Consider the following 141,332-nt stretch of genomic DNA (forward strand, 5'->3'; position numbering starts at 1 on the left):
CTGATTAAACGTGGGAGTGTCAGTGGGAAAATAACACAACCTTTGTCAGAAAATAAATAAAAGGACTTCAGTGAGAGTGGTACTGATCAATAGCAATGAGAGGGAATGATGCATTCTGCTTATTTGAACACCTGCAAGAGACCTGGGGGAACCTTTGTTTATTGGTTTTTAGCCTTTTGTACTGTGGCCATGGGTCAGTGTGGTTAAGGGGGTGCAAGTGCAGGGCTGAGTCTAGCAACAAAAGGTTACACATCATCATTATTATTATAGGATTCATGTTTTATTTTTTTTTAAAAAGAACATTTCAGGCATTTGTAAATTAGGATATTTGTCTTTCCTCTGAGATGCCACGAACCGTCAAATACAAGAAACACAGCAACTCTGGCAACATACTGGAGTCAGACAGAAAAACAAGACAAGTTATGTAGAGCCTGTGCTATGACGCATCTGCACCTAATTTTTAGCATTTCTATCGAACATTTTATGACACACTTCAGATTCCCAGTGTAAAATACTCTATACAGGCTAAAATAAGTGCCAAAAATTATTTGCAAGGCTGTCAGAGTCCATCTCAGGTTTGATTTCCTTTTAGAAAACGGGCCACAGAATCATTTTATGTGACCACGCTGCTCCTTTGTCCAACGTACATCTTGATTTCATACCTTTAACGTTTTAAATAAACATCTCCCAATGTTAACTTTTCATTTTCAGCATCTTCTACTTTTCTCTTTCACTTCCTAACAGTCTCATACTGTCATCCCACTGTATCTTCTGTTTCGGGCACACTACCTCTTTATTTCACCACTCTTTGCGTTCCTCAGTCTCCTTTGTCATTGCTGCTGTCCTGCAGTCCCACAACATTCGCCAAACGCTTCGCCCTGATGGGAGGCAACTGTTCGTACGTATTGAAACCGAGCTCCGAGTGCTGTTGGGGCAAACGGAAGAGCAGCAAGTGGTTCTTCAACACCTGAAAATGAGATAAGAGTCAGAAGGATGGGAAGAGGAGCAGCAGAAGTGGTATAAACCACTTATTTCCCACGAGAAGTGCTTTTGCCTAAGGAGGTGCTTCTGAAGTTGCCGTGTTATGAGAAGAGACTGTGGAGCAGCTCAGCTAATTTTAAGAAGAAAAAAAAACAGAAATCATAATTTGATTCAGCTCTTTCAGCTCTAAAGCCGATACACACAGGAAGAAACCAGCAGCAATGTGGTGACAAATGATAATGGAACACAAAACAACCATTGGCAAAGCAAAGTGGGCAGATACTCAGTGGAACTGATCTCAAATTAGAGGTAACGCGATTTGAAAGAGCAAAGGATATCATCGATTGATGTACAACACCATTACAGAGTTCCCCTAAAGTTTACCACAAGAAAACAACATCCATGGCTTTGGTTCCTACCGCTTCAAGCACATCAAAATTAAAGAGCAGCTCATTCTAGTATCTCTAGCAAACCCAACCTGTACAGATGCACTCTAAATCTATATATTATATCAAATTATACTGCTTTGATTATATCTAAAAGAAACTAAATATGGGTGAATTGTCATTGTTGGAACATACGCTGGCCAATTTCAGTTCGAAATATTCGGGGTTGGACATGGAATATTCACTGATGACCAGCTGTCAGTTATAAAGCAATAATGGGCAACGCCAGAATCAAACTATATGCAAATGAGTTTGAACACCTAAACACCAAATAGTACAACTCAATAGTGTGTAAATGGTTTTACAAAGCAAGAAAGCAACCTCCTCAAGCAACAAAGTTGGGAAGCATTGGTGTGAAAGTCTTGCAGAACCACGTGTTTATACATTTTATTTCTGCAGATGAATAAGCAGTCTGTGTGTTGCATACGTACTGAATAAAAGTAAGGTTATGTCTGAAATTACTGAAACGTTGGATTTAAGAAAGAAAATCTGTATCAAAGACATTATGGTTCGACTGGAATACTTAAAAAACACACGGAAAGACCAGTAAGGAGGCAAAATCAACAGCTACAGTACTTAAATTTTATAACAGGCTAAATAAAAACTAAGTTGCAATATTCAAAGGTGCCAGGAAAAACAACTCAGCAGGCCAACAGGGGCTGGGATGGAGGGCAACAAGAGGAAAAACAACAAGGCTAGTTTGTCAGCAATGTGCAGAGACTGTGAAGAGCACGTCATTAGAAACAGGAGAGAGCTGGGGGGAAAGTGGGTAATCAATGAACACTTCGCAGCATATAAAGATCACAGACAGACGGAGGAAAGGAAAACAAGCAGTGGAAACAAGGAGAGGAGTACCTCATCAGTCAGGTAGTAGATTTTCCTCAACATACTGTGTCGAGCTGTTTCAACCTCCTGGAGAAAGACAAGAGGATTAAAGATCAAAGCTCCACTGGCGCATTTTATGTCTAAAATTGCCTCTGCATGTATGAATGTTTTCAGTCTTCCTGCTCTGAAATAGTGAATAATAAATAAATACCACATCTTTGTGAACTGTGTAAAAAAAAAAAAATCGGTCAGTGTATTTCTTATTCCATAAAACTTCAAAGTCACACATCATGAATTTAAATCATCTGGAACATGAGGGAGCTAAATTTGTGAGACCAGTTCTGAGGCTGGTTCCACTAACGCTTAATCAACAGCCACAGGACTGGCTTTGTGTACTTGTTAAATCTTAAAGATGCTGCACGCAAAGAGCTCATACTTGACGTGCAAAAACGAGCGTAAATCCCCCTGAAAAAACTGTACACTTGTCACGAATCCAGCCTTCTTTTCAAAGCAGTTGGAATCCCTTTCTGGATAGGTTAAATCACTACATATGTGGCATATTGGGTGATAGGGAGTAACACACAGCGCAGTCTTATCATGAATACACAATAAGAACCTCCACATAAAGCAGAGCAAGCAACTTAATCAAAACAAGCTTCTTTTAAAGTGTCGTTTTTTTCCGGAGTAATAAAATAGAGTCCTTGTGGGTTAAGAAATCACATATTTTCCACGTTTCCTATTCAGTACTTCGTGTACGGACAACAAGTGTGCAGTGCAGTGTCATACCTGTGCTGCAGCATCCTGAGAGAAGATGAAGGAGTTAATGTGAGACAATGCAACCACATATAAGACGGGACACCAGGATAACTTCAGGGTCCCCGTCACCAAAGAGCGGAAGTAAAGACGGAGGACGGGAAGCGAGTCTTCAGGGGGAGACGTGAACCGTTCGATAGGGATGGACAGCTTTGACACAAACACAGAGAGACAATCAAAGAACTCACACCTGGGCACTCAACTTTACACTTGAAAAGTCAAGTAGCAAAATAGAAAGCACCATCAGTACCTGTGCCAGAGTGACCCCGAGGGACCTCAGCATCCCCACATGTTCCCCAAACACGGCCAGCCTCATGGCGGCGCTGTACCTCCTCTGCAGAGGCAAGAGGATCCAGCAGCCAAACAACCGATCTCCAAAAGACACGGCTTCATACTGGGCCAAAAGGGCCGAGTACAAATCCTGGAAGGAGGCAAGACCTGGAGGAGGCTCGTTCAGGTCCAAAGAGTCCAGCCTGGATCCCCTTCAAACAGAAGGTTTTTGTTTATTAGGACCCGTGCCATCTATTTCAGGTACTCAGTTTGGAGTTGGTGCTAAAGTGAAAATAATCTGAAACGCTGAATATGACTTATCAGACCTTGTCAGCAGTCTGAACAGACCCCAGGTCAGTTTCTGAACAGGCCTCTCCAGGAACAAGTCACTGGAACACAGGAACACACAGGACAGGCGGGCGAGCTTGGCCACAGGAAGGACCGCCTACGAAATGACAAAATACAGACACAGAAACAAATAAAACAAACACAGAGACACAACACTTCACAGAAGAGCTAGACTATTGTAGGAGTATTTGGTGTTTCTGCTTAAAAAATGATTAAAATGGCTAACTGATAATCTAATCAGTGGGTGATTGAAAACTTGGCTTCTCAAAAACTCCTGGTATTAAAGTTAGTTCTTGTATTTTCTTTCTTTTTACTGTTTTGATGTTTTTCATTGCGTTTTAGTTATTTAATTCAACTTCATTGTACACACTTATTTGCTGGATCTATGTGATTGTGGTAGTGAATTACTTTAATTTTAGGCTTTTGTAAGTTTGATTGAAAAGTTGAGTGTTTTTATGTCATTATTATAGTATTATTTGATTAATCAGTTCTGCTCTAAGTGCTATTTGGGATACACTATGTCAGCTGAAATGTAAAATAACGTATTTTACTTTTTATTTAATTCACACATTCATTTCAGTTAAACTCGATGGAGTTTTCCTTTTTCTGATTCAAGGTTCTAAGGATAAAAAAAAAACGCTTGTTAAAAGCCCCCTGAGGCAAATTTGTGATGTTGGATTATGCAAATAAAGTGTGGCTTCTTTCTGTACCTTTAGAGCATCCTCCCTCCAGACCTCCAGCAGCAGCAGCCACTGCAGACAGTGTGTCACCGCCTGCAGAGAGCCCTGAGGAAGCTCCTCCACTGCCAGCCCCCCACCATCAGACACCCCTGTTCTCTCGTACAGGCTGACCAGTGGGAGAAAAGGCCAGTCTAAAGGCAGGATGGGGCCAGTGAGCTCTGGGAGGAGATGGGATTTGATCCAGGGGTTGTGGCCCAGGAGAGCATCCCGGGACACCAGCACAGAGGACTCCAAATGGGCCAGGTGAGTGAGAAAACAGCCTCGTATGGACGGAAGCTGGACGCAAGCTTCTCTCAGGAGAGCGCCGACAGTCTGCAGCGATGGAGAAGTGTGCTGTTGTGTCTCCTCATGAAGCTTCAGCTCCCCCAACTCTACAGCTTCAGGCCCTCCACTGTGTCCTTCTCTGGAAGCCAAACAAAGAGACAGAAACTGATAATCGAATAAAGTGTTGAAGAGGAACATCACTGTTAGTAGAAATAGGTCATAGGCTAATTTGATCTTTTTCCAAAGAAATGTAATTTTGAATGTAACGTAATTTTGCAAAATTGGATTACAATCATGGGTCGCATTTTTTAAAGCAATAATTTAAACAATTATTTAGACAGAATGTAGTGAACAAAGGAAAAGGTCAAAGCAAGAATTCAAGACCTTTAGAATGATTGTGTTGGGACTTTCTAGAACTTAATTCCTGATTAAATTTAGTAAAGTATGGGTAAACTTACGATATAAAGTCCTTGCTAAAGATAATAGTGGAGAGCAGTTCGTGTGCCAGGTATTCACTGCCTGGCAATAACCACGGCAGTAGAACCAGCGCCACCTGGTGGAAAAGTGAGGCATGTTTTGCTACTTCTGGCTCAGTTGGAACCTGAGAAATGTCAGAAAACAGAATAAAAGTTTTATTAGTTAGATTAAACAAAAACATATTTATATTAGAAATAGATACAAATATTTAAAAAAAAAACTGGTTATCCCAGATGACATCTGATCTTATGCACAAATTGTCCAAAAATAAAACAAAGACTTCACAGTTGTCTCTTGATACAAGGCAAAACTGAGAGAAATAGTTTTGAAACCTAAAATAAACTACAGCACAGGATGTGTGATGTGGCATTACTCTTCAGAGACTGAATTTTCATTTTGGTTTATAACAAAAACTACAACAACCTGAAAGAATGTAACAATCTAAACTGTCTGCTTGGGCTCAACAGTTCTGTGTCTATCAGGGTTTAGTTTATGTTAGAACCTACCTGTGTGTGTGCCAGCCGTAGCAGCAGGTAGAGAAGATGGTGTTCATGACGGAGAAGCCAGGCCCTGGTGTGAGACAGTTTGGGCGTAGCCTGACTGCAGCGACGCAGGTAACGGATGAGAGGCTTTGACCAGAGGAGGCCAGTGAACTAGAGAGTGGGAGAGAAGATCAGACACAGAAAGTTAAACAATTAACCCTCCTATTGTCTTCATTTACCGGCACCAAAAAAATGTTTCCTTGTCTGAAAAAAAAAAAAAAAAAAAATCAAAAAATTCCCCAAATTTCAGAAAATTTGCAAAACCTCCAATAATTCCAATAATTCCCTAAAAGTTTTAGTTTTAAAAAATACCCCAAATTTGGCAAGAAAATTCTTGTAAATATTTTCAAAAAATTAGCAAAAATCTTCCAAAAAAATCCTGAAAATATCTAAAGTGGTGACGTATATGTCCGTAAAACTTGTAATATTTTCTTTAAGAACATTCACAGAATAATCAACCAAAATCCAGCGAAATTCGCTGGATTTTGGTTGATTTTTTTGTGAATGTTCTTAAAGAAACTTTTTTTTTAACACTTCTTTTTTTCCCACCAAAAAAAATGTTCACAATATATTTTTTCCACATTTTCAAACTTTAAAACGGGTCAATTTTGACCTGCAGGACAACACGTGGGTCAAATGAAACACAGGAATTATTTGTGTTGCCACAAGATGGCAGCAAAACCTAACTTGACTCAACAATCAAAACTGCCAATAGGATGAATGCTTTTATTTTATTTTATTTTATTTTAACTATTTATTTTAACTGTATTGATTATTATTTCCACTTTGGCTAAAGCTAAACAGTAAAATCACCTAGTAAAAAAAAACCCTGAAGGTCAATTTTTCTGTCCTTGCTGGTTAGTGAAGCTGTAGTTTATATCCAGACTTAACATTTATATGTAGTAAAGACTGTTAAGGAATTTGTGAAGTGGGCATTCAAGATCAGTGTCATGAAATCATTATTTGACCAAATATGAAATATTGTCATAATCTCTCCAATTGCTCCTGAATTTATGTGTTTAATAGGACACCGAGGTTGACCTTTTGGATATTTAATTCCATCACTATCATTGATTTCTCATTTGTGTGACTTTTTTCATGATTGTTGCTTATGGCCAAAAATGTGTCTTCTGAGGTCAAACTGACTTTTGACCACCAAAACCTAAACAGTTCAATGTTGTAAGTAACATGCATATAATATAAAGCTCTCCCTTAAGACATCACTGCTATTTTAAACTCTTCAAAAAGACCGACCTTTTTGCTGAGACCTTTATGGATCCCTGTGACTGTTTCCAAGAGGAGCCCCAGTCCTGTTAGAAGAGGGAAGGGGGAGCTGGGAGCAACCAGTCCAGGACGATTCCTCCATCCTGAACAAGCCAAACCAGGCAGGTTAGGAGTCGTCTCTGGGCCCAGATGACTGGACTGTTGAAGATTACACACAACTGATGAAGACCTGGTGTGGAAAAAAACAGAAACTTTTCTCAGCTTGTGCTGTTAAAGGTGTCAAAAAGAAACACAACTGCCATCTTCTTTTATTATTTAGACATTAATTGTGTTATTTAATTAAGGATGACATAAAGAAGCCACAGCACTGGCTCACAGTAAATCAGACGTACTCAAGATTCTTTATCAGTCCTTGTACAGAATCGTGACTCATTAGTGGGAGAAGAACTTCAGATGTCAACAGCTCAAGTTCTTGGAGAGTCTCCACCGGCTTGAAACAGTTCTGTGGAAGAGTCACATTACATAAATACAAAAATATGTAAGTTCAATCATTTGTTAAAATGTCATACTTGCACTCAAAGTCTGTGTAAAGGAGACGAGAAAACTGTCTCAATAAACCTCAGACGTGTCAGAAAATAAATGCTTGCAACATCTGAAAACATTGTTAAACATTATAGACAGTTATCCTAATTGTATATATTTGCTAATATGTTCTTTTTAAATTAAAAGCGGAGCACAAATATGTTGCTACTTTTACACAGATGTTAATGTTTGTGGACATGCAGTTGGAGGTAGTAAATGTCTCGAAAAATTGTCTTATTTAGCTGTTTTTGTTTAAGCTAGCACAAACATGACAGATTTAAAGTATGTTACAGCTGTGAGTTTTACATAAATTTTACATTGTACTTCCTACTTTACCACTGCTTCTATAAAGTGTGGCTTTACATCACAGAAACCAGTACGGGACATGGGGCAGGAAGCAGTACCTGTCTGGAGAGCTGGTGGTAGTAAGCTTCTAGATAGACCAGGTAAGCCGGGATCACGGTGAGGCTGCTGTCTCTCTGAACTGGATTATCAAGACTCTTGAGGAAACCCTTCAAATGCCCCAACAAGGCTGCCTGCAACCCTGTGACATGACCCCAAGACACCGGAGGAGGCGGGGGGCACTCATTTCCCTGAGAGCTGTAATAAAAAAGAGAGACGGCAACATGTAGATGCAGAGGATTCATATCAACAGAGTTTGCCTCTTTAACCTAAATCTCTGCAGCAGAGATTTCAGTTTTCATGCAGTGATTCATGTATACCTGACCATGCCGGCCTGTAGCTCCTGATGACATCCAGCGGTGTGTGTGACTTGTGTGAGCAGAGACAGCAGAGCCAGGAGACGCTGGAGCTGCAGAGGTAGCAAAGGATCTGAGGGGGGAAGAAGTCTGTGGACGGACTGCAGCGCCTTCACCAAAGCTGGATACAAGTCTCTGAGCAAGAAACAGTAAAGAAATAAAAGAAGATGAGGAAGAACCTTGTTTAAACTTGTACATAAGCAGGACTGCAGCACAACATGGAATGAAGCAGTTTTAGTTCATTTCAATGTAAAAGTGCAATAAAAAAAAAACATATATACACATGATCTCAGTATTGATCAAAATAGTCATGATTATCATTTTGCAATTGTGCCGCTACTTGAGACAATTTAAAGTTCCATAAAGTTCTGTATGATGAGTGTAAAGCCAGATCTCTCCAAAGAAGAAAATAACTATTTTGGATGTTTTTGCCGGTGTTATGCCACATGAGTAAGGTTCCAAGTGGTTCACAGTCAAAAAAAACAAGAAAAAAAAAAAGAGCTGTTTAAAAAGTATTTTACATTTTTGATGAAGAAAATCACCACCACCATGCAAGAATTGTTCATTCTTTTGAAACAGTCATTCAGGACATCTGGTGAAAATTGCAGTGTTCCTTCATACTACAGAAAAACTAAATATTGTATGTCAGTTTTTGATAGTATCATGCAGCTCTAATAATTTACTATGTATTGTCCTACCAACCCACATAACAGCACAGCACCCACCAGCACATTTTTAAAAAATGTTTTCAGTCTGCTTGGTCACCATACAGGCAGCTGCTTACTAATAAACAGCCACAGCAACGTTATGAGCTGACAGTGTATTTGCTTAGGAGTCTATCAGCCTCATCGCATTTTAACTCACATGTATAATTTGCAGGCCTGTCCGTAGCCGGCTGATATGGCCCACAGCCTGTAGGCCTCCGTGGTGATCTTTAGGGCCTCGGTTGGCTCCAGCAGCAGCTCACTGGGCTCAGCACTCAGGAGACAAGACAAACGCTCTCTCACTCCGAGAGAGTTCAGCTGGAGAGAGGAGAGAAGAAGATGTAATAGTGATGGAAATGCTCACATGAAAACACGCCGATAGTCTTCATTAGGGGTTATGGATATAACTGCACTGTATGTAAGGAACATCAAAGTATTATTATTAATCTTCTGTATTAAATGTGCTTATGTTTTGTGTTTTACAAATAATTTCAGATCCATGGAGGTGCACACTGTATAGATAATGACAGACTGTGTAAACATTTCTAAGCTGCCAGGAACAACATCGACACAGCTCAACCAGTTACGTCAGACAATCTCCAATGGTCATCTCTCACTTCAAGCAACACCTTCCATAATAATTACACTATTAATAAATTGAGATTATTACCAGTCTGGCACATGCATGTCTGCCAGAGGTAGCCACAACCCTCAGCAGCTTCATGGCGCTGGCTAGTGGTAGTCCATAGATGGACTGAGGAGGGAGAGAAGCTGATGGTGACCAGGAAGTGGAAAGGAACTCTGACATCACCGTCTCCATCAGACGGGGGCAATCCAACACCTGCGAGTGAAACACAATAAACAGTGAAACAGTGATTCAGCAGCTGAATGAATGAGGATGTAGGTTTGTTGGTGTTGTTACCTGTGTGGCAGATGAGGAGGAGTGCCGAGCGATACGAGTCAGGATCTCCAGCACATCCTGAACCACCGGAGGCGATGGTCGGACCACCTCAAGAATGTAGCGAAGCCTGGGCAGCAGCTTCATCTTTAGCAAACCCTGACGCAGACAATAAGAGAATGGCCAGACAGCCAACAATATGCTTCAGCCTTCATAGACAAAGCTCAGGGACAAGAAAAAGTAAGAAGAATGAACTCTGCTCATTTACCTTGATAACATCTTGTCTCGCCACATCATGATCACTCTTCCTCTCCTCTTTCTCCTTTGCCGTCTCCTTTAGACTTTCATCCAGACCTTCGTCTTCCTCATCTTCCTCTTCCTGAGCAGTCGGCAGCAGAGGGAAGGAGGCCAGACCACGGAACCAGGAGAAGGTGCAGTCTAAACACTCCTACGAAGAGAAGCAAACCCAGTAAGACCCCGAGGAAGCCATCACTGGTTACAAACACTTGTGTGGAGTAGAAAACAGTACATTCTCTCGTAGATCACTTCAAATGTTTTGCTTTGTGCTGATGGATCATTGCTGTGCCGTTTATGCACTGTAATTGGAGATCCGGTTCTGCTTTTTATTTAAAACATATTTTAGGTAGAAGCTATGCAGAAATGAGTGGTTCAGTGGTGCAGAAAAGTGCGGGTGCAGCTTAAACATCTTCCTAATAACTACTGTGTTATTACACACGGATGCACTGCTAAGGGTGATCTTACCTCATCTTCTGCAGACACTAGGAGTGCTTTAAGCGTATGCACAGCTGCCGACATCACTCCCTCAACACTGTCATCCAGTGCAAACCGGAGCAGAAAGACCAAACCAGCGTCGAGCAGAGAAGACACCATGTTTCCTTTCAGAACTGACAGATACTCTCCAGCGCGTGCCTACAGAACACAAAACATCGTCACATAGCTGACCACGGGCACATTTTCTCTGCAGGTATGTGTGACTCAGTAAAAGTAAGTTTGGTACCTGGGAGAGGATGTTGGCCAAAGTGCTGAGGGCCAGACTCCTCTGCTGGATGATCTGACTCCGAGACAGCAGGAAGAGTTCCTTCAGGGAATAACCTGCCCGCTAGGAAAAAAAAAACCTGAATTGTCAAGGTTGCAAACATAAACAGAATTATGTTTGTAGGCTCATGATGGTGCTTTTTGCTCATTTACTGCCCTGACAAAGCATCAGATTAGATGGCATTGTTGCCAAGTGTTTGCTCAAAGGGAATCCAGACGAAAATTTGCATGTGTTGGATTTTTCCGTATAATTAAGTGCCGTGAGATGGACTGAGGCAGAGAGGAATGCTTTAGAACCTGCCTAAGAATCCTCAAGTTCATGAAGAATAGATCTGAAGGCATTATAGTCATTTCATTCCCACCAAAAGGGAAAAAAAGAATAATAAAAAAGGGCCCTTCTTGTCTTTTTTGATTCGTTGCTTACTGACCTCAGGTTCCTCTCCGTGGTGGTGCAGACCCAAGTGGGTGGGCAGATCCTCAGTGGGCGCAATTAAGTTCCCTGTGAAGTCAAAACGAGCCTGCATGGCCTATCAGGACACACAGAAACACAGAAAGTGATGACTGAGATACACGTCTTGTAAACTCAAGGAAACCAGAAAAAATGAAGTACTAGGTCTTAGCAGAAATCATCTCTTGCCTTCTTAGTCGTTTTTCTTCTGGGTGCAGGCAAGTCTCTCATCCACTCCAGCTTCTCCGGCTCCAGCTTATCCATGTGGACCCATTCCTTCTGAGGCTTCACTGGCAGATCCTCCTCTGATTCATAGACAGAACCACACAATGGGGCAAAAGTGATGCAAGTAAAAATGTTGAACAGTGTACATCACCTAATACAACCGCAGCCAAATGAGGCTACATAGATGCACGAAAACGATGTGTCAGATTCGTCTTTGTGTGATCCATTAGCAACACATTCATTAGGACTTAAAGCATCCTCTGTATGATATGTAGTAACCTAAAAGCAGAGAGTGGCTACTTCTGGTTCATGTTGCACTCTCTGCTTGTCATACAAAGTGAAGTCAATAAGCAGCTTTAAGTTTGGATTTTAGCCAAACAGCAGAGACGTCTTACATCAGTTATACTTTTAAACAATTAGAGGATGGATGGTCAGGAAAGTGGGGGAAGAGAGCAGTGAGAGGAACAAAGATAAATGTGATGCAGGCGAGTGACAGAAGCGAGAGAGAGCTGGTATGTGTGATGGCCTTCCTTAACCCTCCTGTAGTCCTCATTCACAGGCACCAAAAAATACTGTTTCCTGGTCTGAAAAAAATCCAAAAATTCAGCAAAAAATTCCCCAAATTTCTGAAAACTTGCAAATACTTCAGGAAGAAAATTCCAATAAGTCCTTAAAAATTTTATTAAAAAAAAAAATCCCCCAAATTTGGCAAGAAAATTCTTGTAAACATTTTCAAAAAAAATTGTAAAAATCTTTCAAAAAATCCTAAAAATATCTAAAGTGATTACAAATATATCAGTAGAACTTCTAATATTTTCTTTTAGAACATTCACAAAAAAATGAACCAAAATCCGGTAAAATTCGCTGGATTTGGGGGATTTTTTTTGAATGTTCTTAAGAAATACTTTTAACATTTCTTTTTTCCCACCAAAAAATGTTCAAAGATTTCCCAAAAATGTTGAAAATGTGGACATCAGCAGTTTCACTGTGAGAACATTTTTTTCTCCACATTTTCAAACTTTAAAATGGGTCAATTTTGACCCACAGGACGACACGAGGGTTAAAAACCGGCCAAACTCTGTCTCTGTACATTCCTGATTTCTCCCCCAAACACTCCTGTGATCGACAGTCTAACCAACAAGGTTTCATCTCACCAGACACAACATGAAATAATTGCTCGTACTAAAGTCACTCCATAATTTAAAGCCTGTTGTGTCATTCTGTCTCCATTATCAACAACAGGTAGCAGGAATGAACAAGCAGGGAGTGATAAAAGCATTTAATCTAAATAAATCATACCCGTCACAGCAGGTGGTGGTGACACTTCCTGCTCCTCCTCCTCTTCTTCTTCCATCTCCACTTCTTGGCCTTTCTGAAACAACACATTAGCACCGGAAGAGTCCGACTCTCTGCTTGCATTCTGAAGAGGAAGATCTTCCTTGTTGCTTTTGTCCCCGGTGTGCTTGGATGGTGAAGAAGAGGACGGGGCGCTTTGGGCTTTGCGGGATCTAACAAACTCAACCAGTCGAGGATCTGGGAAGCAAAAAAAACAAGTCTCACATGCATAAGTTTGAACAAAATGGTTATAGATCCTGCCTGTATTTCAATGTACAGCACATTAGGTAATAATTAAATATCATGTAGAGACTTCTTTGCTTACCAAGCTGAGATAAGAGTTTCTTCTGCTCCTCTAGTATCTCAGACTGGGACATTGCTTGAAGCTTGGCCTGGTTCTCCTCGTGGATCCTCATGGTCTCTCCTGAGCCATCTGAGCCACCAAGGCCCTGCCCTGATACCAATGTGGGGCCTGAGACTGCCGGTGGTTCTATTGAGCAGAGAAGCAGAAAGAGAAAGAAAAAGAGGCTGAAATATTGTCATGACAGGAGCCAAAAGACTGTTCTCAAAAAATAGGAAACAATTCCTATAGTGATTAAATCTGGGACTTTAAAGTTCAAGAGTACTTACGATCTGTATCCATATTAGTTTCTGTTGGGAGGTTCTGCTTTCTGAAGTCTGCTGTCCTGCCCTCCTTCAGTCTCTGAGCAGCAATCTGACGAGCGAAGATGCTTTTCTTTCCTCCAGTTGACGACTGTGGTGGCTTCATAGAAAGAGGAAGGAACCAGGTTCATTTTAAGCAACAACACAAACCATTTTAGATAAATATTTAAAGTATATCCTCCTCAAAAGTATTTTACGGTGTGTGCCAAATCATAATAAAACTACATTTCTATCTGTGATCTCTACCAGGAAGACAATGCCAACCCCCACTGGGCACAAAGGGTTCATTTAAACAGTATGTAAATTCATATGTTCATATGCTTTGCCTTTGCAGTTATCCCACCATGTATGGGTGATTTTGGACTTGCATATAGGACAACACTCCTTACCACCTTTATCAAACAACAAATGAACAAATATTTTTAGAAGAATGGTGCTAATTGCTGCTTTTGGGCTGCAGAGGCTTGCAGAATCAATGCAAAGGCAAAAAAGTAGCTGTTCTGGCGAGTTAAGTGAATTGTCCTTTAGAAGTCCCATATTCAACTACAGTCTTAATATTCCACCAACTCTGGGTAAGCTTCACAGTTTTCACTTCACTGATCTGTGGGGACATGATCAAAGCTAAAGATATGTTAGCTACTTTAGTTGCGCGCACACTATAGGTTTTCAATAGTTGTGGTGATATTGCCATCAGAGGTTAAGTCACCTTTAGACCCTCAATCAATCAGATGCTGGGAGTGCATGAGGACTCTCATGTTCATTCTTGCATTCAACAACAGAACATTTGGTGTGTTTTGTTCTTGGCTTTTACAGTTAGCAGAATTAGCTCAAGAAACTGAACAAACCTGGTTTACTGCGAAGTAAATACTCTTTCTGAATGGCTCACCTAGAAGTAGCAGCCAGTGAAGAGGCCGGATCGTACAAAGTTTGAGCTAGATGACTATTGGTTTGTGAGCAGTACATAGCAGCTCAGTCACCACCCAGCTTGTAAAGTTTACAACAACCAGAAAGCACAATGAAAATAGATTTTCACCACATTGGTCTTTTACCTTGTTGTCCATCTGTATGTTTCCTCAATATAAATATCCTCAATTCACTCCAAAGCTAAAATGTAACATTTTGTTTACATTTCTATAATCAAAACATTAAAGAAAAGAAGACATTTTAGCCTTTAACCTGATCGTTGGTGCCTGAGCGGTGCAGTACTTTGGGGAAAGCCATGCCTGTAAATGCTGGTAGAGATATTGGAGCAGAGCTGGTATCTCTCTCCTTAGAGCAAAGAATAATGTCAGAGATCATTAAAAGACACAATGAAAATAATCTACAACTGTATGGGTCATTCCGTGTGGTTTCACCAGATGGTGATTGCTGCACCATTTTCAAATTAGCCCTAAATTTGTATGCCATTAGATAGTCACAAAAGTACTTTCTATGCAAAATTGTAGGCCTGTAGCTCAAATAGTTTCTGAGTTGTGGGGGTCTGAAATTTTCAGAATTTGGGCTATAAAAAGCCTCACCAGCGTTTTTTGCACTTTTAAGTGGTTATTTCTCAGCCTCTAGACATACCAGAGAGCTGTGAGTTGGTAAACAAGGCCTCTGCATGTAGATAGTGCCCCACAAACATCCCCAGGTGTTTCCCTACACTCTGCAGGCCGTGGGGGCTTGCTAAAAATGCTAAAAATTAAGAGATACCTACTCACGAGTGGGGTTTGGGACCTTAAAAGTACTAGAAATACTGCACAGAAGTGTTCTAACACCCCTGGGTTCCATTCTACACAAACATGTGTGATAACTTAGCAAACTGGAGCTTTCTAGGTACCTCAGTTTGGAAAATCTGAGCTCCCAAAGTTGGACGAGATTTTTAATTGGCTGTTTTTGGTGGCAAAAATCTCAGTGTGGGACAGGTACCAGAGACCCCAAAATTTTTCTACAAGACAGTTCCATCTGTCTTCTATCGCTGTACAAAAAGCAGCAGGGTTATATTTGTAGTTACTGAGATATTCTTACTCAAAATGGCATGGGTGATGTCAAAATCGTTCTTTGCTTTTCAGTACTTTAAAATGGGATACAAGTATTAGTAGTCATTCCAATGGTAGTATTATGTATGTTTTGTTCTTTTTGAAATGTTAGTTGTTAAAGGTGACCACCTTCAAAAAATATAACTTAGGTATTGGTTCTTTTGCTTGTAACAAATGGGTGTCAACATGTCATTAGACTTTTTGAAGGTAGTCACCTTTAACAACTAACATTTCAAAAAGAACAAAACTACATAATACTACCATTGAAATGACTACTAATACTTGTATCCCAATTTAAAGTACTGAAAAGCAAAAAAGTCTAATGCCCTTTTAGTTTCACAAGGTCTAGTTTAGAGCCATACCTGTAGATATCATGACATGTTGACACCCATTTGCAATGCATACATGTAATTATAACATACACATACAAATTACATGTACTAACTTGAATTCAGGGAGCTCTGTAGTAGTTTATGGTTGATTAATTTAAAAATAACAACAATAATGTTAAATTTTACAGTATCAGTGCAGTGGGATTAAACATGTTAAATTTAATTGTACAATGTCATGTTACAAGCAAAAGAATCTATGCCTAAGTTATAACTTAGGTATACCTAAGTTATACCATTACACTTTTTGAAGGTGGTCACCTTTAACAACTAACATTTCAAAAAGAACAAAACATACATAATACTACCATTGGAATGACTACTAATACTTGTATCCCAATTTAAAGTACTGAAAAGCAAAAAACGATTTTGACATCACCCATGCCATTTTGAGTAAGAATATCTCAGTAACTACAAATATAACCCTGCTGCTTTTTGTACAGCGATAGAAGACAGATGGAACTGTCTTGTAGAAAAATTTGGGGTCTCTGGTACCTGTCCCACACTGAGATTTTTGCCACCAAAAACAGCCAATTAAAAATCTCGTCCAACTTTGGGAGCTCAGATTTTCCAAACTGAGGTACCTAGAAAGCTCCAGTTTGCTAAGTTATCACACGTTTGTGTAGAATGGAACCCAGGGGTGTCAGAATACCTCTGTGCAGTATTTCTAGTACTTTTAAGGTCCCAAACTCCACTCGTGAGTAGGTATCTCTTAATTTTTAGCATTTTTAGCAAGCCCCCACGGCCTGCAGAGTGTAGGGAAACACCTGGGGATGTTTGTGGGGCACTATCTACATGCAGAGGCCTTGTTTACCAACTCACAGCTCTCTGGTATGTCTAGAGGCTGAGAAATAACCACTTAAAGATGCAAAAAACACTGGTGAGGCTTTTTATAGCCCAAATTCTGAAAATTTCAGACCCCCACAACTCAGAAACTATTTGAGCTACAGGCCTACAATTTTGCATAGAAAGTACTTTTGTGACTATCTAATGGCATACAAATTTAGGACTAATTTGAAAATGGTGCAGCAACACCCCCAAGGAATATCTGGTCATTTCACCTGGAATGAGCCGTATGCAAAACAAAACAAGATACATTTGAAGAACATATAATCTGCAAACTGAGGTTTATGTTGACCTTCCACTTTATTTATCTGATTTCACAAAAGGCACTTACAACAATCTTGGAGAGAACAGCACTGATGTGAGTGTCGTTTCTGTCCAGCCTTTCCTCAGCATCCTCATCTTCAAAGGTGACACGGCCAGCTTTAAAGCGGGACTTTTTAGGAGGGGCAGGTGTTAGAGAGGGGAGCTGGTCTGGAAGATCTACAGTAAACATAACAGAACATTATGTTTTTCAGGTAACTATTGCTGTTGATACAATACGCACACAGCTGTTAGAGGATTCAAATGCCTTCAAAGCCTTTTTCTTAGATGACTTGGTCTCACCTTCGATGGTGACCACATCTCTCTGACTTCCTCCAGTCTCCCCACTGTCTCTTTCTGCCTCTCCAGCCTCTCCTCTCCTCTTGTCGGGACGTCGGACCACATTTGCAGCAGATGGAGCACCAGAGGTCAGAAAATGTTCCTGCTCTCTCAGGAGGTCTGCCTCAGAGTCAGTGGGTTTGGGACGCTGCAACATCCCTCTAAAGGACACAAAAGATGAAAGATGATGTTGTGCATGTTTATTTCTTTGCCTGCTGACTAGTTTTTCCAGATACTATCTATCTATCTATCTATCTATCTATCTATCTATCTATCGCACTACTAGACAGAAAGACAATGATACAGGGGGCAGACAAAAATGACTTATACTACAAAGTATGACACTTTAAGTTAAATAAACCTCACTGCAACCTGCCCTTTGGTGTATCACAGTTTGCTTAGCTTTTAGCCATTTCTGCCAAATTGTATACCATCGTAACTGAAGATTCTACTTTAAATTCAACATAATTTGAGGGTAAATTTGTCTAGTGTGTCTAATATTAATGCTAACTGGCGTCGTTTAAAAGTGTAAGAAAGGACAGAAAAAGACAAACCTCGACTAATAACGCAAATAAATTGTCCAAACCAAGCTAGATACAGTTCTTTGGTTTTCACGTGTAGTTAAGTTTACATCCGACACACACAGCGGATGAACGCAACCTGCAGTAAACGTTAGCTAAACGCTAGCTTCATATCTTAAACCTTATTTATTTGAAGCTGTAATCATCCAAAACTGCACCAGACAGTATTAGCTACAAGTGAGTGGTTTTGTCGTTTGAACTGTTGGTATAATAGTGTCAACTAACCTTCGGTTTTGGATCCTGGAAGAATTTCTGACTCGACAATTCACACGGACGGTTTTTAATGTGACACAACTGACGCCACCATCAAAATAAAAGCTCGCCCAGCGTATAGCGAAAGAAGTCGTACTACAGCGTACTTCAGCTATTATATCAGGTATTTTACAGTCTGTTGAAGAGTCAGGTGTCTACGTGAGTTGTCGGCGAATGTGTTAGTGTATCTTTGTTGATTTATGTCAAGAAGCAAAGAGAGTTTTTAAGACATTTTGCATTGTTCTTCCTTTTTCCTTGAGCACACAGGACATTGAACTTCACCATGTCTAAGTTCACCTCAGTGATCTGGCCTAAAGTGATTTTATTTGGTGACTCCATCACGCAGGTTAGTCAGCTACTGCACTAAAATTGAATTTACAGATAATAATATTGTGCATTTTGTCTGCTACGCTATTAGTTGTGGTTACTTAGCTTTAGCTGCTAGCTTGCTACCTCAGGTTTGGAGGTAATTTTAACAGTGTTGTTGACTCTTCCAGTATTCATTCCAAGTCAATGGGTGGGGTGCAGAAATTGCCAACAAACTTGCAAGGTGAGTACTTCTCATTTATTGTTTCTTTTGTAGCCTCGATGCCATAACTGAATAAAGCAAAAGATATCCATGGCTCAGATTATGTCCAGTCATCATAAATGTATTGTCGTAGCTGGGTAGATTTTTAAGGCTCATTATTTCCATACATATAATTCCCAGAGCCGTAAAATTTTGGGAGGACGCAGGCAAAGAGTTTTCCTGCTCATCCGAATGGTTAATTTGCTCAACCAGATACCTCAGTTTTGCTACTGCAACAAAAGTAAAACATTTTTAAATAAGAATGGTATTGTGGCCCCCTAAAAGTTCCTGCAAGGGTGTCCATATTTTGTATTTAGCATGCAGTTCCTGGTCAACATATCACCAACGTTTGTCATCTTTAATATCCTCAATAATCCTCAATAATTTACATTTAATTTGTTTGCAGAAAGGAAACTCTCAAACCCCATTCCAATGCATTTGGTACACTTGACTTGGGTACATAAACTTGACTATACCCTTACCTGAAATGACACCAACTGACCCAGTTGTATCTCTGAGATGCCACTCCTTGGACTAATCACAAAATCTGACATTTTATTTTCCCTTCAGAAAATGTGATGTTGTAAACAGAGGACTGTCTGGCTACAACTCCAGATGGGCCAAGATTATTCTGCCTCGCTTCATTAGTAGCCAAAACTCTGAAGACAAGAAGATAGCAGCTGTGACCGTCTTCTTTGGAGCCAACGACTGTTCATTGGAAGGTGAAGACTCACTGTGGAAACCTGGAGCATTTAACATGTTTATTAACCCTCCTGTTGTCTTCATCTACGGGCACCGAAAAAAATATTGCTTCCTTGTCTGAAAAAAATCTAAAAATTCAGCCCAAAAAATCCCCAAATTTCTGAAAATTTGCAAAACCTTCAGGAAGAAAATTCCAGTCATTTCTTGAGTTTCCCTTAAAAGTTTTATTATCCCTCCGTCCGTCCGAGATGAAGGGGACAGCTTTTCTCGGAAACTATTACAGCTATGATTACGAAATTTAGTGTGTAGCTTCACACCATGGACACCTTGATCAAGTTCGAAAATGAGACCTGTGCGATAATATTTAACAGAGTTATGGCCCTTGATCACTATTTTGGATATAGACTCATGGACATCACATGTGGCGGGGGATATTGATGACCATGTCGTCTTGTTTTAGAAAAATTCCCCAAATTTGGCAAGCAGTTCTTGTAAATATTTTTGAAAAAATGAGTAAAGAGTCGGGCTGCTCAGTGGCGTAATGATTAGCACTTTCGCCTTGCAGCAAGAAGATCCCTGGTTCGAATCCCGGTCTGGGCCTGGGATCTTTCTGCATGGAGTTTGCATGTTCTCCCTGAGCATGCGTGGGTTTTCTCCGGGCACTCCGGCTTCCTCCCACAGTCCAAAAACATGCTGAGGTTCATTGAGTACTCTAAATTGTCCGTAGGTGTGAATGCGAGTGTGATTGTTCGTCTGTGTATGTAGCCCTGTGACAGACTGGCGACCTGTCCTGGGTGTCCCCTGCCTTCGCCCGAGTCAGCTGGGATAGGCTCCAGCACCCCCCGCGACCCTAATGAGGATAAAGCGGTGTATAGAGGATGGATGGATGGATGGAGTAAAGAGTCTTCCAAAACAATCCTAAAAATATCTAAAGTGGTTATATATATATCAGTGAAACTTCTAATATTTTCTTTAAGAACATTCACATAAAAATCAACAAATCTGGCAGGATTTTGGTTGTTTTTTTTTTGTGTGAATGTTCTTAAGAAACATTTTTAGCATTTCTTTTCTTCCACCAAAATATGTCATGTTAAAATGGTTGTTCTATCCACGCTATTGTCGTTCACAGATAAGAACCCACAGCAGCATGTCCCTCTGCAGGAATATTCAGAGAACCTGAAGGAGATCAGCAGGTTTCTGACTTCAGCCGGCGTCTCAGCAGACAGAGTTATCTTCATCACACCTCCTCCTGTTCATGAGCCAGCCTGGGAGAAGGAGTGTATCCTTAAAGGTAACACTAAGACCCACTAGTTTTTCTCCTTTCTTGTTCCCGTATTGACCATTTTTATGATCACGAGTGTCTCTTTGCGCGTCCTCCAGGGTGTTCTCTCAATCGCCACAACTCTGTCGCGGGGCAGTATGCACAGGCGTGTGTCCAGGCAGCGGGTCAGTGCGGTTCAGACGTCCTGGACCTCTGGACACTCATGCAGAAAGATGGACAGGTGAGGACATTGCATCAGTGCTTGTAGATAAGGAGTAACAGGAAGGAAAGGAATAGTCGAAATCAAAACTCAGTAGCCATTAGTTAACTCAAGCAAGTGTGTAAAAGATGTTTTTCATGAATTTCAAAATACAAGAATTTGGTTCTCTGTTTCATATCGTAGAAATTGTTTACTTGGATGTAAGATATTTGAAGATGACCTTATTCTTTTTTTTACATTTGTATACGTCTGAGTAATTATTAGTTGCAACCCTTGTTTGTAGCCCTATTTTTTTAATAATTACATTTGGCCACAGACGTAAAATTACCCAGATGTGATGATCTTTATCTTTAGCTAATGTTTCTGAGATTTTTCACTGCCTTGCTCTAAATGCATCGCTTCAAAGATGTTGTTTTCTGCATCCTCCGATCTGCAGGACTACACAGTCTACCTCTCTGATGGGCTGCATCTCTCAGAAAAAGGAAACCAGTTTGTAGCCGAACACCTCTGGGGGCTGCTGGAGAGCCGTCTGTCCGACCTGCCCTTCATCCTGCCCTACTGGGGAGATGTGGACCCTAAAAGCCCCGAGAGCAGCCTACTATGTGATCAGTGAAGAAGAGAACATTTAATTGGATATTAATCCTTTAAGATACGGCTAAAGCTGCAGAGAGCCGAACGCTGGACTGCTACTTTAAGCAGCGGGGATGTTTTATATTAACAAAAATGTCAAATGCATACCATGTACCAGTGTCTAAAATGAATAAGGATTTTTTATTTTGAGATGTGTCGGTAATGCACTAGAACTTTACAAAAAAATAAAAGCAAAAGTGTGATTGACATTTATGAAGATTATTAAGCAATATTCGATACAACACTGCAGGTTAACTTTGTTCACTATTTTTCACATCCATCCTGCAGAATTAAAGTTAGCTGCACAATCTACCAATTTTTCTTGACCTACAATGAAATACGCGTTACAGGTTCAGCATCGGATACAGATAACAGTGTTGAGACAGCATTAAATAGGTAAAAAGGCGCATAGCTCACATTGGCACAAGGACATTAAACCAGACAAAAGTATTATTTGAGCATCCTGCACTTGAAAACTTGAATTCAGAATGTCATGTGATGGTCATTCCTGCACACAAATAAGTCAGCACGGAGCAGTTAGGCACAAAATCCCCCCCAAAAAAGGCACCATAATGTTTCATACAAGGATCAACCACTGCACAACTACAGGTTCAACAACATAATAGAACTTTTTCTCACTTTAATTTTCACCTTCTAAATTAATTTAACACTAGAGAAACTGCTGCTCTATCCTTAAACAGGATTAAAATGCTGCATCAAAGTACGCAGGAGTTAAATATTATACAAGCCTGCAGTTTAAAATGAAACGGTGTAGAAGGAACATATAGAAAACTTCAATTCTCTAGTGATGTTCAAAAATACTTCAAGTGCATTAATGACAGATTAAAGACAAACACTCTTCATTTAAGAAGCCCACACTGAAATGTTTGGAAAATAACCACAGCTACAACATCCATAACATGTTGTATATTCACCCGCTGACATGTTGGTGGAACCAGCTGGAAAGGTTGCACTGTGGTGATTCCAGTAGTTTTTACATATATCACAGGATGCACTAGCAAAGTAATTGGTCTTAATCTGGAGGGCTTTCACTTGAATCATTAGTCTCCTTTTTTCGACCTGGCAAGTATTTGCATATTCAGTAACACATTTAGCCACTGGGTAAAGAGAAAATGATCATTAAACTCTGTGTTTGAGGAACCAGCTCGCGGCCGATTTATGTCCTAGACCTTCTCAGACCTCCCGAGCTTCAACTGGCCAAGGCCCAGAAGGCACAAAAATGTAAATTCATTTACATAATTATTCCATCTGCAGTTCGAGGGATTTGAGACTTCTCAGGTATCATCTGTATGGACAGGCAGTGTAAGTTAAAGACTAAAGAAACACAACAGAACACTGAAATCTGATCTACAAAAGGCGTATTATAATAGACTACCAGATACTGTGATGTGATACAGAAAAAAAGCACGATGCTGCATGTATTTGTGTGTTCCCTAAAAAACAAACATCCGGTGCATGTACACTGTGGTTGATTACTCTCAGCATTCTGTCTCTTTAGTGTCAATGCAGTCCTGCCTCTTGAGGCGCCGCCGGTCCCTGGCTTGCGGGTTCTGTTCTGTCAGATCCTCGTAGGAGGATTTCGTAGCCGACGAGCAGGCTCCTGCGGTTGTGAAATCGTCCGACAGGCCCTCCTCTCCCGGGTGAGAGTCGCTGCTGGTGTCCTCCTGGATGGTGGCCATCCGCAGCCCCCCTGCGCTGTCCGGGGTGGGGACGTAGCTCGCGGTGGGGCCCGGGGTACTGCTGCTGCTGCTGGCCGTGGGAGGGGCACGGACCTGGCTCAGCTGCTGAGGCTGTGGGAGCTGGGAGGAGGGCGCGGTCCGGCCGGCGGAGGAGGAGGGAGGCGGAGGAGGCTTGACGATGCGCACGGACGCTGACTCGAGGTTGTTCAGCATGTCTTGATTCTGAAGAGCGAAGACAACGTGTGAGAAAGAGGCACATCAAAGCCGTCTGTCTTTGACTGAGGTGGGATCCATTCCCTTTTTACTGCATTCTGCTACATTCAAACAACCCCACATTTATTCTAAATTTTGTAGTTTAACACACAAACACCATTTTACTATTTAACCCTTATCCAATACCTTTATGTTATCTCCGTCCCCATTAACACTCCTATTAGCTCATTTAAAGGTGGGAATGAGTAAAATAAACCTTTCTGCTTGTGGACATTTTGAGTTGTCAAACAGAGGTGCAACTATTAACTCTGGCTGTGGTCGTTTTTGGGATGTCAGGCCCTTAATATTGTTCATGATGCACAATGCTGCAGAACGTAATGGCACACCTAAATGGAATAAACCAGCATGAATGTAATTTGCTTCCTCTGAGCTTATCCCACTCTAACAAGTCAAAATGTCTGCTGTGAGAAAGGTCTAGAGAGGAACGCACCCTCAGTCTATAGTTTCCCAGTCAAGCCTAAAAAAGACTTAACACAGTGCAGACAGCCATCAAAAAAAGAAAAAGGAACAGTACAAAAGTAAGAACAATCACCTAAAAACATTACCCTCATCTTGTTGTGACTTTGAACAGCAGCAGATGCAAACTTAAAACGCCGACACACACTGCATCCGATTTCACAACAGACAACAAGGTGCAACCTGTTCGGTCGTCTCGCTGTTTGAATACTCCTAAAATGCAATCTTGCTTTCTTGAGGTAATTTCTGATCAGACAATAACTCTGCATGGATGACATCTGTGCAGAGGAACACACTTGGAGCTATTTAGTGGCATTAAACTGGTCCTACCTTACTTTTACTGTTTAATGAAGTGAGACTAAGGACTGGAGATGTGCAGCTGGATCAGTGATTACATCAAGGAGTAAGTGACTGCAGGAGTATCCCAAACGTGGGCCACTGACCATGCATCATCATGGACTCAATGGCAACGCATCGCAACACCAAGCCATGGCACACACACTCACCTATGGCGGGAGCTCTATTACAAACTTCCACCATCTGCTGCGGTTTGAAGGCAAAGAGTGATGGACAGGTCATTGATAAAACCCAGCAGTGACAGTGAGGCCATTACTGATGGGACTGTCTGACCGCTGGTTCACACAGTTTGAAGAGAGAGCTCTTTCAGATTCTAAACCCATCTGTGCCCTGCTCTTACTGTTGTATTTTCAAAATTGTGGGAAATTTCACACTAGATTTGCCTCGATTTTGCAATCAAATACAAAAAAACAAAGAATCAGAGTTCAAGTGTTCAGCTAAAAGAGTGGATTTGATAGACAGCAGCCCACAAGACAAGCTAAAACCTAAAATATTCTGTTTTTAGCATGATTACACAAAATAAAAAGCTAATTGAGAAAAATGCTTTTACTGCATTTAAAATTAAAACGTATACAGATCCTATGTGGAATGACTAAAGCCAGCTATACAACTGCTTTATAATTTTTATTTTAAGCTTGTTTAAAACACAGACACAAATTTCAAGTAAAAAATGCAAAAAGTAAATCTGGATGTTATTGTTGGGAAATATAATCCTATGTATTTTCTTTAAAGCAGGAAATTTATTGAGTTTATCTGTCCTAACACCTTAGTTTTAACAGTGGAGCTCATGAAGTTTACTCAGAAATAAACACAAATACTTCATTCTCAACAGTAACCTTTCATGCTCGCTCTCATTCCCTTATTAAAGGTGTCAGTGTTTAGAAAAGCATTGTGGGATTGGATTAGTTTGGTTAGTGTCGCAGCAAGGCTAGTGCACAGGATCATACATGAGCTTTTGAAAGAGTAGGAACTTACACTTGGAGGATAATAGAAGGACTTTGTGTTCTCTGCATATTGCTGGTCGAGTCGTTTGTCCTACAGGAAGATACGGAAGACAGGACTGTTGGTACTTGAAGTAATTCAGTAACGTTCATCACAATGGGGACTACAGATGTCCAGGAGTTTCTTACCACACAGTGAACCAGGATACTGAGAGGAATCCAGAAGACGAGGGAAAACACCACGACTGAGCCAACTATGTTATCAGCTAAGAACTTCCCTGTGAGGATGGGAAGAAGACAGAACAGACAAAAACAAAAAGACAGAGTAAAAAAAGAGTGACAAGACAATCAGGTTTGAACTTGAGTTATTGCACTCCTCAATTATAACACAAAGCAATCATTTTTTAAAGTTCTACTTTTAGCTTTTGGGGAAATTTCCCCCACATTCTGATATTGTTCTTTAAATTGTAAAGCAGCCTGTTGTACCCGACTTACCAAATGTGTTAATGTCCAGCTTGTCGATAAAGTCCCACAGCCTCTCAATCACGTCCTGCACCTGCTTCATGCACTTTCCCTGTTTAACAAGAGAAAGTTAACTCAGTCAAATAGAGAAAGATCAAAATGTAAATGCTTTGTAGCATTTACATAATCTTGTCAGTGCTGGACTATGTCAATAACAAAACCAGTTGAACATCATTTAATTGTAATGGTAGAGCTGGTTTGATGACTCACGCCTTCATCACAGAAGCCCACAGTGCAGGGTTTTCCTTTGCGAAGGAAAAGGAAGCTTCCACTGTCCTGGATGAAGGGAGAGCAGGTCCCATCCTTTCTCCTGCAGCACACTTTACAAGAATTCTCCGTCTCTGCGAGCAAAAAAGACAATCCACACAAAAAGCATTTGAATTTGAACACGATGCACAGCAGAAAGAACAAAACACCTTTATAACATTTGAGGTACACACTTTAACTTCAATTTGCTTTTCTGAGCAAAACTAAAATATTCATTCAGACTTGATTCATTCATTCAGATATTACCAGAATAAAGATACTCAAATAATATGCAAGTCTATAATAACTACTTGTTTAACAGGATGCTGCCATCTGGAAATGTAGAAAAATTTTATGTCAATTTTAAAGATAAGAAAAAAAATGGCTTTTGGTTCAAAAACATTAAATTTGAATTTGCTTTATCTAAAGAGTTTCATATGCCCAGCGCCAAAAATCTTTCAACTGATCATCAAATATACTCATTCAGAAAGCACCACAATTTGTCATATACAAAAAAAAAACTTGTAGCAGTTTATCTTAGTGTCTATCTTAGTTTTGTATAATAAAAAAGTGAATAATTGGCAAAATATTCTTTAAAATAGCATTTATCTTTCTGACAAATTAACCGTTTTCGCCTGTTTGGGATACAGTCTGGGATCCCAATGATCAGTGAGTGTCTACAGTCACAGCGCAGATCAACAATATTACTCAGTACATTTTTCCCATGATCCTGTTGCAAATTAAATTTACCATTGCAAGCACAGGACTGAAGGTTCTGCATGGCCTCACAGAAGGGGATACACTCTCCGTTGTGACACCGGCCGTTGTCAACACAAACAGTGTGGTCAGCTGCATTTTCAGGAGGTGGACACTGACTGCTGATACCTGTGATGTGAAGGAAAACGTTGTACATTTTCTGCAGTATTTTTGATTGATCAGTTTAAAAAGGCACCAAACACCACAACCAACAGCCTTCAGTGATTGGTGCAGTTCTCATGTTACGCCAGCAGGAGGCGATCACCTGTGCAAGAGGATGTGCCTTTACAGGTAGCACTTATGGGTTCCTGGCACCTTGTTCCTGCCTGTTCATACGTGCAGTTCCTACAGCAAGGGCTGTTTCGGTCACTGTGAAGAGATCCATGAATCCAACATTTAGCACTTCTTTTCTTCAGACTTGCCAGATGTTTGATATGTCTGTCACTTGGAGCTCATACCTGCACTGTACACCAGGTAGGAACTTGCAGTCAGAAGAGCAGCAGCTGTCACTGTTGAGGTGGAGTAGCCCAGGGTCACACTCCTCCCCATCCTCCACTCTGGAATTTCCACATACCTTGCTGTTCCTCTCCTTGAAGCACATAGGAGCCCTGAACCCTAACGTCTTTCTGACGGAGCTCTTGCTGCAGTTGGAGAAACGCTTTAGCAGAGGAAGGAGAATAAATGCGGGTTAGTTATTAACTTGGAAAAGAATGCCTTCAGGACAACCGTGAACAACGATGTGATGAGGCGTTGTCATGACGATAATAGCACATGGAGTAATCTAATTCTACAAGTTTCAACAAATAAATCTCCAAGGAATAACTGCATAAAACTATTTCTGCCTATAAAGAGCTGCTTTTACATTTTTGCAGCCTTTTTATGAATTTATTGATTAAACTGATGCGAATCAAGATCTTGTTGTAAATATTTTTCTTTATCATGCAGCTTCCAGAGCAGAAAAACTTCTAACAGATAAACAATAACACTGTTCACCTGAAACTGCAACAAAAGTCAGAAATCTCACTGGACCAACTGTGAGGCAGTTATTCAGCCTTCTGTACAAGCACTTTCACACTTCTTAACACGACTTCTATCCATAACCGAGTGTAGCATCAAAAGATTGTTGTAAACTAGGACATATTCCAGTAGTAGTTATGCTAGTAATAGAAATGGAGTAGTGCTGCGTTTCAACACCATTTTTACATTTCTTGGGTAGGTACCTTGTTGTTAACATGGTCTCCGCTCACAGCAATTGGGTACATGACAAACTTCCCCCCGTGGTCGTCACTAGGAGCACAGTAAGGAATGTTATCAGGATCGTGCTCAGCTCCAAAGTTATGGCCCAGCTCATGAGTGGTGACCAAATCTGCTTCCTGGTGAAACACGACACATTTAGTTTACTACTGGATCTTTGGGTTAGGTAAGAGCAAATTTCACCAAAAAAAAAAACACATTCTATCAAACAGAAAATGCAGGATGCAGGTTATATACACACATGCACAGCTCAAACAAATGTTTTGAAACTTGACTGCACTGAAGAGCTAGCAACAGACTGATGCAGCACAGGTTAACAACATTCTCATAACACCCACACTCTGCTCTACTCAGAACCTAAACTTGGCAAGATGGCATGTTGCATAACGCCCAGGCTGAAACCTAGCGCGCCCAATAATTAGTGTTGCTAGAGATTATAATTGAAAAAGAAAGATAAAACACACCTTGGTGAGGATGGTTTTGCCATAGTTCTTGGTGCTGGTCAGGCCTGTGTTGAGGTAACTGGGCTTCTTTACAGAGTGGGTTGGATAGTAAGCTACAAAATGACATAATCAAAGAAGACATGAGGATGTTTTTTGCTTTACAATCGTCCTGAGATTCAACATACACAATGTTGCATTTTAATCTAATGGGTTTTGACCTCCCTCTTGATTTTAGTCTTTCCCAGGCCAGCATATTCATTACAGAGTAGTATAGATATTGACAAGAAGAATTACACAACCCTTTCACTTCCCAAGAGTGAAATTATATTTAATAATGCAACAACATAGACATGCAGTAGCATAACAAGTCCAAGTGTCAAAGGAGTACATATAATATATAATACTTAATGCTTATCTTGACAAAACAAAGCTCCTTTGCAGGTAGCCATGTGTTCTTACGTTTTGGGCAGAGGCCACCCAGGGCCTGAGGTTTGGAGGGGGCCACATAAGCCAGGCCCAGAGTCCCCTCATCAAAATCCTGGTAGGTGAACAGGTGGGCCAGACACACAGTAGACGCTTTATCAGCCATGTCTGAGCTGAATTGCTAATGGACACAAGGAAAACATTTTTGTACACCCAAGTTAGTTTAACTGACTTGAAAATACATCAAAATACTGTTCATAACATCCAGCACCAACTTGTTAATTCTGACACTATGTTCTAAGCTTCTATTTGCTCCAATAGCACAGAACAGTTTTACATCAGTGTGAATGTGTATCAGATTTTGATCCAGTGTTGGTTTAGAATTTAATATAACTTTTCCAGTCATACCCAGTTCCAAAGTTTTGACTGAAAAAAAACGCACTGAACTTTTTCAACTGAGACAGTTTGTTTTGTTCGTCTGGCCTTTTTTTCTTTTTTACCTCCAGAAGTTTCTTCACGTCCCAGACTTCCTTTCCCACCACAGGGCTGTCCTCCATGTTATAGTGGACCCAGCGGAGGTCATTTTGGCCAGAGGGAGGCTTTGTAGGCTCCTTGTTAATAATGATCTGACAATGATAGCAAACAACGCCATTTAAGAACATTTTATCAAACGCAGTTACAGAATAATACAATTAAAAATGTAATCAAGCCACAGATGTATGTATGCTGGATCATAAGTAATATTATGGGGAATATTTTGTGTTATGTTCAATATCTGTTGCAATTCAAAACAATCCAGGTGTTAAGATGCCTTAGGCACATTAGATTTACTTCTTAAATCACTGCTCCATTATAAATACAGCAGAGTACACATTTGGTTTAGTTAGAACATCTATAACAAATGTTTTTGTGCAGATAACGTATTAGACAGAACGCCGATTTGCAACAAACAGTTCAGTCAGTCAGCAACGTGATTTTAGGTTGTTTGAATTTCAAACTATTAAATTTCCCAAGAGGGACAGGAGTTAAATATGACAGCACAAGTTCTTCTTACATTTACAGTAAAGACAATTGGAAAATAACTCTCAGCAGCTACATGAACGCATATCTTTTCAGTGAGGAAGCCCAGGACCAACAGTGTGGCGAACAGTGTCTCTATTCATTCACAGAGTCAGTGGAACAAATTAAATTACCCCACAAAGCACACACAAAAAGCCCTTCAGTTCGTCTTAAAAATGCTGTTCTCAATGTCGCTGAGGGACAGCGTTGTTCTCGGCCTGTTTTCCAGGAGTGACACTATATCAAACAAAGCTAACACGCAGCTGAAAGCGGTGATGTTGGATGATCAGCTGTTGGAGAAGTCAAATTCAGACCACACTGTTCTAATAATATTATCTCTGACACACCTGATGGATCTGGACCCCATAGCCTTTGAATTCTTCATCCCAGGAGGTGTTCCTATAAATGTCATCAACTCGATCAATCAGCTCAATCTGAACAGGGGAAAAAAACATAAACATAGTACGACCAACTAACACCTATAACTCTATAAACAATGCTGCAACCACTGATTTACTACTAATTTTATTCACACTGATTACAGGTTTGTCAAGACAATTTGGCCAAACAACATTGTATTCTCATTGTTTTACTAAAATAGGTTTGTACAAAGCATCATAAAGTCGAACCAGGTAGTTGAGAGTGACACTCTCTTGTCCACGGCCCATGTGCTTAAAGAAGCGGTAATCTGCAACCAGTAACAGGGGGCAGGTATTCTTCTTATGGTCATGACCTTGTCTTTTCTCTCTATGGTGGTATCCTACAAAAAAAGAGACAGAAGGAGATAGAGTTACATAATAAGGACAGGCAGACAAAGGGAAAAGATGAAGAAAAGCTCGCATAAAAACAGACTTTGTACATAAATACACCAATATGCCAAATAATGAGGCCATGCCCAAGTATCCCACTGTTAATTGTCCTCATTTTCACATTTAGCAGCACAGCTTGTTTTTTTGTTTGTTTGGTTGAGGACTGATGAAGTTCTGCCCTTGTAGAATACAGAACTAAACAGCAGGTTTAATATCATAACAGAAGCTTAAATGATTGGTAAGTGTGAATGAGTTCTTTAAGATATTTCTAAGAGCTGGAAGAAGAAGTGTCAACTATCCACCTAGAGCAGGGGTTTACATGATACACTCAATGTTTTTCTCTTATACAAAACAACTGTTCTGTGTAATCTGTTACCACTTCATTTGACTGTTCCAAATACTTAATATTTGCACTACTGAGTTTTAAACTTTTAAGTTTAATGCCTACCTAGTCAAACAGTAGTTTGAGTAGGTTTCCCAAAAGGTACTTTTCCATGAAAAATGGAAGCCAAGCATGACGTAACTTCAAGATCATCTCTCTATTCTAACTTTTAAAATTTGTCCTCTTGCAATACTGTAGACTCCAAAGACCTGGGCCACTGGTCTATAAAATTTAAGAAAATAGTGTGAATTCCCAATAAAGTCTTTGATGTATAAGGTGACTGCATTTAAATTGCATATTTTAATTGACCAAGAATCTAAAATCCAAACAGCAATCAGTTTACAAATAGACTAACTTCAAAATCTTCACACCTCAGGAGTGTTAGAAAAAGATAAAACTCATTACTCTGATAACGACTTCTAAATTTAGAAAATTCTGATTTTGCCATGCAATATGATAAATATGTTGGTTAAACATATAGGAAATGTAATTGTTGCTTATAAAGGAGAGGGTCTTTCTAACATCATAAACCTTAAATTCTCTGAACACTCAGTATAACAGAAAAGGACAGCAGGAAGACATGCTTTTGAGCATTACATCATACAGCACACTTGGCTCTACACTACTCAGAAGTGTGGGAGTGCGTTGCGCTGGCTTCCACAACAAGCAGTGGGAGACCAGTGACGACTCAGAGTCATCTCACTGGGCAGCAGAGCCTCCATGAATTTTAATGCCTCCTCCATATGAACCTTCACCTCAGCTTATCTCCCCAATGAGTGCTTTCAACCGGGAACCAGTGAGAGGTGTTTCAGACATCTCCTCTGGCACATGAACACTGTTATATGCTTTACACTTCCAACACAGCACAAAAGAATCAAAAATGTATCTGGTTTTTACATAATCGCTACTTGTCGGCAGTGTGTATGTGCCTAGCATACATACACATTTTCTATTGCAGTGAAGTGTTACAGAATCTACCACCCACATCCTTTGTCTCGCTACTACAGCCTCCTCCTTCCTTCTCACTACCTTAAACATTTGTTATCCTCCTACTCTTTTTTTGGAAGGGATCAGTCATCAGCAGCTCACCATTTTCCTGGTCCTCCTCCTCCTGTGCCTCCCAGTCACTCCTGGCAGTCTGTGGCAGAAGGTCTTGGGCCTCTGCATGGATGTAACCACACACTTTTGGAGAAACAATGTGGGTCAGATTCTTGATATCCTCCGAGCGATAAACCAGTAACCTGCCGTCAGTTGGTGAATCAGTAAACCTCCAGAGGGGCTGGATGGAGCAGATGGCATTAAACAGAGAAGCATCGGAGTCAGCAAATGCATAGGTGGAGGAGATTTTAGCACAAAAGACATCACAACAACAGAGGAAAATATGGATCTAAAGCTATAGGTGAGGGTTGATGAGAGGAAAAAGACTGATAAAGAGGGGACAGAAATCATTAGCAAAGGTTATGGACAGGCAGATGTGTAGGATTAAAGTGAGATGACAATAGGTAGATGAGGACAGAACAGAACTTCTCCAGAACCAGTGTCTTTTGAATCAACTTGTATGGGCAGCTATGTAAAATTAATAATTTTTATCGTCCCCAAAAAACATGATGAAAATCTACTTAAATGTATAAAGTACAGCACTGTATTGAATACATGTTGTGGAGGCAACTTCTAGATGCCTTTTTCATGATTTTTCTTTGTGGCTTTGATAATGCTGATAATTGATCCACATGGCTCTCCTTTCAGATGCTTCTTAAATGCCTTGCAAAAAAATGACTGACCCTGAGTGTTCTATAAAGATAATGGTTAAGCATCAATTGTCCTTATATTTGCATTCGACACAAAAACAATGATTATCCAGATTCTCACCTCTACATTATATTCTGCTTCATCCGTTAAAATGTGAGCAGAAAACTCATCTCCGTCGATGTGTGCCTGCACACGTGAATTCTCCTCTCCTGCAAAACCAAAATACATAAGTTACACGTTAGTTAATTTTAATGAGTATGGATTTAGCCGGCTATTAGAACAAGAAAAGCAGTCAGGGAGCGCAGTACTCCGCCAAGGCTCATTCCTTGTATGATTTCTGACAGATAAGTCCGCAGTGGTTGATTTGTAGCAGGATTGCAATCATGTGATCATCAGCAGGCAGCTGATGTAGTGTCCACTTGACACAGGTACAGTGACTCTGTGCGAGTACCTTGTAATGATACAGAAATTGTGGATCCAGACTATGAGCTGCATCACTGCTAAAATCTAATGAATTTCCTTGTGTCATGTCTGACCTTCCCTGAAAATTTTGTGTAAATCCATTAATCCGTTTCTAAGTAATGTTGCTAACAGACAGACAAACCAACATCGATCGTCACATACACTCAAAAATGTGAACGCAACACTTTTGTTTTTGCTCCCATTTTTTATGAGATGAACTCAAAGATCGAAAACTTTTTCCACATACAATATCACCAGTTCTCTCAAATATTGTTCACAAATCTGTCTAAATCTGTGATAGTGAGCACTTCTCCTTTTGCTGAGATAATCCATCTCACCTCACAGGTGTTCCATATCAAGATGCTGATTAGACACCATGATTAGTGCACAGGTGTGCCTTAGCAGTTTTCTGTACACTAACACTCCTGAAAAATAGATGATCCAAAAAAGCATACTTTTAAAAATTTCTTACATCCACTCACCAACAACATGTCCAGTGAAGTAGTTCTGCAGCTGAACGTCAAAGTTTTCTTCCCTCCCATGTTTGTCCACAAACACTGCTTTGAATTTGTCTGTGAAAAGGTCTGTGTTCGTGGTCAGGTAAAGCTTGAAATGTCTGTAGTTAAAAAAAGATTAAAACATGATATCGATTGTAACTCAAACATTAATACATGGCTGTTATGGTTTGTATGAAGAGTCACAATGGTTTTATTTTTTTGTGTCACAAACAAAGGAACAAAAAAAATCAAGGGTAATCTTTCCTGATTTGATCAATAATTTTAGTCTGACCAAGGACATTTTAACCCAGGTCTTCTTCACCAGGCTCTGGGCACACCCAATAAAAGAGGGTCCATTTAAGTCGGACAACCCTCCATAACAAAGAGTACGCTGAAATCGCTTTAGCTGTTGGCCAAATCAAAATGAAATAATGTTATTGGCTGAATATTGTCCGTGATAAATAAAAATCAGAATCTAGTGTTAAACCATATTTATGCATTTTCTGCATCACCCAAAGAATTTATTTAATGGTTAATGTGACAATGCAACACATACATTTTTTTCTACTTTAACAGCATGACATTGTTCATACAGCTCATGAGGTTTAAGATATTCCCCCAGCTGAGTATCTGTATCACTAAAGAGAATATTTTTAGGAAAAAAATTGGTTGCGCTAATGCTTTAAACACCAAACTCTGAACAGAACCTCCTCCAGAGCAGATTAGCTGTGCAGAATCCGTTACCATGGTGATCTAGCAGGTTAAAGAGAGCCATTTTTTGACGAGACTGGCTAAACATGCCTTGGTAACCTATTAATCTTTCTTTGTGATCCTGCAACATTACCTAAATAATCACAACTGTACTTTGAGTGAGGTTAGGTCAGACATGAGGGTGCTTTACCTTTGCAGGGCTCTGAAGCTCACCAGTCGCTCCAGGTGAGACTGGGTGTGGACGTCCCTCTTTCTTACAGAGTGAAGCTGGAGGCCAGACAGTGGCAGCACCTCAAAATCTGACAGCATTGAGTTCAGACCATCTGGAATATAAAGAAAGCAAGCAGCTGTCACATACAACCAAGTAGAAACTGCATGTAAATTACAACTGCAAAACACAGCATATAAAATCCAAGTCCGTGCACTCAAGGTGGGTGTGAAAATTAAAAGGTCTATTTTAGGTTTATTTTAGTGGGATAAAGACATTAAGAAATACATCAATGCATGATGGATTGTGGCTTCTTTAGAATGTGGTGACACAAAGAAGCAGAGTAACTATTGATGCAATCGTCACATGTGTACCTGAATCATTTCCTATTTCTGACCTCTACGCCATTACACAACAAATATGACAAAATACTGCCTTTCTAAAAAGTGTAGACAAAGAAAGATAAAATAAACGAAAGGGAAACGAACACCTAGAGCAATATCAGTCGATAAGACAAAACAACAAAGACAGCTTCTCTCAATGAATGGCAGTAGTAATATACAGTTTCTTCATGAAGGAGAGAGCACACCTATATTACCTTAATTTGCTACCCAAGTTACGATAAGAAAGGTGAACGCTTAAAATCATGGCAACAAGGTATGAGTATAGAGGTAACATTCCTCTCTTTGCTTAAGGTGTCTGATTTTACCTCCACTTTTGATTTCTGAGTTGAATCACACCTGTCTTTTTTAGCTATAGAATAGTTCAAACTCCCAGTATGTTCCCCGAGTGCCCTTTTAGTGAGTCCTACATAGGAAAAAGTCACAAAAGCACTAACGTATTTGCACAGACTGCCAGACCATTACTGCAAAAAAATATTTACATTAAAAATAAATTACAATCCGCTCCCTCTTCTGACATATATGATCTTGCTTGACAGCTAGTCAGGATTTAATGCCTGAATAATTTGTAACACTTATGAAAATAGCAACGTTGCTTATCTCAGTAAAAAAAAAATAGACAAGCAACAAGAATTTAAGGTAAGTGTTATTTCGCCTCATAATGCCAAAGACTGTCAGCAGTTACATTTAAGCTAACATTAGCTTCGGTTAAAATGCTAAGTTAGCAACTTACCGAACTCCGGGTTTTCTTCGTGATTTTCCTCCTCGGTAATTCTTGTCCTAATGGCACCATTCACCCAACAAGGAGCCAGAAAGGCAATTAACAATATGCTCCTCATTGTAAAGCTGCTCTGTCGGCTACACACGTCTGGTCATTGTCAAAACCGTTCCGTCTCGACGGCTAGCTGAGCTACCCGGAAGTGCGCCGGACGGAAAACATCCGCCAAGGAAGAGACTGACGTCGCGCGTAGGTCAAAGCAGCAAAAGACCTCCACAATGTAACGATAATCCATCACAAGGGATATTTATCTAGGTTGTTGCTGAGGTCAAATAAACCACAAAAAAAAAATTCAGTCATTCCTAAGGTGCATCAGTGGCCCTTTTATTTTTTACATTTGATTATGAACAAATAGCCACAGCAGGTAGTTTATAATACATTGCATTTCGATCATGTTATATATTTAAAGTAGAATTCATAGAAAAGTACAATATTTTCGTTTTGGAATTTATAGACTAAATAATTAAAGAACAGTACTCATAAATGCACCTGCCACCACCGATTGTGTTAGATCTGAATAGGCACAAAGATAACTCAGTTCTCAGATTTTTGCATCACGTATCTTAGACTTTATGTATAACCTAAAAAGAAATACTCTAAGGGAATGCTCCAGTAGTTGGGCTTTTGCTCTGAGTTGAGGTCATTAATGTTTTACACTGTTCAGAGGAAATCCAAAATAAAAGTATCAAGTGTCTCAACAAAGCAAAAATTAAACAATTAAACATTAAAGCACCTCTATAATTAAAGTAAAAATGAAAACAGAAAACTTGACTTGATTTATAAAATGTTTATTCATGTTAACATAGGTGATACATAGGGATTCAAACAGTTCCACAAGGCTTTTAGATACTACAGTTGAATGAATAGCAAAACAATAGTGGTCCAAATCTCTAATGACAATCACTGGACAGACTAACAAATTACCCTTATGTAAGACGTGTACAAACCTGCATTGAAAATTACTAAATTTGACACTTGGACTTGTGTGTTACGGCAATTGTTCCCCTTCCAGTGTAATATCTCAAGAGACATGCATGACACAATTGCCGTTTTCCCATTAAAAAGGTCCCTGCATTTGGTCAGACTCGCCATTTGCAGCAAAAGACACGCTTCAAAGTGGCACAATAACCAGGGCAGAAAGTGAGGAATTAACCATTGGACACTATTTGGCTGTGTTACAGCAATTGTTGCCAGCATGTAAAGTGCACAGGCATCCCTGCAGTATGAGAACTAGATTGGTTTGAAGTTTAACTTCAGCCGCTCTAACTGTACCACGCAACTGTATAGAGACAGACACACTACAAAAAGATATGAGAGAAACTTATTTATTTTGTAACAATTCTTCTTGGAAAACAATCCTGAATTTCTCAGAACTTCCAGTTGCACTAACTCTAAATTGAGCAAGGGGTCTGATTTCATGTCAAGCTATCAATCATTTTTTTGTTACAGCTGAAACTGTACAAATGGAAGGCCGGGACAAACACAAACCAAAGAAATGGATGGTTTCTCTTTTTACTAGTCTTGACCAAATCTGAATTGCAGAAGAATGTTTTTTTAATTATTTTCCTTACACTACAATTTCAGCAGTGGCTTTCATAGGTAGAATGTTTGAGTGGAGCATTAAGGAATGAAGGATGTGTAAAAAGTTTTTTTTCCCTTTTGTTGTTTTTGGAAATAACCCCCAGTGAGGGATTGTGTGTTTTAGTTCTCGTTCTCTCCAGCCTCTCCTCCTTCTCCACCATCGCCCTCCTCAGCAGCACTGTCAGATGTCCATAACTGAGAAAAGAGACAGACATTTGGTTAAAATACAGTCAAAAATATCCAGACTCACTCATTTCTGACACCCGATATTTTACACTTAAAAAATACTTTTTATTGGTATATTCACAAATCCATTATCAAAAATGTATGCAAATCTACTAAGCCACAAGAAATGGATCACATTTTCATGTTTGTACTTGAAGCTTTATTCACTACCATCGAGAAGCACAACAACACACTTTAGAGCCTTGCTAAATGTATCATTGTTCAAATGCCAGAGTTGTGTACAGGTGTCCAGTTTCCCTTTGTTCCTGACAATGGAAGGAGACATCACTGAGATGTTACTGTTAAAGGCTCATTCATGCTTCCTTGCAGCCTACAGCAAAACATTTGGCAAACTTTGGTTGCGGCGGAGACATTTTTAAATTAAGCAGAAGCAGCTCTAAAAAGTCAAAACGTCCTGCACTGCCAACCAGCAGCTCATGCTGACCAGCTCATCTCCCAGCAGTGGGCAGTGAGGAGGCAGGACTATCCAAAACTTTAACTGGACTACTATTGACTAGTCAGGTGTGAGGGAACACTTGAGTCCAGTTCATACTCTTTGTGAAGCTGGGATTCTATCGACTTGTTGGCGGACTTGAGTTATGGCACAAGTAAATGTTGTCATATCTAATAGTTTTACTTCACACCTCCAAGTTTATAACAACCACAAAATGGATTTTCACCATTTAGAGCCCATTGTGGAACAAGCATGGCGCTATTCATCAACAGGACAGATTATTTTTGTGTCATGCGATAGCAGAAGACTCACTGTCAGATTGTCTCTGAGGAGCTGCATGATAAGAGTGCTGTCTTTGTAGGAATCCTCACTTAGCTGGTCGAGCTCTGCAATGGCCTCGTCGAACGCCTGCAAGCAAAACCGCAAATGTTAACACTTTGAACATGGTCCATCTCTGGCTGTTTACAACTTAAGAAACCGATAAGAGGCCAATTTTAGTGAGAAAGATCAACAGACCTTTTTGGCCAAATGACAGGCTTTATCTGGGTTGTTGAGGATCTCATAGTAGAAGACGGAAAAGTTAAGTGCCAGGCCCAAGCGAATGGGATGTGTCGGTGGCATGTCCTGGCTGATTTCAAGCGCAGACTCATATGCATCCTGTGACTCTTTCATGGGTGCTAAAGACAAAAATGAATCAAAGAAATTAGGTCAATATGTGCCAAGACTGACATACAAGTTCACTTACAGCAACTTTATTTTAAAACTCTGAACATCCATAGACTTTAATTTCACCAAAAATTTGTCCAAGCAGGGCATCTTGGATATAGCAATAGGTTGTGGTAAAAGCTCCTTATATATATATACACACACATTCATGAAAAAGATAATTGGACGCCTTAATGACTACTCTACATAGAACACAAACAAGCAAAGTGCTGATGTCTTAAAAAAAAAAGGCAATGAAGGTAAATAAAGGTGGATATGAGGTAAACTCACCTTGTTTGTCTGAAGCGACTTCAGCAAGGTATCTATGGTAGTCCCCCTTCATCTTTTGATAGAAGACTTTGCTCTCTGCTTGCTTGGCATTTTTAATTAAATATTCTTTCAGGAGTAACTGAGAAGACAAGAAAAAAATATCACATCAATTGTTAGATGCAAAAACAGAGCAGTACACTTCAGAACAAATTAGTCAAACCACAAGAACATCATCACATTCAACTGACAGTCAAGGCCAAATCTCAAGGATCATTTGCTGAAACTGCAGTCAGTATTTATAGGATGGTCACCAATGGTACCACAATGGGCAAAAATTAAGTTGTGAGAACACACACGCCAACTTTGCATAGTGCAATATGAAACGGCTGTGGCTGGCTCATCCAAATGTCCAGTTATCCAATATCCACCAGAATGCACCATTCCTTTTCCTCTTCACAGCAGCTCAGCTCAGTGAATAATGACTACAGTTCTGTTCCACTGGTAGTCTAGTGCATATTCACATTCACTGACATTTAGAGGGAGCATTTTGTTTGTCAAAGTCCCTCCAAGTTGTCCACAACAAGGCTAAGTCTCTGGTCTGTCCTGTGAGGCCTGTGCTACAAAGCAGGACTTGAGGGTAGGGAGGAAATTTCAAGTTTTGCTCTGGGTTTGTAGAACTATGATGGCGTTTCATTTTTTACTGTCATACATCACTATGTTAAATTATGCTGAACAGCCAACCTCCAGTGTAGCAGGTAATGGCAACAGATAAACGTAAGCTAGAAGTACCGCCACTGACCTATGAATTATCTGGGAAAATAGCATCATCATTCCTGGAAGGTATTCTTTCTGTAAGCCCTGCATGTATACATATTTTAAAAACCAAACACTATTCCATCTCTTGATGACAACTTTAGAATATGCCTCATTGAAGTTTATGAAGTTCAGAAATTAGAATTAAAAGTTAAACAACTCAAAGATACAGTAGTTTGAGCTAGCAAGGCAAGTTTACTACCGTTTGCCACAAAAGCTGTGCTCTCTTCCAGTTAGAACCTTCAGCTTTGAGTTCAGAAAAACAAATACCAATGTTTGTTTTTACAACATTTAGATTGTTAAAACGTAACCCGTACTTTTACACAAGAAAGAAGTAGTGCAACTTTGAATCTCTCGTTGAACTAGTCGCTAAAAAAAGCAAAGAATTTAAACATCATAATAAACAGTTTAAGTAGGAAATGTGATGCAGCGAAATACAGAACAAATAAGACGTTGCCATATTCTGCGATTGCATTCCATGTTAAGGCATTTGTCTTTCAATGGACATTCTTGGACTATTATGAAGGCTAATTAATGTCAGTGTAAGAGCAGATATACCATTTCACCCTGGGGGGAAAAAAATGCTTGCCAACACTTCAACCGTGGTAAAAGAGCGTCAATCCCTACTGTGAAGACACAAAGCAAACTATTGAGAGCCAACACCCAAACGCAAGTTTCCTTTAACTTACAGAAATTTATTTTTACAATAGCAAAAGTGGTTTTCCAGCACAGCAGCCACTCCCTGGTCATTTACTGACAAGATTGGCTCAGCTGAAACACGTCTCAAGTGCTAAACATTCCTTTTTCTTTGCCTGCGCTGCACAGCAGACAAGAAGAGTAGATCTGCTCTCAGAGCTTTCACACAAACGTTTCATTTCAGTGACCAGTGCTAAACACAAAGCACAAACAATATCGCGGGATGAAAGCCTGGCTGGAGTGTGTGAATGCCGCTACATGTCAAACACAAATTGATAAATGCAATCCAAATACGGACTAATCCCCCAATCCAAGTAGCAAGATTGCCATTAGCTCCACGGGATCTGGTTTAACACTGTTGTAGGTATTCTTTTCCCCTTTACTCAGCAAATGCAATAATCAGGCAAAAAAAAAAAAGTCACCACTCAAATATCAAGCAAGTCTAAGCTCAAAATCCAGCTGGCAAAACCCAATTTACATTTTTGGAGTGCTTTATGTGTTCTGAAGCTTTAGGTATCAAGCTACAATTTACAATGTCATGTTCAAGGCATGCCAATAGGCCTGAATCAACTAACACTCTGCAGGGTTTCAAGCCCTATAATCACATCCTATGTGGAAACTGGAAGCCATGCATCCCCATGCCTCTGCTTCCGGTTGAGATGCCATGCCCATGTGGTATAACCGTGTTCTGTTCGGCAAATCACGACAAAGGAGGGCACACGAGCAGCTTATTTGTCTGTCAGTTTTTGCTTTTCTGCCTTTGTGGGGGCCCTCCTATCACGTCACGCTTCTGCAAACAAGTTACAGAATGAGGACTGACACACACCCTTCTCTGCTGACAAACCCTCAGTCAACAGTCACTGACGGAGATATTGAAAGCTGAGTCACAGCCATGGAGGCTCACATTGTCCGGAGCACACATGGGAAGCTCTCAGAGAATGAATGATCCCTACAGGTTTGCAGCGCATTTTAAAAAGACAGCAGCTCAGGGAAATTATCTCGATCTTACTGCTAAGTCCCCTCACCCACATCCTCTAATCTCCATCTCATCTAATCCATTATCTAGGCAGGCGACAAACAATGTAAAGCTCTGGCTCTGCATTAGATTAAGCAAGAGGTGAAAGCATACAACATAGTATTCCAGTAACTCCACATCTTAAAAGATGGTCACTAATGCCTGAGAATGCATTCGTTTCACCTGGCTTTAACTGCCAGCAATGCGGGATGTCATTTTTGGTGATCTGTATCAACTAGACTTGAGGGAAAATGAGTCATTTATGCATGTACGTTCTTGCACTTGGGTAGCCACATTAGACTACTATCTGCCAGATGGGACTACATGGATACTACACATAGGACACAGCTGTAGGGCTACAGCTTACATTTCCTGTATGGTTCCTCGGTTTGCTCTCTATCCATTCAGACACACCTTGCCAAAATGGTAACGGCTATGACCTTTTTGTCAGTTCACGCCCTCTCAAGGTTTCAAGCCCATTGTTCTAAATCCAGATTCCCAAAAGGCAGGAACAGTGGGAGGACTGCATAATACTTCCTTGTCCTCTCTGGCTTTAGAGGCCATATTTCTACAACCATAGGCCAGGAAACCATAGGGATGCAACGCCATTTTACATAAATTATTGCACTAAATCAGTCATGCCACTATAAATGTTGTGTGGGAAGCTTTATCATAAACAGAAACACCTGTTAAAGAACAAAATAAAGCAACGACTCTTCTACGTTTCTCACGATACTATTGACAGGACTACAGATGGCTACATTAATAATTTAACTACAATTAAAACAACGCAGATTTGCCTCGAAGCCTTGTCTCCCTATACCATACAGGTAACATGCTGCAGACTTAAAACTGTGGAGAAAATGCTGATACGTTACCAAAACTTCCTCGCAGACAACGCGCAGCTCCCCCTCCACCTTTTCCCGATATTCTTTGACCATGGGCAGCTTCTTGTCGCCAGGTTCGGTCTTGCTTTCGATGCTGGACAACACCCTCCAGGCAGATCGCTTCGCCCCGACCACGTTTTTGTAGGCGACGGACAGCAGGTTCCTCTGCTCGTCCGTCAGCTCCTCTGAATTCTCTGTAACCTCCTTCATAAATTTGGCCATGTCTTCATAGCGCTCAGCCTGCTCAGCCAGCTTGGCCGTCTGAATAAGAGTCGCTACATCCGTAGACATAGTTTATTTGTGAGGATGGAGGAATCAGAAATCCGGGTGTGTGTGGCAGTCGAGGACCGACGGTGTTCTTCCTCACAAGCTGTGGAGGTGAGGCGATACAATACAATTAGCTATTTTAGCAGAATTAAGGCACGCATCGGCATGAGGTTTAATGAAGCATAGTCTCATTGATTGTAATATACGCTCGATTTGAAGAAAAGACATCACTTTATAGCTTATCTACACAACACGCCGTGTAAAACAAAACAATGAACAAACTATATAAAGGGTTTCGCAACTGCGGTTAGCAAACCCGCCACAAAGCTGTCTGGTGCACCTTGCAAGCAAATTAGCAAAAACTAGTAGCCACTGGTAGCTACATCGACCACTCCTTTCTGACATACATGTCGCATTACAATTACTCATACGAGGCACTAACCGAAATCACATTTCGTCAGTTTTAGCGACTAACCGGCGGTTTAAAGGAAACAAGTTCAAATACTCATCGTTTCTGACCTGCTGAGGTCCAAATTCGCTCCCCAAGCTGGATAGAGAGGTTGGGCAGAAAGGCAAAGAATAGGGGCAGCAAAATAACTCAACCGTACCTGCTAAAATAGAAGACGGCTTATGTGAAGGGTAATTTGTCCAATCATAATTCAGAATTTCATTTAATAGTCAGGAAGTGTTAGCAGTGTAAACCAATAGTGGCTCAGAAATGAGATAAAGAGGCGGGGCTTGTGTGGTAGTTTCACTGACCGGAACTCTGCAGAGACTGCGGCCACGGGGTTTCCTCCAATTAGAGCAAGGGATGAAGACGTCATCGTATTGCCATGGTGACGCTCAGCCAATCAATGCCGTGCTTTTTTCACACGCTGCAGGCGCTGTAAGCGGGTGTGGCCCTCGTTACTCTCAGTTGTTGGACATCTATCTTTCTTGTGTAAAGGCTTTATCTTGTTTAATCTTATTTTCTGTTCCCATAAGATTACCAAAACCACCAATGGGTTTTGATTAGGATTAGGATTAAATGATTAGGAGTTGGCATAATGATAGCTATTATTATTATTAATATTATTATTATTAAAATTAGTAGTAGTAGTAGTAGTAGTAGTAGTAGTAGTAGTAGTAGTATATTAAAAATTTAATTGTCCCCGTGGACCAAATAAAGTTTGCTGAATCTGAATGATTTTATTTTCATAGCATTTTAAAGACAAGGGTTAACTTTGGCAGACAAAGCAGACAAGCAAGATTATTAACCTCATGTACCAAACATTCTTTACAGGCAAAGGTGCAAAAATTTAAAGCATGTAAAAGATAAAATACAAAACAGCAACCGTGTCCTTGTAATTAAAGTAAGTAAAGGCATAAACATAGCAGTCTGAATACGTCCAGTCAGACAAATGGAAATGCAGAAGTTACTTCAACTGAAAGAGATTATGTTTGTTATTTGTACAAATTTCTAACAATGAAGCTATTTTGACTGTTAATAGGGTGGAGAGTTGAATCTCAACTTTGAAGCCAACTTGGACAAAAATACAAGAAGATCTCTGAAAAATGAAAACTATAATGTTCACCCATGAAAACGAAGCAAACTGCTGTTAAAAATCGTGACAGGCACGAGATGAGATCATTTTGTCGACTCGAATGACAATATTCATTGTAATAAAGAAACATGTCACCTAATGCACTGTGTGTCTCTGAGCGTAAACTGAGGCTTTTTTTTTTTAGTTCATATGGGCTATCACACACTCTTGCCTGTAATTTGTGATTATTTGCTGGGCGATGAATACAATGGATAGAAAATACTTTGGATCTGCATTAAAGGTGAAGTCAGTAACACTAATCTACCCACTTCAAAGGTCTTTTAAGCTCACATTTTAAACTTTCTCACCCTGAGCTTTGCACTTGCCTGAGCCCCACCTTTAGTGACAAAGCGAGTCAACGAGCCGACGCCAGGGAAAGACGTGGGCTTGTGGAATGCGTAAAAACCTTTGGGTGTGGCTGTTCTCAGCTGAAACCTGTCTAAGAGGCAACAGCTCTCACTTTCTCTGACACTTGACAGGTTAGCATGTATGAACATACGGGTCATGTGCACCCGATCGACCTATCATGCTTCCAGAAACCTGCAAAGAGTCATGCCGATTGGTTGATAATTCTTCTTTTTTTGATGATTATTAGACATAATTCTGTGAAAACTCAACAATGGGACTAATACAACAAATGTACGTCTTATTACTGAGCTTGGCATGCAGTAAAGTAAAATACAGTCTTGGTTTGCCTCCTATGCTATTTGTAGCATGAGTGTTTCTTGCTTGAATCATAGTTTATTTCGTACCCCCGATTCTGTGTGCTTAGTCCTACAGTATATCCCTCAGGTTAGTGCAGATGCATTATTTACCATTACTGACAGGCTACAGACAAGCTAATGGGAGCTTTAACCAAAGCCTCAGCTAGAAGAAGCCAGAACAGCACACACACTGGTTCCTTTACTGCTTTATATGTGATCATTATCTCCCCTTCTGATCATGACACAGGAAATAACTTAAAAGCTGCTCTCTACATTTATTTATTGACTCCTTTCCTCTTTGTGGTTGACTTGAGGCCTTCCTTTCGATGAAACCCGACATCTAAAGTGGTTTCAGGTCTTGATGGCCTTTTGGAGTCACAAATGATGTAGAGAAATTGTATTCCAGGTAAACAAACAGTTTACATTCATGATTATAATTAGGATTATTTTATTACAAAATGTTGGTTATGCATCCAAAAAGATCAAAATCATCCATCATATGGCTAACTATCATATTTCCCTCACCACATGGAGTTTTGGAATTGATTTATTATGCAAATCATGAATGCATTAACTTCATACTTTCATACCTATTTCACCCACAGCTCCTCCTACACTGTAATTATATAGAAAAAGAATAAATAAAATAAGTTTATTGTTTGCTGTGTGAGTGTGCCTAAGATGCCTGGCTGGCATTATGTAACATTATATAATTACACAGTGTCTTGTGGCTTTGAACAAATACAGATTATTTCAAAACTAGATATGTTTATGTAAAGCTGCAAATACAATTATTTTTATTTTATTTCTGTATCACAAATAATATATATAAAATAATAAAAATAATAAATGTGACAGATTGAATTGCTCTACGTTTACAGTAGCAGGACAGTGAACACTGAAGCCTCTTCTGGCTTCGACAGACTTTGACAGTGATTTCAGTCTGATATAATGTACTGATCCATGTTTTAGGACTCTGGTAGGAAACTTTGTTTTATGAAATCTAGGAAGTTGGTAAAAATCCAAACAAATTAAAAGGAAATACAAATAACTTTATAAAAGCAATGGATGGAGGAGCACAGGAGACAATCTGTGAATGTGCATTCTGATAAAGTGTGTGTTCAATTCATTTTGACTCGCAAACACAATCATGTCCTCTCCCTCAACTTATAAGTCCTTATTTAAATGATCACTTTTGTGGTATCCCTATAGGTTCACAGCTGAGACGTCTATTATTGTCATTAGACGTGATGTTCTCAGATGAAGAGTGTGCTGTCCACAGTAGGCCGAGATGCCCATAAATAGCTGTGGTTAATAGGTTGTGAAGTCCCAGGGCCTCAGCTCCAGTTTTGAGCTACTTCAGCCTGCAGCATGGCAACTTCTATCCTACAGCTCATGTCGACATTTCCTGTTGTTTCATCTGACATGTAGAGAAGCCACAATGTCAAGTTTGAAAAAAAAGTGCTCAAATACTGCAGTGGAATGGACAATGAGAAATTTTGTCACTGTATAGAAGCCTGGCAGACATTGAAACTTGAACCTGACACAGATTTTGTGGGGGAAAAAATTGCAAAATCAAATTCTAAACACAACCTGAGAGATAAAGCTGCACTGTCACTTTATGTCATGAACACAGATATGTTTTTTTTTTTTCACAAATTACATTTAAACGGATCAGCCCTGCACCTGAGAGTAACCTGAAGCTTTATGAAATAAAAACTAATCCAAAATGTAATACTGTGTCAACACCTGTAGGTTCAGGTTGAAAAGTTTAGCAGCTGCTTAACTTTAGTAGCTTTATTCAGGATGTATTCATGAAGGAGTCATCGCATCACATCTGCTAGGGCAATGCACATGAGTCTGCTTTTACCATGGAGACTAGATGCAAACATCTTGACCTGTAATCCACTTTAAACTCTGAAATGATTCCAGTGTCATCAAAAAATGTGTTTTTTTGGACTGCAGGTTTCTGTGTCTTTTGTATGTTTATGCGTAGACAGTACGAGATAGATGTGTCAAATATCCTGTACATCTCAAATCACTGAAAGTAGAGCAGTGCCTGAATCCAGGTTTTGTCTGTCATTGATTTAGCCCCATTTATGCAGAAGCCATTGGCCTACAAAACATCCCTACAGTGATGTTGCCTAGCAACAGGAGCTCTGCCCACATGAAGCCAAAAGGTCTGCTGAGGATCCCAAAAAGAAGTCCAAAATGGCCACCACCCATCCTGATGACTTCAGAGTCAACACTAAAGTTCAGAACCAATGCACCCGCCATGTTTAAAGTAGATTAGATTGGTGTTTATTTTTTTTATTTCATGAACAGCCTCCATAATGCTGGTGTCCTGAACAGTTAAAGGTAAGGCTGCTTCAAAGGCATAGATGGAGATCAGAGACCTACTTACCATTTAATCCATCTTAAATGTAGGTTTTTCACATTTTAATTAGATTAGATTTTAGTTAGATTTTTTGCATTTACTTTGAAATGTTTCTTGCAGTGGATATTTTGACATATCAAACAAAAATGTACCTGCGTTATTTAGAAAAGTGTTACCGACTCACCTGAAAGTGCCTAAACTGTGGTTATATGTCAGAACACCCCTTTTAAAATGTCTTTTTATGCCATTGATCTTGAAGGAAGGAGGATTTCCAGGTTGCTCTACCACTACCCTCCCTCTCATCTGAATCACAACAAGTCAGATGGGATGGGTGGTGAAGCTTGTTTCCCTTAAGATGAATGAGGTATGCTTTAAGATGTAAAATAGTTGGTGCTTTTTTTAAAAAAAAAGAATTAGTTAGTTAGTCATTAGAGCTTCGGTACTCCACCCAAAGGGTTTTCCCATTCTTGAAAACAACCTGGCAACTGCAGACGTCTTTGGAGTTGGAAAAGAGGCGATGTTTAATTGGATTTTTGGATAATTTTGACAGTATTATCAAAAGTTGTATCATCTTCTCTCTTTTTTAAAAGCAGACTCAGACATTTATGTCACCAAGTCACATGTGTCATCCAGGTGTTTTATGGTGGCATCTATGTCTTGTACACACATTGTGATTTTAGGAAGGGATTTAAGATTGCATTAACTCATCTATTTATAATGAAGAATAATTTATCATATTACACAGAAACTGAATTCAGGGATGATGACTGTGAGTGACTAAAAGAACCTACATAAAACAGACAAAGAATAGCAACTGAAACCTAAAAAAATAACACTGTGAAAACAATACAGAAAACAGATATTAAAGAAAACCTTTAAATATCATGTCAAATACAAAACTCATTCCCCAGCAGGGAAACAAGTTTCAACTGCTGAAAGGCTAAACAGCTGTGCACACAAAGGATCATTCTCTGGAGTATCCCTGCATCCTGAACTGGTCATTTAACTCACTTTATAGACTATCAAAAGACCTCCAGGCAGGTTTGGTGGAACTATCCTCCTTTGTTTTTTTCCAAACCCACCCCAGAACCATCTCTTTTATTAATCTTTTGCTCATCATTGACAACATCTTAAAATAAGACACTCATAATACTTAACCAGATTTAAAAGAACCTCTGTGGTTTCAAAGGGCTGGGTCTTCTGACCAGATCAACTGAATATTAATATGAATCCTCAAAACACAATTTGCTGTTTTTCATGAAAATCGGCGATACCTGTTTATTATGTAGTAAGAAAGGATGTGATACATAATGAGTTGTTGAGTGATGGAAGAAACTGTGATGCTGATGTCCCACTTTTGTGTCTTCCAGTGAAGGTAGTACCCTTGGGTTGTTCAACAGATATACAGAGCACAGACCGAGGATCCCAACAGACCAGTATCATGTATTAAATAAGTGTTGACATTTTGCGATGAAAAGTCAGACAAATGACTATTGAAAGACACACAATCACCACAACAAGACACAGTTGTTTTTTGTAGTCTTGCTCCTGTGTAGGAGGGTTGGGGGGGGGCTTCTGTTATCACGGGGCTCATTGTCTGTTCATGACTGTAGGCCATTTGGAGTAATAGTAGCTATTTATCTTATCTGCACTGCAAAGGATAGGGGCTCTTTATAAAAATATGCCACTGTTCTCTAAAACAGGGTAACACCCAGCTACACCACAGGTCTTAGCTACACTTAGCCCTCCACCTGTATGACTGAAATCCCCTGGTTCTGACCCAAGAGACTTTTCCAACACACAGTGTTGTTGTCAGCTCACTGCACAGACACCACAACCTCAGTTACTCAGAGTGAATGCCTCATTCTGGTTTAACATACTGACTTAAAGATTTAGAGTATATTCCAGTGACTCAGCCAAAACACTGTGTTGCATTTCCTGTGCTGTACCGGACTACAAATCTGGCACCCTGGTGTTCTCTGTAGGTGTTAATATACAGTCTCTATTAAAAGTTTTAACCCCTCTTTGAAGTTTTCCTACTTTTCAACATTGAATCATTTAGAAAAAAAAATTGGCTTTTTGAACAAGAATTTACAGAAAAATACATGTCAAAGCAAAAGCAGGTTTCTACAAAGTAGTGCCACTTAATTAAAATGATAAAAGGCAAATTAAGTGCTTGCAGAAGTATTTACTCCCTTTAAAACTAGCTCACGTAATTTAATACAGGTGTGGCCGACTGGTGTTATAAGTCACACAGTGAGTGAAAGGGAGATCATCAGGGTACAGTAAATGGGTATTAAGTGATTTTAGTATAAAGCCACATGTATCTGGACAGTCCAGTCACTGGTGAGTCAGTATTCTTGGTTATAACTACACCATAAAGACAAAAGAACACTAACTATGAATGGGTTATTGAAAAGCATAGGTCAGGGCATGGGTTACAAGAATATTTCCAAGTCACTGAATATCCCTTGGAGTACAGATGAATCGATTACAAAGAAATGGAAGTATCACATGCATAAATCTGTCTAGAGCCAAAAAAAAAGAGTGACTGTGCGAGAAAGAGACTAGAAGGGAGGCCACCAACATACCTATGAATCCTCTGAAGGAGTTACAAGCATCAGCAGCTGGGTTTCAGCAGTCACAGCTTTGCAGGAGAATGACAAAGAGAAAGCCACTGGTGGAAAAACCTCATATCAGATCCCGAGAAGGCATGTAGGAGACTCTGAAGTGAACCTGAAGAAGATTTTTTGGTCTGATAAGACCAGAATGGAGCTGTTTGGCCTTCAGAATAGATGCTACATTTGGCAGAGGCCAAACACTGCACATCATCATAAACGCACCATCCCCACTGTGAAGCATGGTGGTGGCAGCATCATGATGTGGGGATGTTTCTCAGCAGCTGGCCCTGGATGTTTTGTACAGGTGAAGGGTAAATGTGTTCAGTAAAGTATAAGGAAATCCTGGAGGACAACCTTAGCTTGGGAGAAGATTTGTTTTCCAGCAAGACAATGACACTAAAGCATACAGCCAAAGCTGCACAGGCATGGTTGAAAGACATCAAGGTGAATGTTCTGGAGTGGCCAAGTCAGAGTATAGACATCAATCCAGTTAAGAATTTGAGGTTGGACTTAAGAAGATCTGTTCTCTTAAGATCCCTGTGCAAACTGACAAAGCTTGAGTAGCTTTGCTAAGAAGAATGGGGGTAGCATCCAGATGTGCAAGGCTGACTGAGACCTATCCACACTGGTTCAATGCTATGATTGTGAGCAAAGGTGCATCTACTAAATAATGAGTCGAGGGGGTGAACACTTCTGCACTTATTTTATATTCTATATCTTTAATGAATTGACATTTGTTTTGTGGAAATCTGTTTTCATGTTGTCATAGAAAGCCTTTTTTTTTGTAAGTTCTTGTCAAAAAACGTTATTGACTAGGATTCAGTGTTGCAGTGAAAGGGTGAAACTTCCAAGCAGATGAATATGTAGAAGCCAGGAACTGTATATCTTGGTTGTTTGATCATCCCATATTGAAGCCTCAGAGCCTTTCATTTTGAAGAACAAAAAATGATTTGTCCCATAACCAAAGACAAAATATTGCAATCTGCTTTAACATGAAAGCTAGTGAGCTTATTGAACAGTCAAACACATAGTCCAGTGCTCCATGTTCTAATTAGCATGGACCACATGAAATGGTTTAGGGGGTTAGTGTTAATTATTAAGTGGCTGAGTCAGTTCCAGCAACAGAGAGGTCACTAGGAACAGGACACTGAGCTCTTTTCCAATGAGTTAAAACCACTCTGCTTTTGAAGCTAATATCTGCTACTTTCATGTGATGCTGTCACACTCAATCATCGCATACTCCCACTCCCACACTCTGGCAAAATCACTTCCTTTAGCGCACGTTTGCTCACAGGCCCCTCATTCTGCGGTGGAGTACATCTCGTAGTAAAACCGAACAGGCAATCATGAGTTTCCATCCCGTCCTCCACCTCCCCACCCCCCGCCTCCTCCCTACCCTGATTATTCTGACAGTGCACTCTGTCTTTTCTGGGTTGCCTCTGCATGCCTCTGGGGTACAGATTATGGAGATAAACTTAGCAACAGCTAGCTGGGTCAGTCTGCACATCCCAATAGAAAGAAAGAGAGAGAAAGAACGAGGAAGAGCATGTGGGGGATTCGGCATGTGCCTGAATATGTGAGACTAAGCAGGTAAATCAGGTCAGCCTTTAACAGTGAAATCTTAGTTTTAGTGTTAAAGCTGAAGCTATGGTTTTGTTGGCTTTGCGGGAAATCAGTCACAAAAAAAAAGATGTCACCAATAGAGTCGACCTCAATATTTCCCAGTTGATACTATTCAAGATTAGTCATTAGGGTAAATTATTCTGTTGTTCTTTGGCCTCTGACATTATTGGATATTCTGAATATCTGAAGTAAACATTCAAACACAACAATTAGATTTAAATAATTCATCTGTCATTGAAGGTCCCTTTAGGATAAATAAATAAGAAGTGGGTTGAGAAGGTTGTCATTCACTGTTTCAATAATTAACCTTTCTAAATGCTATATTTGGAAATGGGCTTGGAGCAACAACACTCCGTGGCCAGAAATACACAAGGATATCCCAGCAGGAAGCAGTTCCACTGTGTCTTGCTGGAAACAATGCTTCTCCAGATAGTTATTTATGACCCAAATATGGAAAATCTGATAAGATGTTTTGTGCTTTGTTCCTGCATGCGTTCTTCAGTGTGGATTTTTACATCTTTTTGACAGTCAACTCTATACCTAAAGTCATACAGCAATAACAGCACTGTGGTGCATGAAAAGGAGAACCAGTTAATATATATTTTAACTTCAGGTTATTGTCTGCTGAGTTGATTATGCAAGACTGTTAATCTCAGCCAGACGGACATCAGTGTGGTCTTTAACTTTTACACTTGCGATGAATGATTTTCTTCCACAGGCACAGAACTGTCGGCACGCTGGCTTCGCTTCACTGAGGTTGTCTGGCTGAAAGACTGAGAAGCACAGACGGCAGAGGAGAGAGAGACAGAGAGAGGCTTCAATCTGTGACCAGGCCTCAGGTCATGTTCTGCTCTGACGATGAGCTCTCTGCTCTCGTTTCTATTTTCTCCTCTCCGTACACCTTTTTATAAAAGTTTGAGACAGACTATTACAGCACAGTTACATAATGAAGAAATTATAGTGAACATTAGTGGACTTGATTTGCACTCATACAGCAGAGATCCAGTTCTATCAGACAAATGCAGCACAATCTCCGAAAATGTACGTAAATGTCAGATGTTTTGCAGCGGGTTAACTGTTACTGTGTCTGCCCTCCCTTGAAGCAACAGGAAACAAACTGAGTTGAGAGTCTTAACTTGTTTCAGAGCAGTAAAGCAGGTTATTCATCATCTGACTCAGACATAAAGTACCACAGCTATAGCCTATAGCATTAGCTAGATCATTAAGAGTGCCATGGGAAGCAGCGTAAGTAGAGAAAATCCAGACGCAAGAAACTCTTGCTAAGAGGCGCTACCACAGGTCACAAAGTGCCTCTGCAAAACTCTTACAGTATTCACATTTATATTTTGGATACCTCTAAAGGAAATGCATCTGTTTGGATGCCAGGTTGCACTGTTAATGGTTCAGATGTTCTGTCAGCTGCATTTCTCTGCAGAGGGATTCTTACTGGGTCAGATGCATGCAGTATGCTCATACACTACATTTAATAATTGTGCGGACTGATAATACACATGATTAGTGCGTTGCTGAGTGTCAGTCCACCTCATTGCAACATTATCTGCCAGTAGCTGTTGTTCACTCAAAATTGTAACTACTCCTTTTTAGTTTGCCCCATTGTCACATCAAATGTGTCCAATGCTTTGTTACCAAATACCTGCAAAACAAAGCAGCCTCAGCTTTACCTTAAATTTATAGCTTTTAGAATTACTGTGCAAGGGTAAAAATAGGAAGATGCAAATTAAGATTGACACTGACATAAGACAGAAACATGTTAATATGTTTTCTTTTATGTTTGGGACAACAGATGCAAATTAGTACTGCTAAATCCGGCTTATTCACTGCAACCTTGTCTGAATTTATGAGATTGTATGTTTAATATTATTATGCGCTGTCCCATCCAAAGAAAGAAAGAAAGAAAGAAAGAAAGAAAGAAAGAAAGGAAAAAATTAAATAATAAATTTAGCAAAAAGAATATTGGATAATAAGAGGAATTAGATTGAGTTTAAAAGCCTCAATACAACATCTAAAACCACAAATGTATTTCATTAAGGAGAGATTATATGAAGCAGATAGCAGAGATTTATTGCAGCATGTGAACATGTTATAACGTGTTTTGGCGGTTAGACTCTGGTGAGAAATTATATCATAATGTGCGGCGCCAGATGAAGGTAGGACGTTAAGACAGGACAGGAATCTACACTCAGTTACTAGTTAAAATAGGTGCATCTACTTAAGCTACAGAAGTACTAGGATAAATCCAGCCTTTTTGAAGGTCATAATATTCAGTTGTTGTTAAAACTATGCCCATTACAGAAAGATATTTGAAATATTTTGCTGACCTCATTTCTAAAATAGGTCATGGAGTTAATGTCAGAATTTCCCAGTGAAACCCACACTGTATAAATTTCTCTCTTTTTTACACAATTTACAGTTTTTTTCTGACATTTTTCCTCTTTTGTTAAATTACAGATCATAAATAATAAAATCACAGAAAAAGGATATTAATTGCCGTGTTTGGAAACAGGACAAAAATGTAAATAATTTGTTTTTATACAGTGTTTGACCACAAAATTATACAAATATTTACAGTATTTAGGTCGACAAAACAGTATTATTTTAGTTATTTTCCATTTAAAAAAAATAGGATTAAAAATAATTAATTAAATAAAATATACATTTTTTAACTGTCTCAACTTCAAGCCTCTTCATTTTTACAAATGGTAATTCACTCTTTTGAAACAACTGACCAGAAAGTGACACTATTTTACTGTATTTAAATCCTCTACAATATAATTATTTTGAAGACACTGGCTGTCATTTTCACTGTTCCAGCATCATTTTTCTTGCACTCCTTGCTGCCAGGTATTTACTATTGTTTTATGGCATTTTTTTTCTTTCCAGTGCAGTCACAGAGCCTTAAATTGTCTGCATTTCCCTCTCTGCAAAACTGGCCTCTCTCTCTCTCTCTTTCTGTCGTTTTTTTTCTTTCTCCTTCTGTCTGACTTTGACTGTTGCCATGGAGACGCGGGCAGTAATGCTCCCTGGGATGCCTGATCTTTGGGCAGTGAGGTCATGTGGTGCACACGAGACACAAGCAGACGAGGAGAGTCAAGCAGACGGAGACAGGCAGGATTTGGGGGCAGGCAGACAGTGGAGGATGCCAGAGGAGTGTGTCACCTCCGACTGGTTAGTAATCTGGTCCACACACACACACACACACACACACACACGGACACACACACACACACACACACACACACACACACACACACACACACACACACACACACGGACACACACACACACACACACACACACACATGTTTGTACTTCTATCTTAGTGAGGACATCCATAGGCGTAATGCATTTCCTAGAGCTTTACCCTAACCTTAACCATCACAACTGATCGCCTAACCCTAATCCTTACCCTAACCCTAACCAAACCTCAATTCATACCTGTTCTCTAAAAACAAGTCTTCACCCTCAAACATGGCTGTTTCAAAGTGAGGACCGGCCAAAATGTCCTCACTTTGTAAAAATGTCCTCACTTTGATAGTTAAATGCAGAAAATGGTTCTCACAATGTAGCAAGTACAAGAACACACACACACACACACACACACAGACACACACACACACACTCACTGTGTACGTATTCCTATGCTTGTGGGGACCTACCATTGACTCCCATTCATATCTAACCCCTAACCCTTACCCTAAGCCTAACCTTAACCTTCACCAAAACAATGCCTAACCCTAAAGAAACGTTTTTGCACTTTTACTTTTTTCAGTAACAACAACATGGCCAAGAAAACGCTGTTTCCCCTCATGGGGACCCAAATGAGGTCCCCACAAATGACATTTCTTTTGGTTTTCCTATGGTTGTGAGGACATTAGGTCCCCACAACCCCTATAATTACCCGCCCACACACACACACACACACACACACACGGACACACAAAGGAAGCGTGACAAAATAAAGACCGAGTCTGGGTCTTCCTTGTAGCTTCTTGTTTTAACAGTACAGTGTTTTTTTCCTCTCTAATTGTGAGTCTCCATGTGACTCAGTCAGCTGTTTACTTAACTGGGCCCCTGGGTGCAGCAGCAGACACAACAGCCAAAATCTGGCAAGTAGATGGTGGTGTTTATGGAGAGATTTTTTATTCCTGACTAAAGAACAAGCACATAAAGTTGTATAATACAGGTAATTTATGTACATAAAAACCTAATGAAACAGGGAGAACCTAGAGCAGGGTTATTGATTGCAGATATTCTTACAAAATATGAGAGCTTAAATAAAAACACAAAGGTACTATGTGTGTTGACAGCTGTTATGTTTTACAGTTAAATAACAGAAATATCAATTTGTAGTATTCATTTATATTCTAATAATTCCTGGATATAAAGCGCAACATTTTGCACAACAGGAATGCAGTCTTTAATGTCACTGACCAAAAACACAGTTTATTTCCATATGTGAAAGGAAATTTTGGCTATAAATGTGGTGAAATCTATTAAATTAAACAGCATATGAAGAAACAAAATGAATTATGAAACAGGACTTCTTATATTTTATTTAATAGCTTTTGCTTGTATATTTGCCAGGGTCCATATAGAGCTACATATGGTTGCTGGAGGAAGAAATGCTGCAGGTATGATTTGCTTGTTTTCAGATTTCTTGGTTTGAATTCATTTAGAAAACAACTAAATAAGCAAATGAATAACACAGATTCAAGATCTAAATTAAAGCTGTACCCAACGTTGGACGGGTTCTCGCATCCTTGTTGATCAGTGAATCCACACGTGTCCACCAGGTGGTGCTGCAACTAAGAGTGTCATCTTATGGATGTGATGAGGGCTGGACTCTGATCACACATGACTCTGATCACACATGTAAAATTTTAGGCAGATTGGAGCATGTTCAGATGAGATATAGAGCGTTTCCTGTCCATCCACTAGGTGGTGCTGTGACCGAGTATGTATATTGACCCATAGATGTGATCAGGATTGGAGTGTGTTCACAGATGTAAAGTTTCAGGCAGATCGGAGCATGTACAGGCTAGTTATAGAGCATTTCCATCCATCCACCAGGTGGCGCTATGACTATGGATATATATCCATCCATTCTCTATACACCGCTTTATCCTCACTAGGGTCGCAAGGGTGCTGGAGCCTATCCCAGCTAACTCGGGGGAAGGCAGGGGACACCCTGGACAGGTCGCCAGTCTGTCTCAGGGCTACATATACAGACAAACACCTACCTACCATACCTACAGGCAATTTAGAGTAATCAATTAACCTCAGCATATTTTTGGACTGTGGGAGGAAGCCGGAGTGCCCGGAGAAAACCCACGCGTGCACAGGGAGAACATGCTAACCATGCAGAAAGATCCCAGGCCCACCCTGGATTTGAACCGGGGATCTTCTTGCTGCAAGGCGGAAATGCTAACCACTAGACCACTGTGCAGCCCTATGGCTATATATGTAAATGTGAATGTCATCAGGGCAGGACTCTGATCATACATGTAAAGTTTGATGCAGATCGGCGCATGTTCAGGGCAGTTACACTACATTTTTCATTTCATGGTGAATTCATAGCGAATTGTAAATTTCCGAGCCTGTCTTCATAGAAAAAACGACCACATAGGTCATCTGTACATGCCCGTATTACGACCGAGTGTTACGTTTTGACATTAAAGCTGCTGTCCGGAGTATCTGTTTGTTTTCAATTTATGTATCATTTTTTTAACAAAGCTTAAATGTGTTAGTCTAGTTCGATACTATAATATAAAGTTAGTATAACGCGATATGAAAATTTATTCCTGAGCTCCGCCTTCCTCTCATAGACCCCCATGTTATTCCAAAAAGCGCCGGTTGCTGCCGACCAATCAAGTTCGAGCTTCAGCTTTGTCATGCTGTCAATCAACGGTTACGCGCACAGCAAGCAAGCCCATGCAGAGGTGGGCGAGCTACGCACTACGCAACCGCGCGCACATTTGTTTTGCTTGTGGAGGAGAGAGCATCAGGGCTCAGCAACTTCCAGAAAAGTTACCAATCCCACGGCTTGTCAGGCCAAGAGACTGCAGGACGTTTTTTGGCTCGGGGTGCTCGCGTCGCTCCCCGACCACAGCCTCCATAGCCCGGCTGACGCCTTCGTTTAGATGCCCGACCTCTGGAGGAAGATGTTGGGGCGTCTGGGACATACTCTTCATCAGAGGAGTCATGCAATTCTGAACTCTAGATAGAAATAAATAAACAATGTACGGTAACACATATACACGCGTAAATGCACTAAGTTTGATAAACAACGTCATCGAGAGGGATACACGAGTGTAATCACATATTGAAACTTTACTAGTTCGTCCTAGCAGATTCATGTTATTTTGGTATTAGGACAAGTTAGACTCAATACAGCATTCTAACGTAATTCCTTTATTATTTACTAAATGTAGAAGAGGGGAAAACAGCAAAACAGGCGAGATGCTGCAGCACTCCGGGCACTTCTCTCATGTACTGCGCGCGTGCAGAAATAAAGGGGCGAAATCAGAGGGAGGGAGGGTGGGACCACCAGTGTTTTAGGAGACGCTGCGATTCAAACTCTGGACAGCAGCTTTAAGCGACCTCTAGCGGTTGAGTAAATGTTGACACTCCGGTGTCTCAGCTGAAACGTCACCATAAACAAACTTTTACCTAACACTATCCCTAACCCTAACCATAACCATAACCCTAAACCCGTGTTGCGAAAGTGAGGAAAAAGCCGTTTCGCAAATTAAATCCCGTAATGCATTCCTGTCTCCCGTAGGGGCACTAACGTAAATACGCTCTCATGGGTTGTATTCCAGGGCACGTTACATACGACCTGTGTGGTCGTATGAGTTTGAGGCCTTGTTGAAATTTCCAGGGGTCGCCATTTCCACACCCTCAGACTTTTGCAGAGCATTTTGATAACTTTTGATCACCCATGCCTGCTGTACATCCTGGCCAAATTTCAGCTCTTTGGTGGTATCCTGTTTGAATATATAGCTTTTGAAAATGGTTAAAAACGACCAAAAATACGACACATAATTCAAAATGGCCCACTTCCTGTTGAATTTTGGTCATGACTGTCAACTGCATTTTTGTGCATCTTGATGAGTTACATATGCCTACCAAATTTCACAACTCTGGATGACACGCACTGATCGTAGTAAATGTTTGAAATGTTCCAGGTGGCGCTGTGGAGCTATTTTGACACACACATATGCAATTCCCCTAAAATATGAAATTCTTGAGGAGTCCTGATATGTGTGTTAATTTTGGCGAGCTTTTGAGCATTTTTAACCTGTCAAAAACTACTTTGTCACGGAAACAATGCATTGCCACAGCAACAGCGTTTTATGGATCGTCAACATCTTCACACTGTGGCATCGTTAAGGCGTGAACACTGAGCTGTCAAATTTCTAGAATGATATGACAAAGTATCGGGCAATGTTACGTACAAATGTAATGACAAGAACTCCCTGTTGCCAGTAGGTGGCGCTATGAGTATTTCTAAATTCATAAGTGTGGATGTGTTCTGACCCGGACTGATGTCCATCATGTGAAATTTGGTCCAGATTGGACCAAAATTCCAGCTGAGATATAAGTAATTCAATTTTCATGGCGAAACATCAAAATTTGTAGCGCCGCCACAGACACGTCCTTCGATGACGAGTAACCATTTTCTCTGGGAAGCATCATCAACGTGTTTGGGCTTATGTCACCAAATTTAAGGTGAATCTGATCAACCTGCTGACAATAGTACATCAAAGTGTAAAACAATTGTATTTCCTGATACCACAAGGTGGCACTATGACTGTGAATGTATATAACTACATGGATGTCGTCAGGGTGGGACTCTGATCATACATGGAAAATTTCAGGAAGATTGGAGCATGTTCAGGCAAGTTAGACAACACTTCCTGTTTGATGGTGAAGGATCAATATTTTTGGGAGTCACCATGGCCACGCCCTAAGACTTTCGAAGAGCATTTTGATAACTTTTCATCAGGAAGGACTGTTGCATGTACTGGCCAAATTTGAGGTCTCTCGGACTTACCCCCGATAAGTTATTAATCAGAAAATATTTACAGCTAAATCAAGATGGCCAACTTCCTGTTGGGTTTAGGGCGTGGCCGTGATTGACTTTTTCGTGTGTCCTGATGTCCTGCATATGCCCACCAAATATTGTGGCTGTAGATGAAATGTTGTGGCAGTTGGCATAATGACCACTTTTTCAATTTTACATGGGGCACTATGGAGACATTTTGCCACACGTGCGCAACTCCCATAAAATATCAAATTTTTCACCAGTCCTGATGTGCATGCAAAGTTTGACGCATTTTGCGGTATGTTTAGGCAGCCAAAGTGGAGTTTGAAAAGAGTGAAGAAGAAGAAAAAGAAACCCTTGGGTTTCAATAGGGTCCATCAGCACCATTGGTGCACGGACCCTAATAAAGGAACTGAAAACCAGAATATGATCCCATGGATGGACATGTACACACTGATATGTAAATCTGAGTGGGTGTCTTTAAGTATCTACAGCATACAGTGTGTGAAGTGGATCCATTCAAAACACATTTTCATTTTCATTTTTTTTTTGTTGTTTAAGCTGTTAAAATGTATCATTCTAAGCCACCCGTGTGTTTGTCAGAGCACAAGAATCAAGAGTGGACATTGTTCTTGGACTAGATTTGTCGTATTCGCAGTGAAGTCCGCTACATCAACACCCAGCACTGCCCTCGTCATGGTGATGAATGCGGCCTCTTTCCCTCCGGTGGGTGGGATGGTGCTGTTTACACGGCGTGGTTGCTGCGAATGCATCTCGAGCAGCCGACGTGCAGTCGTTGCCATGGTTACCGGTGGCACGCCAACGTTTTACAAGTGCAGGAGGATTGGGAGGGAGGGGAATTACATGGGAACATGTGTGTGTATGTGTGTGGTGAGGGCGAAGACGGGGAGGAGGAGGAGGAACTGCAGGGGAGGGAATGATGTTGTTGCTGCACTTCCTTTCATGATGTCCTGTTTCCTCTCCTTTATGGGGCGGAGTGTCATCTCTCTCTCTCTCTCTGCCTCTTTTTGTGCATTTTCAAAAATGCATTTTAGGGATTTCTAAATGGATTAGATTATATTCAGTTTTACTGTAACTACAACACAGTAAAATAGTCTAACCAGAAGTGCAAAAAAAGCAGCTAAAGTGGAGTGCAATGGAATAGCTAATGAATAAATCTGTAATTCAATAGCTCCTCCATTTGAGGGAGAAATCAGACTTCAGGTTCCAAACAAAAAGATTAAAAAACACCTCTGGCTCATTACCCTCCACCTTCCTGTTCACCGCTGATAATAAATCCCAATTCTTTCTCCCTGTCTTTTGTTTTGACAGAAACAGATCAATACCAAACCCTCTCCTCATGAAGATAAAAGAAAGCAGGAGAGAGAAGCAGATGAGAGGGAAAAGGGGGTTGAAGAGAGAAAGCAGCCAGCAAGAGCTGAACTCAACAGGGGAAGGAAAATGGTGAAATATTCATGAGAGAGAGACGGGAGACCAGAGAGGAAAGAGACAAAGAGTTGGACACGGTGCGGATCTACATGTGTGTGTATGTGGAAAAAGCGGGTATTATCCTTAATAAGAGGCCTCGCCTTTTATCTGGAGCGCCTCTTATAGCCTCCTGCTGATTTCCATAGACAAGAGCTTCTATATACAGAAGCACGCTTACATCCAAATACAGATGATGAGGGAATATATAGCCTGGTGTAGTGAGTGTGTGTGTGTCTGTGAAGCTCAGTTTCGTGCCTTCGTGTCGAGGATAGAAGATAGACTGTATAAAAAAAATTATTATACTGTATGGGAAAGAACAGAGCAGAAGGCCTGTTGAGACAAACCTTTGAAAAAGATCTTACGTTATACAACCTGTTTCTTTAAACACACAGTGAGAGGATCTGATGACTGGAGGTTGACTTTGCTTCAGTGTTATCAGTGGCTGCCCTCTTCTGGCCTTTAGCTCACACTGTTGCACTGATAAACACTGCTAATGTTTGCTCCACACGACACCAAAGTAGTCATTGGCTTTGAGGTGGACACAGAAAAAATACTGCCTGTTTAGTAAAACTTTGAGGTATCTGTACTTTACTTAAGTATTTCCACACTTTAAAAAAATGCTGTAACTCAGTGGTGATAATCTGGCAGCAAGTGTATGAGAAAAAGTACTAAAACTAGTGAAAACAACAGCAAATATTTGTAAAATAGTTATGTTTTTAGGGGATTTAAAGACAGTGAAAACAGTGTAGTCTTACGGTCAAATGTAAAAAAATTAAAAAAAAACCTTCAAACTAATTAAAAATAATACAATTTTTCAATCCTTAAAATAAATAATTTCTCTTTCAAAAGTTTGCAAACAAGTGTGAAATAATGACATGTTTGGCTCATTTAAATACAGTAAGACTTGTGTCATTTTATGCTGAAATGCTGTAAAATTATATTTAGAATTTTATATTATATTTGGAATTATTTTTGTAAAATTACAGATTTAAATGTCAATCTTCTCTACAGATGTTTAACAAATAACATGCAAAAAAGTTTTTTTTATATTTGTGATTTCACTAGGTGTTATATGTAATTTTTTTAAAAATGTGCAAAATAACAGTAAATTATTCCCAAAAAATATTAGATAAATTAAAAGATGGTGATTTTTTTTACAGTGCATTTAGTGCTACTTTAATACATTTCAGAGTGAAATGTTGTATTTTCTACTCCATGATATTTTTCCGTCAGCTTTACTTTTAAGATGGAGATTTCAGACAATAGTGAGCATACCGAGCTATTTACAATTAAAAAACACATTTATAAAGTAAACTGGTGGCTTCAAAACATTTTAACTTGAGTTGTCAACAGCTTCAGCAAACTGTAGTCTTCTCTTGGGCTTTAAGAAATATTTTATGTTCTACATCATTTAGCAGAGGTTTTTCCAATTAAGAAGTTCTAGAATCACAAATTTCCTGTCATCCATTTCCGTTTGTTTTCTCAATTGCAATTTATTATATTACAGTATAGTATTGCTATTGATGCCAAGAAGACACATGATGAACTATAGCACCACATATCAGAAAGTTGCTCCTTTGTGGGGATGGCCTTGGAATTTTAAAGATTTAGAAAGGATTTTTTTTGTTTATTTATTTCATCTATTTATTTTTCCCTGGTTTGGTGGTAATAATTAAACTGTGCTGCCACATAACGTACAGTGTTGATATTATGTTATTTACTCAAATACATCACTGCTTTGTCTAAGCTGAGATCCTACTAAAAATGATCTGAAAGACTGGAGCAGGATGCTTAAATTCCTAAATAAGAATTGATCATTTTCCTGACAGATTTTCACACCTGATTCCTACAAAACCCATGAACCTACATGTGGCAGGTTCCTGCTTCTCTCGTGTCTCTGCAGCTGATAACATGACAACAATGATCACCTCATGCAACAGTTAGAACAATCCATCCATCATCTATACACCGCTTAATCCTCATGAGGGAGATGAGGATTATAGGACAACATAGAGACACAAGCAAACGCGCTCACATTCACACCTACGGACAATTTTGAGTTACCAGTTTATCTCAGCTTGTTTTTGGACTGTGGGAGGAAGCCGGAGTTGCTGGAGAAAACCCACACATGCACAGGAAGAACATGCAAACTCCATGTAGAAAGACCCGAGACCCAGACCAGGACACAAACCAGGGATCTTCTAGCTCCAAGACCACAGTCCTAACCACCCAGTAAACCAAATTGTGAGAAGTTTTCTCTTCTTCCAAAACAAGTGCAAGGCGCATAAAAGCATCAATAAAACATCACTATTATAACAGTATATATAAAACTTAAGTGAGTAACAATAGGCATAGTCAAAATTAAATAAAGCATCACACACTCCCAAGACTTTCTGTGGAAACATCTTATTGCAGGAGTTTGTGTGCATTCAGGTGCCACACAGATCCAGTCTCACACACACACACATACACACACACACACACACACACACACACACACACACACACACTGAAACCTTGCAGAACCAAAGGCGACGGTTAGTCTAATCCAACTTGTCAACTGCAGTGATTCTCTGCTCCACCCAGGGATGGACTGAAGGCCGAGATGTTGCTGGTTTGACTGGTCTGGGGATCAGCTAACAAAGAGCATCCATGTAAAGGTGTTGGTTTAGGAGCAGTTTCACACTCCCTCTGACCTGCACTCTGCACACATTAAAGCCTCCAAACACGTGATGCGATGAATTACCGGAAAAGGTCGAGATTTGAGCTTGACGGATGCAGTTAGTCTATCAACTCTACAAAACAAAATATCTGACAAGGTTTTTAAATTTGGTTGAAAATCGATCAAGGATTCAAAATTCCAGTGATATCAGACAGACAATAATCAGTACACGCTCCATCTACATTTCAATTAGCTTAATTTTTCATATATTATTCATTTAGTTAGCTGCTCTGCTTTATTCTCTGCAAGTGAAGCTTAAATTCCTTTGAAACTCAACAAATGTCATCACCAACTTCGTTGTTTCTCTCCCCCCCTCAGGCTCAGAGTCTTGGCCCTCTTTCAACTGAAACTCCTTCTCCTGCTCTCTGTCCGGGCATGACGTTTTTGGCTGTCTTGTCACTTGCCTCCAATCTCTTTTTTGGAGTTTACAGTATACTTTCCATCCTCGGCTGGTTTGCCCAGAATAAACCAGAACTTAACATAAAAGCTGTTTCCTTCCAAAGGAATTTCTCATAGATTCCCCCCCTGTGAATCGTTGCACTGTGTCTGATATTTTTTGCTTATCTCAGAGACTGAACTTGCAGCGAAGGAGAGAACAGATGGGTTTCAGTTCACAATATGAAGATGGAAGTAAATGCCAAGTAGCAACGGTTGGCTTCAAGACAACAGAAACTCCTGCAGGTACATACATGCCTGCAGAGAGCCTGATGACTGTGTCACCACTGAGAAATCAAGTATGAGAGTGCACGTGTGTGTGCCTACATGTGTGTGAGCATATGTGTGTGTTGGAATAAATCTAATAGATAATCCTTGAGTGAAACTTCTCCTATGTCGCTGGCTGTCAGCTGCTCTGCTCCCATATTTACATGCTTCAGTTCCAGCAAGCACAGATGAAGTGGTTTGCTTTTCACTTCTTAAGAATAATATCAGCCTGTAATGGTTTCAAGTAATTTATCAGGCTTATTTTTCGTGTAAAAATACAATGAGGATGCCTATAGGTGCAGGATTCAATTTAATAAAAAAGAAAAACACGGAAATTATAAAGCTCCCAGTGAAATCGCCCAACACTCAAGTACCCATAAAGTAAAGCCTTAGAATAACATAAGATTCAGATTCTTCATTGTAACTGTTAAAAGATAAACTAAATGAACAATATAAAGACGAACAAGGATAAAAATCAAAATTAGTTACTTCACTTCTTCTTATAAGAGACTTATCTGAGTGAAATAGAAAGTAGTTCTGATTTGACCAGGGTTGCATCATCTCAACCAACAAGGGTTTCATTATGCGCCTTCAGTGAGCTTCAACAGTTCCACATGGAGTGACATTGTGTTTCTCTCTGCAGGGAGTGGCTTCATCATGTCACTCTGACAGTTGTGAAAGTAGAACAGATCTAATCTTCCCTCCAGATCAAAAAATCTACCTGTGATAAGATTTTGCAACGCCACTTAACAAAAACATCAGGCTGATCCATGTTACTGTTAGTTTCCTCCTGTTGTTTACAACTAAAGCACGTCTTCCAGACAAACTTTGACATTTTGCTTTGGTTTCCTGCTTCCTCGTAAAATTCACATTTCAGGTTTGACAACCAACCTGCTCAAGGAAGGATTCCTCTCTGATGAGTGCCTCTGACTGTCACTTAGTTCTTTCTTTCTTGTGTGGATGAGCTGAATGTACATAAAGTCACAGAGCACACTGTGAATATAGCACTTCTTGTGAGTTTGTCTGTATATGTGTGCGTCATCGTGGCAAAATGCGGTCCTGGAGACATCTACTGTGGTGGGAGCTGCCAGAGAACACTCTGACAGGTGTTTATGGTTCAGGTGTCTGTGGACAGATTTTGTCAACACCAAAGCGTCACAGCCATGCAAGATGCAGCCACCAAACTGTACAGGAGTGTGACTGGAATCCAGATTAAAGCTGAGATTATAGATGAGTTTGGCCATAGAACTTTTTGGAGTCAGATTTAGACATTTAGTCTGCCTGGACTGTCTGACTGATGATATATAAAAGGCACATGTTCTGAACATTGAGTCCATGCAGAGACAGAAAGCTATCAAGCAGAAACCATCTTATTTGTTGTTGTTGTTGTTGTTGTTTTTACCTCATTTGCTAAACAGCTCTCGTTGCTACTTATTTTGCAGATTAAATTAAAAAAATATATGCAATACATATAAACCAGGATGCACTCCTGTACAGTTAGTCTAACTAATAGCGTATAAATTAGCTAAATTTACCACCCCTTTATAGACAATAACATTAAAATGCTGCTTGTACATTAATGCCTGCAGTAAAAATCAATAAAGCAATAATATAATGCTGACTGGGACTCTCTGCCTGTAAGCTCATTTATTAATAATACTGCTAACAGTATTTTTACATTGTTTTATTGGTACTTTTATTCAAGCAGAAAAGTGGAATGCAACACAAACTGCATTTACTCTGCACCTGATCAGAAATTAGACACACTTCTGGAGAGATGATGTACTTGATCTGACATGTATCTGACAACTAAGCTTCAATTTCAGGAAAATAAAAGTATTCGACGAACAAAATATGTGAAAAAAAACACATTGGTAAAGGTATAAATTGCAGACTGCATATAATATAAAATTTTGTACACACATCAGTGCCTCATTCATTTACAGTTTTTTTTATTGCTAACACGCATTGGTCGAAACTGAAGTCACATGTTCAAAACTTTAACACGGTCTGCAAAACAGCAGTCCATGTGGACCGAACTGTGAATCACTTTCCATTGCTTTCACACAAAATCCATTCAGTGACCACAGTCACCAAAATTCATGAACTCTTTTCTCAGTTACTAGTTCCTCACCTGCAAAACACTAGACTTTTACAGCACATTTTTCAAATGCTAACACACTGTGTTCAAAACTGTTAAAAACACAATCAGAACAGAATGATGGGGGAAAACATGGGGAATTTCTGCTGCAGCCACGTTGAAATCTATGGAAAATCATATCAAAATATTGACAACAAAAATAAATAAAAAGATTATGCAATTCCAAAAACAGCAGAGTGTAGTTGTCAGCTGAAATGTGATGATGGTTTTCTTTTACATAAACCTCTCATTGGCCCATACAAGACAGAGAGACTCATTTCTTTTTTAGACGACCTTCATATTCTACTAATGCCAGCAGTGGAGATTGGTCAAAGGGTAAGAAATACTACATTTTTCGTTGTGTGGGACAATGTGGCATTCCACCACTCTGCTGCAGTGACTGTGTGGTTCACTGCACGTCTTAGGATGTCTGTGCTGTTTTTACCTCCATACTCGCCCTTCTTGAACCCCATAGAAGAATTTTTTTTAAGCATGGAAGTGGAAAGTTTATGATCGCTCTCCACACAACCAGCTCTCCTTGCTGGATGCAATGAATGCTGGGTGTGGAGATATTTCTCCTGAGGCCTGCCAGGGGTGGATAAGACACTCAAAAAGGTTCTACCCACAATGCATCAGAGAAGATCTAAGATGTGACTTGAATGGAAACGTGTCCAAATACAGACGACAGGAGGTGAATGTTACAGTATACATGTGTTGCTGGTTTTTGAGTTTTATCTCTTGATTTCTGATCTGCCCCCAGAATTCTGAGATTCTGCAGGATTTTTTTTCTTTGTTTACAGTAAACTTTTAATTTTTGTGGTCCCAAAGTACCTATGCAAACGCACAGAGAAAATACGTCAGTGTTTTTGAAGTAAACTGCTGCATTCCCGATTCATTCTTGTTGCAATATATTACAGCAATTTACAACACTCAAATGCAAATATCTTATTTTATAATAAAATACTGATTTATCTAAAAAGAAATCATTCACAATTTATTTCATGTAATGCTCTCTGTTGTTAGCATTTTGTAATTCGGTGTGCTCAGAGTGACAGCGTTTGTTTCCAAAGTGAGACTACTTGCCAGTGTTGTGGTTGAATGAGCTTATTTTGAAACATGAATGAAGTGTTTTGTTGGCGAGAAACAGTTTTGGGGATGAGATTTACTGTTTAGCTGAGATGCATGATGGAAATGCAGGCTGTGTTAAGAGTTTTGAACATGTGACTTCAGTTTGGACCAATGCTTGTTAGCAATTGAAAAAAAACTGTAGTTAATAATAGTTATTCTTGCAGTAAAAAGTGACAGACTGTGATTGCAGGTGAGTTAAAATCAATCACAACACAAACAAAACTGGACTGGGCACAAAGGAAGGCTGAGCCAGGTGACAAGTGGCTCAGCTTGTTTAACGTCTCCCACGCTTTCCTCAACAATAACCGCCTTCACTGCCGACATCTTCAATTCGGCTTCCGTGTGACATTAAATGAAGTAAAGTGCACAGTGTGGTCTGAAAGCACCTGTACGTCATCGGATGAGAAACTGAACAAAAGAGAAAAAAAAAGCAAAAACAAGGAGGACTTTGTTTGACTGTACTGAAATGGGAGCTTTATCAACTCGCAAGGACTTTAAAATTGAGATTATAAGATATATAAATGTTCAGAAGCGTCCAGCCAGACAAGCAGATCCAGACAAACACCATCAATTTGAGAAGCCTGATCGGGAGATGTTTTAGTGATCAGGATCTTTCAGCATTAGAAGCTGATTTGCATAACCGCACTAACTCACTTTTCCACTTAAACATTCCTCAAATTAATGCAGAGTCCAACAACTGAAGGACAGATTTACATATGAAGAGCATGATTCACACTGCTTTGTTTTTTATTCCCTGCCAGTAAATTGAAAGATTTGATGTTATCTTAAACATAATGACTGTGTTGCTCATGAAGCATGTATATCTATGTGTGTTTCAAATGCAGGTGACAAAATTTCCCATGGACGGACGTCTTAAAATAGCTTGCTGGAGTGTCCACGATCACACAGGAATGTTGTAGATTCTGTTTGCCAGCATTTTTCAAACAGTACAACACAGAGCTGACACAACTGCTTATAAAGGCCTCGTACTTATCGCTAACTACAGCTACCAAACAGTTTGTAAGTCATTTTTCAGGAGATAAAGATGCACCAAAATGGAATCGAGTCTTACAGTGAAAGCAGAGAGGAAGGTGGGTTTGGGAGAAAAGTGTTTCATAATAAGTTCAAGCTAATTTATTGTAATCAAGTGTGTTTTGAGTTTAAGGTGCATGCTATCTGCAAACATACTCCTACTTTTGCTTTTGGAAACATCACAACAGTCAGGTTACTCTGACTGTGTGAATATCTTAACAAGGTTTCATAGATCATCATCTCACCTCCAAATAAACTGATAGGTTAGAAGAAATGTGAAGGAATGGGTGTCATTTTTATGTAAATGTATTCCTTTTCTTTTTAAACTAGCATAAGACCAGAGAAATCTGGAGGTTATCCACATTTAGTGAATCCAGTCAATAAATGAGCTAACATTGCATCATACAGCTGCTTCAGTCTCATCAGGGTGTAACACTGGACGGCTGCATGGATGAATCTGAGGATATATAAAGGCTACGTTCACACTGCAGGCTCAAGTGACCCAAATCCGATTTTTTTGCCCCTATGCAACCTGTATCTGATCTTTTCATGACAGTCTGAACTACACAGATCCTATTTTTTCAAATGCGACCCAGGCCACTTGGATATTTGGTCCTAATTCTGATATGTATCGGATCTTTTGCCATGCGAGTTCAGTCTGAACGGCCAAGTCACATTTATCCGACCTATACGTCATTGGTACACGACAAACATCACTATTCTGCGTTCAAGCAAAACACGTCTTTGGGCTGCCAAAGACGTGTGTCTTGCCGTGAGAGTGTTAAAAAGAGGCGCTCACATATGTACGTAAAGGTCACCCTTATCATTCGAAACTTCTGAATGAAGTCTGAATCTGTGAAGCCTCTCACATCACTATCCCACCACTCCTAGCTGCGACTCTGCACCCACACAGTTCTATGGACAGACGTTGCTGCTACTGCCCACAAAACGCCAGGGCCAAAATCCTGGCTGTCTTCCTTCTTGACCTTCTCCTTAAAATGATTCAGTTCTAAATATGATGTTAGCGTCCATGTTCACTTCCGTAAACACTGAACACGCTCTCTGCGTGTGTCGTTGTTGTGTCCCCTTCTGCGCATGTGGGAATCTTTTGGGTAGTGTGAGGTTCACACAGGAGATCACATACAAGTGGCATTTAATTGGAAATGTGAACGAACTCTCAAAAAAATCGGATTTCACAAAAAATCAGAATTGAGCATAAAGCCTTGCATTGTGATAGTAGCCTTAGTCTGCTATTTCAGCTTTCATCAAAAAGTTCTGCATCTATTTTCTGCTTTTAGACAACAATGCAACATCCCAAATTGTCAGTGTTACAATAAATTACATCAATCAAAGCAATAGCTGCATCGTATAACACACACACATTTTTAATTAGGTTTGTTAATGTAGTTTCATTGGATGAAACAGTGCAACCTTCTCTTAACTTCTTCTTACTGCCAATTCTAAGACATTTATGTTTGTTGCCAGCGATATGGACACCTAAACATATAGTGGTTTCAAAAAGCATTCCAACAAAGTATTCAGCTTTATTTTTGTTCACTTTATTGAACTGACCATTTCTTTTTAAATAATTAAACTGGCATTTTCCTCACAGCTATCTGCACTCAATAGCCCCAAATGACAAAGTCAGAACTTGATTTTTGATATTTACTAAAAAAAAAGCTAAGAAAAATAAAGAAATTTAAATCAAAGACAACTGTCACACAGCATTTGAGAGTACAATATAAAAGGTTCTGTGATTAGATGAGTCAAGGCAACACTATATCTGAAGAACACTGTTCCTCACCTGCTTTTACCATCATTACAGTGGAACATGGTCGTGGCACCATCATCCTATGGTGGTATTTATCAGCTACAGGGACAAGGAGACTGGTCAGAACAAATGAAATGATGAATGAAGCCAAACGCAGAGATGAATTTAAGAAAACTTGTTCCAGTGTACAGAGATCTGAGACTGGGAGGATGGCCCAAAGAGAACAGCTGAGAAAGCACTGGAATGACTTCAAGACACGTCTTTGACAGTTTTCATGATGTTTTAAATCCTGTAGAACATCTGTTAGGAGACATGAGGATGACAGTTCCTGGATGTCTCCCCTTCAATACAATGAAGTTTGACTGAATTTTCTGGGAAAAGCTGGATAAAGTGGCCAAATTCAGGTGTGCAAAACCTTTAGAGGTTTACCTATGAAAACTAGATGTTGTAATAAATACCAAAGTATTCTACAAACTATTGAATTAAAGGTTTGAAAACTTTTGTTTTTGAAAAATTAAAAAAAAATCTTATTCTTTAAAACATGGGTACACTTTGTCATTGTATATGATTGTGTTCAGATTGTTGGAAAAAAATCTAAATTTGTTCATTTACATGTAAAAATTCAATAGTCACATGACTAAAATTAAAGAACTGTTTTGCTGACCAAGGTTGAACTGCAGGCAGGGTGTGCACAGAGCAGATAGGAGACAAGTATGGACACCCCCCCCCCGCCGTTTATTTGCTTTAGTTTAATGTATTAAGACACCTGTTCACTGCAATACAGGGTGACCCAAAAGTTTGGAAACAAATGAAAAGTCTATAATCCAAATAATATAATGTTATTTCAATAAATCAGTACCACAGATATATTCAGAAGAGTAACAGATTAGTGTAAAACAAACATATTTCGACATGTTCATGTTTGTTTCTTATACAAAGTTGTGAACGTTTCCACCACCTGGTTACACTGGTATCTTCTGGAATGTGTCTTCATCCATGCTTATGAAGGTTCCTCAAACTGGCCAGTAAATGTTGCCTCATAGTACTTTTGGATGTTTAAAAAAATTAAAACTGTCGGATACTTTACCATCAAGAGTTTTGAAATCTGACACTGATGGCCTGCATTTTGAAGTTGTGCTCCAGCATACCTGGACCTTATGGTTCTATTAATTTTCTTCGGAGTTATTGCACTCGGCAAATATTATGCTTTTAAGTTATTTTATTATGCTGTAACAAAAATGGGTAAAATAAGAGGGAATTCATGCACCCCCAAATCAAATAGACACTGCAGTTAAACTTTGTTTCCAAACTTTTGGGCCACCCTGTACACTTCTGAATCTTTCCGTGCACTTTCATTGATGCTGTTTGACCAGTTGCATGATGTGTTTTATCTCATGTTCTCACACTCAGCTGTTTTTCAGTCATATTTCATTCCAAGTTCATTTGAAATGAAGCTGCATAAAGCGGGAAAAATTTTCTCAACTAACATCATGTGCCACATGAAAACGACTCACAATAGATGCTAATCATCATAGCAAGTCTAAATCGGTCTGGTGCGGCGTATACAAATATTGTGAACAATAACGGTCTCCTTATTCAGACTGAATGGTCAGTAAAATTCACAGCTCCGGGCTAAAACATCAGTGGTGTTGTGAACACACACAAAAACTCCATCAAGAATCCCAGAATCCCATAACACCTGGAAAAAAGCACTGACCTGTGTGTGTGTGTGTGTGTGTGTGTGTGTGTGTGTGTGTGTGTGTGTGTGTGTGTGTGTGTGTGTGTGTGTGTGTGTGTGTGTGTGTGTGTGTGTGTGTGTGTGTGCAGCATGCGGGTCTGCTGTGCCCTCAGTGCTTGTGGCTGTTTTTACTGTAATCAGTGGGAAACATTGTGATACCATCTAACACCAGCCTCAGCAAAACACTTCAACTCTGCATGTCTGCCACTTTAAAGCTCCTAAATCAATAATTCATTGGATAATAGAGAAAAAAACCTTTTGAAAAGTGCAACTGATGAGTCTTTATGAGCAAAGGAAACCGCAATAATCAGTTACTCAGCAGTGGTGACAATCCCACAATGTCAATACAATAATGTTTGTAGATGAGACACATCCATCCCCATGGAGAAATGAACTCATGTAAATGTGCAGCCAACATCACTTTCACAACTCAAATGCCCTGTGTGCACATATGTGGTGGCTGTGCACATTTGGACAGCCAACGACCAACAAGCCTGATAATGATCTCCAAACACTTGACAACACTGTTTCATTGTTCACACAGCCTCGTCCGCTGTTTATCCAACAACAGCACGCTGCACTCTCAAACTCCAGACCCCGAAGTGACGCTCCACTGTCACTCAATCACACCTCAGTACAGTTATAAGAGTCGTCAGCTCAGGCAAGTGCTCACACGCTGGAAAAGCTGGGAAGGATTTGCATCTTATTTCCATCCCAGTTAGATGCCTGGAGTGTGTCAGGTAGGATGGCAGGGAAAGCCAACGGACTTCTAGGATGAGGGAGGGATGTAAAATATCTATAAAAAGGAGGGTGATTGAGGGTGGGTGGATCAACAAAGGTGTAATCCTGGACAGTTCTGAGTCGTTGGAAACTGTTGGAAGTTGCTCCATGTGCATCCACACACGTTTGTCAATGCGACTTTAATTCTCTCTCTATGTTTGTGTCTCAGTCACATTAGATCACCTCTTAGCCTCAGGCTGTTGAGCGCCAACTGCACCAACCTGGAGCCAGGCCAGATCTCAGCTCCGTTGCATAGAAGACTTTAATTAAAGCCAAAAAAAAAAAAAACTCAGAGTGGTGATCATGACATTTTCTTCCTCTCACCATGACAGGAATCATGTCTGTTTTGAAGCGTTTCTAGGAACTCTCCCCTCCTCTTTTTACGCAATTAAAGCAGCTATGAAGAAATTTAGTCAGATAATGCTTTTCTAGATCAGACTCCACAAAATGTTTCACAACTAAAGACAAAAAAAAAGAATAAATAAACAATAAAACCAAGCAGCAGCAAGTCTGAGCAGGTGGATTGGCCACACCTTCCAGGCTGGGGAGGAGAAGATCCAATAAGCTCTGATTAGACACCTATGAGTCTTCAATAACGGCCGGTGAGTCACCGTGGGGCATGCAGAACTCAAAATCTACCACAGACATCTGACATTTGATCTAAATTTGTGAATTTGTGAATAAAAAATGCAAAGACTGGACTTAAAGAAAACATTTAAATGCCAAAATTTGCAGCAGTACAGAGATGGAGTTACAATTGGATAGAAAAAACAGAAACAATTTAAGCATCTCTGTTTATTAGGATTAAACTAAAGGAATTTGGCCGTTTTTAACAGCATTCAGGCAGTCAAATAGACAATTTCATTTTAAATAGTTCACTATGTATTATTGAGTATCATCTGCAAACAGCTCCCAAACAAACTAAAGAAGAAGTTCTGACATTTTTAGCTGATTCTAATTCCTATATGTAAGTTGCAGCATTTTTGCACTATTATATGGGTTCTTCTACTCATAAAGAAAGTGTTTAAGTACGTCTTCCACCACTGTCCATATCTACTGCTTCTTCCACTTCCCGGGAGCATCCTAGCAGACCTTTTCTCAGGCTTGATCCCGTGCTTTGATGCCTTCTTTCATCTGCTTTCCCCATGATATGCTCTGTTGAGTCAGCATCCACCATCAGCAGCCCAGCCACATGTTCCCAGCCTCCCCCCAGCCTCCCCTCTGCCTCCCCTCTCTGTCTCACTGTATTATCCTATGTCCTCAGTGCAAACACAAACATGCTCCAGGAGAAGCAGGTGTCCTTCCACTGGGATGAATAAACAGCGAACCAGGATCCAGGAGCACAGAGGTTGTGTGCGTCGGCACAACCTGCTGTGTTTGCCTGGGACGTCTGCGGGGGGAGGGGATGGGTGGAAGTCGGGGGGAGTTGCTGGGAGTTTGGTTTGTGTGCGTGAGCAGAAACTTTGAATATCGCTGATAGCATCTCTTAAGCCCCCTGTGTCTCTCACAAAGCTGTTTGTTTTCACCCACTGTTTCTTTTCGTGTCGTTTCAGGCTTGTTTTGAGCGTCAGCTCACAGCTAATAGCACAGCTATTATGCAATTATGCAAAGCAAATTTGCAGTGTCAGAGGTGTGGAGCATAAATCTTAGAAACTGGCTACTGATTATATGTCAGACTGGAGAGCTTCTGTGTCAAGCTGCAGGATGCTGTTCATCGTTAACTGTTCACACACCCAACACGCCCGGCTTTGGTTTTCATGCTAATACATAATCTCATTTGCACGCTCTTGTTCAGGGGGTTTCGGGGTCCATTTGCCTGATTCATACCTGCAGTTGTGCAGGTTGACAGGTAATCTGTCCTCCAGGAGAATGCAAACAACTTTCTGTGTCATTATCCGGTAACGGTGACACAGAAATTTGTTTGATTTAATGTGAAATGTTTACTTTCAGTTAAACGGGAGGAAAAACTGACTCACAGGCATGTAGGAGAATTACAACATTCTATTTCAAAGAAGGAAAAAGTCAGAGTTTGATTGAGAACATAGTGATTTTTTTAATGAAAGGCTTCTTAATTGATTCTGAAACTGCAGTGAAGGACATTTCGATCCAAGACCATTTAATAAGTAAAAGCAAACATGACATTATTTTTCATCCAGAAACTTATTTTGTTTATTTGGAAATGGTCGCAAAACTACACAACAGACCTTCAGCACTGATCGTTTTTTTCTGAATTTCATCATAGTGGTTAAATAATTACTGCATCCTCCAAAAGACATGAAAAAATCTTACAATAATTCAAATCATGCAATAGACTATGTTTCCAGTACAATCTACTGAAACTGTAAACACTTTTAAAAAATCACACTAGATGGTCAAAAACATTTTCACTTGTGAGAGAACCGCTGTTAAGTGGTTTGGAATCAGTAAAAAAGGTGTCATTTACAACCTTAAGGAAAAAATATAGTGTAACTCCTCCATAAAAGGCAACGAAAACAGTGGTCACAGTGGTCTAATATTTGTTTCCAAAGCTGCCTATAGGATAAGAACAACAGAAGAACAGGCTCTAAGCATCAGAGGCATAAAGGCAGCGGTCCACCACAGCAGACTGACCAGAAGCAGAGCTGAGCAGCAGGTTTTAGGCTGCAAACTGGGACAGCGAACACTAACAGTCTTGCTTAAACGGCTGAGATAGCGTGCAGGAACATCTGTGACAAGTATTGGTGAGGAGTCTGGACATCCTGATGGGACAAACCAGCAAAAAGAAGAACAGCAGAGTTAAGATCCTTCAAGTCCCAGACTGACAGGCAGCTGGTGACAAACCAACCAGACACAGCGGTGGTCAAGAAGGAGGAGAAGAATGTGAACGGACTCCTATTTTGGGAATGACAACAATCTCTGACCTCATGTGAAGGGCCAAGAAATAGTTCCACAGAGTAAAATTTCCCTCTAAAAAGTACCTGTTTCCACTAATGCATGATTGCAAGATAAAGAAAAATCTAATTTACTGATTTAGACAAACTATTTTAGTTGCAAATCTTATTTTTGAGGGGGTTGAGGGCGTCAACTTAATATTGTGTGCCATTTAAACTCAAATTTCTGTATCAGAATTGTAAATTGAGGTAACTTGATGCAGCTGGTTTCATTTTTCTTGCTAAACTATTCTGTCTTAACATGCCTGGACAATTTGAGACAGTTTAGAATGGAAATTAAAAGCACATTTATACATGACAAAAGCTAATTCTACTAACTCAGTGTGGAAACAAAATTTCATTAGAAGTTGCTTTCACTCAAAAAGTCTGGTGCAAGTTGTGTAAATTACATTTTTTCACAATAACATTATTTTTAAACTGTAACTATATAACTGGAAGATCATGCAGAAAAGTGTTTTTACTCCTAGTTTTTGACTTTTTTATACTGTAATAGCCATTTTCATCAACAACCCTGTTTGTTATTAATGAATGAAGTATTTCCAAAATAGTTTTCCACAGTTATCAGTCCAACATGATACAATCACAGTTGATAAACCCTGTTCTTCCACTGCTTCTCCTTCTGCCCCTGTGCAGCTCCAGGTAGGCCAGCAGGTTGGACCAATCACAGCCTCGGACAGTGTAATTGACGGCAAAGCCCCGCCCCCACGGACACCTGTAATCCAATCCGCGGCCTTGTCACAGGTAAAACTGGCCTCAATTTCTCAGCATTGCCCCCAAAAAGCGAGAAAAGCCGACAAAACCCGTTCTCTCAGTGCGGGACAGCTTGTTTGTTGCCGCGGCCCTCATCCAGTGTTGGCGGCGCAGTTTTCCACGGCAAAGAAGACGGATCGGATTTTCAGTACCAACTCGAAAGTCCAGTTCGACCGACCGAGATGTCACAGGAGCATGACAAGTAAGTTGTCCTGACTCTGTACTTCTTGAGCCTGCACTGGGAGCACGTTGTGGCTTTAAGCTTGTAATAGTAATTTTAACACTTTTCCGGGATTTTCCACATTGTTTTGCTGCTGCTTCTGAAATCATGGCACAGATGGATTTTTAAAAACCCACACCTGCAGGTGCTGCCTGATGTTCTAGAAATCCACTCATATCTGTTTTAATATTTTAGGATTATTCTTGCTGATTTTTTTTATTTTTTATTTTTTTAAATTGTAAGTTTACTTGCTTGGGAAGCAGAGGAGTGATAGTATCTCACAGTTTCTCATGGTGTGACTCCGCTTGTTTCAGCTGTCATGTTCAAGCCTGTACAGGTGTATCTCCACCTGTTCGTGCGAGCCGAGGCGCCTGTTAGAATAAAACACCGTCCCGTGATACAGATGGGGCGGTTTAGTGTTTGGTTTTTGCTTTAAGCTCGAACAGTTATGTGGATAGTCTTAATGATGTTTGTTCAGGAATAAACATCAGCAGGGAGAAAAAGAAAAACTGTCTCTGCAGGTGGTTTGATCAGCAGCTTTACTGAAAATCTCCAAGAAAAAAACGAGAAGATCAGTGTTTTTTTTTTTTCTCGCAGATATTTTCCTATGGGAGATGATTTTTTTGGGCTATTATTCTGTATGTTTTTGAGGCCAATGACAAGGAGACTTTATGAGTGGAGTGAAATTGTACACCTGCTAGGCGTTGGCTCGACTACTAACACAAACAATGTAAGCAACCACCAGGCTATCTGAGGTTTTAGTGGATTTACTCAAATGTTTTCTCAAATTAGGAGCTCAAAACTGGGGGAAATAAGAAAAAAGAATGTACTCTTCTCCAAGATATTTGTGTTGTTGTTGTTTTTTTTTTTTTGTCTGTTTTGCTTTTTGATATTGCATTAAAAGTGACAGAACTCCTGCTTTCCTGACTTTATTTTCCTCAAAACTACTCTTAAAAGTCTCTCTTAAAGGCAACCAAGCTCTACTTTTTATGTTTGTTTTAGTTGCAGACTAGAGTTTTATTGGTGGTAAGTAATGGATGTTATCAGGTTGCGTTTTTATGAATCGCACAATTAGATCTAGGATTACTAATTATCACTTTGCACTGACCATTGAGAGACAACAACAAAAACAAAAAAGCTGCGTTTGTTGTAGATACTCAACATGGAAACTGAGCCAGTCTGTTCACGCTTTATAATAATTACGTAGTTTGTGCAGGAAGAATGACTGAGAATGAATTGTTGAGGTGTGTAGTTTCCAAAGTTTGAGAAAATAAAAGCTAATAATCTAAAAAAAAGAGCTCGATTAATGAGTTTAATTTGTTCATGAGGATTAACAGAAACTGTGCAAACACTTAAATTTGCTATAAACAGGTCCCTTCAGAGGAAACGTTGGCTGCTTCTTACACGTAGAAATTTACTGTGCTGCTGTGTTCTCATGAAATCAGTTTACCCAAGTGAGCTTAAAGTGCCATCACAAGGAGCTGATGGAGACCAAATCAGTCCAGTTTACAGAGCGATGACTCTAAAGGCTTCCCATGGCGGAAGAGGAAGAGAAGGAAAAGGGTGAAGGCGGTGACCGTGCATCAGAACTCGTGATTATTTTCCACAAACAGGTTCTCTCATAAATAACAGCAGCAGCAGCACTATTAACACGCAGGAATGCAGCAGGTTCAGGTGCGTCACTTGCGGTCAGCCTCTCGACCAATGAGGGATCCCCGAACTAGAGTCGTCGCACTGGACGAGCCTGTAGAGCGTCTTTTTCTTAAGACGTCTCTGTGGTTCGATGGCTGAGATTTGTTGCACAACTGTTGAAAAGCCTGAACAACTGGTCCTGCCGATGAATAGCATCTACGCGGCTGATCTGTGGCTCTTCTAACCTGTTTGTCTGTTTTGACCGAGGCACTGATTTTAGGTGAACTCATATGAAGCCAGTGTGGAGGTTGATTTACTTGAAAGTGAAGCATTGGCATGTTATGAAGCAAATATTCCCCCCTTTTCTTTGCAGTAAGCGTGCGGTCCTGGTTCTCCAGAACGAGCCAGGCTATGGCGGCCAGCGTCGCTCCTTCACCACAGAGGACGAAGCCTGGAAAACATTCCTGGAAAACCCGCTGACGGCTGCCACCAAGGCCATGATGAGCATCAACGGAGATGAGGACAGCGCCGCAGCTCTGGGCCTCCTCTACGACTACTATAAGGTATCTGAAAAACATCACCCAAGTTGCTCTCTTCCATGCTGTGGGATTAGTACCCAACTTCTCCCAATCTTTCCCTGCTACATATGATCCTCATTCATGCTGACAGTCGGCCATTACGCAACATCTGTGAGGCAGAAGAGCCTTGTGTGATGTAACTGATCTAGCTGCCCATTTAGACAGCAGGATGACCCGAGTTGTTGGATGTGATGTGGTCAGACGCTGAGCGGCTGTGTTTACCTTCGCATACAGGTGCCCAGGGAAAAGAGAACAATACACCAGCCCAAGACAGACGCTATGGTCTCTGATGTGGATCCCAACAAAAGGTGAGCGCCAGTCCTCTGCTAATGCAACCCCCCCTTTTAAAAATAAAAGCGCAGCAGAGGGCGTGAAAAGAATGGGAAGATTCAAGCTCATTTTCTGAATTTTGAATTAGAACTGCCCACACCTTTGTCCTCGGGGGAGTCAAACAGTATATTTTCAGAGGGAAAACTAGCATCTAACCCACTAGATTTGAAGCTGAAGGTGAAATGCAGGGTTTATGGGCTTTAAGTGATGTAATTTAATCGGAAAACATCACTGAAATCCTGAGTAGAAAAAACATTTGTAGTCAGTCATACAAGCAAATGACACAAAAAGAACCAATAGCATAACAATTAGAAGAGCCACAAACGACACTAAATAATGCTTTAAAATCTCAAAGTTAAAGGAAAAAGTCTAGCTTAAGCTTTTTAAATGGTGCATAATTCATGAAGTACTAGATTATAAGATCTAAAGGCAGATCTTTGATAGCTGGGATGATTTTCACCAGATAAAGGTCAAATCTCAGACAATTTTTAAACGAGTGCTACATATCTGTATCCAGCTGCTGTGACACATAAAGCTCATCTCATCTCATCTCATCTCATCTCATCTCATCTCATCTCATCTCATCTCATCTCATCTCATCTCATCTCATCTCATCTCATCTCATCTCATCTCATCTCATCTCATCTCATCTCATCTCATCTCATCTCATCTCATCTTCTTTGTTGCAGGCACCAGATTCAGGCCGGACACTCCATAGTTCCCCTCCAGGAAGGTGGGATGGAGAACAGGATCCAGGTCCTCAAGGCTCCCTTCAATATTCTGCAGTTGGCCCAGGACAAGAGGGCCCACTTTGCTTCACCAGGTCTGTTCACGTTCTGTAACACAAACACATAAAATCAGCTTCATACCCAGAAAACCTTATTGTCAGTTGTTCATTCAGATACGACTGTCACAGTTTCCATTGCCGCTGTGCCAAACTACCCGCCAGTGAAGACCGAGGTGCCCTCCCACGGCTTCTCGGTGACGGTGCCAAACAACTGCGCCGAACCCGACGGCCACGTGAGCGTCTTCGACCGGCAGCTCACCCACAGCACGGTCCAGTTCAGCCCCAGCACCCAGTCCCGCACACCCCCCGACTCCACCTTCTCCGAGAGTTTCAAGGATGGTTCCCAGGAGGTGAGTGTTTCGGTCCCCCTCTTTCTTTCTCAAAACCCTGCTAATGCCCCTCCTTCCTCTCCTTCACTTTCCTCTCCTCTCCTCTCTCAGATCTCTGCCATCAGACAATAGGATATTCACCTGATCCCATGGAGCCAGCGGTGGGCTCAGCGTTCCCTGGTTTTATTTGAACATGCCAAAATAGTGGCCAGTGTGTTATTATGCCATTGTCTCACCAACACAATAAAGTGCTGTACTTTTCTCCTACAATAGCCAAAGCCTTTTCTCTCTCCCCTTTCTCTTTTTATAACCTGGAGGGGAATTACCTCAGAAAAGAGTAACCCAACAAAACCCCTGTACAGGAGGGGTGAGGGGAGCCATTTTTAACAAAAACTAACCAGGGATGAAAGAGAAGAATGAGTGAAAACACGTACAAGGAAGCTAAAGTGCACTAGAATGAAATACTGATTATTCCACTGTTAGAATCCATCATATAAAGCCAAAGCAGAGTGTCACTTTTTGCATCCTCTTTTCCCTGTGCTTCATTCACACGCTGTCTCTATCTGTTTTTCTTTGTGTGCTGCAGGTGTTTTCCTTCCCAGGAGATCTCCAGTTACGTATGACCTCCATGACGCCCGAGGACTACCCTCAGTTTGACACCATGCCGGGGTAAGTCGTGCTGCCGCCGGCCCACCGTCCAGCTTCCACCGCCATTCAGCTTTTGACACAACACAGCAGAATGGCTTCATTCATCTCAGTCACAGGGGAGACACCAGACTCCATGACCATGTGAAAGACAAGAGGCTGAGCACACGGGCCGTATCTTGCCTGGCTGTGAAAACACTCTGATTTCGGGTCACGATTTAGCTGCAGCTGAACATCGATGCAGAAACATGCATTTTTACACAAAATAACACGTTTTTCTTTTAATATTGACAAGATTCTGCCCTTATTTCCTCTGTATGTTAGGAATAATTTTGAGTACACTCTCGAGGCATCCAAGTCGCTGCGTCAGAAGACAGGTGATGGGACGATGACGTACCTCAACAAGGGCCAGTTTTACCCCATTACCCTCAGGGAGGTGGACAACAAAGGCATGCAGCAGCCCATCACTAAAGTCAGGGTATGAATAAAAAATAAACCCAAAACAAGAAACAGTTCGGGATTATCGACAGTAATCTCATGTAAAATCTTATTTCCGTACCACATTAACTGTCATTGTGTTTAACTCCATTGTTAGAGTGTAGTGATGGTGGTGTTTGGAGAGGAGAAGTGCAGAGACGATCAGCTGAAACACTGGAAGTACTGGCACTCCAGACAGCACACGGCTAAACAGAGGTGTCTTGACATCGGTAAGATCTGAAACAGCAGTTTTTCTGTTTAAGTTCAATAAAAAGACAGAACTGTTAGATTCCCAGCTTTCACCAGAGCAGCAGCGATGACGGTTCTTCTACTGTCCGATAAATTGTCATTTTGACGTTTCTAGTTTGATTCGCTTGATCTGGATTCTGAAAAACTAATACAATATTGCCTTGTAGTACTCCTATTGCATTATTTATACAATATTAGAATCCTGAAACATTCCCAGTGTGAGAACAGAGACATCAGAGAGTTTAGTTTAAACAGTGGACAGGTTAATCCTCATGTGTCTGCACCATCGAGTGGCTGGTTGAAAAGACAGCTTAGCAGGAAAAGGTGTGCTGTTGATTTTGACAGCTCAGGTTTTCTATGTTTTTACAAACCTCACCATAACAACTTACCGATAAACATTTTTCTTGGCTTTTCTGATTTCTTGGTAATTTATCCGTTTGCTTGATTAGTTTGATTTTGCATCAGACTAAACTTTATGCAGGAAACATGAAGGGAACTCAAAAATGTCCTCTGTGCACTTTGACAGAATTTTAATGCCATAAATCATTAAAAACGAAGAATTGAGTTCAATATCTTTAATTTCTTATTTTCCAAAAATATAAGAAAACAGAATCAACATGTACAATATTTTTCTAAGTGTTTCTAATTCTGTAAAAATCAGTGATGATTCTGTTTGTTATCGATATTGTACTTCTCTCCGGTCTGCTCAGTTAGTAGACGACCTGAGTTCAGCTCATTTCAGCCAAAAGTCTGCAAATTTTTGTCACATGACTTTTAGTTACAGCTGAATCATTAATAGCTTTTCAGTTGTGGTAAGGAGTGCAGAATTTTTTAAATTTATAGCAAATTGTTTATTTTTGACAAATTTTAAAATGAGACATGTAGAATAAAGTTGTGTTTACAGAACTGCCAAAAATGATCCCATTTGTCCATTTATCAAAACTGAAAAATATTCTAAAAGACTCCTCAAATTTTCAACTTTCTGACAATTCTTGGACTAATTATCTATGGCATGCTGTTCTGTCTTAAAATCTTGACATTGCACCAAAATCATTATCAATAATGTGCTGCTCTTCTCTCCAGCTGACTACAAGGAGAGCTTCAACACCATCGGCAACATCGAGGAGATTTCCTACAACGCCATTTCCTTCACCTGGGACACCAACGAAGAAGCCAAGGTAAGACAATGACATAAACATTTACACTTCCACATATGCGACTCTGCTCGTGTTCAGCTGACTGACACCCTCTTCAGTTGTGGTGCTGCTGCTGGCTGATTTTCTTTTAATAGAGTTCATGCGTGAAGGCGACTGTTTGCCTTCAGTGTTCATGTAAAAACAAGTCCAGTGTTCACAGGGTCACCGGTTATCCAAGGTTTCCGCGAGCTTCCTTGTCCCGAACTCTTAAAGTGAGCTTTGAACTTTTAACACTGGGACACTTAAAACTTTAATCCAAAAATAGACTAATGCTCTTTTTGAGGCCCTGTGGGGTTTCTTACCACAGACTAAAATCTCGGTTTCAGGTGCTGACTCCTCTTTGTTAGAGACCATCAGCCCCTTTGTTCACTGTGATCCTCCAAAACAGCGGTTAGTAAAACGGTGAGGATGCCGTCACGTCGTGCCCCCTCCTCGTTTGTGTTGACTCAGGTTGCGTAGGAGCGAGGAGGTGTGAGTTTTCCTGCTCTGCTCACGAGTTTTTTTGACTGGTCCAACCTGCCTGTCATCCCTATTGTGATGCTGCATGTTGATGTATGTCAGCACACCAGGCGAAGAGCAACAAAGAGTGCAGGAATGAGGAAACTCTGCAGGGGAGGAGGACGAGGACCAGATCGGACAGTTGGTAAATAAAATCCTGTTTAACGAGTAGAAAAGGCGACAGAAAGGAGGAGTTTCCGACCTTTACGCCTCTCTTCTTTGCTGTTAAGCCTGCTGCCAGCCTGAGAGGGAAGACGACTGACAGGGTTTGCAGAATTGGAAACAACATGAAGCTCATCTCCAGCTCTTCTCTGTAGGCTACACTTTACATAAATAAAGTCACATGCACGGGTGTCTTTTGCACACACACAACAGGATGTGGGTCTAACCGTCCCATGACTCGAGGCCTGTGTCCATAGGATGTTCATCCTTGTGTGTTTTCATTTTCCTCATTGAGTGTGTGTAACCACCAGGCCATGTTGTTTGAGCGTGTCATCAGTGCGGTGTTAGATTACAAATGAAGCTGTATGTGCGTGTACTCAGATGTTTGGATTTCAAAGGATCAGTTTGACTTTTAACCTCAGGAGTGACATTTGCAGACGATGCGGTCGGCTCTCGCTTTCTGACTTGGTTGTAGGCTTAAGGTTGAAATTAGAGGTTAGATGAGTTAAGATGATAAGGAATACTGTTTGTGTGTTTGCATAGAGAGCAGGTATATGTGTGTGTGTGTGTGTGGTTTAGCCACAGGCTGATTGCACTGCAGCATGTGTGTGTTTGTGAAGGGAAGCTCCTGTCTTATATTTCTGTGCTTCAGAGAATACTAGTTGAATTGTCACAAAAATATTTCTGGGCAGAAATCATTTATTTTCTGCTCTACATGAGTATTGTCTTCCCTGAGCAGCTTTTAAACTCTCCTTACCCTTTACATGTGGTGTAATTTTTGCACACAATAAAGTCACTACAAGCCCAAATGAGACAGGTGCTTTAAAATATTTCACTCAAAAGTTTAACATCTGTTGTTTTACCATTTATACTAGAAACAGACTAAGTATCAGATTCAATTTTTGTGATTGTCTGTATACGTATTTTAAAACTGATTTCCATCGTTTTTTAAATTATTGTTTTTTAACCAATTTATGTTGAAAAAATAAATAAGTGTGCTACTTTGATCTTGAGCGTCACAAGTAAAAACCTATCAACACTGAGGGATAAATGTTAAAAGTTCTCTTTTTTTATTACACATCTGTAAAACTAGTCTTTGTAGGAATTGGAGTTGTTCCAATTTTTAACACCAAGATTTTCCTTTTTTCTGTAATTGTATGTCACTTCAAAATATTGGTTATCTTCCTCTTTGATTACTAAAAATGAGCATTAAAATAAATCATTAAATACATGAGTCAACCCTTAATTTATGCACACATATACAACAGAAAAATGCACCAAATCCAGTTTTAATGCCATTGAGCTACATTTGAATAAATTTTATTCACATTTTGTGTTTCTGCTCTTTTTTCTGAAGGTCTATGTGTATGCCTGTTATATTTAGTTTTAAAGAATTAATATAATTTTAGAGATTATTGTAATGGTCTGTGGACATAAATGAGAAAACCTCCACATCTGTATTTCCAGCTGGTTTTCCCGACTCGTCTTTAAATGATACGTAAATAGAGCCTTGTCACGAAAAATAAGAAATGCTCACTAAATTCATCAATTAACAGATGTACTCCACGTGGTTAATAACCTCATTAAATTTGTCATCTGTTTTTTAAATACATTATATTCATCAGGCATTATTTTTTTTTGTGAAATAAAATGTGTATTAGTGGTTTCCGCTGTTCCTCCTCGGATCCTCTCTGTTGTGACCGTGTGTTTTTGTTGTCACAATAACAACCTGAAAAAAGGAACAAAGGAAAGTGTGATTACTAGAGTGAACCAGTAGAGGGCAACAGAGAACACTGAATGCAGCCAGAGGACTGAACTGTGAGGCACCTGCTGCAGAAAGGCCTTCAGTGTTTGTGCTACTAAATCAGATTGCAAAGTGATCAGAGTGAAGGCTACTTTTTGATGAAGAAGCCATAGATTAAATCTGAATCCGCAAACAAAGCCTCAACTCGTTCTGCTTCTTTTCTCTCCACAGATCTTCATCTCGGTCAACTGTCTGAGCACAGACTTCTCCTCTCAGAAGGGAGTGAAGGGTCTTCCCCTGAACCTGCAGATTGACACGTACAGCTACAACAACCGCAGCAACAAGCCCATTCACCGCGCCTTCTGCCAGATCAAAGTCTTCTGTGACAAGGGGGCTGAGAGGAAGATCAGGGATGAGGAGAGGAAGCAGTCCCGCCGGAAAGGGAAGGTGGCCGAACTCAACCCTAACCTGCCCTGTGAGTCGCCTTTAAGGTTTCTAACAAGCAAAGGGACTGAAACTGTGACTGAAATGCAGCAAAAAACACATTGTTTTGAATACAGTTGAAAAAATCTATGACACTCCAAACAAAAAAATGACATAACACGATCAAGATGACAAGTTGAGTTGTAAAAAACATCTGTCTGAATCTCCTTCCAGCTTCTTGAAGTTACATAAGTCCTTGGGTGTGGATGAAGGTTTGTAGTTACAAATCTTTTGCCAGTTATCACCTGATCCTGCAGCTGCACTCAGCTCTGCAGTGGGTTTTAGCTTGTTTCAGGCCATTGTTTTAGTTTTTGGCCCAACATTTAAACTGTTCCATTATAGTACAAACTCAGCTCTTTCTGTTTTCAGCTGCAGAATAAAGCTCTAATAAACCAAAACAAAGTTAGTACACTTCTAAATATAGCACTTCCGTGTGTCAGGTACCCAGAAATTGTTGCTTTGTGTTTTGTTGGATGTATAAATTACCAACATTTTGCAACACGTTTGCTAGAATACCTCTATAAAATGTCTGTTTTGTGTTACTCTGCCCTGAAATGGCCATAAAAAACAGTTAATACTGGTTTGAAGACTTTAACTTTGTCCTCCTGCATGAATCAACACTTCATAAAACAAGTGCTTTCTGTGGTTGTTTTCTCTCAGATGTGGACGTGAAAGTTCCCATTCTCCAGAAACGCAATGACGTGACCATCTTCAAGATGATGACCGACCTTGAGACCCAGCCCGTCCTCTTCATCCCTGACATTCACTTCTCTACCTTCCAGCGTCATGTGAGTGCCAAATATAGATGCAAACCTCGCATACCGTCAGCGAGGTTTATGTCAGCGCCCAAATACCCTGCTTTCGGTGTCATTTCTGAGCATGTTATTGCTACATTTACGCAACATTCGTAGCATCTTAGGAGGTCCATAAACAGTTTGTTTTTGTGCCTCCACCCACTCATCTTGCCAGCTGGGTCGAGGTGACCTGCCTGCTTGTTAGTTGGCAGGAACAGAGAGTTCTGGTTTGGTGCTTTGATATGAGACCTACATGCTGATGGCTGGGTTTCAGACTGCTTACTCACATGATGAATCATTTACCAGTGATTTTAAAATAAACTGGGGGGAGCGCAGAACATAGTACCTGCACAACCACCTTCATTCACGTGTTTGTGTTTGCTCAGGACAAAGGGAGTAGATAGATTTGGAGACAGGGAGAGGAATGCAGTTTTCTTACTGATTTGTGGAAGCTGAAGAACGGAGATGGTCAGAGATGCTTATAGAGGGGAGGGGGGGAGAGGCAGATGTGCTATGTGTGCATGCAGTTAGTCCGATTTTTTTTTATCAGTTTGAAGAACTCCTCTGTGACTGGACTCTGAGCTTTGCTTCTTCCAGTTACAGTGAACACATCACATGGCCCTTAAGTGTGTGCTCATACACACCTGTCCTGAACACTAGTTAGTTTTGGACGACATTTCTGTGCAGTGAATAATGAGTTGCTTTATTTGTAGTGAAAATGACCCCATAGGAACAATTTTGTCCATTGAGAATTTTGACTTCTTGTGAACGTCGGCTGCCCCCTGCTGGTCACTTTGTGAGTGCAATTGATAAAAATGTTCTCTTTTTAGCTTGTATTCTAGTACGTTTACTTTGCAACCAATGAGGCTGAGGGAGGGACAGAAGGTTATTTTTGGTGATGCCAACAACGCTGAACCTTACAGACCTCTTTTCCGACCGCGTTATCAGTTTCTGATAAACCTTGGTCTTTACTGGTGTCCCCCTTTGAACAGAATTCTATTAATGGTTGTGCGATCAATACAGTCACAGGGCAAACGGTTCAGAAAACATCCACTTTCCATGTATTAAAAACAGCTATTCTACTGAATTGACTAATTAGAGCATTGTGAATATGAGGAGTTAGTTCTGTTCTTTGGTTTAGATGATAATAAATAAGATCTTTTGGTTTTTAAAATGTTGCTTAAGCAATTTAAAAACATTAGCTTGAAGTGAAAATGGACATTTTGTTCTGTTTCTTAACTTTTTTTAAAAAAAGTAAATTGATTAACGGAGAAGAAAAATCAGCTGATTAATACGTAAATGACTGTTTCAACGTAGTTGTATGTAATTGTTTAGTTGTAGGTAAAGTCGTATTCTGTTTCTCCATATGAAAAACAGCAATGAGTCTGACCAGACACTCCTATCCTATAAATAATGAAGCTCAAGAATAAACTTGTGACCCCCTGTGAGGGTCCAGACGTGCACTTCACAAGTTGCTCTACATATACAGTATATTTTTATGTAGCTGAGAAGCTGGTTTGCGTCAACAAGGCTCAGTTTTCAGTGATAAAGGAAGAATATATAGGTCAACGCAGGAAACCATTTGGGCTTAACTATAGACTTTGGCTTTGACCTATATGACCGATTTAGCCAAAGAGCTGCAGCTGCAGTACCGTACTTCCACTGCAGAACTTAGATATCATATTTAAGTTCATTTTAATGTCAGATATCGTCATAAATACTTAATACCCAATTTGAAAAACACCCATAACCCACCCCATTTGCAATTTGAAGATACTGTGTTCTGTTTAGTTGGTAACTTTTCTGTTCCATGTTAGTGAATTTCTTCCTCTCTGTTCCTCTTGCAGCCTTTCTCAGCAGAAGATGGAGAAGACAGGTGAGCTCACTGGAGCCCAGATTTCACACTCGTTTTAAAGTAGCTTTGAACTGAGATAACCTTTGACACTTTCCCCGTAAAAGGCATGCAGACGTACAGATGCTGTTTCTAGGAAATGCTTGTGCTCTGTGTGTGTGTGTCTTTACAGCTGGTTTGCTAAGACCATTTAAGCAGTGTTTTTTTATGTGTGTGTGTGTGTGTGTGTGTGTGTGTCCACTGCAGCTCAGGCATGAAGAGATTACCGTTCAGCGACGACGAGTTCGGTTCACCTCCGCACAAGATGCAGAGAACGGAGGAACCAAAGAAAGGTACTGTATGTGTGTGTGTGTTGCTGCACTGTAATGCTTAGACTGCTCTTGTGCTGATCAGGGGCCTCGGACTGATGCTCTTCTCTGAGGCTAAATCAGCCTGTTAAAGCTGTGTGCACGTGCGTATGTGTGTGTGTGTTTGCTGTGCTCGGCCTCTGAAGCTCTCCTCCCACACACACACACACACACACACACACTCTGGGCCATGTGACTATGCCAGGTCTTTTGAAACACACACACACGTGCCTGAGGCCTCCACTGACCCAACGAAATACCACTGATCACTCTGTACATAAATGCATGCCAACAAGCCTGCGCCCTTTACCCCACATCCTATTCATAGGCAGACAACAGGTATTTTTTTCTAATAATACATATGTAAATACCTGTTTTAAGATGTGTTGTAGCCAGAAGAGGAAAATTTGAAACAGTCCAGCTTTAGTCAGTTCAATTCCATTGTATTCATATAGCGCCAAGTCACAGTATATGCCATCTCACAGCGCTTAGCATAGTAAGGTTCAGACCTTATGAATTATAAACAGAGAACAGAAAACCCTACAGTCCAAAGGTGCCTTTGGATTCCCTATGAACAACAGTGAGAAGGAACAAAAAAACCCCACTAGAATAGGGAAGTGGGGGGAAAAAACAAGTCAGACAGAACCAGGTTCAGGGAAGGCGGCCATTCGCCTCGACCGGTTGGGTGAGAGGCAGGATGAGGGGGGTGGGGATGGCAGGATAGCCTTATCTCAGCTATTTACAACTAGTTTCAACCTGATTGTGCACACATTTGCTCGTCAGCACCTTTACAAAGCCAGGTTAGACCCAGCAGGACAAGCTCCTGCTGCAGGATTTTAGTTTTTAGTGTGAGAGGGGTCACCTGTTGCATATTTTTCAAAATTCTTCCATAAATCCCTCTTTTATTGATCACTTTCCCCTCTCAAGCCTCTAAAAGTCCTTCACCCCAACAAACTCGGAGGGAAAATCTCTCTCTGGTAGTCTTTGAACTCATGTTTACACTCGAGGTCACAACCTGCAGCAAGAAATCACAAGTAAATATGACTTTATTTTGTGTGTTTACAACTTAAAAAAGGGGGGAGAAACCACTTTAAAAAATGCAATAATACTGAATGAATTCAAGGCCGTTTGACGCGTGAGTCAGCAAAAAGCACGGTAGATATGTGCTCTAAATTAAAATAACTTCAGTTGTGCCTTTAGATAAAGTTTTCTAACCTTTTCCTTCAGACATATCATGTTTTCCCATTTAGAAAATTGGCAGCTTTGGGATCTTGGTGACGTTCAGAATTGCCAATCATCTGTTGTACGGGCTTTTTGAAATGACGTGTCAAATGTGGGACGCGCACACTAAAGCAGTATGAAGCCAAACTTCACCATACGCTCCCTCATCCCACTTCTTTCTTGTGGCTTTCAGTCCGTATAGAGACGTGGACAAAGCTAGTGAAAGCTTCTGTGCACATGTTTACATCTTTAAATAGAGACAAGGAGTGTTTAGAGGCCATAAACTTCACAAGTTCCAGCATCAGGTTGGAAAAACAATATAACAAAGTCTCTCTCTAGAGTGTGCTCTATTTTGAGAAGCGTGTCGTGTCGTGAATGTGAGGTGGGTCAGTCCTTCTGTTTGTGTCTCTTTACAACCATACCAGTGTGCTTTCTAGGTGCACTTTGTCTGCATCAAAGCCTGCGCAGTCTGACAGAGGGAGTATTTAGTTAAAATGGATTGCAGTGTTACATCGTATGGCAGCAAATGTACTAATGGATCCAACATATGTGTACTTCTGCTGGAGCTCACAACCTTTGAAAGTGAGGTGGAGAGTAGCAGCAAAGCCACAAACCCACACAAATGAAGCAAAGCGGCACTTAAGCTGTTTGGTCTGACGCAAATAAACTCTTTTATGACTGCTGGTGACTTTTCTGTGTCATGTCCACGAACATGCGTGCTTTGCTTTGACGCCTGCCTGCCTAATCTGTCTTTTTTTTCCCCCACGCAGTCCTGCTGTACGTGCGCAAGGAAACAGAGGAGGTGTTTGATGCTCTCATGCTGAAGAATCCCACGCTGAAAGGCCTGGTGGAAGCTGTAAGTTGTCCTCAGTTCACTGAGCTGGTTCTGGCTTCATGCTCCTGTTTCACATTAGTGATAAAGAAACTTGAGGCTCAGTTCTTTTTGTGTCTGAGCAACTGTTGGTGGCTAAACAAGCTGTGACAAGAATAATGCAAAGGAGTGGATGGGGAAAGAGAGACTGGGTGTGGTTTTAGGATGGGGGACGATAAATTTAAGACATAGGTGAAAGGGTGCAGATGGAGTGAAGCGATGGAAAAAAGTTGTGGAATAGAAGAGTGAGAGAGAAAAGGGTGGAATAGGTTGTCTCAAAGGCAAAGATGCTACTTTTGGGGTCAGTGGAGTTGGTGAACCAGGTGTCTTTAAAAGATTTTTTTAACTCTGTTTTGTGTTTTTCCAGATTTCAGAGAAGTATGAGCTGCCTTTGGAAAAAGTTGGAAAGGTCTATAAGAAGTGCAAGAAAGGGTGAGTGTCAGTCATTAGCCTTCCAGTGTTACTTCTGGAATCACCTAATCTCACATAAACTAATGAATAAATAATAAATAGCTTCAGGTATTTATGTTTTTCCTCTGGGCTTGGCTCAACTGTTTCACTTCCAACATGCAAATTTAAGCTTTAACTAAACATAATTTTCCTTCAAAATGCAAACAAGAAGAGTGCCAGTCAAATCATGTGGGTTTTTCTCGGATTCATAACTGGCTCCTCCAGCTTAGCACAATCTCATCACCATGGGTTCACCCCACACAGGAGGTAATGCAATTTTGTGAGTTAATTGTCCAATCAGCAATTAAAAATAGCTCCTGTGATGCATATGAGCCAATCATGAGCTGTAAGAACGGACCCACACAGGCTTGATTGGCATCACTTGTAATCGGAAAATTGAAAGTAAATTGTCCACTGATTACATTTGCATAATGGAAGAAAACTTTAGCGGGTAAGCTACGCTAACTAGCTGCAGCCTGCTATCTGAGTTGTCTGACTGAAATCATTTGGATGTGAAAGATGAAATGTTTACTCAAGATTGGTCAATTAATTTATTTCCAAATCTTGATTGGTCCTCCACTCTTTACAACCTTAAAACCAGAGGTTTTTTTGATACTTTGTTAAAGTAAATAAGTCTTTAAAGCTCCATTCCTTTGTTAACAGTATTCTAGTCCACATGGACGACAACATCATCAAACACTACTCCAACGAAGACACCTTCCAGATCTCCATGGAGGAGTTGGGTGGCGTGTACAAACTCACCCTCACTGAAATCTGATCTGTGAAGAAGAGGTGCCCTGGAAAATCCTGATCATAGGACAAACGGAGCCGTCAGGTTTACACTTCTGGCTGCGCTGTAATTATGGACTTGATCTCTAACTTAAATCATGTCGTCTGTGTGCTTTATTAGTGTCAATTTAAAAGCCATAGCTCTTAGGATAGGCACCAATGTTAGTTAGAGATGTAAGTTATACATTTTTGATTGGTTTTAAGGCTTTTATTGTGCATAAAGAATTAACAAGTGTTTGATTGCTACAACACTTTTGTATTTAGTAAGAATATGAGCTGCACCTCAGATGGCAGCGCCTACTTTTGTAAAAATGTTGTGCAGGTTTGCAGAGCAGTTGTAGTGCTGCTATACCTCATGCTATGCAAGCAGCAGAGCTTATGCATTCATTTATTTGAATTTTAATAAGAGAAGCAGATCTTATTCCCCTTCCTAAAGCCATAGCACTGATGATTGCAATCTGCAAAGTTGGGTATTTAGTGCACAAAAAATGGCGGCAAATTGTTAATGGAGCCCCAGTGGTTCAGTGTATTAATACTAAACAACATGACAGTATTCAGTGTGTAAAACCTTCTTAAATCATCACCTGATTAGAGTAGAATACTGTAAATGTTTGTGTTTTTCTAGCATAGAGTACATTTTTTGTGAATGATGTGGCTTAAAAGATATTTTTCTTCAGATCAGTTGAAATAATAGCCTCATTGTGAGTATTACAAAATATATTGATGATATTGCTAAAACACAGTTACCCTTCCCCTCTAGAGGAGTTTTCTGAATGTTGGTGAAACCGGTCAATGAATATCTAGAACAGTCTGTGCAGGCTGCGCTGGAAGTGCAATATGATGTTTAGGTTCAGACGCATTCAGAAAACTATTTCCTCTGTTGCCATAACGACAGTATAGAATGCATGTTAATTGATTTTTTTTTTAAATGGAGATACTCTTGTATATATCAACTGATAAAAGGATCTGTGCGATCCCTCTTTTGTATCGCAGTACTTATTGTGTATATATTTATTGAGAATGGATGTGGGTCATTGCTTTTGTTTGTTTTTTAACCATATATAGCCAAATTTCTATTAATCCTAATAATATAATGTTTTTTTCTTTTTTATATGAAGTTATTGTAACATTACATGTCAAAGGACAGACAAGTTAACATGTTTTTAATACATTTTTGCTGTTTTTGTAAAGGATTTGATGCACAAAGTGCTCAATAAACGCTCTCAAGTAGCTACTGTTTGGTCATCTGAGACTTCCGTTCTGTAGTTTTTTTTTCCCCCATTGCAGTTACAAACTCGCATCTCAACCTGGAATTAAAAATTGTGGATAAGCAAAGGTTTAATTAAATGATAGCAGGTCTATTGGTGCTGAGGTGTGGCAGAGATTAACTGTGTCTGTCCACAGGAACAGATGTCTGGGCATCAGCTCCGACCCTGCACACAGGAAACAGGCATGACAGGACAGCCTGGTGCAGAGAAGCTGCTCTGTCGGAAACCTGGACACAAATTCCTACATGCATCCTTTGATTATACTGGTTTAGAAATTTAGTAAAAGACATCAATTAACCAAAGAGAGTTTAATTGTAATAACCTTTAAAAGTATTTAAGCTCTCACTTATCACTGCTATTTAAGACCAGATAATTGCAACACTAATGACATTCCCACCAACCTCAGCCAAACGTTGGGTTTAGTGCTAATTACCAAATATCAGTGTCTACATGCAGTCTCAAAGAGCTACTGGCATAGCTATAGGATCTTAGTTTTGCAGGATTGGGTCATAAAATGGTTAACCAATTCATTAACAAATAAATAGCTTAAAAAATGAACAGTGAAATCTATCAGTGGTTACATTTGTTGAGGTGGTCACTTAACTCTTAACTTAAATTACACTGAGACAAATGTCTTTCCTATCTCCTGCTCTTTTATATGAAGAAAGATACACTGACTCGAACCCTTCCACAACATCAAAGCCACTGACAGTTGAAGTGAATAACACTGATTATCCTATTACAGTGGCAGCTGTCAAGGGTTGGGATAGATTAGGCAGCAAGTGGACAGTCGGTTGAAGGTGTTGGAATCAGGAAAAATGAGCAGCGGGAGGATTTGAGCGACTTTGACAAGGGCCAGATTGTGATCTCTAGATGACTGGGTCAGAGCATCTCAGAAACACCAGGTGTTGTGGGGTGTTTCCAGTAAGCAGTGGTTACTACCGAGCAGATGTGTTTCTAAGAAAGACAACTGACTGGCTGGCCCACATGGTCGGACATTCAGAGATTACTGAAAGCATTAATGCTGGCTCTAAAAGTGAGAAAAGATGTGTTGTAAAAAGAAGTCAGATCCATGGAAGTCTCACTGTACAACTTCCAGGATTTAATAGTTCTAATGGTCTTACTTCTTGATACCTGATGACACCTTTAGCGGTCTTGGATCTACAAAGTCATGTTGTGAACAAATCAAACATTGATCAAATCCAGTCTCATTTTCAGCTCAGCTCTACAATAGAATAAACAAAAATCTTCTGATCTGAACATCATTTGCCACAGTGGACACTTTAAGATCCTAATCTCATGAGGAAAAGTTCTGCACATCTCTACTCTGTTCCTGTGCATAGACAGATAGAATATGTCCAGTAGAGTTGAGTCAACTGTCGACTTAAAAAGGACCACAAAAACGGTTTCATATAGTAGCCTAATAAAGGTCTCTAATAAAAAGAAAAGCATGTTCTTCTTTCAGCATTGTGTTGTAAGCAATGCTAAAGAATTTCCCATTGTCAGACAAGCAGACAGAATATTGCGTGACGTGTATCATTTAATAACATCACGGAGTCCTTATCATTAAGCACCACACATCCTCAGACCATCTCCAGGGAAGCTCCTCCGGGGAGACCTCAAACCTGCCTCCTGTTCCTCATGTTGCCAGGACGACAGACAGCGAGTTGCAGCACAGGACTCAGTTTCTCATAGCAACAGATTGGCTTCAGAATCCCGCTCCGACCAATCAGGAGCCAGGAGCTGGGAGAGAAATCCCTGTTGCTCCATTCTGATGTGTAGGAGAAGACGGGGGTGGAGTCGCACATTGCGTGGTACACAAAGCATCCTACAGCGCAGAGTGGACTGCTGGAGACGGCTCATAGCACGGGTCGTCTGTGGTCTGTAGTTGAAAACACACTAAAACTATTTTATCAGGAACAGGAGATGAAAGCTGTTTTCACTCTTCCATCAGGCAGAAGGTCTCAGACACGACCGCAGTGTAGAATCTAAGGAGTGGCATTTTCAATTTCACCATGAAGATTTCAATTTTATACTGTGTGCTTTTGTTTTGTTTCCAACTTTAATTTTCATGAGCTCACACTCTTTTAATGAAATCCACACAAACAGGCAAATGTTACTTTGAAATCATGCCAAAGATTGTCTGTGTCTAAGAATTCAGTGGCCCACTTTAGTACTGGTGTTTATTTTATTTTTACTGGAAAATAGTGTGTATTGCATGTTTTAAACCACTGGGTAATCAGATTCCTCTACATAACATATTCAAAGTGTTTTTTTCCATGGGATTGAATCTTGGATCTGAAAGTTTAATTTTCACCTCTTTGTCTCTTGCCTTTGCTATAAAATGATGGAAATCAGGAGCCCGATGCGAATTTGTATTGAATTTAATCAAATTTTTTTGTTCTGAAGCTTGTATTAAAATTTATTGCCAAAACTTAATGGCTGAAATGGGTTTAAATGGAGGAAAGTGAAAAATCGACCATACCAGGACCTTTAATTGTAATGATGCAGCATAACTCTTTGACTACATTTTCCTCAATGCATAAATTGCACCTTAATGTATACAAAACAGCATTCTGACATTGAAAAAGCAGGTAAATCAGGTCCCTGTCATCCTTGCAGAAAGGGTACAGAATGTACACCAACTCCACATACTTTGGTTAATCTTTTACTGTTTGATTTTTTTTTTCATAAAATGGCCCACATAAACTTCAGGTGTCGTGGTCTGTTTTTCATCATCTGGGTTATATATTTTTTGGTACTTAACTTTCTCTTTTCCGCACTGTCCATGCAATGTTGTTGCTCTGATCTGTATGTTTTTTAAATCAACGAAAGCAGGGTGTAAAGAGAAAATAAGTCTTCTCTACAGCCTGGGGTGTCCTTCCTGACTGTGTCCTTTCACCCAGTGGGGAAGAGCAGCTGACAGATCGTGTTTTCCACAAGTTCAAATAAGCCCACAGAGCATTCTGGATATTTAAATATTGGCATCAGCTTCTGTAATTAGAATATGATCACTAAACTATATAAAGTAAGCAGGAAAGCACAAAAACAGGAGGGTAATTCGGAAGCACAGAACCCAAGTGTTGCAACATTATCCTCGGCAGTGAACTGGAAATTCCATCTTGACATTGCATTTCATCAAAACAAAAACAATGAAAGGAAAGCAGTTCTCAAAAGCACAGCGAGAGAAGAGAATAATAGTTTTTTTTTAGGTTTAAATGTGGCATAAAGAATTTCAGCTAAGATCATTTTGTGTGTTTGCAAACTTTTGTGTGAGTTTGGGGACTGAAATTGAGATTTGTGCTTCTGGATGAATGTAAAACAGTTATTTATGGTTAAAAAATTGTAAATTTATGAGCACACAAGGCCTCATTTTACACCTCAGAGATATAGTCAAATTAATATATACAAACCAATGCAACTAATGTTATGTGAGCGTTGATTTTGGGTCGATATATGGTAAGCTAACACTTTTAGATGGGAGGCTTCACATGGAAGTAACACTTCAGTGTACATAACACTGCCTGCGCCTGACTGTCAGAGCTCAGGGGCTGTTCAGTGAAATACAGCCCTGGTGATATATTTAACCTTGTAGGGCAGCTTCCCCTCCTCCATACTGACTCTTCTTCTGGAGTTCCTGAGTTGGGGGAGCTGACCGGACAGGGGAGGTGTGCATGTGGAGGCCCAGATAGGGCGAGCGCAACCTTTCCTCCAGATTCCCTAACTAAGTTGAAGTGGACTGGCCCACTTATATCACAAACAGGCTGCTGTACTTAGGCCCGGCTGCATGTCATGCGTGCATGCTAACTGGGTTTCCATGTAGCTCCTCCCTCTTCCCCTCTCTTCTCACAAACAGCTGGCACTGAACTGCATTGCCACAGCTCCAAGTCCTCAGTGCTCCCTGAGGTCATGCTTACGTGAGTCATAGCGAGGCACGGCCTTCCTCAGTGGCGAGGTGCTGCCAGGGCTGGGCCGACACACCTGCCACACTCCCCCACTGCACTGCAGGCAAAGCTGCAAACAAACACCAATATAATAGTGAGACAAGGTACTTCATACATAAGACTGTTCAGGTTGTTCATACATAAGACTAGAAAAGAAACATGAAACAAAGTGTGGCTACTCATGAAAATGACATTATTTTCAAGTATCTTTGTTATATTGAATAAAACATGCATTAGAAATGTGCTCCTTTTCCATATCATGGCTTCCAGAGGTGTGCTAGAACTTCTGACACACTTTTCTTTCCTTTGTCCGACTACAGTTGGTGATCTAACAGCATATGTAGGTCAAGACCAATCTGAATTCTCTGACATGTGCTTGTGGGAATGAGCTCATGAAAATGGCCAGAAAAAAAAGGCCACAGGAATAAAAAAAAGAAACCCAAAGTACTGCAACAGTTGCAGAAAGCCCATAAAATATATTTAGGGCCATGAGGAACATTACCATGCAGTGTATTTGAAAACTTATGGAAGTTATTTTGTTTTTAATGCTCAAATTGTCTACAAATTTCACAGAAATCAAAACCTTACACTACAAAAAAAGGTGTCCACATCATGATAGAGAGTGTGCACACATCGGTGACACAGATATTATTATTATTATTTCATTGCATTTAGTTTAGGAACAAACACTCTTTAGGAATTATATTGATGGATTGTAATGTTTGGTAACACATTTAAAGACTTCAATGATAGCACTCATTAAAAAAGCATTTTAGTGACCTGGTAGCTGGGTGATTTTGTGTCTGTATATTAAAATGTGAACGTGGCAACAGTTTAGCACATATTTATCAGCTTTTTTCTCTGAGAAAACTGCACAAACAGCTCCTAGAAAACCAAGACAGAAACCCGCGCTTCGTCTGGCAGCGGTGTTGCATTCACGTGTTGTGGGAAAAGTGGGACAAATTACTCGAAAACGTAGTTTTAAAAAGTCAAGATTTCAGTAAGGACTAAAGTGAAGTCAAATGCCAGTGTTTAATAGTCTTAATGTGATCAAGTTTTTTTAAACGCATGCAAACTTCAAATTCTAATTCAAATCTCTTGTGAACTCACACAAAACCTGGCAAAACTATTATCGGAACTTTGCATTCTGACATACTTACCTTACTAACACTAGTAAACAAGCCCTAAAAACCCTTGGTATGTATGTATGGTAGTAATCAATACTTTAAATTGCCTATAAAACATTAAATATTTTCTCCTGTCAGAATTCAGATTTAACATTTTACTTTTTAATTTTTATTTTTTAAACTGCTTTTGGTAATTGCCAGTTCTGCCAGTTTTGAAAATAAATAATAAATTAATATTCATCATTTTACCTTAAAACTACTTCTTTTCATTTTCTTGGACCAGCAAAAACCATTATAGTGCTATTTAAAGATTAGCAAAACCACTATCAACCAAGAAAAGACTTAATGTGCTTTATTTTGTAATCCATTTGTTGGATATTTGGACCATTAAATGTTTTGATAGAATAGAAATGGGGTAAACTTGGCTAGTGTGTTTTATTATTTGTCTTAAAAGCCATTTAGCTGACTTTATGTTAAGCTAATGCTGTTCTGCTACATTAGCTTCCTGTGGCACTAGCTAGCTTTAATTTTAGCTATTGTCAGCTAAACACACCCTTTGACATTATTTTAGTGTCATGAATTTAAACATCAATGATAATAAAGTATATTACACTAATCAAATTGTTTTAAAAAAAACTATTTCTGTATGTGTTATCTAACATTTATGTTGTAGAAAAGGTCAGAGCAACATCAAAATTTTAGAATATAGATAAACTTATACATAGGCAACAATTTTGTGTTGCTCAAAAGTGATTTGTGAAGAATTCAAGATTTTACATTTACACTAATAACTACTTGTATACGATTTGATTGACAATTTTCACAAGTTTCATTCATGAGTACAAGAATTTTTAAAAAAAAGGCCATGCCTCCACTTCTGTGATTTCTCTTCAAGAAACACATTATATAAGTGTAACATATATTAATGACCCAGATTTAAGATGCTGTGTTGCTTACATTGTGTTAAAGCGATAAAAGGGTGTCACATAAAATGCTCCGTGTGTCATCAGGTGGATGTGCGGCAGGATTTTCCCCGCAGTCCCTGAACGCCGCATAGACTGGATCGACCTTTCGCCCAGTTTAGCGGATGGCAGTTCATCGGGTTTACTCTGACACGGCTGACTCCCGCGGCCCCGCCCACCAACGGCCACGCACCCCGTTTCCTCCAACCGTGCAGCGAGCACGCACTGTTCACGCGTCTCCTGCTCTCCCATTGGCCGAGGCTCCGCACACACTCGATTGCGATTGGCCGAGTGTTGCCACCCGCCAGTGCGTGTTGTGAGTTTTGTTTTCCTTTTTTTTTGCCCTCCTCCTCCCCATGTTTTACACACACAGCTGAGAGAAAAGGGAGCCAGTCAGAGCAAAAGACGACCTCAACCGTACCCCAGAGCAGCCAGCAGCACTGGCAACCGCCGTCTCTTTGTTCTACACTGGCTTTGACAACAAAATCGTGATATTTCAACATTATATTCCTCAATGCCATCGCGAAAATCCACAGAGATGGACTCACACGGGGTAAGAGAAATTTGTTTTTTTGTTACTTGAGCTTAGCGCGACATTTGTTTTGTGTTTTCCGTTTAGCCCCGCAACATTCACTTGTTTACAGACTGATTTGACATTTCAGCCCGAAAAAAACGCTAAAATCAGTATTTAAAATAAAGTTTATTTACTTTAGAATTATTATTTTGTGTTATGTTAACATATTAGTCAAATCAACAAAATTAATTGTTGTCTAATTAAACCACATGTAGCAATTTTGCTTTTTATTCAAGCATAAGAGGTAATGACTTGTGAATCTACGATACTCTGTAATAAAAAATGCCATATAAACATGCATGGAAGCCTGTCAGTGTCGAAAATTTGTTTAATTACGTTGCTTTTCTGTGGAGAATCTGTGATGTGTTTTGTTTGCTGTGAAAATGTACAACAAAGTTGTACCAAGTCTACTTCCTGATGTTAAAAAAAACGCTTTATGGGGATTTCACATGTCTCCTCTGGGCCGCACGTCACTGTTTGGTCTATATTTGGGAGGGGGAGGTGTCCTGGCTCTTGGCCAGTGGCAGTGCATGCTGGGCTGGGGTGTAGTCACCAACACCCCCTTGCTCTTATTGGCAGCATCATGCAGTTTGGCCCGGGAACTTCAGATACAGGAACAGTGACTGAGCAGATGATAACTGGAAAAAGATTTCTTTATGAGAAGTGAAAACATGGCTTTGTCAGCCTTATCAGAGTGAGAGCTGAATCATGACTGCGTATAAAGGAGCTGAAAATAGCAGCAAGAACCCAGTGGTGTGTCAGCTCACCTGAAATGTCCTGTTTTTTCTGTTCCTCTTAGACTGAATACATGGATCATTGTGGGTCTTCTGTGAAGAGGAGGAGGCATGACAGCGAACAGTCTGTCTCCAGTGGAAGCAGCGGTTGTTCCTCTGGCCTCGAGTACACCGACCTGGAGGCAGCTGAGGCTCTGGTGTGTATGAGCTCTTGGGGCCAGGCTCTCTTCCTGAGCAGCAACAAGCTGAACCCCTGCAAACCCAGACCCCTTACCCCGGCTTCGGACTCCTGCGATTCCCTCCTGCCACCAGAACTCCCAGAGCCCCCGAAGGACTTTGTGTCCCTCTCCTCTTTGGTAAGACACATGTCATGCAAAAAGTTGTAAACCCACAGAGATAACTTAGTGTAATTAGTAAACATATTCCTGGGAGTTTGCATTGATTCTGTTGGCCTTTTGATGTGGACGTGTCGAGATAACTGTACGACTGTGTTTTATGACATGAGACGTGCTGCAGCAGGAATAGCCTTGATACGTTAATGTGGTTGACCTTCACGCAGAGTTCCCTTCTGCAGATGCGGGGTTATAAAAATCTCACTTTATAGCTCAGAGTGTTTGTAATGCTTGTCTACCTGCTTGCTACCAGGATACTTATGTCTGCAAACAGAAGTCCTTTTAAAAGTACAGTCATAATGGCAGCGGTGGAGATGCATTTTAATTCTTCAACCGTCTCTTTGCAGTGTATGACCCCACCCCACAGTCCCAGCTTTGTTGAGACGTCATCGAGCACTACACTCCAGTCGAGCTCCAGCCTTGCTGTGTCCGCACAACGCTGTGGGTCCGGCCTCCATCAACCTGTCCTGACCCCCATTGCTGAAAAGACCCCCGCCCTCCCCTCTCCGCCACAGCCCTGCAGAGCCATGGCGACCAGCGTCATCCGCCACACCGCAGACAGAACGCTCTGCCAGCACCACATTCCAGTGGCCCCCAATCCAGAGAAAACTAGAGACACAGTATCAGCTACAATGGTCTGCCAGCAGCAACTACAGCAGCAGCAGCAATGTATAACAAACGCTGAGCAGATAACCACGCCTCCATCTCCTCCAGCTTCACTCATACCCTCAAAAACAGAGCAGCCAATCAGTCCCTCAAAGCCCTGTTTGGACAGTGTTTCCACTCGCACTCCTGTTAGCACCCAACCACAGAAAAGCATACCCACTCCCCCTATTCCCACAACCCTGTCCCCTCCTCCAGTCACTAGCCCTCAAATCATCTGCCAGATGTTCCCCGTCAGCAGCCAATCGGGTATAATCTCGGCCTTCATCCCCAGCGCCGTTCAGACAGCTAATACTGGAATTCGGACTGCCACCACACCCATCCTCCCCCAGCCAGCCTCGGCTAACACTGCCCCCGTCCAGCAGTCCCTAATTGTGGGCTCAGCGGTACCCCAGGGCACCGTGATGCTGGTTCTCCCTCAGTCCTCAGTTTCTCAGGCCCCTCACTGCCCTCAGACTGTCATGACCCTGGGCAACACCAAGCTGCTACCTCTGGCCCCGGCCCCTGTGTATGTGCCAGCAGGGCCCAGAGGCACCACAAAGATGGACTTTTCCCGCAGGAGAAACTACGTCTGCAACTTCCCAGGCTGCAGGAAGACATACTTCAAGAGCTCCCACCTCAAGGCTCATCTCCGAACACACACAGGTGAGGGCTTACTGCATGTGTTTGTGCTGATACTCACGAGGATGTGGAATAAGTGTGACCAGCACAGATGAGTGTAGCATCCTGTTTGTAAAACATTCTTTCCTGGATCTTGTTATTTCTGATGGGAAAGACAGTGAGCTCATTGTTTTTTTGTCAGCCGAGTGCAGTGACGTGTAAAGTTTTCATGACTGCAACGTGACTCACTTGTTTTCTGCTTTTGTCCGTCGGTTTCCCTCCCCCAGGTGAGAAGCCCTTCAACTGCAGCTGGGATGGGTGTGATAAGAGGTTTGCCCGTTCTGACGAACTCTCCCGTCACCGGCGCACGCACACCGGCGAAAAGAAATTTGTGTGTCCCGTGTGCGACCGGCGGTTCATGCGTAGCGATCACCTAACCAAACACGCCCGCCGTCACATGACCACAAAGAAAATTCCCTCCTGGCAGGCTGATGTTCGGAGTCTGAACAAAATGGCCGCGAGCAAAACACCTTCCTCGAAACCTGGCGTTGCCACACTAAGCATGCTGGTACCTGCTGGCTCAAAGTAGATAATGAACAACCGCCATCCAGCCTACCTACTCCCAAACTACCAGAGGGACACTGGGAGCAGCCAGGCACACAAGGCTGCTGCCCTTTTACTCATGGGACTGATAATAAACACATGCACTGGACTCTTTTCCTGCTCTACTGCTCGTTTGTACATGTCTTTTCTCTGAAAGATTCTTTGTTTACTTTGACATAATTGATATGTATGCACTCTTGCCAAAGCCTTTTTATGAAGTTTGTCTTATACATTTCACCTTCTCCACCTCTGCAACACTTTTCCTCTGTTTGTATGGATACTGATATATATGTCGATGTGAATGTATTGTTTGTTGTACTATGACATGCATTTATTTGTCTTATTTGGGGGAAAAAGTTGACATAAAAAAATCTGTAAATATGAATATTAATCATCAGTACTATGATTATACCTTCATTATATCGCCCTGTCTAACTTTTCGTATTATTTAATACATGTTTGTAATAAAAAAAAGGTTCAATGAGTATGTCTTTGTGCATTTTGTGAGCTTTACAACTTTTAATCCAAGGGAGGTGACGTGTGGGATTAAGATACAGTCAGCAATCTTTCGGTCGTGCTCATGCAGAAATGCAGTGAGTGGTATCTGCCCACATCCTGAGTGCGTCACACTGACTCCCCTCCCACCACCACCACCACCACCGCCCCCCTCCTCCCCGGTCAGCTGAAACTCACTCCTCTTCTTCCAAATGTGCTGACTTGCCTGTGGGTGTCTTCCTGCTGGCTGAATGCATTTTTTGGTGTTATAAAACCTCTTTTGGCAAGACCGTGTGGGGACATTATGTCCTGTTCATCAGCTCTGAGCCAGAATGGTTGATGAGTCAGAAGAGACAGACAAGTAGTTCTCCCTGAATTGGAGTTCATTAACAGAACATTTCAGCTCAGTCAGATCTGTCACATGGGAACACGGAGGCAGCGGAGCTGTGATCGTTGCATAATAAACTGAGTTTTACTCATTCAAAAAACTCTTATCAATCCAGTTTATTTTTTTAACAAAGGTTCCACGTTCTTGCAAAGTTGTGGTTTTGATCGGAACAAAATTACTTCAGTTCATTTCAGCATTCAGGATTCAACTGGACACATGGGAAGATGCAAGTTTTTTGTATATTAAAAAAAACAGGAAAATAAATTTAGTGAAGAGCAACTGGAGAAAGATGTTTCAAGCCTCCCACTCTCACACGCATTCATAAGCACTGGTCCCATACCTAGTAACAGCACACTGCTTCCAATCAGACAGAGAGAAATATGAACTGTTGGGGGTGCGACCAATCACCTCTCTTCCCTCTACACCCGCCCATTTGCCTTACTGACCGACATACTCACTGGACATGTGCCACCTGAACTGAGGTCTGCAGGGACACCTGCTGGTGTGAAAATGGCATTTCACCATTTACAGAGATTGTAAAAATGTCCTAATATCAAAAATATGTGGGAAAAAATGCTTTTTACAATGACTACTCATATCCTTATCATGTACAGGGGCGGATCCAGATTAATTTTAGTGGGGGGCACAGGGGGGCACAACAGATATTTTGGGGGGGCCACCGAAAAGTTGTACGAAAAAATGAAAGCTGCTACCGACCTCTTGCTTTTAAAAAGTATTTTTCATGGGTTTCTTTTTTGGCTCTTTAACCCAGTATGAAAGCTGTATATGACCTTTTCATTTTGGACTGTTAACATTCAAATTACGATGGACTTGTTTCCAAGTTTATGTGAATTACAGCATCATTAGCTGAAGCATCTGGCTGTTATGTAAAACTACTCAGCTCAAAGACAGTGTCCTAAAAGTGAACATAAGTTCATTAAAACCGGCACTGATCAGTAAATTATCATTTATTACCGACCAGCTGTCAGAGGTCTTCAGTGTCCGTTGGTCCAATCAGCCGAAGGACTGAATTACTGAACTGAAAACTGATTAAAACAAGACAACGGACAGTAAAACGGTCTGTGGAAAATGTGCTGCTGCTCCACCGATAAATACCAACAAACTAAAACAAACTTGGTGGAAGTGGTGCTTTTAGTGATTTTTTTAAATAAATAGCAAATATGAGGCTTTTATTTTCTGGAACTAAAAGGAAGTGTTGTTTATCCATAGTTTTGCTAATTTAACTTACCTTTAGCTGCACTTTTTACTCATTTTTTAAATATTAAAATAGCTGCACTTTGTATATTTGGTCGTTTCTTATGTTGCTGCTGTTTCATTGCAATTATATTTTAATAATATCACTTTAAATACTGATCACTGAAAAGAAAAAACTGGCTCTGAAATACTCAATGAACTGATATGTCATCTAGTGTTAAACTGAATAAGAATTCTTTTTTATTTATTTATATTTTTTATTGGTCATCATAAAGCATTACACATCACATTTTATATCACACAAATGCATGCTTAATTTAAACATTTCTTATTGTTTGACCAATAATCAGAAAAAACTCTTTTTTTTAATAATACAAATAACACAACACTGAACAGAAACAAAATTTGTAGCATGGAACATGAGAATATTGGTATACTAGAATTACACAAAATCCAATCTATATATTCTTACAAAATTCAACCACCCTGTCCATATTTTTCAAATTTATCAGTTTCTAATCATGACATATATGTCAATTTCTCCATTACATATATATCATGCATTACATCAAGCCAAGTTTCTCTGTTTGGTGCCTCGTTCTTTAACCATTTCCTTGTGATTCCCTTTTTTCCAGCCAATAACACGATTCTTAACATTTTGATATTCAGATTTTGATTGTTGCACTCAATTCTACCAAAAAATAGTGTCTCAAATTTCAAAGGAATATTTGCCTGTAGTACTTTGTCAATACAACTTTTGAGCTCTCTCCAATCACTCTTTATTGAAGGACAGCTCCAAAAAATGTGGACATCATTTGCAACTGTTTCACCACACTGTCGCCAACAACTTGTATCCCTATATTTTGTTTGGGATGGGGTTCTAAAAAATCTTACTACATTTTTCCACCCATGCTCTCTCCATATCAAAGAGCATGTTGTTCTCCATATTTGTTGATTTATATTGTCCCATTGCTCATCTGTAATTTGAAAATTTGCCTCAACTTCCCACTTCTTTTTAATATAATCAGTGTCATTTCTTTTCAAGTTTTCCAATCCGATATATATTTTGGATATTATTTTTTTATTTAATTTGGATTGATAAGCCAAGATAAACATTTTGACTATTAATTGATTTATCTCAAAATTTTCTTTTTTATATCATTCTCTAAATAATGCCTCAGTTGCAAAAATCTGTATAAATCCTGACTCACCAAACCCCAATGATCTTTGACTTCTTGGAAGCTTTTACAATCATTATTTTTAACCAACTCCCAAAACATATGTGGGCCATGCTTCCAACTTTTAAGTCTCCCACCTGTTTTGTTAGGAATAAAATCCGTATCAAATCCTAACCATCTTATGAGTTTACATTGACGTGTTAAATTATATTCTGACATAATCTGAAACCACACTTTCAATGAAGCATCAAGCCATTGAATAATTTCCTTATCATACAATTTTCTTAGTTTTTCATCCCCAATAACTGCCTGAATCGGAACACCTTGAATCATATTAACTTCAATTTCTTTCCACTTTGCAAAATATCCAGGATCACACAAATTTAACAAAACTTTGATTTGTGCCGCTTGATAATAGCTTTTTAAGCATGGAAGTGCCAAGCCGTCCTTTTCTTTTGGTAATTGCAAAGTTCTGTATTTTATCCTAGGTCTTCTTCCTTGCCAGATATATCTTGAAATTAATTTGTCCCATTCTGTGAATTCTTTGTTTAGTATCTCTACTGATAGATTATGAAATAGATACAAAATACGAGGAAGAACATCGATTTTTATTACCTCCACCCGAGAAGCAATTGTCATGAATGGAATTAAATTCCACCTATTAATGTCCTCTTTAATCTTTGTTATGAGGGGGATAAAATTTGCTACTTTCAATTGGCTCAAATCTTCAAATAATTAATAACGATAAACGATAAAATAAATAATTTCTTGATATTTTCAGACGGAACATAGCTAAATATCAAAACTTGAGTTTTCTGTACATTTATTTTATATCTGGATAGATCACCAAACTCTCCAAACAAGGTCATAAGTTCAGGTAAAGAAGAATTGGGGCTAGATAAATATATCAAAACATCATCTGCAAACAGTGCCAGCTTCTGCATACCCCCCCCCCCTAAATTCATTTACCTAAGAAAACCATCCTTTAATGTCTTACCTTAAAATGACCAACATTTTTAAAAAATATAGCTGTAAAGTAAAAGTTTCACACTAAAGATGAATCACTGATGAACATTTAATGGCATTAACTCAAGTATTATGATGATATTGCCAAGTTTATTTCTTTTGCAGTTATTTCTGAAATTAATGGCACATTCTGCTCTTTTGTTACTTTTGGTAAATTCAACTTAGTTAAAAAATAAATCAATTTCAGCGCTATCTTTACTGGTTGGTTGATCATATAATTTTGTATAATAGGTTTCAAAACATTTTTGAATTTCCTCAGTTTTATATCTGACCGTTTTATTATGAGGATCTCTTATCCCAAATATACAATTTTTTGCCTGTTGTTTTTTTAGTTTGTATGCTAACAACTTCGCTGATTTATTGCCTATTATGTAGTATTTTTGCTTGGTAAATATCATTTTTTTCTGTATTTCAGTCCGAGGGGAATATTACTACAGTACTGATGTAACCTTACTTAAACACTGTAATAAAACTCCTCCCCTCTATTTCTTTCGCATCAAACAGTTATGTCCGGTTTTCGCCTGAAAGTTTGCAATCGTTGTGAGATTAATAAAGTCTATCTTATCTTATCTTATCTTACCCTGGTCTTGTGTCTGCTGAATGTCCTCCTCTCTGAGGTCGGCCTTGGCGCCACGATAAACGCTTAATCTTCTCCGCCGTATACTCCGCTGGCTTGACCATCGTCACCTGGAAACCTCTTGCGACCATATCCTGCGTAGCTTCCTCCGCTGTGCTGTAAACCACCGTCTCACCTTCGTAGAACACCTGGAGCTTTGCAGGGAAGGGCATCTGAAACCGTATTTTCTTATCTTTAAGCACTTTCTTCGCCTCTCCATATTCTTTCCGTTGTCTCAGAATCTCGGGTGCATAATCATGATCTATGATTATCTTTCGCCCCTCAAACTCGAATCCTTTTTTCTGCCACGTGGTTTTTATGATCGCTTCTTTCATTCTGTAGCTTTGAAACTTTACTGCTATGGATCTTGGGGGAGCATCATTAGGAGGAATCGCTGCTAGGGCTCGATGGGCTCTTTCAATGTTTAGTTCAAGTGTTGTGGGTAGCTGGAGCTTCTCTTTCAGGAGGGATTCAATAAAAGTTATCATCGAAGGAGCTCCATTCTCAGCTTGTTCTTTCACTCCATGGATTCTGATATTGTCTCTTCTTGCCCTGCTCTCCTGGTCAATCAATTTGTCCGCAAAATGTTTTTGTAACTCAAAAAGCTCCAGAGTAGCACCCTCAATGACTTGCAGGCGATCCTCGGACTCCATTATGCGGCGTTCGGCCTCCTCCACTCGGTTATTGGTCTTTTTAATTTCATCCTTTATCTCCTTAAATGATTCCAGGTTCTCACAGCGGAAATCTCTTATTTCGCGTCGTATAGTATCCAAGTCAGACATTTCCCCGAGTGGTACTTGCTTCTCTCCTGTTAGCTCGTTAGCTTTGTCTTCGACTAACGATAGCTTAGTCGCTAGCTCCGCTTGTTTTTCCCAATTCTTCACCAGTCACATTCACATTAAATTCCAACTTCTTCATTTTCCCTCTTGGCATCATCAAAACCCCCCTTTATGTTATAGCGTTTGGCAAAATATTATCCAAAATATAGCCCTTCGGGGGGTTTATCTAGACATTAAGTCGAGAGTTGTCTCGCTACACGGTTGCCATGTTGGTAACCCGGAAGCCTCCGAATAAGAATTCTTAATAATATAAAATGTAACTGACTCAGCTGTATTAATTAAATTGAGATATTTTAAATTGAAAGAAAAACAACATTGACTCAAAGATTTCAGTCAATTAAATCTTAAATTCATTTACCTAAGAAAACCATCCTTTAATGTCTTACCTTAAAATGACCAACATTTTTAAAAAATATAGCTGTAAAGTAAAAGTTTCACACTAAAGATGAATCACTGATGAACATTTAATGGCATTAACTCAAGTATTATGATGAAACAGAAATCCATTTTTAATATATCTATCAAATATGTTTATGTCTATAAAATATACTGGACATCAATAAAAATGTCAGCATAGTGAAATATATGAAGTCCACCTGCATTTATACATCATACTGATGTTTAAATAACGGGAACTGCAGCCCACGTTCAGTCTAGTTAGCTGAATTACGGATAAACAACGTTTCCAGGGTTCTCTTACTAAACAAAAGCAGTGATTTGTTTCCGGAAAAATTACATGATTTCAAAAATGTGACTTTGAAAATGCAAATCAAACTGTAATAAGCGTTAGCTCGCTGCTCCACATGCTCTGAATATTTTTGTTCTCGTCTTTGTCAAGCCCAAACGAAAGATTAATCCATTTTCTGGCTACACTGCGGACAAGAGCATCCATGGAGTGACCAGAAGTTAGCCGACCTAGCGGAAGTGCTAGTAAGGTCTGCTCTGCCATGGATTATTACTGTCACACATGTAGCTTTGAAAATAAATCCTGTCCAAGACACAGAGCTGTAGCTCCGTTTCAGTGTGAGGTCTAATTTTTCTCTGTGTGACTGTGTCTGACTTCCTCTAATAAAATCCTCGTGTCCACTGGGAGCTCCAGCCATAGATATGTATCTGCTTCTGATTCATATCTATACTCACTGGTCTGGTTCCATGCAGTCTCCATGATGATGTTTCATGAGTACATGAGAACGCAAGTACGGACAGTTATGTACTGAGAAACGGCCACAGTCTTCTTACCGCAAAGGTACAAAGCTGCTTGTCTTCTCCTCCGGCATCAGGAAATGTCTTCAAAGTTTCTTCAAATCCAAAGAGAATACAATCAAAAGATCAAACTAACGTCATTGGTGCATTCAGATGCAGTCGGACAACGAAGTTGCATTCAGGAATGTCGGAAATCGTTGTATTAATAATGTAAATTTAAAACGAAAATGGGGGGGGGCACACGGGGTGGCCAATCAGATCACATGGGGTCCACTGCCGCCCCGTGCCCCCACGGAAGATCCGCCACTGATCATGTACAATTAAATTGTAGGATCAAGAGAAATGTTTTATTTTTTACTGTTTCATATTAAGTGAAAAGGTCAAATAACTGTGTATGTTTTACAATCACATTTTTTCCCTTGAAAAACTGTTGGTAATTTAGTGTGATGTGTTGTATTCATATACCATAATACCATTATGAAGTGATTGTAGGAGTGGACCTACTAATTGATTGTCATAGACTCTAACAGATAAGCTTTTAAAATGTCAAAATGGCACTTACCTTAAATACATTTAATTAATCATGAAGACCCTCAGTGTTTATCCTGAAAGCTTAGAATAAAAAATACATGGTTTTGAGATACAGCAAAAATAGTTTCAGTGATAAGTTTATTGAATATATATTTTAATTGGAAAATAAGCTGCCAAAAAGTATAGATGTAGATGTTGTGAAGACTAATGTACTTTTTCCACTCAGTAACTCGTTTAAAGATATATCAACAGCGGTTGATATTAAAAATTGAATATTTCCATGAGTCAGATGCTTTAATTAATACAAGTAAGAGCAGGGCTTTCTATATAAATTATTATATAATACATTGACAGTTAATCCGTAAAGTCATGGCAAAGTAAAAACACATTTTCACACACACGCACATACACACATATTCTTGAATTTACCTTCCATATTAAAATTGGTCAACTGTTTGTGTTTCATTGGGGAGGTATTTCTTTGTTGCACCAATGGTCCCGCCTGTGTTGCTATGGTTACATGTGTTTGTTGCTATCGCAAAAACGCATATTAACGCATCTAAAACGAAATAAATGCCAAATATTTTTTCGGTTTAGGGAATCCAATTTATAGCAGTTAATCTGTCTAAATTTCAATCATTTTTTGGACGCTTAAGTCGAAAAAGTTTGACGGCAAGTTTTGTTCACTAGCTTTATTCAACTCGACGCTTCGTCACTATGGATGTCGGAGATACGCTGAAAGAGCTCAACATGACAGTGGATGAAATGGACAGATTTACCAAAGCTTTCAAAGACGAAAAATTCAGGGAAATGTTGCGAGATTACGCCCAAGAAATATCAGACCCTGAGAACAGGAACAGGTATGAAGAGGAGATCAAACTTTTGGAGCTGGAGAGAGGAAACAGCATCGCGTTTATCCACCCGCAACCATTCAGAGCGTTTAAAACAAGCGTGGATGGTAAACAGAAATGCTTCATTAATATATGTGAAAGTGACAAAGTGGGGAAGCCTGAATTTAAGTGTGTTGTGTCAGAAGATGGCTGCAGAGGACAGCGGTGGTCCTTGCCTCACAGTCTGCCCCCTGGGAGGCCAGACACAGACCACAAAGGTAACAAAATCATGATTTATGACGTTGTTTTCCACCCTGACACTCTCCACATAGCAAGTAAAAACAAGAGATTTATGGATATGGTGGAGGGCACAGCTATTCAGGGAATCCAGGATGCTTTTAAAGTGGCTCTGGACAAAAACAATGTGAGAGAGATGAGAACAAAATATAAAGGCACCCCGCAGCCTTGTGTAATTCGTAAACCAATACCTGGATACAAAGCCAAAGAGCAAACAGAGCAGCCCGACCCCCTTGCCTTCCCATACCCGGATGAAAAAAGACCTGCCACACTTCCCCAAACAAAGACTGCAGAGTCGCCTCCAATGAAAAACAGCAATGCTGAACCTAAAAGCTTCCAGATCCAGCCTCAGAAAACCAAAGAGCCAACCAAACCAAAATACACAATAAAATATCGATCTGTCATTGACCTACAGGACTTTAGATGCTCTAGAGACTCAGCCCAAAGCCCCAGGCCCAAAGAGATTGTGGTTAACATTGATATGCCACTCCTGAAGTCGGTCACAGACACCAGCCTGGAAGTGAAGGAGAAAAGCCTGCTGCTGGAGTCCAAGACCCCGGCCTACAGGCTGGAGCTGCCTTTAGCCTATCCTGTGGATGAAGACAAAGGAGAGGCCAAGTTTAACAAACAGAGGGGGCAGCTTACCATCACACTGCCTGTTCTTCCTCCTAAAGTGGATTTTGATTATTTGTCAGGTGCAGCTGTGACTGACGGTGATTTTCAGAGTGTAAGTGATGATGAGAGCCAGAAGGACAGTGAGGTTGAAGGTGATAAAAAGCAGCAGGAGAAGGATTGTGTTGAGAAGGAACAGGAGGACAAACGGATCCAAGAACAGGGGAAAATGGTAGAGAAAGCTGAAGAAGAGGAAGAAACAGGCCAGGAGAAAAAAGAGCAGATGAGGGAGGATGGAAAAAATGAGGAAGGAGAGGAAACTGGTGCAGAGGAGGAAAAATGGAAGAAGCTGGAAAGAAAAGGCCTGGAAAGTGTGGAGGAGGAAAAAGGAGTAGAGGTTCAAAGAAGTGAAGAGCAGGAGCAGGAGCACATAAATAACAAAGAAGCTGAACAATTGGCAGGGCAGGACAAGCAAAATGAAGATACAGAGTTAAGTAAATGTGATTTCCAGTGTGATAGAGGCATTTCTGATGAAGTAGAAAACTCAGTGGCTGCTGATAACAGAGACGTGGCTTCATCTGAAACTGAAAAACAGCACAACTTGATTTCTGCTGGACACTCTTGTGGTATAAAAGAGAGGGAAGGAGCAAATTCGACCTCTAGTTTGGACTCAGCACCCAAAATAGAGACTTCAGATATCCAAGAGGAGAACAAGAAGACAAAAGGAACTGTACAAGGAAACATGGAGGTGAGATAGATACTGAGAATTACAAGGATAGTGTAAGAGTGTGTGATCAAAGCAAACTGCAAGCTTCTTTCTCATTTTGTTTTTGTCTACTAGGTGGGAACAGATGCTGCAATTCTTCATCACGCATCCGGTAAGGAATCCAAGACTCCGACTGTGGCTTCTTTAACCCCACTTATGACAACCACCATTAGTCAGAACAATGTGGAGGACAGCTGCATTTCTGTAAAGTCCACCAAGATCTCTGAAGCAGATGAAACAAGGAAGTCAAGCAGAGGAGATACGGGCGAACAGTTCAGCTCTGAGGAAGTAGCTGCAGAGCATGACAACAAGACGCCAGCCGTGTTACTGAGGGAAACTGAGAAAGATGGAAATGAGAAAGTCATCAGTGATCACTCCACATCTGCTGGCTTCATCTTCCAAAACACCCTCTTGTATGAGCTGGACTGATGGACTGAGGAAGACTTGAGAGGAAAAGAACAAGTTTTCTTGTTTTACAGGAGTTTTAAATGCTGTTAAAGTTCTCACCTTCCTCCCCAGTCACTTAATTGTAATAAATGACACAAATCATTTCAAAAACCCAGAATAAACTACTGAAGACAAAACAATGAATACTTTTATTTATTTTTCTCAAGTATATATCCATTTATATATACATATATAAAAATTGTGGGTCAGTAGCACAGCAATAACCAACTCCCTTTAGCCATTGCTCAAGAACCCTGAGGCACTGTGTTCATAAAATTGATCTAATTTCTTTATTCCCATGCCTAATGAAAGTAGGTCATTAGGGGAACCTGCAATTTGCTCTAAATGACAGCAGGAAGAAAAGAAAAAGACAAGGTGTACGACGATTTGTCAGTGTCGATGTCCACTATCAGAGTCCCAGTCTTTTACAGATGGAGGTCGAAATATGGTATTTTTTCTTTGTCTCTTACCCCATTCTGATCTATAGTAAGTGCCTTATAAGTTTAACAGGCAGCTTGAAGAGCTTTAAAAAAGTTGTAGAAAGCAACACTGTCCTTTCATTAAAGGTATTATCAAGGAACAGTACAACTTGGGTATTTCCTATTGCAGCTTCTTCTGGGTATCATCTCATCAGGCATCTTCCTCGAGTTTCTCACAACTACAGCAGCACTAAATCCAGCTGTTGGTGTGTTCTTCTGTCAAGTAAGTCTTTTTGTCCTCATCTTATTCCTCTTTGGAGGGAGTTGTCTAAAAACTGAGAGTAGCAGGAAAGAGAGCAGAAGTGCTGCTGCACCGGAGCGTCTGTGCCTCCCATGTCGTCCACCAGCACCACTGTGTGAGAGACCTGGTGCAGGTTCATGCTCACAGCCGTTTTGACGTAGTAACTGATGCAGACGCAACCGCAGTCGCAGATCTTGGCTACTTCAAGGTCCCGGCACAAGTGTGCAGGGATGAGGTGAGGTCCATATGGTATTCTGTGAGGTGAAAAAGGAAGAATACAAGGTTAGGAGTTTGTTAGCTGCAAATTAGCATCTAAAAAAGTATTTTCAGCCCTTTGAAGTTTTGTCCCTTTGTTGCTGTCTGACATTAAATCATGGTGCATTTTTACAACAACTCCCACAAACAATACTCTTTTAAATCAAAGTCCAGACAGATTTTTACTAAGCATGTCAATTAAATAAAACTATAAAGGGAAAAAATAGTGATTCACCCCCTTTAATATGACTCAGCAAATTGTATACAGATGCAGCTAAAAGTCACACGATTAGCGAAATGGAGACCATCTGAGTGCAGTGAATGTGTTCAAGTGATTGTAGAATAAAGATCTCTCAATCTAGAATGTTCAATCACTGGTGAATTAGTACTCCTGGTTATAACTACACCACGAAGACAAGGACAACACAAACTAACTGCAAAAAAAAAAAGGTTATTGAAAAGAATACGTCAGGGGGTGATACATGAAAATGCCACTGAATAGTTACTAGAGTACAGTAAAATCCATCATAAAGAAATGGAAGGAAAATGCCACATGAGCAAATCTGTCTAGAAAACATAATTCTGCCACCACCGTGCTTCATGGTGGGGATGGTGTATTTGTGATCGTATGCAGTGTTTGGTGCCAAAAATAGCATCTAATCCAACTCCCAAAAAGTTCACTTTTGGTCTCATCAGATCAAAAAACCTCCGTCTCTTCTGATGAACAGATTGAAGATGAGCATCTTCAACAGTGGCTTTGTGTTTGCTACTCTTCCATGAAACTTTGACTTGTAAACAGGCAACAGCTGTTTTATGCAGTTTGTTATATCTCAGCCGCTGAAGCTTATCACTCTTAGAGGAGTCACAGGCGTCGTAGCAGCCTCCTTCACTAGCCTCTTTCTTGCACGGCTACTCTGTTTTAGAGGAATACCTGCTCTAGACAGATTAATGCGCCTTGATGATGTGTCTTATTCTTACCATTTCTAAAAGATGGATTTAAACTGTACTCCAAAGGATATTCAGTGAAGTAGACATCTTCTTGTATAATCCCCTGATTTGTGCATTTCAATAACTTTTTCACAAAGTTGCTTGGAGTGTTTTTATGTCTTCTTGGTGGTGTTTATCCCAGGGTACTGATTCACCTGTGACTGGACTTTCCAGAAATAGGTGTCTTTACACTACGATCACTTGAGATACATCCATTACACAGATTGTTGCCGTTCCACTGACTGGTGATTTCCAAACCCAATAGGCTGCGCCTGTATCAAATAAGGCTATATTACCTTACAATAGCACTTGAATGGGATGAATACATTTTTATATTTTTAATAATTGGCATATTATGTAGAAATCTGTTTTCAATTTGACATGATGCATGAGTATATTTTGTGAATTCTTGTAAAAGAAGCCTTATAAAATTGACCACGATTAAAGATTGAAATGCAACAATAGTTCCCCTATTATTGTATTTCAAAATGCAATAAGAGGAGAAAACTTTCAAGGGGGTGAATACTTTTTAAAGACACTGTAAGTGTGATGTACCACAGGTGCTTAAATCTAACCTGAGATTGGCCACAGCTCTGGAGGCTATCTCTTGAAGTGGAAGGGGGAATTTGAGTTGCATTTTGTTGTCCAGAGGGTTGGGCTGGACAAAGGGATTTCCAAACAAGTCCAGGTTCTCCAGGCTCAGCTTACGAAAGTCGCTGGGCAACACGGCCAGCTGATTATGAGCTGCAGACAGAAACCTCAACTTGGAGAGCCGGCCGATATGAAACGGCAAACAAACGAGTTCATTGTCATCCAATTTGAGGTTCACTAGCTCTTTGAGCTGGCAGAACTGAGTGGGCAGCGACTGCAGTCGATTCTGGCTGATGTCCAGCAGCTGGAGGGTCCGCTGCAGGGTGGACAGGCAGAGGGCCTCGCTGAAGGCTTCCAGGTGGTTGTTGTGGAGAATGAGTTCAGAGAGGCAGCTGAGGTCACCGATTGTAGCGGGGAGTTTCTTGATGTGGTTGTTACTGAGGTCTAGCTTGCGTAGAGCTGGAAAAACAAAATCGAAAAGACAAATTTAAATAAGAATGGTCAGAATCAACACAGCGAAAGCTAAGACACTTTGACTTTTCATCTTAAGCTCTTAAAGCCCTAAAATGTCCAATATGTATCATAATTATTTTCCCAGACTTTGGAAGACTCCAGTATCTCTTCATGTACTCGTGGTAACTCTTTAAATAGAAAGAATGCACATCAAGCTCCACAGGCCAAAATCTATGGTGCAGTACATCATCAACAACCCGCTCGACTCGTTTTACCTTTGAGGGACAGCATTCGCATGTCCACACGTGACAGTTTGCAATATGAGACCTGCAGCTGCTCCAGAGAGTAGGGGAAGTTAGATGTGAGGGGGTAGTCCTTCTTGGAGACGATGGTGAGCTTCTTCTTGGGTTGCTCTACATCTCTGGCCCGAACAGGAGTGAGTGTGGACAGAGGAAGGCTGCTTGTGTCAGTTCCTCTGTCTGCCAGACGAGCTGCTGAGAGGAAGTTCTTCAAGCTATTTGCATCGGCCTGCAAATACATAAAGACACAGGTTAATCAATAGACGAACAAGCAACCGATTTAGCAGACTGACGGCTTCTTCTCAGGTGACTGGATACCTTGAAATATCTAACCTAAATACACTGGCCTAGAATATCTTGACACAGTTCTTTGTGAGTGAAGCACTTCATGCTGGTGGGAATTAAAATGTGAGTAGGAAGGAAATTACAGGGACCTGAACTCCAACACCTACACTGTGTAATGTGTGAGGCATGCAAAAAAGTGATAAATCCCTTATATAGTAATGTTTGTGCACTTTGTTTGTGGTTATGGTATTGAGATGTTTACAAAATTGCAGCCCAGTAAGAAAACTGAGATTTGGTGAACTCTGTTTTCCCTGATCATCTGAATTTTGTACAGTCTGTCAGCCAGTTCATGGGAGTGTGACTGCTTTTTCTAACAATGTGACCTGTGATGAGAAAGGGCAACAAATGGAAACAATGAGAATGCAATGCACTGGCATCGAGTGCAGCCAAAACAGAAGTATGCGTGTGTCTCACAGAGTAGACGGTCTGACTCTCGAATCTCGTTTCTTGTAAATGCTCGACTCTCGTAAACTTGAATTTGTTGTTCTGAACACAAAAACAGAAGAAAAAAAAAGAACGCAGACTGTAATTACACCATGCTGGATGTCATACCTTGCTCAAGCAAATGTCAACAGCAGGTTCCTTTAATCTCACTGTGGCCTTGCCTTCATCCACAAACCAAGTGAAGAACTTCTCTATGTTGCCTTTCAGCTGCAAGAGAAAATCGGCAAACGTCAGGAGTGGAAAAATACATTTCATAACTGCAGGGCAGTTACATCATGTGATTCAAACTGTGATTCAATCCTGTACAGACAGGACATGTACAGACAGGAACACTGAAGGCTTTTCAACCTTTCTGTTAACAATCAGGCTGACGGAGCTCTGCCCTTTTAAATCAGAGGCAGAAGGTGAGAAGCTCTTTAAAGCTGTGTTCAGACCATGGCAACAATACCACTAGGATTTCTAATCTTTGTGGGAAAGATAATGAATAATTTAAAAGGCAGATTTAGGGGACTCAGGTGATAGATACCTGGTGTGTTTTGCTCATGCTTGTCTAAACTATACGGAGCCAACTCATATTACTTTCACCATCAAATAAGCTATCATTTACTTTTTAAAATGATCATTAGTTCTATAACAGAGAGTAATGCAACTTCATTTCAGAAAAATACTTAAACCAGTAAATGGAAATGTGTTTTTATATGTTTTTAATCTATTTTTAAGAGCAGATAAGTATGTGGCAGGTCATGTGAACACACTTATGGAACTAAAATTATTTGTTTTAGTTTCTATAATGTGATCAAAACATTTAATACAATATCTAAGTATGTCCACATTGCTAAGAGCACAGTATTTTTGTATATATGTATATTGTGTATAAATATATTTATATGACACTAACACTGTAGCTTCATCACTGGTCTCTCTGTTAAGATACTAACATTACTTTTAAGATAAAGTAAGTTTAATGCACATTAGTCAGAGCAGAGTGCAGTGATGAATTCTGAGAAATAAATATGTTGAAGTTATGTTGAAGTTAAATATGTTGAGAAATAAATATCTTTCTTTCCCGACTAGGCTGACATTTCTATAAAAAAAAAATTCTCTTCTGTAAAATAGGGAGGTAAATCCAGTTCATGTACACCGTATGAATGGTATAGTCCTTTATTTCACTTTAGAACTAATATAGGGTAGGAACACTGTTGTACTTTGAACTACTGCTACTTTACGTCGTGGTGACATCCTTGGATTCCTGTATTTTGATAATATCTGTATAAACACACATGTATATAAACAAGAGGCCACACATCCTGGGTCAAACACTACATAAACAACAGTTCCAGGAGAAGCAGTAAAGGCAGGATGTAGGTAGAAGCAAACAGCAACAACAATAACAATAACAGAAACACACACCTTGTACTTTGACCCAGCTCTGTCTTTGGCTGTGCAGATCATCATGTAGATGTTACTGCGTTGGCTCCTCTTGTCCAAATGCTTCCCGATGGAAAGTACCGCTCTCATCCCTTTGCCTCGACTTTTCATCCCAAACGAGGGAAGCATCCGATTAACCACTTCGACATCACACTGAAGCTTCATCGCAACCAAATGCTACAACACCCGAGTCCGGCTTAGTGCCGAGTCAGAGTGACCTAATGGCTTAAATGCATACCAGAGAAAAACTTCCGTGGAAAAGTTACGCTCGCTGCTGAGTTGGTGACCCAATACCAACACATCCGTGCTCGTCATGGACATCAACAGCGGAGCAGCCGTCTTTACCGAGCCGCAGCTGCTCCTACAAGGCTGCGGGAGAAACTACACAGCATGTACAGCGGGAATAGGAAGAGTTCGTCCGTCAGTGGCGGGTTTCTGGACCGTATTTTGACTCTCTGCAGGTCGGACGTTTTTCTCTGCTGTCAGTTGCTGTTAGCTGCTGTTAGCATAATCCCGCGCGCGTGGGAAGTGACGTCAGGGAGGCGTGTGTTAAAAGGCCCTGGGCGCGCGAAGAACTCATTGTGTTAAACAGGAAAACAACAATAACATTTTTTTTTTTAAAAAAAAGCTCACTTTGAAAACAGCTAAGAATTTTTTATTTTTTTTTAAACAAAAAAGTAGCAATAGAAATTCAAATTGGCTGTAAAATTTTCCAATGGAACAACATTTTTGTGGAGGTTCTGCTGGGTGTCTCATGACAGAGTTGATCCTCTCCACTGTCACAAAAACAAACAAAATATAGAATTTATTAAATAAATAAATAAATAAATAAATAAATAAATAAATAAATATGTAAATAAATTAATATCAATAAAATAAAAAATGCAAATAATATAAAATATAATTAAAACTGGTGTAATTTAATTCTAAATTTGTATGGTTAATCTCGATAATTAAGAATACTGTAGGGTTTTAATATTAAAATTAATAACAATACATAATCATAATAATGCATAATGAACTCAGTCAAATTCCTCATGTACGAAAACTTACTTGACAATAAAACTGATTCTAAAAATAATTTAAAAAAAATGATCATCATCATGACAATAATGAACTTTCTCTCTATATTACCTTACAAGCAGGAGCTACAGCGACAGGATCGGTTATAGATTTAAAAAAACATTTTTTTTTAAAAGCAACTAAAAAATGTGGGCTGCACATTGGAATAGTGGTTAGCACTCTTGCCTTGAGATAGCTGGGCTAGGCTCCAGCACCCCTCGCGACCGTAGTGAGGATAAAGCGGTGTATAGAGAATGGATGGAACTATAAAATGTAAAAATTTACAACAAAAAAAACCAAACAAAAAAAGACAATACAACATTATAAAGGACGTTTTGCTGGAGGTCTCTTATGATTAAAATTGTTTTTCTCCACCGTCACCAACACAAATAAGGAAAAAAAATAAAAATGAAAGCAATGACAAACATAGCAAAAGCTAACTAACCAAAAATACAAAACATAGCATATGACATATAAGCCTAAAAGTAAAAATTCATCCCAAGGAATCCAGATAATTCTATAATTCTCGGATTTTATATGGTTTTATGCCACTTTTTGTAGCATCCTCCTGATTTCTAAATTAGTGGGGTTTGTACTAAATAATTCTGCAGGGTCTTATAGTTAATGTTTACTATAGTCAAGTAAAGATGTATTTTATATAACATTTAAATTACTCAGGTAAAATCACACCATAGACAACACTGTCGGGTTTTAAACTTTGACCCAAATACCGCTGCCTTAAAAGAAGAACAAGAAGCCTTTATGTGTCACTGTGGAATTCCCTTTTCTTTTCAAATGTCCCAGTTGGGGTCAGAGTGCCGGGTCAACCATGATAAGATGCCCCTGGAGCAAACATGGTAAAGGGCCTCACTCAGGGGCCCATCAGAGACAGCTTGACAGGGCTGCACGACCACGGCTCCACTTTAAATGCTCTAGAGAGAGAGAGAGAATTAAAAATCCTAAATCAGTGTTCACTTACTTTTCCTGGAACTTACGTCCTTCCATTTATCTCCAATACTACCAAGAAGACTGCCAGATGTCTCTTAGAGTTAATGAATAAGTGACCATTTAGTCACTTGTTGAGACACCACATGTTTTCTTAAATGCAAGCTGCCAATTTTGTTTATAGGAACTTGAGTAAAATAGCTTTTCTTTTTTAAAGATGATTCATGGTTGGTGGAGTTTTTATGTTTTTGTATTGAACATTTTAAGGAAGTGTCCACATGGGTTTTGATTAAAATATCATAGAATACATGCTGTAATTGCAATTTCAGCCAACCACTTTAGTCTGCTGCTTTACTATGACTGACGGCTGAGTTGCATTTTTGTCTTGATACATGCAGATAAAGATGAGTAGAAGTGGCTCCAGTTTTTCCCAATTAGCATTTACCGCTTGAAGGAATATGCAGATAAGTCGAAAATAAAATAGCAAAGCTTTAAACTAAACAATCTTTTTAGAAGGCCTCATTCCTTCTTGCAGCCGCACGGTCAAAAAACTTTTTCCTTCCTCAGCCACACCCAGATGCTGTGGCAGATTGTCTTTAAACCTTCCCCTTGGGCTCCACCGACGTCTTCCTCAAAGGCACACCTGCACACACACACTCTCTCTCCCATTCCTCTCATTCACATGAACATACTAATAAAAAGAAAGAATGTGTGAAAATCAACATGAATCACAATTTGGCTCCTACACACACGGTCATGTAGTTTGTGCTCATGCTGCTTTTGTTCGGGAAATTTAACTCAGCCTACCATAAAAGATGAAATAAATTGCACTTGCGTTCAAAATGTTTTTGAGATGTTACAAGAGAAAAATATATATATTATTAAACCTCACAATTATATTGTCTGTTTCAGTTATTTTAAAGGTGCAACATTTTTGATGTGCGACTCTGAAGTGATTTTTTGCAACCCAGTGGATTACATTACAATGACAACATTGTCATGTAGTTTCTATTCAGTGACTGAATAATTTCAATGCAAAGCTTATTTAAAACTCCATGTTCTCTTGTAACCAAAGGCATGTTTACAGTCAATATACAGACTCTACAAAATCTGAGTCTATGCTCACAGCAAATATACGTGAGAAATAGTCCTTTACAACAGGGCCATCTAGTGGACAGCAGAACGAAAGAACTACTGTTTGCCTGGTGGTGAAAAAGTAAGTTACTGGTTTGAACGTCATACATACACACGTGGACAAAATTGTTGGTACCCCTCAGTTAAAGAAGGAAAAACCCACAATTCTCACTGAAATCACTTGAAACTCACAAAAGTAACAATAAATAAAAATTTATTGAAAATTAAATAATCAAAATCAGCCATCACTTTTGAATTGGTGATTAACATAATTATTTAAAAAAACAAACTAATGAAATAGGGCTGGACAAAAATGATGGTACCCATAACTTAATATTTTGTTGCACAACCTTTTGAGGCAATCACTGCAATTAAACGATTTCTGTATTTGTCAATGAGCGTTCTGCAGCTGTCAACAGGTATTTTGGCCCACTCCTCATGAGCAAACAGCTCCAGTTGTCTCAGGTTTGATGGGTGTCTTCTCCAAATGGCATGTTTCAGCTCCTTCCACATATGTTCAATGGGATTCAGATCTGGGCTCATAGAAGGCCACTTTAGAATAGTCCAACGCTTTTCTCTCAGCCATTCTTGGGTGTTTTTGGCTGTGTGTTTTGGATGGTTGTCCTGTTGGAAGACCCATGACCTGCGACTGAGACCAAGCTTTCTGACACTAGGCAGCACATTTCTCTCCAGAATGCCTTGATAGTCTTCAGATTTCATCGTACCTTGCACACTTTCAAGACACCCTGTGCCAGATGCAGCAAAGCAGCCCCAAAACATTACTGAGCCTCCTCCATGTTTCACCGTAGGGACAGTGTTCTTTTCTTCGTATGCTTGGTTTTGGAGTCTATGAACATAGAGTTGATGTGCCTTACCAAAAAGCTCCAGTTTGGTCTCATCTGTCCAAAGGACATTCTCCCAGAAGCTTTGTGGCTTGTCAACATGCATTTTTGCAAATTCCAGTCTTGCTTTTTTATGAGTTTTTTTCAGCAGTGGTGTCCTCCTTGGTCGTCTCCCATGAAGTCCACTTTGGCTCAAACAACGACAAATGGTGCGATCTGACACTGATGTACCTTGGCCTTGGAGTTCACCTTTAATTTCTTTGGAGGTTGCTCTGGGCTCTTTGGATACAATTCCAACGATCCGTCTCTTCAATTTGTCATCAATTTTCCTCTTGCGGCCACGTCCAGGGAGGTTGGCTACTGTCCCGTGGGTCTTGAACTTCTGAATGATATGAGCCACTGTTGTCACAGGAACTTCAAGCTGTTTAGAGATGGTCTTATAGCCTTTACCTTTAAGATGTTTGTCTATAATTTTTTTTCGGATGTCCTGGGACAATTCTCTCCTTCGCTTTCTGTTGTCCATGTTCAGTGTGGTACACACCTTTTCACCAAACAGCAGGGTGACTACTTGTCTCCCTTTAAATAGGCAGACTGACTGATTATGAGTTTGGAAACACCTGTGATGTCAATTAAATGACACACCTGAGTTAATCATGTCACTCTGGTCAAATAGTTTTCAATCTTTTATAGAGGTACCATCATTTTTGTCCAGGCCTGTTTCATTAGTTTGTTTTTTTAAATAATTATGTTAATCAACAATTCAAAAGTGATGGCTGATTTTGATTATTTAATTTTCAATAAATTTTTATTTATTGTTACTTTTGTGAGTTTCAAGTGATTTCAGTGAGAATTGTGGGTTTTTCCTTCTTTAACTGAGGGGTACCAACAATTTTGTCCACGTGTGTATATACATACATAGCAGTTTATGAAAGGGATGCAGCGTTATAAACTACCACAACTTACAATGATAAAGTGCTGCTAAGGGATTAATGCATCAACAACCCCATAATATTACACTGACTGAGGCTATTCAATACATCAATACCCTATAATGCCAGCCAGCTTCTGCCTTGTAGCATCTGTTTCTGGTTCTGGAATTTTAAATTGCACACTTTTTGCATTGCATTTGTACATCCTTTACATAGGACATTCAACATTTGATATATTTCTTATTGTTTATTTTTATTTACTGCATGTTTTTGCTTATTTATCTGTATTTGTGGTGGTGAAAGCTGTATTGTACTGCTGTAGCAACCAGATTTCTATTCTATTCTATTCTATTCTATTCTATTCTATTCTATTCCAGATAGTTTTGTAGAAGTGTTTTTAATGATCATTTTCTGTCTTTTCTCTCCTTTGCACTTATCACTCTGCCGCAGCATGAACACTTTTCCCATTTCAAAACTAAGCAATATGCAAAAATGTGATTCATGCCCTAAAATACCCAATTACACTTTCATATCTAGCTATAGCTTTATCTAAAAATGTCATGCCATGTCTTATGGAGTCTGAAATTAATAAACAGGGTCACAATAAAAGATGAGTAAATCAAAAACTTCCCCACATCTTGTTATTCACAAAGGAGCACAGTAGTTTAAACGGCATGGCCTGCTTATCTATTTATTTGTACCACTCTTCCCTCTGGTGTTATTGGAGGCAAAATCCTGAAACTATCTTTAGCGTTTCCTCGCTTGCACTTGCACTCGAGGACAGCAGACGTACCAGTGAGCTGTGAGACTGAGAGTGTGTGACATTGTCGCCTTGCATCAGCGTGAACACAGGAAAAACTGAACTCTCATGGTCTCGCTTCCTTCTCATCTTCTACTCTGAGGACCCGAGTAGCCCATATAATGAGCATTAACAATGTACCGTACATCTGCTTGTCACATTTTATTAAAGAATGAATTATGCCAGTGAAATGATTTGTTATGATTTCGAAGATTTAATCACATATTTTGAGAGAACAGATCCATTCTCCTGCCATGTGGCTTTCTTGGTTATTTTTATGCATTTCAACTCATATGAGTAAACTGATTCATACAGCTTGCAGGCCACTTTACGTTGATTTTAAATGATGCAATGATCCTTCAGACACGCATTTATTGCTTTTATTTTGACATTCACGCCATGCGCTCCAGTTCACAGACCTGTCATTATTTATTTTCTTTTGCATGTTTTAAAAAATAATAATACAAAAATAAAATACTCATGTCTTTGGTCTTAACTTGAAGTCTGTTAATCAACCAATAGAAAATATGTTTGGTAACCACATGCAGCTTTTCGTATTTCATGTATTCCTCCTACAAATGTCTCTAACGGGACCAGTTTTATCCATACAGCTGAATCACACACATACAGGGCCAGTGTGTACAAACTGGTAAAGTTTTGACTCCTGTGATGAAACATTTCTGGTGAGTACAGGTGATGAAAACAGTAGGATGCTTCAGGTCATGCAGCGAGGAGACTATGACAAGATGTCGTGACGAGGCACAGCCATAGATGTTCACATGAGACAGTTTGGTGAAACTACATCTGGGTTATTCCATCTGAAACCATCAAAGTTCTGCCTCTGTTATGTCTGATTTGCTTGAAAATTTTATAGCATAATATATGGGTATTTCTAAAGATATTTGTGAAATTTCAACTTCAAATATCAAACACGTCCTGAAATGTTTTTGTCAGCTTTCAGAACATGATTTGCTGCTTTGAAAATTGAGGCTAAGTATGAATGACAATATCTGGAATAAGGAACTATTAAAAATAAAAGTCTAAAACATTAACTGTTATTTCTCACCATTGATTCAGAAACAAAAGTGGTTTTTTTTCATTTCTGTGTCCAAGTATTTCATATTAAAAAGAATTCTGTTTTGTTTCGTATAATTGTGACATGTAGCTGCATGTTGTTCAGAATATACCACCAGTTGACTTCTGCTTTGTCAATTTTTCTGTTTTCATCCAGTCAAAGGCGAGACTTTTCATGACAGCTTTCATTGTTCTTTTCATAATTCAACTCAGCCATAATCAGACTCTGTTTGATCTGCTTGTCCAACCAGATTCTGAATTAGTGGCATAGTTAGAAATAACAGTGAATCTTTTAGGCGTTTATCATCAGTAAGTTCCTGAGAGATTTAAACGTAACATTCAATTTCAATATGGGAAAAATCCTGCTGAAAATGGGAGCCGTTTTTTAAAGTATCTTAAAAAAATGTCATAGATAATGTGTCAAAGAGCTATAGTTTATGATAAAAAGTTATAAGCAAATCAGAGGTGGCTGAGCTGAAGTCCCCTGGTGATTTGAGATGGAATGACCCACATATATGCACAATTCAACACCATGACTCTTTGAAACTGTGTTCAAAAATAGAAAGTCTGGTAAAAAAGACTATTTATGTTTGTTTTGCGTTTTTATTTACAACGGAAATTTCCTGAAAAAGCACATTTTATCCATAAATCTCCATAGTGACCAACCCAATGGCACCCTCAGTTTTCAGCGGCACGATCTTAGTCTTATTTCCACTCCTTCACAGAGCCGTCTCCACACACGACGACCCTCTCCGTATGTAATACCGCCTCACTTCCCTCCCGTCCTCGTTGCCCTCAGACCGATGCACAATGAGAACAGGGAAGAAGCGGGCGTCTCTGTAGGTTGGCGGACTGTCGCTGAGAGCCAGCTGGCTGGAGTCGGAGCGGCGGCACTGCTCATCGGCGCAGCAGGGGTCCGTCAGGTTGCTGCTGTGGCTCCTCCACAGAGCCACGGTGTGATGGGAGCCGTACATGCGGCAGAGGGAGAAGCGAGACGTGTCCGAGGAGAGGTGGGAGTGGAGGAGCGCTCCTCGGCAGGAGAAGATGGAGGAGCAGCTGGAGCTGGTGATGGTCCTCCTCCTGCCTCCTCCGGCCCCTCGTCCGTTCTGGTCGCTGCACTGCTCGCAGTCGTCCTGGCTATGGAGAGCTCCGTAGCTCGGAGCCGTCTGACCGGTGTCCAGCAGGACGCAGTTGGAGGACGAGGTGTCCTGTAAGGAGGTAGAGTCTGCCGTGCTCATGTTTATCAGCATGGCCTCTGAGTAGCTGGGAATCACCTGGCGGTTGCAGCGTATGTGCCACTCCATCTCAGTGCTGTCCAGCGTGTCCACTCTTGGAATAGCACACGTGGTATTATTCCTGTCTTCATCCAGAGGAGAGGGGCTGCTTTGGATGTACTCCAACCCAAACAGTTTCTCTATGCGGTAGTGCACATAAGCAGTGCGGTACTCGATGAGCACTCTGAGAGGCCAGGACAGCATGAGCAGAGCTGCCAGCCAGAAGGCAACCTGGGAAGTGTACCAAGGCATCCTGTCCGGGTCCACATAGGCGATCAGGTTTTCTCTGAAGTCCACATTCTTCAGCTGCATCCCCTCTCGGGCCTCCATGTAATCATCCAAGCCTTCGATTTCAGAGAAGAACCTGGCTCTCTGGTTGAGGTATTCATTTTCTGGCCCTGCCTCGGTGAAGCTGAAACACTTAGTGAAGCGCAGGCGAGTTGCCGGATGCCCCTCTAGGCCTGTGAGGTCACGAGAAACATCTTTCATTCCGCAGTGGCTGAAGTCGAACTCGCCCTCCGCCACGTGGGTGTTGACTCGGTCGTGGTACACCTGTGTGGTGGTGTAGGCGTCCCCGTTACGGTACCGAGTGACTTGCCGAGTCCGTCGCACAAAATGGTAGCTGATCGCCTTCCACCAAATGCAAGGCTGGGCCTGCCGCATCCGCAGCACCCGCTCGTACACGCTGTCCACGTCCGCTTTGCACTGCAGCTCACTCCGGGCTCTGCAGTGCCAGCACTCCACCATGTACAGAACGTAGAGCATGAGCAGGAAGGCCAGGGGGATGTAGATGTATCCGTCGGAGCAGGGGCTGTCGTGGTAGATCATGGAGTGTCCCCCAACGCCCATCCCGGAGGCCCCACGCATGGAGGAGGTGAAGGAGGCCGTGAAGGAGGAAGTGAGGGCCGAGTTGAAGCTAATCTTGGTGACACGGGTCAGCTGACACCAGGCAACCACACCCAGGCAGCTGTACATGAGCAGGGAGAGCAGCAGGCAGCGCCAATGGGACTCCCTGCAGACACAAGCACCGAGGGACTGCGGGACCGGACGCTGCTGCAGAGAGAGAGAGAGTAATGGAAAAAAAAAAGCACTTAGAGCAATGAACCCCTTGAACGTGGCGGTGATTTCATGACTTGCAGCAGAAATGCAAATGAATGTGGCGGCGCTATAAATTGCAGAGCTTTCCCATAGCTAAGCACAAAGTAAATCAAACTAAAGAAAGCTCGGTGGAATTCAATTAAACCGTGTGGCGTCCGCGTGAGGCTGCGTCAAAGCATCAGATCGATATTAGAGGCGTTTTCACACATCTGTCTCTGGAATTAAATGCATTTATGTTGCATGAGTTTGAAGTTAACACATTAACTTCACACCAAGAGAATCCTTCAAAGTGTAGATTTTAAAGTCCAAGTGCTGATGCTTTAACGCAAAAACACTGAAAACATTTAAAAAGGATCTATTCAGTTTGATTGTTCCTACAGAACTGCATTGAGAGCACATTTTATTGTGAAAAATAAGCCAGTTGATCCAAAAAACATGTAATTGAGACACTTTAAGAATAAAATGCATGAGTTTACGATGATGAATGACATTACAGAGAATACAGTATGTGCTTTGAACGGAATTTATGCAGAATAAAACAAGACACTAGCGCTCAAATGGAATTTTTTGCCATTTCTAATATGACACGAAGTGAAAGAACATAACTAAATACATTAACTTAAATGCAGTTTTACAATTTTTCCCTTTTAAACTACTTACACTTGACTTCCACTACATTTCACAATACAGCTGTGCACTTTTAACTCTAATTTATGTCTCTTACAGCTGTTAGTTACTTGGAAGAATTGATTAGGAACCATACCATCAATTGATTAAAACGACAAATTGCTATTGATTAAACCGCCTAACAGTACTTTAACCTTATTCTTCGGCACAGTTCCTCTTTTTTTTTTAGATACTTTAAGCACATTTTATTGTTTTTCCTGATGTGATATTTTGGATGTAGGATTTTCACTTGCTACGGAGTATTTTTATACTCCAGTATTGCAGCTTTTACAAGAGTAAACCATGTGAATTCTCCTCCCATTAATACTCTGCTCTATCTGCTGAGGGCTGTCTGGTCAGCTCAGGGCAGACACACAGAAGCAGAAAGTGCTCACATTCGCAATACCGACCAGCAGTCAAATGGTCCCATTCAGCAAAGACACTGGCTGAAGGCTATTTCATCAGTGGCACTAACAGTAAAAGAAGCTGCAGCGTGTGTCCCTTCATGCATAAAGAGACCAAACCAGGGCAGCAGCATTTTATTGTGATTAATCTGACGACATCCTGTCGGCGGATTTATCAAGATTTCTGAGTCGTATTTTCAAAAACGACACTTTTATCCGGTTCTTGTGGTGACATTCTTCCACATGACATCCTCTGTTGTCGACTACCTCCAGTGTTTTATGGAGTGAAAGGATTTATGCTGACAACCAGCCATCCATTACTGCACTGACACAGGAGTGTGGATGTCACACACTGCCGGTTCTACCTCAGTTATTTATGGAGGAAACAGGGATGCAATTCTTGTGCACCAGAGAGGATGGACTTTTCACCGGTCCAGGACTCGTGACTGCAGACTTAACGTGCCGATTGAAGTCATTTACCAGAAAAACATCCATTCAGTGATGCTTATATTTTGCTACTACAATCTGCTAGGTGCAATTGAAATGAAAACAGTTATTTGCAGTACACTCATGGTAATATTCCCTTCGAAATACCTCCTCTGGTGAAACATCTGGTCAAGGTTACCTCATTCATAAATAAAGGCAGCAGATGGGATGACAATAAATCCTTTGTGTGCATCCTTGGTCTTACCTGAACAGCTTTTATGTAGCAGAACTGAATGTAATGGTTGAATTTAATTAGGAAATATAACGCACAGAAAGAAGAAGAAGAAGGCACAATCCCAATACAGTGGTCCCATGTGTAGTCTTGCTATCTGTCCACGTCTGGCTTCAAATTGCCATTCACCCAGAGGGATTTGCAGTAATCACTCGATGACAATAACTACACAGGGCGTGGTGAAACAAATGCAGACACAAGCAAGCCAACTTGGACTGATCTACTCCAAAGCAGGGCTTTGCAAAACTAAACTGTTGAGCTACGCATAATTTCTGGCCTGTGCAACTCTTTCCGAGTGCCGAATCTATTCCTTAGAGTACCTTTCCACATCATTGGAGTCTACTGCCACTATGTGAAATTGACCATTGTGACATTTCAGCAAGCAGAGATGCTGTTTGGCTGCAGGTGGAAGCCGCTGCACTGTGATGGCACTGAGAGGACGTAAGGGAATTCGTGTGAGGCAACAGCACAGAACTCTAAATACAGTGACATCAGCATTAACTTGCACTAAATGATAATTGTAAGTAGCGTTAAGGAAACTTGCATCCTTCTGTGTTGCATAAGAGGAGCAATAAATGTATGTCTCACAATTAATTATCTTAAAATCACTCATCAGAAGTGTTATTTGTGTTTTCATCTAATGGAAAGAGACAAAAAAAATAAATAAAAAATTCTGTCATGTCTGCACCTACCTCCTCCGGGGCATCACTCTCAGCAGGTGAGTCCTCCTCCAGCTCCTCTCCTTCGGCATCATTAGGACCGCTGGTCGCCGTGTCCTCCGCAGAGTCCTGATCGGAAGAGAGCATGCTGCACTCCTCGCATGTCAGAGAGAGATGCCGAGCTCACTCCTTTTTCTTCACCTGCTTCGGTCTGGATATCCCTCCGTTTGCTCCCCCTGTCTGCGCCCCCAGCAGCCCCACAGCGTCTGGGCCGGAGCCAGCAGGCTGCTGCTGCTGTGCAGAGCGGGGGTCCCGCGGTGCTCCCGGCTGGCTGGGCGGAGGGGGGCGGGGCTGAGGGAGTTCACCGCAGCAGAGGCAGCAGAGGTTCACCATCATGGAGTCCGAGAAGCTTTTTTTCTTTATTACACGCCAGTAATCAGCATTTGCAGTTACCTAACGCGACCCTTTATCACCTGAAATCACCTCTGTTAGCGCCATGTACTGGGTTAGAAATTACCCACCGCAACGGTCACCGGATCGATTCCACCTCGTGGTTACGGATTTACTGCATGTCCCTCCTCTTTGTTCCCCACATCTCTTTTTAACTCTCTCTGTGCATTAAAGTCTAAAAAAAAATATCAGTAAAACCACCACTGCACTTACAAACGTGGACACTTGATCCGAAACGTGGGTAGGACCTGTTTGGCTGCAGCACTGAACACTGCAGATCCGGTTAACACACAACACTTCACTGTTCTTCACAATAAAAGCTGTGACTTTTTTACATGCTACATGCATGAGATAAGGTAATCTCAAATCATCTATTTTCTGGACAGTTTCTACTTGACTATCTCTGATTTGCCTGAATTTTCCATAGTTCAAAATATAGACATTTCTAAAGATTTCTCTTATAATGTAGCTTGATATACTTTTTGAAATAAACATTTTCCCCCAATCCTTAATATATATATTTTTAAGCAATGTATTTTTTTTTACTGAATTAAATACTGTAAATATGATGCAATTTTATGATCAAACATTGCAAATGAACAAATTATTAAGAAATATGTAAAACTATTTTATGACATTATTCACATCTATTTTATGTGATTTCACTAGTTATCTGCAATTTAATAAAATAGGAAAAATCAAGTAGAATAAAATAACTGCAGACTGTTTAAAATATACAACTAAAACAGTTGACAAATGCTCACCTTTAAAATTATTTATTTTTCTGTTGAGTATTAAATAACAGTATTTCCAAGGAAATCACCTCCAAAACTATTAGAAAATTATAATAAAAATGTACCTATTAAATAAAGTGTTACCAAGACATGTGGTAAGAGGATTTTTCAAACAAAATACACAAATCCACAAATACATAAATCTTTTGATAAACGTAAAAACTGTCAGGCTCTGCGGTGTCCTCTTTGGCTGTAGTTCCTCCTCTTCGCCGCTGGGGGCGCTGCAGCCCGACGAGGTTCTTTCAGCTACACGGAAATCAGTGTGTGTCTATGGAAACATGGCCGAGGTCAGACAGCGATTTGGAAGAGGAATACAGCACTTTGCACACAGAATATACAGCCGCTACCTGTCGGAGACCCACAGCAAACAGAGAAAAAGTGCGGTACAGGCTTCTTCTTTATCAGCGGGCTTTCTGTTGGGTGACATCCAAACCGCCGGACTTTGTGGAGCTGAAAATGCTGCTGACAGAGAGGCTGTTGGAGCCTCACAGTACAGGGTACAACCACAGCTGGCTGCTGGAAAGGGAAGCCGAAATGTTGTTGAAAGCTACTACTACGTCGATCACCAACAGTATTCACTTTCTAGCAGAACGTGGGTAGAAATTTCAGAAAGAACCCGGAGCTATTTGAAGCCTTGGATGACTTTCTCCAACCAGCAGAGCACTTGTAGTTTGTATTGTGGACAGTTTCTGTTTACCAGAGCCTATAGCGGTAACGGAACCAGATCCGAGCCTCTTTACAAAACCAAAACAGGCTATTATGAAATCTTGGAGGTGTCACCTACCTCCACTCAAGCCCAGATAAAAACAGCCTACTACAAGCAGTCGTTCATTTATCATCCAGACAGAAACGCCGGAAGCGACGAGGCCACAGTCCGCTTCTCCGAGATCAACGAGGCCTACACGGTTCTGGGGAACAAGGGCCTCCGCAAGAAATACGACCGAGGACTGCTGACTGCGGCCGACCTCACTGGAACAGCCAGACCCTCCGCCAAGGACTCAGGGAAGCCACAAGCCGAGAGAAAGCGCTCTGTGATGGGCAGAGACAGCCAGAGAGGTGTGTTTGATTTCGACGAGTTTTTCAGGTCTCACTACAGCGAGCAGCTGCAGAGACAGAGAGACATCCGAGTCCGCAAAGAGGAGATGCTGAGGAAGCAGCAGGAGGACGTTGGAGACAAGAAGCTGGGCAAGATGACAGAGGTCGGAGTTGGGGTGCTGATGGTGACAGCCATCTGTATCCTACTGAGCTTAAGACAGTGATGTGCAGGGGCAAAGCTGGAGGATGTGGTGGTACTGAACACCGACACAAATCTGCTGCGGGTCCTTTGAATCTCCACCACCCGATGAAACACTGCTGATAAAGCTGCAATAATCAGTCACTCACTTGATTAGTAAATTAACATGTTCAAGAACCAATTGATTTCTTTGTTTAATGTGATTGTAGCATTGGTATATTTGGTATAAAGACTGTAGCTCAAACTAAACAAGCAGTCTGAAGATGCCACCTCCAGTTTCACAAAATGTAATCTCCGTTTGTCCCTGTTACCTGGCAGGGAAGTAATTGTGTGTTGTAGCCCTGAATGTGCACGTGAGCAGCCATACTCAGTACATTTTTGTCTCACTTTGCGAATACACTACTTGAATATTTGTTAAAAATGAAATGCAACTCACTCCATCTTACATTTCTTCCTCTTCCGGCTTTTGCTTGGTGTTCTGATCTCTTATCACTTTAGTTGTAATTCTTATCTCCCCACTGTGCCAACAAGTTATCAGCATGTCATCTCCTGCCAACAGAGGAGTGGCTGATATACAGCCGTTTAGTACCTCAGTTCAACTACTTTGGCTTTCATAAAGTCCTCTGTCAGGCCGATTTCATTATCTGTAACGGTGAAGCAAGTTTTAATGACATTTTAATGTATTGCTATTTATGAAATATTTATAGCAATGTCAGAAAGGGATGAGTCATGTCTTGAAAGCATTAGAACTGCAATGTTGTGCTCAGATGGTTGTGTTAAAGAATGTGCCTTTAATGATATTTATTGTAAAAAATCACGACTTATATTGACCAAACGTATAATAAATAAATTACTTATGAGCAGTGCTTATCAGAGCACAGCCAAACAAATGCTGCTTGGGTGTTTAATTTTCATTAGCACTGATTTAAAATCTGAAAACAACCGTAGCCTAGCCATATGGTTAATTGTCGTACCACATAATTCCCAACTAAGTGACCATTGTTGCAAATCAAAAAATGGGTCTTAAAGTGTCAAATAAAGGGAAATAAATTACCAAAGAAGGACCCACTGATTAAACTACTGCACATATTTTTTTGAAGTCTCATTTATATATTATTCAGTGAACACATTAAGTGCATTTAGAAATTCACAGTTCACGTTACAGTCAGTTAAATCAGTGCATATTAATAAGTCAAACAAAACTTACAGTACATCTACACATGAATACAATGGACTTAACATTAAAAGTGCCTGCATTAAAAACATCTATAAAAACCGCACTACATAGCTTATTTTCTTCACTTACAAAGTAGTTGCACTTTAACAAATCTGCTTTTTTATGTCTAATTAGTAAGAGAGCACACTAATTCTTTTACATTGATAGAAGTCACATTAATTCTTGTCGAAATGTGTAAAAAAACTATATTTTTTTTCGGAGTTATCAGTGATGACAAAGCCTGAGAGACTTCTTCATTAAAGTCAAACTGGTACCAAACACGTCTCCGTTCTCAGATAACTGGGTTCAGGGCATCGTAGAGCCGCTGCACCGCCAGTTCTACCATCTCTCTCAGCGAGTCATCCTCTGTGCATTCATCCTCGTAGGACACAAGCTGGTGAAGGGGAGAGGAAGTCAGTCATAAAATCTTATATTAGATTATCAAATGCATTGTTCTCTGTGTTGGTTGGACAACTTCAAAGCCTCTTACCCTTGTTTCCAAGCAAATGTGAACTGTCTTCCCATCTACTGTCACACACATGTTTTTACCATCACTGAAGTCCACACATTCTCCTCCAAACATGTCCCTGAAAACGGGGAGAACACAGAAATATACTTTAATAACAATTGAAATGTTTGTCTGAGAAGAACGGGTTCAATAACAGTTTTTATGTATTATTCATAGTGACGCATTTGGATGATTTTGTTAATAGTATAGAATATTGTAGAACTTACTGCAGCATGACTTCTAGCCGGGTTTGGAAGACATCCATGTCCATAATGGCACTCTGAGTCTCCATCACTGTCAATGAAACACAAAGTGGATCATTTAATTCACTGCATCAAACAGAATCAATGAATGCCAGCATTCTTTAGTAAGTATATTAAAAAAGGATATTGGCTCATATAAAACACAAGTACTGTTTATAAAAAATGAATGACGCAGATAAAGAAAGCACACAGTTTCTGGCCAAACTGACCTTTTTGAGCCTTTGGGTTTGATTGGACTTCCAGTACCACGGTGGTGACAGCATCAGCATACATGTCATTGAGAGGGTTAGCTATCCACTGAAACAGGAGATCAACAGAAATATTAGTTGGGTGAAATGCATCCAGTGATAAAACACACATCTCTGGGCCTAAATGTTAATTCCCACAGCATTAGGCCATTTTATTCATACTGTAAACCTTGTATCTGCATCTCTGCAGCAATAATCTGGCAGCATTTCATTCCTAGCATTGTGTTTTCACCATGTGCCTCAGTGGAGGTTTAGCTCTGAAAAAGCCAGTAGGTCAGAAGCGCTATACACAACAGCTGCATAAAATGAGCATCCATAGTGAACAAAAGAGGTCAAGAGCAAGAACAAGTTCCTACAAATTGACTAAATGTTGGACAGGACCAAAAGTAGAGGGTAAGTCAGTCAGTCAGTCAACATCCTGCATCACACGAAGCAGCAGAACACAGTTAATGTGGTCTCACCTCCAGCAGCACCATGCCAGCCTCATGGATCAGAGTGATGTTTTTAAAGATCTTTAAAGTGTTCTTCTCGGTTCCATCCAGCTCCTCCACATCACCTGATCGGACAGTCAAGGATTAGCAAACTCAGATTCAATGAAAATCCAAACAGCTGTACTCTACATAAATGAATACACAGCACATACAAATTAAAACTTCCCTTTCCTTGAAGTGGTAAGTCAGACAAAGTAATCCAACATCTTACAATATTAATACCAGTATTTTAAGGATTAATGTAACAGATAGTGATTGAAGTCTGTGAGAAACTGCGGATGTACTGCAGGAGGAGGACAGCTGGGGCTTACAATGAACAAACCATGCGTTTGTATGTGTGCATGAATGTCTGCTGATGAGAGACACTGAATTCCTGATAATGTTCTCCTAGAAGGGGAAAGTGAGGCGAGTCTTCACTTGGCATTTTGTAGTGATGCTGCAGTTTGCAACACACATATGAAACAGCAGACTGCAATCTGCAACATCACCACTGAATGTCACTAAATCCTACATAAGAAGTTCTCAGAGTTTTAATTGACTCACTTTGTTTTTTGACAATAGACATTGGTTTGTCGGTCCGTCTGTCTGTTCGCAACATTGCTCAAAAATGGATAGATAGATTTGGATGAAATTTTCAGGGAAGGTGAGAAATGACACAAGGACCAAGTGACTAGATTTTGGCAGTTATGTGGCTTACAGTCTGGATCCCTGAGAGATTTCTGTATCATTGCGAGAGAGCAGCATGGCGTCACTAACAACAGCTACAAGTGAACACTACTTCAGCTGCCTGCTGACGATCACATGACTGCGATCTTATCCGGAACTTATCAGTCTGAAATGATAAAAGGAACAATTGATTAAATTGTGGGGGTGTTTCTGAGTCCCATCGATTCTTCCACACTTAGGTCACGTGATTTGGTATCCGTACATAATGCACACATGCATAACACATACCTGTGCTCAGTGCTAGGTCATTTTGTTTGAAGGTACATTTATATTAAACGGTCACATTCTATGTTGCCGTCAATAACTAATAAATAAATGCTGCATTTCTAAAAAAAACTGCTGCATTTATGACAATGCCATATGGGGGAATGAACAGCCTCGGCAGAGCACTGCGCTCTCTGAGTGCTTTTCTAGTTTATTGATGCATCCAGTGGTGGTTTTGGAGGTTTCCACTACACTAGTCACTCAGAGCACATGATTATATAAGAAGGTCTTACCAGTAAGATTCCTCAGATGGCAGACGAGCAGCGAGTAAGGTCCAGTGAAGGGGATGGCCTGGGTCTGTTTCACTGTGCTCATGGCCAGCTCTGTGTAGGCTGCACAACAGACACATCAGGTCATTATTAGTGGTGGATGTGATTAAAAAAAATAATGTTATTACAGGCTTTGTAATTAATTAATCTCAATAATTGCATTTTTGTCAAATAGCAATATTTGACACAATAAGTAATTATTTTCAATTCAAATACATTTTGGCTGACAGTTGAATCAATGAATTGACATATACATGTTTAGAATTTAAAATTCATAAAGTTAATACGATTTTAAAATAGAAAAAAGAAGTGATTTTGATGATTTAAGGCCTGGATTTAGTTTGGTTTTCTCATTGTATGGCACATAACATCATCATAAGTAGTTCAAGGATCTCAAAAAGTTAAAAATCCACAGACTCATTCTGATTTCATAGTTTCTGGGTCTGATAAACAGTGTCATTTTGATGGTATTTTGCTTTCAGAATATAAATTTTTTATTTCTAAACAAAAATATTTTTTCATCAACTAAAAGTTTAGAATTAAGCTATTTAAAAAGACATTATTGTGGTTTAACTTATTACTCTGCTGAGACTCTGCGTCTTTGGACCAGTAGGGGCAAGACCGATTTGTGGCACTGGCAGCGAGCAGTGACACTTTTTGTGGCACCGCCGCGGTTAATGCCACTGTGCAGTGACACTTTTTGTGGCACCGCCGCGGTGCCACGGTTAATGCCACTGTGCAGTGACACTTTTTGTGGCACCGCTGCCGTGCCACGGTTAATGCCACTGTTCGGGCGAGATGCCACTGCTGCAGCGGCATTTCCAGTGGCCTCTGGAGATGCCAGCAGAGGTGCCACGGTTAATGTCACTGTTTAGGGCAGGGGTCGGCAAGTAGATGTGGCTTCGGGACAAAATGTTTGTAAACAATCAAACAGCGGGCCGGGGGGGGGGCGCCGATTCCGCGAGCGGGGGGGCGATACCGCTAGCAGTGGAGCTTCTACAGCTGATCGCCGCTGCTTGGGACACACGTCTCAATTCTGATCACAGATGTATTAAAATGACTCCCGACACACACACACGTTTTGCACACACTGTTGCTCAGTGAAATCTGGCTGGTACAACCGTGTTCGACCAGTAGCGCAAACGCGGAAATGCCCGGCAGCAGCCGACCACGAGAGTTTCGTGTTGCGGTGACGGACTGGCTTGGCTCCGTGCCAAATACAATTTTCAAAATCATCTGGCGGGCCAGATATTATTCCTGACGGGCCAGTTTTGGCCCACGGGCCGCCAGTTACCGTCCACTGGTTTAGGGGATACCACGGTTAATGCCACGGTCTGGTAGAGATGCCACATTTTAAGCCAGTAGGCTACTTTTACCGCTGTTTGGACAAGATGCTACGGTTAATGTCACTCTTTTGGGGAGATGCCACTACTACTACTACTATCTGGATGGGGTTATCCGATTCTGTGGTTTGTCCGGTGACCGAACTAGTGGTCGTTGCCCCGAGGGGCGCTAAAGACACCAGTTATTTATTGCGGTCAAGCCAGCCGCCTCTCGTTTCTCCGTAGTCAAGCCAGCCGCTCCTACATTTTCAGTGCGCTCTTATCGTCAGCTTACGGTAAATGCACGACCGCGCATCAACTATTTCCGGTTTAAAAAATAAAGCGCTACATTCGCAGATGTATTATACAGGGATGTTTTAAGTAAGTGACTCAGCTTAACTGTTAACTATCGAATTGTACGGCTAATATTTACACTAAATAAATAGCTTGAAGTATAAGAAGCTGAAAACTTGTTTATCTATCTGTCTGTCTGTCTGTCTTAAAAATTGTGAATTCAAATAAAAAGTGATGTGTGTCATCCCAGTGATCTATGAGTGTGATAATAAAATAAACCTCTGATCTGGACCGAAATGAGAAGACATGCTGATATTTACATTAAAAAATGTTTAATTTTTTGCTTTAAAATCTTTTAAGCCAAACTATTTCTTCTTCTTTGGCGTATGCTGACCAGGTAAGGTAGCATTGTGATTCTGCATTAGTTTGGGGTCAATACGTCACATGACCTGAGAGCTATTGAGCAAAAAGGCTAATATTTACTGTAAAAAAACTGTTAAAAATCAATAAAGACCAGAAATCAAATATAAATTGGCGTATGTTTACCATCTTTAGTAGCACTATCATTCTGCATTAGTTTGGGGTCAATAGGTAACATGACCTGAGAGCTATTGAGAAATAAAGCTAATATTTACTGTCAAAAAACTGTTAAAAATCAATAATGTCCTAAAATGAAATATAAATTGGCGTATGTTTACCATCTTTAGTAGCACTATCATTCTGCATTAGTTTGGGGTCAATTAGTCACATGACCTGAGAGCTATTGAGCTAAAATGCTAATATTTACTGTACAAAAAAAACTGTTAAAAATCAATAAAGACCAGAAATCAAATATAAATTGGCGTATGTTGACCATCCTTAGTAGCACTATCATTCTGGACTGGTTTGGGGTCAATATGTCACATGACCTGAGAGCTATTGAGCAAAAAAGCTAATATTTACTGTAAAAAAACTGTTAAAAATCAATAAAGACCAGAAATCAAATATAAATTGCCGTATGTTGACCATCTTTAGTAGCACTATCATTCTGCACTGGTTTGGGGTCAATACGTCACACGACCTGAGAGCTATTGAGCTAAAATGCTAATATTTACTGTAAAAAAAACTGTTAAAAATCAATAAAGACCAGAAATCAAATATAAATTGCCGTATGTTGACCATACTTAGTAGCACTATCATTCTGCACTGGTTTGGGGTCAATACGTCACATGACCTGAGAGCTATTGAGCTAAAATGCTAATATTTACTGTCAAAAAACTGTTAAAAATCAATTATGTTCTAAAATCAAATATAAATTGGCGTATGTTGACCATCCTTAGTAGCACTATCATTCTGGACTGGTTTGGGGTCAATAGGTAACATGACCTGAGAGCTATTGAGCAATAAAGCTAATATTTACTGTCAAAAAACTGTTAAAAATCAATAATGTCCTAAAATCAAATATAAATTGGCGTATGTTGACCATCTTTAGTAGCACGATCATTCTGCACTGGTTTGGGGTCAATATGTCACATGACCTGAGAGCTATTGAGCAAAAAAGCTAATATTTACTGTAAAAAAACTGTTAAAAATCAATAAAGACCAGAAATCAAATATAAATTGCCGTATGTTGACCATCTTTAGTAGCACTATCATTCTGCATTAGTTTGGGGTCAATACGTCACATGACCTGAGAGCTATTGAGCTAAAAAGCTAATATTTATTGTAAAAAAAAAATGTTAAAAATCAATAAAGACCAGAAATCAAATATAATTTGGTGTATGTTGACCATCTTTAGTAGCACTATCATTCTGCACCGGTTTGGGGTTAATACGTCACATGACCTGCGAGCTATTGAGCTAAAATGCTAATACTTACTGTAAAAAATTAATAATAAATTCATTAAGTATCCAAATGGTATAAAAAGTGCTGTGTCGTGATCAGTCTGTTTCATACTATAATCCCAAATAGATTTGGAGTCT

General features: G+C 40.3%; 11 protein-coding genes and 1 long non-coding RNA gene across 17 annotated transcripts; 6 read left to right on the top strand and 6 right to left on the bottom strand.

Moving 5' to 3' along the window:
• Nucleotides 1-258: 258 nt before the first annotated feature.
• rpap1 (RNA polymerase II associated protein 1) lies at nt 259-18,393 on the bottom strand. 2 transcript variants are annotated; one of them, XM_022221384.2, is made up of 27 exons: nt 18,298-18,393; nt 17,456-17,652; nt 17,184-17,332; nt 14,776-14,868; nt 13,567-13,699; nt 13,262-13,426; nt 12,901-13,134; nt 11,566-11,681; nt 11,357-11,455; nt 10,891-10,992; nt 10,635-10,802; nt 10,141-10,320; nt 9,897-10,031; nt 9,645-9,815; nt 9,135-9,292; nt 8,235-8,405; nt 7,917-8,112; nt 7,323-7,432; nt 6,961-7,159; nt 5,671-5,817; nt 5,146-5,288; nt 4,394-4,826; nt 3,662-3,780; nt 3,316-3,547; nt 3,039-3,215; nt 2,283-2,339; nt 259-967 (listed from the first exon to the last, which is right to left on the bottom strand). In XM_022221384.2, exons 2-27 carry the CDS (start codon nt 17,646-17,648, stop codon nt 818-820), a joined length of 4,230 nt encoding a protein of 1,409 aa, XP_022077076.2. In that variant the 5' UTR covers nt 17,649-17,652; nt 18,298-18,393; the 3' UTR covers nt 259-817. The 2 variants fall into 2 exon arrangements, with proteins under 2 accessions (XP_022077076.2, XP_051801675.1); XM_051945715.1 differs by lacking the exon at nt 18,298-18,393 and adding an exon at nt 18,046-18,246.
• On the top strand, nt 18,341-21,912 carry iah1 (isoamyl acetate hydrolyzing esterase 1 (putative)). 2 transcript variants are annotated; one of them, XM_022221408.2, is made up of 7 exons: nt 18,341-18,448; nt 18,585-18,670; nt 18,822-18,874; nt 19,463-19,614; nt 20,724-20,885; nt 20,975-21,096; nt 21,512-21,912. In XM_022221408.2, exons 2-7 carry the CDS (start codon nt 18,608-18,610, stop codon nt 21,686-21,688), a joined length of 729 nt encoding a protein of 242 aa, XP_022077100.1. In that variant the 5' UTR covers nt 18,341-18,448; nt 18,585-18,607; the 3' UTR covers nt 21,689-21,912. The 2 variants fall into 2 exon arrangements, with proteins under 2 accessions (XP_022077100.1, XP_051801980.1); XM_051946020.1 differs by having other exon boundaries at nt 18,372-18,448; nt 18,592-18,670.
• On the bottom strand, nt 21,828-36,310 carry adam17a (ADAM metallopeptidase domain 17a). 2 transcript variants are annotated; one of them, XM_022221396.2, is made up of 20 exons: nt 36,088-36,310; nt 34,936-35,068; nt 34,020-34,153; nt 33,196-33,284; nt 32,416-32,605; nt 30,765-30,895; nt 30,483-30,569; nt 29,577-29,702; nt 29,113-29,257; nt 28,675-28,766; nt 28,177-28,329; nt 27,415-27,614; nt 27,222-27,325; nt 26,951-27,085; nt 26,165-26,295; nt 25,928-26,006; nt 25,622-25,710; nt 25,467-25,526; nt 24,641-24,677; nt 21,828-23,627 (listed from the first exon to the last, which is right to left on the bottom strand). In XM_022221396.2, the coding sequence occupies exons 1-20, from the start codon at nt 36,191-36,193 to the stop codon at nt 23,227-23,229; spliced, it is 2,622 nt and encodes an 873-aa protein (XP_022077088.2). In that variant the 5' UTR covers nt 36,194-36,310; the 3' UTR covers nt 21,828-23,226. The 2 variants fall into 2 exon arrangements, with proteins under 2 accessions (XP_022077088.2, XP_022077093.2); XM_022221401.2 differs by lacking the exon at nt 24,641-24,677 and having other exon boundaries at nt 36,088-36,309.
• A 594-nt stretch (nt 36,311-36,904) lies between these two features.
• LOC110971046 (14-3-3 protein zeta-like) lies at nt 36,905-43,707 on the bottom strand. 2 transcript variants are annotated; one of them, XM_022221373.2, is made up of 6 exons: nt 43,565-43,707; nt 42,770-43,148; nt 39,389-39,506; nt 38,909-39,069; nt 38,705-38,800; nt 36,905-37,908 (listed from the first exon to the last, which is right to left on the bottom strand). In XM_022221373.2, exons 2-6 carry the CDS (start codon nt 43,067-43,069, stop codon nt 37,834-37,836), a joined length of 750 nt encoding a protein of 249 aa, XP_022077065.1. In that variant the 5' UTR covers nt 43,070-43,148; nt 43,565-43,707; the 3' UTR covers nt 36,905-37,833. The 2 variants fall into 2 exon arrangements, with proteins under 2 accessions (XP_022077065.1, XP_051801852.1); XM_051945892.1 differs by lacking the exon at nt 43,565-43,707 and adding an exon at nt 43,488-43,505.
• Nucleotides 43,708-52,628: 8,921 nt separating this feature from the next.
• On the top strand, nt 52,629-63,202 carry LOC127536673 (uncharacterized). Of its 2 annotated transcripts, XR_007945770.1 has the most exons (3): nt 52,629-55,139; nt 56,559-56,605; nt 61,354-63,202. It is a non-coding gene; the product is annotated as an uncharacterized LOC127536673 (long non-coding RNA). The 2 variants fall into 2 exon arrangements; XR_007945769.1 differs by lacking the exon at nt 56,559-56,605.
• A 13,917-nt stretch (nt 63,203-77,119) lies between these two features.
• Nucleotides 77,120-94,101, top strand: grhl1 (grainyhead-like transcription factor 1). Its single transcript, XM_022221365.2, has 16 exons — nt 77,120-77,404; nt 79,428-79,617; nt 79,867-79,940; nt 80,652-80,785; nt 80,864-81,099; nt 81,665-81,747; nt 82,048-82,201; nt 82,319-82,430; nt 83,533-83,627; nt 86,281-86,524; nt 87,193-87,320; nt 89,174-89,202; nt 89,425-89,510; nt 91,517-91,602; nt 91,985-92,049; nt 92,731-94,101. The coding sequence occupies exons 1-16, from the start codon at nt 77,385-77,387 to the stop codon at nt 92,843-92,845; spliced, it is 1,851 nt and encodes a 616-aa protein (XP_022077057.2). The 5' UTR covers nt 77,120-77,384; the 3' UTR covers nt 92,846-94,101.
• Nucleotides 94,102-100,510: 6,409 nt separating this feature from the next.
• On the top strand, nt 100,511-104,208 carry LOC110971026 (Krueppel-like factor 11). The gene is made up of 4 exons (XM_022221354.2): nt 100,511-100,710; nt 101,531-101,821; nt 102,205-103,165; nt 103,408-104,208. Exons 1-4 carry the CDS (start codon nt 100,672-100,674, stop codon nt 103,707-103,709), a joined length of 1,593 nt encoding a protein of 530 aa, XP_022077046.1. The 5' UTR covers nt 100,511-100,671; the 3' UTR covers nt 103,710-104,208.
• A 7,527-nt stretch (nt 104,209-111,735) lies between these two features.
• On the top strand, nt 111,736-114,203 carry dnaaf2 (dynein axonemal assembly factor 2). Its single transcript, XM_022221338.2, has 2 exons — nt 111,736-113,701; nt 113,795-114,203. Exons 1-2 carry the CDS (start codon nt 111,932-111,934, stop codon nt 114,146-114,148), a joined length of 2,124 nt encoding a protein of 707 aa, XP_022077030.2. The 5' UTR covers nt 111,736-111,931; the 3' UTR covers nt 114,149-114,203.
• A 93-nt stretch (nt 114,204-114,296) lies between these two features.
• lrr1 (leucine rich repeat protein 1) lies at nt 114,297-120,222 on the bottom strand. Its single transcript, XM_022221345.2, has 5 exons — nt 119,671-120,222; nt 118,369-118,467; nt 117,448-117,700; nt 116,704-117,178; nt 114,297-115,140 (listed from the first exon to the last, which is right to left on the bottom strand). The coding sequence occupies exons 1-5, from the start codon at nt 119,851-119,853 to the stop codon at nt 114,885-114,887; spliced, it is 1,266 nt and encodes a 421-aa protein (XP_022077037.1). The 5' UTR covers nt 119,854-120,222; the 3' UTR covers nt 114,297-114,884.
• A 5,543-nt stretch (nt 120,223-125,765) lies between these two features.
• On the bottom strand, nt 125,766-132,027 carry si:dkey-13p1.4 (transmembrane protein 151B). The gene is made up of 2 exons (XM_022221326.2): nt 131,326-132,027; nt 125,766-128,800 (listed from the first exon to the last, which is right to left on the bottom strand). Exons 1-2 carry the CDS (start codon nt 131,437-131,439, stop codon nt 127,193-127,195), a joined length of 1,722 nt encoding a protein of 573 aa, XP_022077018.2. The 5' UTR covers nt 131,440-132,027; the 3' UTR covers nt 125,766-127,192.
• A 749-nt stretch (nt 132,028-132,776) lies between these two features.
• LOC110970981 (uncharacterized) lies at nt 132,777-134,660 on the top strand. Its single transcript, XM_022221304.2, has one exon. It carries the CDS (start codon nt 132,815-132,817, stop codon nt 133,793-133,795), a length of 981 nt encoding a protein of 326 aa, XP_022076996.1. The 5' UTR covers nt 132,777-132,814; the 3' UTR covers nt 133,796-134,660.
• Nucleotides 134,661-134,857: 197 nt separating this feature from the next.
• Nucleotides 134,858-137,863, bottom strand: LOC110970993 (cleavage and polyadenylation specificity factor subunit 3-like). The gene is made up of 6 exons (XM_022221312.2): nt 137,720-137,863; nt 136,467-136,561; nt 135,967-136,054; nt 135,722-135,788; nt 135,477-135,573; nt 134,858-135,380 (listed from the first exon to the last, which is right to left on the bottom strand). Exons 1-6 carry the CDS (start codon nt 137,799-137,801, stop codon nt 135,279-135,281), a joined length of 531 nt encoding a protein of 176 aa, XP_022077004.1. The 5' UTR covers nt 137,802-137,863; the 3' UTR covers nt 134,858-135,278.
• Between the last annotated feature and the right edge of the window lie 3,469 nt (nt 137,864-141,332).

This window comes from Acanthochromis polyacanthus, chromosome 1 (genome assembly GCF_021347895.1).
Source record: "Acanthochromis polyacanthus isolate Apoly-LR-REF ecotype Palm Island chromosome 1, KAUST_Apoly_ChrSc, whole genome shotgun sequence".
In the NCBI taxonomy this organism is placed as follows: domain Eukaryota; kingdom Metazoa; phylum Chordata; class Actinopteri; family Pomacentridae; genus Acanthochromis; species Acanthochromis polyacanthus.

Excerpts from the sequence above, each read along its gene's own strand:
- rpap1 (XM_022221384.2), bottom strand. The coding sequence starts at position 17,648 with ATGTTGCAGCGTCCCAAACCCACTGACTCTGAGGCAGACCTCCTGAGA. Across the intron at positions 14,869-17,183 it reads CTGTTCTCTCCAAGATTGTT|GAGAGAGATACCAGCTCTGC; the intron begins GTAAGTGCCTTT and ends CTTTGCTCTAAG. Across the intron at positions 10,803-10,890 it reads TGGCCAACATCCTCTCCCAG|GCACGCGCTGGAGAGTATCT; the intron begins GTACCAAACTTA and ends TGTGTTCTGTAG.
- iah1 (XM_022221408.2), top strand. The coding sequence starts at position 18,608 with ATGTCTAAGTTCACCTCAGTGATCTGGCCTAAAGTGATTTTATTTGGT. Across the intron at positions 18,875-19,462 it reads ATTGCCAACAAACTTGCAAG|AAAATGTGATGTTGTAAACA; the intron begins GTGAGTACTTCT and ends TTTTCCCTTCAG. Across the intron at positions 19,615-20,723 it reads CAACGACTGTTCATTGGAAG|ATAAGAACCCACAGCAGCAT; the intron begins GTGAAGACTCAC and ends TGTCGTTCACAG.
- adam17a (XM_022221396.2), bottom strand. The coding sequence starts at position 36,193 with ATGAGGAGCATATTGTTAATTGCCTTTCTGGCTCCTTGTTGGGTGAAT. Across the intron at positions 32,606-33,195 it reads AAGCAGAATATAATGTAGAG|CCCCTCTGGAGGTTTACTGA; the intron begins GTGAGAATCTGG and ends TGCTCCATCCAG. Across the intron at positions 29,703-30,482 it reads ATGGGGTCCAGATCCATCAG|ATCATTATTAACAAGGAGCC; the intron begins GTGTGTCAGAGA and ends TATCATTGTCAG.
- LOC110971046 (XM_022221373.2), bottom strand. The coding sequence starts at position 43,069 with ATGTCTACGGATGTAGCGACTCTTATTCAGACGGCCAAGCTGGCTGAG. Across the intron at positions 39,507-42,769 it reads TTGTCTGCGAGGAAGTTTTG|TTACTCCTGAAAGAATATTT; the intron begins GTAACGTATCAG and ends TTGTCTTCTCAG. Across the intron at positions 37,909-38,704 it reads TCCTCAGAGACAATCTGACA|TTATGGACATCTGACAGTGC; the intron begins GTGAGTCTTCTG and ends CTCTTTTCTCAG.
- grhl1 (XM_022221365.2), top strand. The coding sequence starts at position 77,385 with ATGTCACAGGAGCATGACAA. Across the intron at positions 81,100-81,664 it reads TCAAGGATGGTTCCCAGGAG|GTGTTTTCCTTCCCAGGAGA; the intron begins GTGAGTGTTTCG and ends TGTGTGCTGCAG. Across the intron at positions 82,431-83,532 it reads ACAGAGGTGTCTTGACATCG|CTGACTACAAGGAGAGCTTC; the intron begins GTAAGATCTGAA and ends TCTTCTCTCCAG.
- LOC110971026 (XM_022221354.2), top strand. The coding sequence starts at position 100,672 with ATGCCATCGCGAAAATCCACAGAGATGGACTCACACGGG. Across the intron at positions 100,711-101,530 it reads CAGAGATGGACTCACACGGG|ACTGAATACATGGATCATTG; the intron begins GTAAGAGAAATT and ends TGTTCCTCTTAG. Across the intron at positions 103,166-103,407 it reads TCATCTCCGAACACACACAG|GTGAGAAGCCCTTCAACTGC; the intron begins GTGAGGGCTTAC and ends TCCCTCCCCCAG.
- dnaaf2 (XM_022221338.2), top strand. The coding sequence starts at position 111,932 with ATGGATGTCGGAGATACGCTGAAAGAGCTCAACATGACAGTGGATGAA. Across the intron at positions 113,702-113,794 it reads CTGTACAAGGAAACATGGAG|GTGGGAACAGATGCTGCAAT; the intron begins GTGAGATAGATA and ends TTTGTCTACTAG.
- lrr1 (XM_022221345.2), bottom strand. The coding sequence starts at position 119,853 with ATGAAGCTTCAGTGTGATGTCGAAGTGGTTAATCGGATGCTTCCCTCG. Across the intron at positions 117,701-118,368 it reads TTGACATTTGCTTGAGCAAG|GCCGATGCAAATAGCTTGAA; the intron begins GTATGACATCCA and ends ATGTATTTGCAG. Across the intron at positions 115,141-116,703 it reads AGAGCTGTGGCCAATCTCAG|AATACCATATGGACCTCACC; the intron begins GTTAGATTTAAG and ends TTCACCTCACAG.
- si:dkey-13p1.4 (XM_022221326.2), bottom strand. The coding sequence starts at position 131,439 with ATGCTCTCTTCCGATCAGGACTCTGCGGAGGACACGGCGACCAGCGGT. Across the intron at positions 128,801-131,325 it reads AGAGTGATGCCCCGGAGGAG|CAGCGTCCGGTCCCGCAGTC; the intron begins GTAGGTGCAGAC and ends CTCTCTCTGCAG.
- LOC110970981 (XM_022221304.2), top strand. The coding sequence starts at position 132,815 with ATGGCCGAGGTCAGACAGCGATTTGGAAGAGGAATACAGCACTTTGCA.
- LOC110970993 (XM_022221312.2), bottom strand. The coding sequence starts at position 137,801 with ATGAGCACAGTGAAACAGACCCAGGCCATCCCCTTCACTGGACCTTAC. Across the intron at positions 136,562-137,719 it reads CCATCTGAGGAATCTTACTG|GTGATGTGGAGGAGCTGGAT; the intron begins GTAAGACCTTCT and ends CTGTCCGATCAG. Across the intron at positions 136,055-136,466 it reads CTGGCATGGTGCTGCTGGAG|TGGATAGCTAACCCTCTCAA; the intron begins GTGAGACCACAT and ends CTCCTGTTTCAG.